Below are 144179 nucleotides of genomic sequence, written 5' to 3'. Positions count from 1 at the left end.
GGCAGGCACTCAATATATATATTTTTTCTTGGTAGAGTCTAGTCAGAGTAATGTTTTGTAAGAGCCATGGGAATGCTTACAAGTGGTAGTGCTCAATATATTTGGACTTTGGCTTTAAAATGTTGGTAAAAGTGTTTGAAGGATTATATTTGTGTCTTTTGTTCGGGCTCTGAGGCTGCTATTACATGGGGTGAAAGAGTTTCACTGTTTTGTACAAAATGTCAGTGAATTTTATGTGCATTTGTGTTACCAAACAGCAAATAGGATCCTGCTTCCTGCCACCCATAAATCCTGGAGGCAGAGGTTTGGTGAAAATGAAAGAAGTCTTTCATTCAAAAACTACACAATTTTGGAAGAATGGCAGGTTTCTGCTTCAGGGCCTGTTGCCTCTAAAACATCCACAGAAAAATAACCCTTTCACCCTCTGCCAGGCCATACCAGTCCTAGCCTACACCCAGAGTTCCTTCTCCTATTTAAAAATACCATCCTTTGGGAAAATGCAGGTAGCTGCAGCAGAATTGTCCAGGTAGATCCTAGAGGAAGATAAAGAGGGCTGAGTCTCTGCCCTTCCTCCATTTAACTCTTCCAGTCCATAATTCCATGAATGCTCCAAAAGCATCCAGCTTCCCAGACAATCCTGTCCTTTTCAGGCTAGACTGGAAGGTCTGTACCTCCACATGCCACATCTCCACCCGGGGGTAGGGAGATCTGCCACAAATGCGTTGCCTGCACTGGCTTATTTACCAGTGCCTCCTGAAACCTCCTCTTATAGCCTCTCCCTCCTCCTCCCAGCATTGTGCCAGTATCATTTATAATATCGTTATTGTTTTTTAGTTTAGAGTTTATTTAGCTTTTGCTTTGGGTTTGCTTGACCAGTGCTGAGTTTTAAATATTAAGCTTCTCTTAAGGCTATATGGGTATGCACTTAAAACTGTTTGAGGAGAAAAAAAATACACATATATCTCTAAGTCCAGTTTAAGATCTCTTAAGACATCCATATTCCAACCCTTTCTTACACTGTGACAACTCAAATACCCCAGATAGATGAGGTGCTATTTGCCTCTTTTGCAAACTCTCAGAGCTTATTACATCTAAGGTTAAAATTACCAGGAAGATAGATGCTCCCAAGGTGAAAAGATTAGAGTGAGTAGAAGTGGCAGTGATAGGCAGTGATGTGCTGTTAAACCAGCCGTCCCCCCCGCCCCTGACTTTTCTCAAAAAGGCCCTGATTTCATAGTGTTTGCTGATTTTTATGGTATAAAAAATCTCATCTTGGTGACTTCCAGCTAACAATAACCAGATCTCAAAACTCCCAAATATTTAACAATCAGAGTCTGTAATATCCAGCTATTTGATTCCTGCACATTACTATTTATTTCTTCCTCTAATTAATTCAACAAATGTGTCTTGAGTACTTATTATGCATTAGCCACTGTGCTAGATCTTAATGGGAATAGAGAGATTAGTTAACATGAACTAGTCTACAAGGAATTTATCATCCATTCTCTTATGACTTATAGTCACCATGCTGTACATGACATTTCCAGAACTTATTTATTCTGTAACTGGAAGTTCGTACTTTTTCACCCTGTTCATCCATTTTTCCCACCCTTTACCCCCTGCAATTCTGATCAAAATTACAGCAGGATTTCTTTTGAGATATAAACATTTATATGTGAAGGTCAAAGAACTGGCATAGCTAAAACAATTTTACACAGGAAGAATAAAGTTAGAGGAATCACAATACTTGATTTTAAAACCTATTATAAAGCTACAGCATCAAGATTTTTGTGATAGTGGCAAAGAGACAGACATGTAAATCAATTGGACAGGGTAGTCTATAAATAGAGCTACACAAATGTGGCCAATTTATTTTTGACAAGGATGCAAAGGCAATTCAATGGAGAAAGGGTAGCCTTTTCAAAAATCATGAATGAGCAATTGGACTACCATAGGCAAAAAAAAAAAAAAAAAAAAAGTGGCCAAAAAATGTATCTTGACATAACTTTAAATCTTATGCAATAATTAATTTAAAATGGATCATAAATCTAAATCTAAAACTTAAAACCATACAAAGTTTTACAAGTAAGCCAGGAAAATATCTCCATGAACTAGGGTTAAACAAAGAGTTCTTAAACAAGGCATCAAAAGCACAACCCATAAAAGAAAAATATTAATAAATTAAACTTCATCAGAATTAAAAATGTTTTCTATCTGGAAGATACTGTTCATGAAATTAAAAAAAAAAAGGAGTTACAGGTAGAATGAAAATATTTGCAGTCCAGATATTTAAAAAAAATATTTATTTATTTTTAGAGAGATGGGAAGAGAAGGAGAAAGAGAGGGAGAGAAACATGTGTGTGGTTGCCTCTTGCATGACCCCTACAGGGGACCAGCCCACAACCCAGGCATATGCCCTGACTGGAGTCAAACTGGTGACCCTTTGGTTCACAGGCCAGTGCTCAATCCACTGAGCCACACAAGCCAGGGATACATTCTAGATATTTTACAGAAGACTTCTATCTAGAATATATAAGATCTCTCAAAACTAAAGAGAAAGAAAACAAACAGTCCAATTAAAAATGTGAGAAATACTTGAAAAGGCACTTCACCAGAGGTTATATACAAAGCAATAAGCAAATAAGCACACCAAAAGATATTTCACTTCATTAGCTATCAGGAAAACATAAATTAATAACATAATTTTAATACCACTTCTACATATCTACTAGAATATCTAAAATTAATATGAGTAAACATACACACCAAGTACTGGTAAGGATACAGAATAACTGGAACTGTTCTGTGTGTGGGGGCTCCAGCCACAGGGCTCCCATGGGTGAGAATAAGTCTACCAAGACAAGATCTGCTTGGGGAGGAAAGGTGGCCGATCTCTCAAAGAAAAGGGCTCAGAGCCTTTTCCTCAATGGGCTTTTATTGGGTTCAATTTGCACAGGAATACAGGTAAAGTTCATCAATCATTGTCAGGCAGTAAGGATCAAAGAATAGACAACAAAGAACTCTGAGGGCTTATTCTGAGTCAGCTAAAGGGCTGTAAGACTTTGGGAAACAAACTCATTTCAGGCTTGGACCCTTATCATTTAAATTGAGGGTATTAGCAAAGCAGGTTTCACAGGATTTTATACATTCTTTCTTAGACCTGATGGCCCCAGGGAATCTGCCTTTTCCAGCACAGGACTGCACTGCCCTCTGTCATTATTTCAGGCTTAAGTCAGGCAGAGGAATTAAGGCACCCAAGAGATTAGGAGACTGCTTGCAGACCGAATGAGGACTCAGGCTATGTCAAAGCCGATGGGAGAGGGTCCATAACCCCCTTTCTCCATAGCCCCCTAAGTCCTTCCCTGTGGGCCTCTTTGTGACCATGCCTGTCTTAGGTCGTCCCTCCCTTGAGGAATCTTATCTGTCATTGTCTAACTGGTCAGGCTCAGGGCCAAGAAGGGTAAAGTAAAGTGGGCAGGGACTTTGCCCCTGCCAGGGAGATAAGCTTTGTCTCCTTAGTGGCTTATGGTTCCAAGGTCTCTGACTCAGCCTTAGCCATGGGGGGTTACAGCTTCTGAAACCAGGCAGGGCTGTTCCCAGCACTTCTGGATTCCTGGTGGTAGTGAAACATGGTAAAGCTACTCTGGAAAACAGATTGGCAGTTACCAAGTTAAACTCTCCCAAAACCTGGCAATCATACTACTAGGTAGAAAAAAAAACACAGCAACCTATACACAGATATTTATAGCAGCTCTATTCAGAATTGCAAAGAGTTGGAAACAACCCAAATGCCTTTCCTTTAGTGAGTGAATGGATAAACAAACTGGGTACAACCACACCATGGAATGCTTCTGCACAATAATTAAGAATAAACTATCGACACATGACGACTTAGATGAATCTCAAAGTCATTATGCCGAGTGAAAGAAGCAAGTCTCTGGATTACATAATGTATAATTCTATTTATATGCCATCTTAAAAAAGATTTTGTTTATTTATTTTTAGAGAGAGGGGAGGGGAGGGGAGGGAGAAAGAGAGAGAGAGAAACATTGATTGATTGATTGCCTTTTGCACGCACCCCTACAGGGGATGGGCCTGCAACCCAGGCACGTGACCTGACCAGGAATTGAACCAGTGACCTTTTTGCTTTGTGGAACAATGCTCAGCCACGTGAGCCAGACAGGTCATGGTTATATGCCATTCTTGAAAATATAAAAATTACAGTGACAGAGAACCAATTGGTAGTTGCCAGTAGTTTGGAATGGGAGCAGGATGTTACCAAGGATATTTTGAGCTTGAGGGAGTTTTGGGGTGATACAATTGTTTTGTATCTTGATTGTGGTGGTGGTTACATGAATCTACACATGTATTAAAATTCACAGAACTGAACTCAAAAAGGGATACATTTTATTGTATGTTTATTTAAAAAACAAAGTAATGGTTATAAAAAGTTTTTATTAAATTTTTTTCCCCAATCAGGTAAAAGACCTATCAATCTCATTTCACTTGCTGACAAACTTCTCAGAAGAATATTGGACACAAGAGCTTCCCAAACTGGTTTATTCAGGGAAATTGTTCTACAATAAATTAATAGTTTTAAAAAAAAATTTATTGTTATTCAATTACAGTTGTCTGCCTTTTCTCCCCATCCCTCCACCCCACCCCAGCTGAACCCACCTCCCTCCTGAACCTCCACCCTCCCCATTGATTTTGTCCATGTGTCCTTTATAGTAGTTCCTGTAATCCCCTCTCTCCACAGTGTTCCCTCCCCTCTGGCTATTGTTAGATTGTTCTTAACTTCAATGTCTCTGGTTATATTTTGTGTGCTTTTTTCTTTTGTTGATTAAAGGTGAGATCATATGGTACTTGTCCCTCACTGTCTGGCTTATTTCGCTTAGCATAATGCTCTCCAGTTCCATCCATGCTGTTGCAAAGGGCATAAGCTCCTTCTATCTCTCTGCTGCGTAGAATTCCATTGTGTAAATATACCATAGTTTTTGGATCCACTCGTTTGCTGATGGGCACTTCGGTTGCTTCCAGTACTTGGCTATTGTAAATTGTGCTGCTATGAACATTGGGGTGCACAGGTTCTTTTGGATTGGTGTTTCAGGGTTCTTAGGGTATAATCCCAGCAGCGGAATTGCTGGGTCAAAGGGCAGTTCCATTTTTAGTTTTCTGAGGAAATTCCATACTGTTTTCCACAGTGGCCTCACCAGTCTGCATTCCCACCAACAGTGCACTAGGGTTCCCTTTTCTCTGCATCCTCTCCAACATTTGTTTGTTGATTTGTTTATGTTGGCCACTCTGACTGGTGTGAGATGGTACCTCATTGTGGTTTTAATTTGCATCTCTCTGATGGCTAGTGATGCTGACCATCTTTTCATATGTCTCTGGGCCCTCTGTATTCTTCCTTGGAGAAGTGTCTGTTCAGTCCTTAAATATAAGTCGTAACACCATAAAGTCCTAGAGGAAAACATTGGCAGGAAAATCTCAGACATTCCATGCAGCAACATCCTCACAGACACATCCACTAAAGCAAGGGACATAAAGGAAAGAATAAACAAATGGGACCTCATTAAAATAAAAAGCTTCTGCATGGCTAAAGAAAACAGCACTAAAATAAAAAGAGAACCAACAGTATGGGAAAGCATATTTGCCAATGATACCTCAGACAAGGGCCTGATCTCCAAAATATAAGAACTCCAAAGAACTCACACGACTCTACTCGAGGAAGACAAACAACCCAATTAAAAAATGGGCAAAGGACTTGAAGAAATTAATAGTTTTGATGGAAAAATTTTTTCTCAACTCAGTTAACAAGTATCTTCTCTTTTTTGTTACAAGAAATTTCCTACATTCTTTAATGTGCTATTTGTTTATTGCAAAGTTCTTAGAGAATAATTTATGACATGACATTATCCAAGCTTCCACAACCAGATGGCCTGTTTTTCTTGGAATAGTGATTAGTCTTTTCTGGAGTTACCAGTTGTTTTAGTCAGCTAAGTTTACTATAATGAAATATCATAGGCTGGGTAGCAATAGAAATTTATTCATCATGGTCCTGGAGGCTGGGAATTCCAAGATCAAGGTGCTGGCAGATGTAGTTCCTGGTGAAATCCCTCTTCATAGAGTGTACACACCCTCCTTTCAAAGTGTACTCACATGGTGTTTCTTTGGTATGTGTTTCTGGAGAGATAAAGAGATCTCCTTTTTCTTTCTTATAAGGACACATATATTATCAAGGGGGCCCCACCCTCCTGACCTAATAGAAACCTAATTACCTATCAAAAGCCCATCCACAAATATCGTTGCATTGATGGCTGGGGTTTGTACATATTAATTTTGGAGGACACAAACACCCAGCTTATAACTCCAGCGTCCTTTGGACCACAATTTGGAAACCTTCTGCTTACTTTCTTTGAAATCATCTTTATTGAAGTTTAATTTAAAAATGATAAAACATTCTGATTGTAAGTCCATATCTCAATGAGTTTTTACAAATGTATATAATCATGTAACCACAAGTGAAATGAAGATAAAAAACACTTGCATCAACTCAAAAAGTTTCCCGATGACCTTTGCAATCAGTTGCCTTCCCTCAACCCTGGGACCCTAGAAAACACCCATCTTCTTTCTGTCACTATAGTATTTCCTATCTTATAATTTCATATGAATGAAATACTATAGTATGTAGTTTTACATGTTTGGGTTTGTGGGAGTTTAGAACAAATCACCCCAAGATGTACTTCTGTGATATGCGGATTGTTCTGAGCTAAGGGCAATTTTGGCTTCAGGCTCTAAAGAAACTTTTGGTCCTTCCTTTTATTACCTAGAAGAATTTAAATCAGTGGCCTTGCATATGACAAGAGCTTATCAGCAATTATCTCTTTTTGACCTACCTATATGACAGGCAGACCTCTATTTACTAAACATCTTCTTTCCTTATCATTCTACAATGACCACAAAGTCCAGAAGGTGCATTACTTCATCTGTAGCTCAGAATGTCTTATATGCCTAGATCCCGATTTCTATCGTGTGCATGTAGGTCTCTGAGTTTCTCATGTATGTCTTGGTTATTTTCCCTTGTTAATCTGTCTTATGTTTATTTGATTATTAGACCAGCCAGAAGGTTCTTAAGGGCAGAGAACAAGGAACAAAATTTGTTCCTCCCCTACAGTCGGTGCTGTGAGCAGGATAACTCACAGGCTGGAACCCTGTGTTTACCCATCAGGCTACTGCAGATGAGCAAATCATGGTGAAACCAGAAAAGCTGGCATTCATGCTATCTGTCACCTATCAGACCTGAGAAGCAGAGACAGGGATTGAATCTTTACGGGCACTTTATTCAGATGGCTGGTGATCTGAGAAGACAGCAGATTTGTACCCTAACAGACGTCTTAAATTCCATTTTAAACCAACCCTTTCTATAAAGAGAAGAAAAGTGTAGGTAAGGGGTTTGGAATTCAGGGAAAATGTCAATCAGATAAAAACCTGCAGCATTCTTTCATCTGAGCCCTGGGTGGTGACCTTTATCTGTGTCCTGGACAGTCGGTGTCTCTTTCTGGAGCACAATGGCTCGGATACCATCTTGACTGCTTGCAGTCCTCCTGAGGCACAAAGGTGGAACTGCTTATGGTCTCCTGGAGTAAGGGTGGGTCATACCTTCTACCTGAAACTAAAAATTTTCCAACATTTAGTCCCTCATCAGTGGGGCATCTGACATAGGCCAGCAGAAAGTAAGGGTTCTTACCATGTCAGCATACCTCCAGATTTCTGTCTGTAAGATTTGATGGAAGTGAAAGTGGTGAGAATCTTTTTCTCTCTTTTAAATTTTGATTGGCTTGAGAAAATATTTGTTTAACCAGTTTCTTGGGTTAGTGATTCTCGGTTACTTGGTATGAAGACTTATGGATTTTGTTTTTCTCTGAATCTGTCTGATTTCTCTTCTTTTGTTATATGTCCTGAGAGCTTGGGCCTAATGACTAGTGACAATATTTTCTTTCTGACTTCTACCACCCAGAGGATATACTTGCCAACGTGTACCTTGCTCTCCATCCAGCCATGACAAGCTCTCAAGGAGTTTTGTGTGTTTATCCTGTTCTACTCAGAGTAACAGACATGGAGCTACATATCCACCAACTGAATGATGCACCTGCATCTCAGGGGTAGGCAAGTAGGCTGTGGAGCCAAGCTTAGGGAATCTTAAACCTTATTCTGTTAAAAAGGGGAAAGCACATGATTCTCTGTGTCTTGTAACAGATATTTAAAGACAGGACCTCACATATTTTTTAGATGGACTTCCTTGGAAGGGTTGCAACTTTTCCCCCTCTCCTTTGGGGATGTTTCTTGCATTTGTAGTGTTGGTTTGAGATCCTGCTTCTCAAGGACAGATAATGATGGATCCTTTTAATTGGAAAATCTTCTAAATTGAAAGACAAAGATTTTTTTTTCTTACAGAGCTCTTACATTGTTATAATAGCTAGTCATTAAGATTCCCCTAATAAGAGAGAAGGACAGAAGTTAGAACAAAAATCAAAGTCCATTCAAACCCCTTTTGATTTGCTTTCAGACATTCACAGATATTGTAAAAAATCAGGATCTTGGAAGTACAATTGTCCTGTACTTAAGAAGAAAAATAAAAGAAAAAGAATGATGAAATCCTACTAAAAAACAAACTAGAACTTTTATATCCTAAGAACTTGGTTTGGTGACTGTCAGATTGGAAGTTCCAAAATATGGCCAAACAGAAACATGGGCTTAACTCCATATACAGCTAGGGTCCTACCAAACCACTACCTAGCACTACAATGACTATTATGAGGAATGTTCCAATAAGATTAGATCATTTAACAGTGAACTTAAAAAGCCATGGCTTCCAGAGTTCCAGCCAAGATGGAGGTGTAGGTAGAAACACTTCACTTCCTCACATAACCCAAAGAAGGATAACAACTAATCTAAAAACAATAAACAACCAGAAGTGCCATAAAATCAAACTGCATGGAAGTCCGACAACCAAGGAATTAAAGAAACATTCACCCAGACTGGTAGGAGAGGCAGAGATGGGAGACCGGTAGCCGAGCGGAGAGGATGCAGGGCAAGGTGGCAGACTGCGTGGGTGAGATGGGGCTGGCAGAACTAGTAAAGACTCAAACTACTCAAGTAGCTGTAAACTACTGCCAGGGTTGCCATGGTGGGAGAAACTCACAGTCTCACATGAGAGATTTCACTGAAAAGTGGGGCTAGAGCAGAGTGAGCAGGAGGCATTGTTCCCTTTCTGACTCCTCCCCCACAGACAGCACCACAATGCAGCAAAGAGGGTTGCCTCACCCTGGCAAATACCTAAGGTCCCACCCCCTTCCAACATTAACAGGTGTGCTGAGACAAAGAAATATGGCCTAAATGAAAGAACCTATCAAAACTCCATCAATGAGAATATAGACAACCTATCTGATGCAGAGTTCAAAACACTGGTAATCGGGATGCTCACAGAACTGGTTGAGCTCAGTCACAAAATGAAGGAAGAAATGTAGGCTACCCAAAGTGAAATAAAGCAAAATATACAGGGGACCAACAGTGAAGGTAAGGAAACCAGGACTCAAATCAATGATTTGAAACAAAACAAATAAGCATCCAGCTGGAACAGAATGAAGAAACAAGAAATCAAAACAATGAGGGGAGACTTAGGAACCTCTGGGGCAACTTTTAAGTGCTCCAACATCAGAATCATAGGGGTGCCAGAAGGAGAAGAACAATAGCAAGAAGTTGAAAAGTTATTTGAACAAATAATGAAGGAAAACTTCCCCAATTTGGTGATGGAAACGGACTTCCAGGAAGTCCAGGAAGCCCAGAAAGTCCCAAAGAAACTGGGCCCAAGGAGGAATACACCAAGACACATTATCATTAAGTTACCCAAGATTAAAGATAAAGAGAGACTCTTCAAAGCAGCAAGTGGAAAGGAGACAGTTACCTACAATGGAGTTCCCATTAGACTGTCAGCTGATTTCTCAAAAGAAACCTCACAGGCAAGAAGGGGCCGGAAAGAAGTATTTGAAGTCATGAAAGGCAAGGATCTACATTTGAGATTACTCTATCCAGCAAAGCTTTCATTTAGAATGGAAGGGCAGATAAAGTGCTTCCCAGATAAGGTCAAATTAAAAGAGTTCATCATCACCAAGCCCTTATTATATGACATGTTAAAGGGACTTATCTAAGAAAAAGATCAAAACTATGAACAGTAAAATGACAACAAACTCACAATATCAACAACTGAACCTAAAAAACAAAAACAAAAACAAAAACTAAGCAAACAACTAAAACAGGAACGGAATCACAGAAATGGAGATCACATGGAGGGTTTTCAGTGGGGAGTGGGAAGGGAAGAATGGGGGAGAAAGGTACAGGGAATAAGAAGCATAAATGGTAGGTACAAAATAGACAGGGAGAGGTTAAGAATGGTATAGGAAACAGAGAAGTCAAAGAACTTTTATGTACAGCCCATGGATATGAACTAAGGAGGGAATGCTGGAGGGTTGGGGGTGCAGGTGGAGGGGTGATAAAGGGGAGAAGAAAATTGGGAAAACTGTAATAGCATAATCAATCAAATATTCTTAAAAATATAAGCAATGGCTTCCAAATAAAATAAACAAAATGGGATATGCCAAAATCCATTGGTGAAGCCCTGACTCAGGCTATAATTAGATTTAAAAGATATGGAAATGTGAGGATTGATAAAATTATAAAAATTATAATGTTTAAACAGGCTTTATGTTAAAAAAAAGTTGTGTCAACTTTAATTGATTGCATCTCTTTTACCTGGTTATGTTGTGAAAATACATGGTGTGTTTCACTGGGGATCTGGGACATGAAGGCTGTCTCTTCCTTTGGCTTTTAGAAGAAAAGATTCTAGAAGGTAGTAACCTTTGTGCCTGCTTGGATCCATGGAATTGTTCAATACTGCCAAAAATGTTTAGTGTCCCAGTTGAAATCAGATGTGATATTTAAAAGAATTTAATAACTTTTTGATCAGAAATTTGCCAAAATTGGAAGCTGAAGATTTAGAGCCAGATAGGAATTTTTTTGCATCCCCCACCCCTAGTTAAAAATAACTGTATACCCAGAAGGAAAGAAGCAAATTGGGGATTATGTATTTAGACAGGTACATTAACCTATGATGTCACTTAAGTTACAGACCAAAATTTGAACGCAATTGCTCTTATCTTACAAATCTTTGTAAAAGCATAGCTGTAGAAGCAGCTCAAAACCCAGTTATATTTGTCAGTCCCATTTTCTAAGAACTAAAGAAAAAAAGCGGTGGGGGTACTAGGGTGATTTTGAAAGTACAAACTGCTTCTATGGCTTTAAGGATCCCTTGCATGGATAAATAAAAATCATAAGTGCTTTCTCCACAAATATTAATAAGAAAAAGTTTTAGCCATCTATATAGGTAACTTTAATTTATCCTGTCTGAAACACAGATTGGATATAAGTGTTCTTTTACATGATCTTACCAGTTCTATGGCAATAATTTAAAAATGAAAGCTAGGAAGTTTCTGTTCAAGTCTGTATATTCACGTGTGTGGTGTGCTATTTTACACCTTCAGATGGTTTTGCTAACTTATAAGAAAGGAGCTCTATTAAATTGGCTGAAATAAGTGCTTATATAGCAATCTCAAAAATATAACAAAAACTAATCTAAATGCTTTTTAGAAGCACATAATTTGGGAAGACATGATGTTAAAGCTGGTTTGAGTTTGGCTTGGTGAAATAAGCATATATTTAGAATTATCAGTGTTAAATAATACTTTTAGTTTACCTGGGTTTATTAGTGAAATAAGTTCATGTTATCTCTGTCATAAAAATTTATTAGCAAAAATTTACCTTGGTATGATGACATTTTTGTAAGTAATCTAAACTTAATTGTTAAAAGCAAGTCAATTAAATATATGTAAATGGGATTAAAAAGTTTATTTTCGGTTAACTCTAGCAATAATTATACATGTAATTAAAAAGTGATTTTCTAAATATCTTTGGTAACTTGAAACATTAAAGTTTATGATACATATTCATTGACTATTTTTCAAATAAGATAAAGTTATGAAATAGTAACTATGGAACATGGTTTTATCTCCTTTAAGAAAGATACTTGGGTTTATAAGTAAATATGTCTTGTGCCACATTAAAAATTTTTATGCTATGAGAAAATATATATATTTGTAGAAATTATTAAGTGTGTTCATAGATGTATCAATCTAAAGAATACTGGCATAACAAGACAGTTCACAATTGTTTACTTCTTAGTTTTCACTAGATAATAAGATTTTCAAAGTTAAGAATACTTACATATGTAATCAAAGCTACAGGAATTAGCCTGGCTGGTTTGGCCCAGTGGATTGAGTGCTGGCCTACAAACCAAAGGGTTGCTGGTTCAATTCCCAGTCAGGGCACATGCCTGGGTTGCAGCTCAGGTCCCCAGTAGGAGGTGTGCTAGAGGCAACCACACATTGATGTTTATCTCCCTCTCTTTATACTTCCCTTCCCTTCTCTCTGAAAATAAATAAAATCTTTATTAAAAAAGCTACAAAAATTAATAGAGAAATAATGGTATACACAAAAAAATAGAATAGTATCAACAATAAAAATAAGACATGAGAGAAGGGAAATATTTCCATAACGATGTGCATAGAGACTAATCTTACCCAGCAAATACATGTGGCAGAAAATGGTATATTTCAGGATACAAAATACTTTGTTTCAATCCTCAATTTAAAGACACTTAATAGGTTTTCACATTTTTCTTCCAGGCTAAAATTTCTGAGATTATGCCTCAGAATGTTGGAGATATATCACCAAGGAAATGGTTCTTTATCTGTTTCTTAGCAAATAATAAGTCATGTGTGTAGAGAGTATGTATTCACAAACTAAAAGGAGTTGGACTGTCAGCTTTAAAACTTTTAAATCAGCCTATAAGTTATGTCAATTAAAATATCAATTAAATCCATCTTGACTAATGTGTCACTTACGGCCACTGTTTCCTTGCTTATTTTTTTTGTCTGTATGATCCACCCATTGATGTCAATGGGGAGTTAAATTTTCCTATTATTATTGTATTACTGTCGGTCCCTCCCTTTATGTTCATCAATATTTGCTTTATATATTTAAGTTCTCCTACATTGGATGCATAAATGTTTATAAGAGGTGTGTTCTGTTACTGGATTGATCCCTTTATTATTATAAAATGCTCTTTGTCTCTTGTTTTAAAGTCCATTTTGTTTGATATAAAAATATTGCTATCTCAGTTTCTTTTTTCATTTTCATTTTCATGAAATATATTTATCCATTTTTAAAAAATTTTTAGTCCGTGTGTATCTTTCAGTTGGAAGTGGGTCTGTTTTAGGCAGCATATGTATGGGTCTTGTTTTCTGATCCGTTCAACTACCCTATGTCATTTGATTGGATCATTTATTTAATCAATTAGCACTTACAGTAATAACAGATAAGTAAGTAGTTATTGACATTTTATTATTCATATTTAAAACTTTTTTCCTCCTTGTTCAAGAAGATCTTTAGCATTTCTTGTAATACTGATTTGGTAGTGAAGAACTCCTTTAGCTTTTTCTTGTCTGGGAAGCTCTTTATCTCTCCTTTGACTCTAAATGTTAGTCTTACAGGGTATAGTACACTTGGTTGTAGGTCCTTGGTTTTGTTTTTTTTTTTAAATCACTTTGAGTATTTCACATCAATCCCTTCTGGCCTGCAAAGTTTTTGTTGAGAAATCAGCCGACAGTCTTACAGGAGTTTCCTTGTAGGTCACAAACTGCTTCTCTCTTTCTAGCTTTATGATTCTTTCTTTGTGTTTAACTTTTGGCCTTTTAATTAGAATGTGTCTTGGTGTATGTCTTTTTGGGTTCATCTTAGGCAAACTTCTATTTACTAAACACCTGCTCTTGTTATCATTCTGCAATGACCCTTTGAAGGTCTATTACCTCACCCTAGCTCAGAATGCCTTATATACCTAGATTCCCCCTTTCTATATCTGAAACTTTGGTGTATGTGGGACCTCTGACTCTTTTATGTATGTGGTTTCCCACACATCTGTATGTATCAAATTTGGTCATTTCCTCTTGCTCTTTCTTATGCCTATTTGATTATTAGCCCAGTAGGAAATCCTTGAGGGTAAAGGAAAGTTTGTTCCTCTTCCACAGTTTTGTTCACTTAGCATAATGTTTGGGCAATTCATCTATGTTGTATATGTCAGTACTTTATCCCCCTTTTTTAGTTTATATACCACAGTTTGCTGATCCACTCATCAACTAATGGACATTTGAACTCTTTCCAGATTTTGGTTCTTATAAGTAAATCTTCTAGAGTCATTTACTGAAAAGGAATGAGATTGCTAGGTTGTATGATCAGTATATGCTTAATTTATAAGGAACTGCCAAACTATTTTCCACAATGGCTGTGCCATTTTGCATTTTTATTAGAAATATTTGCCTGTAATAATTGCTCCATATCTTTACCAAAATATAGTGTTACAATTCATCTGTATGTGTAGTGGTTTTATTTTACATTTTACTGATGACTAGGGGTCTTGAAACTGGAAAAGTCAGTGTTCATGCTTCCTGTCACTACTAGAAGCAATAATTAGAGACAAGGATTGAATCTTTATGGGCACTTTATTCAGATGCCAGTGATCTGAGAAGACAGTGGGTTATTACCCTCAAAAACCATCTTGACATCTCATCTCAAGCCGACCATTGTATAAAGAGAAGAAAGGGTAGGTAAGGGGTTGGGGAAAAAGGTTAAGCAGATAAAAGTTGCAATCTGGCAGTGGTTTTCCTAGTACTTCTTTATTTGTTGATCAACAATTCTTTATCCGTGTCAGGGACCTTCCCTCCCTGAAACACAATGGCTTAGATGTCATCTTTCAGTCCTTCTGGGACACAAAGGTGGAAATTGCTTGCCAAACTCCTGGAGTCATGAGGCCACGCAGTTCCTGGAGTAACAGCTTTCCACATATAATAACATAAACCTATCAACTATGAATTAAGGGAACTTCTGAGTTCCCAATAAATATTGAGCATATTTTTATGTCCTTATGTGCAATACATGTATGTTTTTTGGTGAAATGTTTGTGCCTTAGTTCTTTTAACAACTCTGTCTCTTGGCATATTTGGTATTAAGTTACAAGACTTCTTTATATAGTCTACATATAAGTTCTTTATTGGTCATTTGATCTGCAAATATTTTTTCCCAAGACTGTGACTTGCCCTTTCATTTTCTTAAAAGTCTTTCGAAGAGGAAAGTTCTTAATTTTGATTGTTAAATTATCAGTTTTCTTTTATGATTAGTATTTTTTGTATCCAATCTAAGAAATCTTTGACTAACCCAATGTCACAAAATTTTCTCTTATGTTTTTTCTAGTTTTCTAGTTTTAGCTCTCTTACTAAGATATTTTACATATGACCTCTTTATATTTTGAAATCCACCACTTTATCCCTTGTAATATAGATATTCTTTTGATTAGTATTTATATAGTATGTATTTCTGCATTCATTACTTTTAAGTCTATCCATATTTTCATATTTAAAGTGGGTTTCTTTTAGGAAGCATATTGGTATATTTTGTTTTTTTATTCAATGTGGTAAGCTCTGCCTTTTTGTTGGAATGTTTTAATCATTAACATTTAATATAATTATCAATATGGTTGGATTAAAATTTACCACTGTGTTAATCGTTTTTTTATTTATCCCATCTAATCTTTTTTCCATTTTTCTATTTTCTGACTCTTCTGGATAGATTATTCTTTTACAATTAATTCCCCCCCTCCTTTTGTCTTATTAGCTATATCTTTGTTTTAGTGCTCTAGAGTTTACCATATATATCTTCAACTTATTACAGTCTTCCTTCAAATATTGTTATACTATGTACTCCATATGTCTCAGTCCAGAGAAGCATATCTTAAGGTTAATTAAAATCTACTTGTGATAATCCAAATAAAACCTTTTCCTTGGAAATGGTGACTCTTAAGTCAGGATGCTGAACCTCAGTAAGATCTTATCTTGGTTATTAGGTAGCTCCTACAATGAGAGTATCTCTCTCCTTTCCCAAACTTCTGCTTCCCAAAACCTCTACTTCCCATTTCTCCACTCCACAGGCATGTGAAGTATAATCAGTGTTGTTAAACTTAATTTCCATCCATTAGTAGCAGAGCTCTATAAGTTCTCCAGTAGAAATATGTTAGCATCCATAGATATTCTTACTGTGTACATTACACTGAATTTTAATATTATTTGCATAAATAGCCCATACCTATGGTTTCCAGTTTTGCATGCCATCTTGGCAGGTAACAAAAATTCAACAAAAAGAAAAATATCAATTCCAAGGACTGCTACTATTAAAAGGATAAGACTTGGTATTCATTAGTGCCAGGAAATAAAATATCCATACATATTCTGATAATTTTGTTTGTGCCAAATGACATTAGCAAACATATATATTATTACTGAAGAATATTTCCAGTTATAATTATATATGAAACTGATAAATTTCATTTTAACAAAATGTATCAGCATATTAGTCAAACTCATTAAACCATGAAAGAAAATATAATCAAAGTAAAATAATTATGAGGTATGTTGATATTTGCTGAGTAATCTTTCCATTTGGAAATAGATTTAGATAGTGGTGTCTCAGGTCTCTAGAGCACAGTGTCTTACATATACATGTTTATATAATTTTTTATAATAATTGATTTAGAGGAACAAGTATTGCTATTTTTACTCTGTAGATCTAAAAGTCTTCTCAACCTTGTAATTTATAATTCAGGAGTTATAACTTAAAAACAAGTTGTTTTTAAAATGTCAGTGTGAGCATGTATGCTGATTGTTATTTAAGTGCTCTACCACATCCATTCTGCAGATTTCTCTGACTTGTTTTGTGCCCCAGGAGGTGGATCTCTACAAATTACATCCCCAGAGTTGGCTCGAAAACTTCTTGTTGAGTTGGGGTGATGATATACTCTGGTAAAAGTTTGGAATATGGTAAGGAAAAGAAGCCAAGGGACTCTTTAGTGAGCTATCTTTTCCCTTCTGAGACCCTGGCTGAAATTGGTCCCAGAAGTAACCCCAAGGGGTTGATCCTCAAAATGGGTTTCTAGGATTGAGATGTTCACATAATGGAGTGCGTGGATAACCTCCTCATTGGTAGGAAATGGGACACAATGTGTAATGTGGTAACATCACATTACTCAAATTATCATTGAAGGAGGCATGTGATAGAGTACAGGGAGAGGACAAAGTAGTGAGAGGGCAAATAGCTGTGGGATTTAGTTGCTGTGGCAGCCATCAGGTAGCTTGTGGAATGTATTGAACACTTCTGGCTGCTCTGGAAAGTGGACATAAAGGATAAACTTAAAGTCTAGAAAGTAGTAGGCAATGAAAAATTCCAATAGCTTAATAAAGTCAGAAACACCAAAGGCTCAGATTTTGTGGAAAAGTTTTTGGTAACTCCAGAACTACCTGCAGAGCCAGCAGATCCCCCCCACCCCCCATTGATTGTACTGTTTGATAAATTGCACTCCTTGTACTGTTGTTGAATAATACTTCTTGTACTGTGATTGTGTGATCAAAGTCAACCTTTTCATCCTACAGCCCTGGGCTGAAGCTAGAACTTGATAAATAAGTGCTTCATCATGTATTACCCACTGTTCTTACCTCACAACCCCACTTGCTTGATCACTGAATTGCCCTCACCAATCAGAAAGAAAATGATGCAAGTTTATGGTTTTGTCTCCCCTAAAAACTCATCTCTTTGATCAACAGCTCTTTGCAACTTTTGCCTTTATAAACCCTGCCCTACCCCCTCCATATTGGAAGGTATTCTCAGTTCATACTGAGGACTACATTTCCCAGTTTGCAAGTAATCTGAATAAACTCTTTTTAAATTTCTTTTTTTTTAAAAAAAGAGAGTATCTCTAGACTGTTGTTTACATGACATTTTATTTAGAATGCTAATGGTGACTAACATTACAATTTAGGTTCCAGTAGAAAGTATAACAGAACTGGTATCAGTCATATTTCTCTGTACAAGGAAATCTCTATTACAACTGCAATGATGCTGTGACTGATAAAATTTCGTATTTCTCCTGTGTTAGGGTCACAAGTTCTTCATCCAGGCAGAGGTCAAGAATGAAAGCTGAGTAGCAAGAGGAAAGGACTATTCTCCTTCTAGTTATTCTCTGTTTGCTTCTCCTAACCCCTACCTCGATCAATACCATGCCGTTACCCTGTGTGCTCCAGAATACTACCTCTGTGAATTTCATTACCAGGTTTTCCTTTCCTTTTGGCTTCCAGGTAGTTTTGGCCAAAAGGAGGCTGCAGCAGGGTGTGGGAAAATGGAAGGAGAAGGGAGTTAGGGCTATGTTTTCCTCTCCACCCCCACCTTTGTTTGGCCATACTTTTGGCAATACTATGGTTACAGCTTCTGTCCAGCAGTTCTTTCTCTAAGACTCCAAACATTTTCTAGGCTCTAAAGGCACTCCTCCCTACTCTAGTGCCTTTATTTTGGGATGGTGATAATTTTCCCCCACTGCTGATCCCTGGGTGTTTTACTGGGTCTTTTGATTCCCTTACTCTTACCCACACCTCTTTAGATAACACTTGCACTGAACTCTCTCAGTTAACAGCCTTTGTGCTTGCCCTTTCTTTTCTGCATAGAGGAAAGGACAAATTGGGAGGAACCAGGTAAGGACAGTCATTGGCATGCTGCAACAAGTGATGGGGAAAGTGCAGCTAGGAAGGCAGGATGCAGAATACTGAGAATATGGGCACAGACAACAGTTGTTATTCTAGGCAAGCGATCAGCATTACCGAGTAATAGCAAGGAATGGTGACGTAAATTGTCAGGCATGTGGAGTAAGGGAATCAAGAGTCCACGAGAGTACTCTTTGGGAGAATCTGGTAGGCAAGTAGACAGAAGGAGAGAATCAGAGCCTCCTGGTGTCAGGGCTTCAGGTACAAGCATTCTTGTCTCTGTTTGGGACTTTGTAAGTGCACAGAAAAGCCTCTGTCTGGAGGATTCCATTTCTGAGCTGATTATCAAACAGTGGCTTATTTGCTCCACACATTTGTTTGTTCATCCATTCATCACATATTTATTGAGCCCCATCTATATTATAGGCTTCAAGTCATTATCTATCCTGGCTGGTGTGGCTCAGTGGATTGAATGCCAGCCTGTGAACCAAAGGTTCACAGATTTGATTCCCAGTTAGGGCACATGCCTGGATTGCGAGCCAGATCCCCAGTTGGGGGTGTGCAAAAGACAACCACACATTGATGTTTCTCTTTCTCTCTTTTTCCCTCTCTTCCCCTCTCTCTAAAAAGAAAGAAATAAAATATTTTTTAAAAAAGATATATTATCTGACTTCATGGGGCTCACAACCTCAGGAGATAAAGACATGTGAATGTAATTATAATAAATGGATACTAAACATCTTATCTGGATATATTCTGCCTGTACTTCAAAGTACATATGCATAAAACTTAAGTCATTATCTTCTAACAAATACATCTCCCCCTCCACTCTCCACTCCATGAACTGCACTACTATGACCTTGCATCAGGGAAACATGAGACTCTTTTTAACGAAGGCTCTGGTTTAATCCATTCATTTAATGGAGTTGATCATTCCTCTTTTTTTTTTTAAAAAAAAAAAGAAAAAACCTACTTTGTATATCTTTATTAGAGTGTTTTTTCTCACTTGTGATTCTGATGCACAGCCAAAGTTGAGATATAAATTCATCCTAAACTGAGGTCATAATTTGTCCTTAGAGAATAAGATGAGAATATATATATTGTGTGTTTGTCTGAGAAGAAGAATCTTAATATTTTAGCTAAGTAAATGTGTGTGTGTGTGTGTGTGTGTGTGTGTGTGTGTGTGTGTGTGAAGGGGAAGAGTATTAGTATTTCTAGCTAAGAGAATATATACTAGAAGCCAGGTAGTCCTTGGAGATGTTAAAAATATAGTGTAGCTGGTTATTTAACCAGGGATTCTCAGGATGGCATTACTTGCTTGAGTCCTTACATTTAAGCTTCCTCATTGTTACTAGTACTTTTAGTTCTTAGGGACTGACTCATGCTAACTGAACTCAAAAGAGATTGACAAGCCACAATGTCCGTTTATTATTCATTTGCAATAAGGAATACATGTCACTGCTTGACAGCGCACTGTTCCTTACACAAGGAAATCTCTATCACAACTGCACGCAGCCTTCTCTACACAGGTAGATGTAGCATAAAGCAAAAAGGCTTCAGCTTCAGGCCCTGGCTTTCATGAGTCCGTGAGTGCTGGGAGTGGCTGGGAACTACAGAGTGTTTTAGGTGGAGAGGAGAAGTCAGAACTGCAACCAGAAAGCATTTCTAGTAAGCGTTTTTGGTAAATTGCCTAAGAGATGTCATAAAATGGGATCTGAATTTTCAAGCCTCTAATAACTCACTGTAAATTCTTTTCTTCGTATAAATATTTATTTTTGTACCTGATTTTGAATTTAAAATTTTGCCTTTTTTAAAAAATGGAGTAAGGTCCACTAGGCAGTATTTCAACCCCCGCCCACACCCAAATCTGGATATGCCCCTTTGTCTCTGATGCAGGGAGTCTGACATGCCAGAGGCGTGACCAAGGACCCTCTGTCATGGACAAGACTGTTTCATTTTTTTTGGATTCCATGACTCTCATAACTCTTCTGTTACCACATCATTGTTTTGGATAGAATAGAAGCAATTTAGTTACAGTTTACATCCCTGTAGCCCATAGAGGTCTTTTTGAGAAGATAATGGGCATTCCTGAAGGAGATATGGGAAATTCCTTGGTACCATCTGTGACCCACTTAAAAACAGGTTTTAAATTGGCCACTCTTCTCTCCATTTTGTTGCTGTTTATCTATTTTGTTTGAGGGTGATACCTTTTTTTGACTTTTTTTCTTCTAGTCTGGGGGTTATTGTGCCCAGTTTACCATGTGTAATAATAATAATGAGGCTGTTTTCATCAATTCTCTGATATGCTTTTTGTCAGTCTACCTCATGAGGGAGCATGAGTTCCAGAAGACTTATCAGGGATGAAGTGATTAAAAACAAGTTTGTTTCCACTACTTTCTTCTCACATACTTTTGAAGTGAAATACACTTACTAAATGGACCTGTAGAAATTGCAGGTATAAGGCCATTTATCCAACACCATAGACACAGGTCTTTTAAAAGGAGAATTAAACAGCTTCAGTGTAACTATATTTCACACTGATTTCAGAGCTCACAGTGAATCTGTAGTTCAGCTTCAGTTTCTCCAGACATTTAGGGCAGTCTTTCATTTTTATTTATTTATTTATTTTTTTGAGCAGTCTTCTGAAGATTGATTTAGAGTAATGATCTTGATTTTAAATTTCTTCCTATGCAGTAGTTGTGTGTTTCCATGTTCTTTGTTCATTGTGTGATTTAAGTTTGCTTTGTGTCCTCAGACAGTGATACACGGTGATCACCCAACACTGGAGGACATTCTGGATCTTTGGTGATATTAAAGTCTGTGTCAATTTCCTAAGGCTGCCATAACAGAGTACCACAAGGTGGCTAAGAATGAGAAATTTAGTTTTACCGTTCTGGAGCTCAGAAGTCCACTATGAAGGTGCTGGCAGGGCCATGCTTCCTCTGCAGGTTCTAGGGAGAATCATTTTTTGCTCCATCAAGTTCTTAGTTGTTTTTGGGTTTCCTTGGCTTGCATCAGAATAACGTCAATCTCTGCTTCTGTGGTCACATGGCCTTCTTCCTGGTGCCTCTGTGTCCTTTTCTGTCTCTTCTAAGGACCTTTTTAGTGGATTCAGAACCCACCTAAATCCAGTATGATCTCATATTGATTCTTTCCTTAATTATATATGCAAAGACTCTATTTCCAAATAAAGTCACCTTCTGAGGTTCTGGGTGGACACGAATTTGGGAGGACGTTATTCAATCTGTTTCAAAGGCCATTGAACTTCATTAGGTGCTAAGGACAGAGTTCTTTTCCTGTGTGGGAGATGGTATTTCATAGTCGTGAGCTCAGCAGGTGGGCCATCCATGGTTTCACCAGCCATGGAGCTTTTGCGGTGGCCAGGAATAAGCTGAGGATGTAAAAGACAAGGTCACCTGTGCCCGAGAGAGGTGGGAAACAGAAGTTGTTTGTAGCTGTCCAAGTTTTTTTGAATTTAATGTCCTTCTTAAATTTCAACAGAGGATAGCCTGGCCAGATTGCTCAGCTGTTTGGAGCATTATGCTGTATAGCAGAAGATTGCTGTTTCAATCCCTAGTCAGGGCACAAACCTAGGTTTTGGGTTTGATCCCCTGGTTGGGACATGTTCGGGAGGCAACTGTTCGATGTTTGTCTCTCATATCGATGTCTCTTGCTCTCTCAAAATCAGTAAGCATATCCTCAGGTGAGTATTAAAAAACAATACAAAAATTCAACAGAGGCATTCTAAGATTTGGGTGTTTCCACAAAACCTTTAACTTCTTTACTCTTTTGAAGCATCTTTGTTTTCTGTACTCCGTGGTGGCTCATTCTGTTTCCCTTGCTCTGGAGTCGAACACAATGAGTAAACTTTGCCTCAATCCTCCTGCTATTGGTTTCTCACCCTCCACTTCATTCTTTATCCTTGTTTTTTCCACTCTCCTTCATTTCTTTCTTTTTTCATTCCCCTGTTTTATCTGTGTCCAAATTTATTTCTCTCACATGACAGCAGAGGTGTGTAGACACAGGTGGGCTCCAAATACACACGCACAGGTCTCTCTCTCTCTTAGGAGTTTGCGCATTGCTGTGGCCTTTGTCTTGACTCACCTTTGTCATTTTAGGCATTTAGCTTTAGGGAAGTGTTGATTTCAACTATATTTACAAATTAGCGAACAAACATTTGGAGTTTACTCATGTATACAAGCCCAGGAAGTACTCCCTGTATTTTGTAAATTCTGGTATATTAGGCATTTTGCCTTTGTTTTGTTTCAGCGGTTGGGGTTGGCCGATAACAATGAAGGACAAACACAGAATGGCCTGTGCATATTGTGGGCGGTACACATTCCCGCACTACACGTTCCAGTGGGCACATCCTCCTTTGAAGCTCTTTAGCCGTTCCTTGCATATTTCACTTGTTTCTGAGAAGCCGTACAGATAGCAATTATAATGCGAGTCATTTCAATGTGAGGGATATGTTCTCTTTTAATTTTCTGTTCTGGCTGTGACCTTGACTATGCTGTGATTACTTTTCCTAGTTGCTACTTCTTACACTGCAAAAAACAATTTTTATATTCTTTTATCCATCCTTTTTCTATAATGACATAATTACTAATAGACTACTAAGAGGTAAAAGATTGGTTTCATTCAGTACCCAACACAGCGACTAGAAAAAGAAAGTCCTGAGTCTCCCTACCTCTAGTGCAATTATACTTACAGTTATTACAGAAAAATTACACTTGCGTTTCACTTTCATTTTAATTACTTTGTCTCTCTTGTCTCCAGTCTTTTCTCACTCCTTCAAGACATCTATTTTTCTTTTTTTGTTGATGTTCATTCAAGAGAAGCTGAGAGGAGGAGAACTGGATTTTCTACTATTTATTTGAAAATATTAGATTGATCATGTGTCAGTGAGATATATTACAAAATTTGCTTTTCCCCAATTTCCTTATGTTATTCCCCAAATTTGCTTATATTATAGCATATAACTCTCACCCGATTTATAAAATACAGTAATGTGTAACTGAAATTTTTAAGTCCCGGCAGACTTAGAGCCGTAACTAAGCAGGAGGTGGGGGGCAGTCAGCTTGCCCTGTGAGTTATGCCCTGCACATGTGACTGACTCTCCAGGGCTGCCACAGACCCTTGGGGACGTTGTGAGACATTAGAAACCAACAAAGGTTGCCCCTGAAAATGCCAAGGGGCTTGGAATTTTCTCAGATTTTTTTCAGGAAGGCTCCTTAAGTACTGCTGATAGTCGAGGGGGTAAACCAGTGTTTCCAGTAATAAATTTTCTGTTTTGTTCTTTCTTTTTTTAAAAAATTTTTATTGTTATTCAATTACAGTTGTATGCCTTTTCTCTCCATCCCTCCACCCCACCCCGGCCGAACCCCCTTCCCTCCCCCACCTCCACCCTCAATAAATTTTCTGTTTCTTTCACCTAAGAATGGGGGTGGGGGGAATGTTCCCCCAGGACATCATTATCTCAACTCAGAGCCTGTTTCAGGAATTGCAATTTATCTGTGAGTGGTTCTTGCTTTTATCTTACCTGACCAGATTTTTAAAATCCTTGTAGATAAAGAAGGTATGTTTCATTCCCAAGTGAATTTGAAATTTAGGCAACACAGTAATCATTTAGAAACTTTTCTTTCCCAAACTAGTTCTCATTTTATACAACATTTGACTTTGAACTTTCTGGCTATGAGAATCTTATGTTTATAATGAGTAGAATAATTTTATTAGGGTGGGCACATTGTAGATGATATCTCAAAAATTGCTGTTCATGTAGGAAATGTGAAGTCTTGAGAAATCAGTAGAACAAACTAGTGTTCCTCATTCCTTCCTCCCCCGCTCAAATGTCCACCTCTTTTCTCTTTATGGCAAAGGTCATTTAAGAATGAGAGTAAGTTTTGAATACAAAGACAGGGGAGGGGAGGATGAGAGAGAATAAAATAATAAGCCTCAATAATAGCTTACAAGTATTGACAACAAGTTCTTTTTTTGAGAACTTAATTTTCCATGTCTCCCATTTTCCAGATGGGGAAAATGCAGCTTAAAGAGACAAAATGTCTTGCTAGCGAGTTGGCAAAGGGGGGATTAAGTCTAGGCTTGTCTCATTCCAATGCCCACATGCATAACTACCAGCTTCATGGTCTTGCAGGAAAACAATACGTAAAGGAACATCTAGAGAAGAGAGAAAACAAAGAAGGTGGGAGAAAGAGAGGCAGCATGAGTGACCCAGAATCTTAGGAGTGTGGACCCAGCACCCCGTATGTGTGGAATGGGTCTCCCATATTGAAGGCATCTGAGGTGACTGTGGGAGCTTATAAGAATGGAGTTTATAAGAATATTCTAGGCTTTAGATCATTGACATGAGAGTTTAATAGTTTAACACCTGTGTGGCAGGTATGAGAATGTAAAGGTGTTGGAGAAAGTTATAAAAACAGGAGAGGGGAGATTACCCTCTAGTCATTGACTCCCTGGAAGGACCAAGATGGGCTTCAGGTGTTCCTTCAGCCTCTTGAGCTGAGGCTAGTTTTTATGAAATACATCTTTCCCTGTCCCTCTTGGGCCAGTTAGTGCGGACTTTTAAAGAACATTGGACTTTGTCAGGTACATATGGATTGTTACTATTAGCTGGATGTGGATATGCTAACTTTTTCAGTCTCATTTTGCTGGACTCCAACAAAACTGTTCGAAGAACTGTCATCTGCCTTCAGAGGCCTGCTGTGAGACTGTGAAAATGCTTAAAAAAGTGTATTTCGGGGTGGGGTGGAGGGATGGAGAGAAAAGGCACACAACTGTAATTGAATAACAAAAAAAAATTAAAAAAAAAAGTGTATTTCGCTAAACGAACACTATTTACACGAGCTCACAATTTTTTTTTTCCAGAAAATACATCTATTTAGCGTGTAAGACCCAGACTATTTTCGTCTCTCTCTGTCTCTGCATGTCCTCTGATACGGTCAGTTACGAACTTGGTCAATAACTGTCCTGGGAGGACGTGATGCCCGCAGCTGAGGACGCACGGTCAGCGGTGGAAAAGGCAGAGGATTTTCGGGGAGGAGCAGGGGCCGGGCATGACCCAGTACCTGGCTGCGCCGCGGATTGGCGGAGGAGAAGGTTGTTCCCTCAGGGCGGCCTCTGATTGGCTGCGGGAGGAGGCGGCCTGACGTCCTCAGAAGTTGAGCAAACACCTCCTCCCTCCCGGCTCCCATCCCAATTCCTGCGGGGACTTAAGGGCCTACCCTCCTGAGACCCGGGAGCTGGGAGACTGCGGGGACCAGTGGGCGCCACAGAGGAGAGGTGAGAAGGGGCTCCTGGAGGGGCTGAGCGGATGTGCAGCGGAGTCCGCAGACGAGATGCACTCGGGTGTGGGCCGGGAGCTGAGCTCTGCCTCCCACTCCCAGCCCCGTGGGACCCCCTCAAACCACCCCCCCAACCCCGAACCCCGCCTCCCCCTCGTGCAGCTGCCCTTTTGAGCTAGGGAGAGAGGGTGGTGAGCGTTAGGACCTCCATCTCAGGCCTCCCCACCTAGCAAGTTAGGGCACCCGGCCTGGCTCCAAGATTTCTGAGTAGGAAGCGGGAGGGATGCAGTTAGGATTTCTCTCTCTCTCTCTCTCTCTTTTTGGCGGGGAAGAAGGTGCGCTTGCGGAGTAAAAGACTGGTGTTGAAGCTGCAGAGCCAACAGCCTGTTATATCTTGGAGTGTATGACTATCTTTACATTGGCTGACTGCCGGGGTGCGTAGTGGAGATTGTGGGGGCACCGCCCACTCCGCAGCTTTCCTTTGGTGCGGTTGTTTTCCCGCTGGCATTTCCAGCTCTGGCCTTCTTAGACAAACTCTGATCACAGACTTCTCACTCTGACAATCTCGGGCTGGCCTTCCTCTTGGACAGAAGCGCCCTGTCCCCGCCCTGTCCCCGCCCAGCAAGCTGCTACTCCTTGTCCACACTCGGGAGGTGGGAGGAAGTTGGGTACCTTGTATCCTAGCGTCTCTGAACTCTTGAGATGCTGGAGGGTCTACGTGGGCCAGTGAGAGAGACTGCTGGGCAAGTGAGTGCGGGGAGAAGCAGTTGTTACCCGCTCTGCTTGACTGAACAGGGCGGAAGTGCCCTGACAGCTTTCAGAAGACATCGGACACTGATTTTAGGGGAGTGGAAGTGGGCTTGGAGAGAGGGAGGGTGAGAGAGTTCAGTAACCTGAACAAAGGTGAGCATTGTTTGATATGGTGGCTCATCAGTTATCTGAGTGTGTAGCTGTAGCTGTGATTACGACGAGGTAGCTAGGAGGCTGTCGCTGACTCAGGCAGTGGCTTTCATGTACTTTCTTAAAAAAAAACCCAAAAATCAAATCACTGATAGCACTTTGTGTAGAGGTGTTTATGTCTATGCGAGTGAGTTTATTTTGATTTTGGCACTGTACTTTCCTTCCCCTTTTTCCCCCATAAAGATGCCAGTTACCCTAGGGCTCGTGACCTGCCACTGTGAACTGGTGGCCTTGCTGCCAAGCGAGTTAGGAGGACAAAGGTTTAAACCAACTTTCCTTAGTCAATTTTCCACTCTCCAAAATTTGTATTTGTTACCAATCTCACTTGTTATTGATGACAGCATCATCAGAACTTTATCTGAATGATTTACAATGGAAAATTTCCCCCTTAACTAGCTAGTCCTTTATTTAAGCCTTAACAGACCTTGGCTTAGTATTTTGGGAGAGATCTTTCTGTGTTTAGGCAGTGTCCATTTAACAAAAATGTTTTCACTTTTTGCAAATATTCCTGATTAATTTTTTCATAGAAATAATACTATAAACAGGGGCAAGTTTCCTGGGTGAGGCCACAACTAATTCCTGAAATTCATGCAATCACAGAAACACTGTGCATTTCGAATGGGAAATAACCAACAACATTATTACCATAATAATCTCAAACACCATTATTTAACACGCATCCCTGTTTCAGGGATGCTAAAATGTGAAAAAAATGTGTCTTAAATCTGATGAAATACAGTATTAAAATGATAAGCTGTTCATCCTGAATGCTCCTCCCTAATGAGTGAAGTTGAAGACAGGGCTTACTGGGCTCCTTTTTTTTTTTTTTTTTTTTTTTTTTGATGTAAGACTGGGAAGATGTAAGGGCCATGGTGAAGGCCTTACGCAGTGTGGGAAAGAGGAAGGAAGACTGTTTTCTGTCAGTGGTGTGGCTGTGCCCATCTTTGTGGAGTGGGCGGGCTTAGAGACTTTGTTTCTTAACATTTACTGAGTGCTTACGACATGCAAGGCAGTGCTCAGCACCTTCTGTGTATTAGCTCAAACTTCACAACATACCTGACTCCATTTAGCAGATAAAATACAGGCAGGTTATGCACCAAGGTCACAGTCTAAGTGGAGCTGAGGAGCCCAGGCCATCTGTGGAGGTGACGAGTCATGTTCCTCTTAGGTTTCCTTCCTGTTGTAAGCTCTGGGCTCCCCGGTTACCAGAGTTAACGCAAGTAACCTCCATGAATGCTCTGTCTCCCATAGTCTTTTCAGTATTTTTGTGTCCTTCTTTAGCATATTGTAGCTGGGTCTTCATGAGTCAGGTGCCTACTTATGTTCTAATGATTTTATAATCCACAGTGCCCAGGCACTAATATGCTTACTAGAATATTAGAGCTGAAAAGGACTTTAGTATTATATTCCAGCCTGGATGAAGAAACTGAGAACAAGAGAAGAAACCCTACAACCACTTCGTTTCGGCTCCCAGGTCTGGATTTCTCTACCATATTATAGTGCATTTCATAACGCTTATTGGTCTATGAGATCTTGGCAGGGAATAGACATTCTTGTTGGATGTTGTGGCAGAGTGGGAGTGAGGAGGGGAGCTATGAGCCCCCTGGTTGGTGTGTCTATTTTTGTTTTTTTCTCTGCTGCATAGGTCTTTATGATGTTCATTTAAAATTGTTCATTTATTGATTCGTCCTTTTTTTGAAACCTTTCAGTTATTGTATGCAACATTCACAATGATGAATAAAATACAATTTATTCCCTCAGAGCATTTGCAGTTTAGCAAAGAGACAGACAAATAAGCAGATAAACATTTTGGATTAGGCTCCAGTTCAGAGCTAACTTTGCATTCCATCTCAGTGAAACAAAATCTGTGGGCTAGAGGTTAGGAGAGTCATGGGTCTCATATCTGTAGATGATTCTGCATAGCTGATGGACTTGAGAACATATGAATATTCTTACCAGATTAGCTAATACTAATAGAGTCCACCCACCCAAGTCTACATGTTTTTGTTTTTTTTTTTAACACTTCTAGCTGACTAAAAGGGTTTTAATGTGGAAGCATTAAAGGATGTACCTATGCAAGCAACAGGAAGTGCAAGTGTGGAGAACAGTGTTACTGCATGCCTAAGACCAGTTCCAGCAAGCCTCGGGGTTGGGAGGTATTTGGATTAGTTCTAGGCCATCATCAGGTGTTCTATTAATTTGTAGCTATTTTGGAGCTCCCCCAAAGATCTAGGATTATTGTGGTCTAGATAACAAATACTGTGTAGTGTGGCCTGAGACTCATGGCCAGGGAGCTGTTCTCATCTACAGTCCCAGGACTTCCTGGGAAACTATGGTTTTTAAAATACACTTGCAGTTTAAGAATTAACTGGAAGGGTAGGTATGAATTGTTTGCATTTATCATCCATTACCTTATTTTGTTCAGCTCAAGGCTGTTCCACCCTTTGTCTCTCAATATTTAATCAACATGTGTACCTGATTAGTACAAATAAAAGGCATTGAGAAATCTCCACATGTGATTTAATAGTTTTAGTTTGAATCACTGAATTATGTTCTAGTGGTATTATTTTAAAGATCTAAAATATAAGAACAAAAAGCACATCTCTGACTATGGGGGCTAGAGATGGAAAATTTGGATTTAGTTTGTTAATAAGAAATTTGTAATCCTTTATACATGTCCCACTGGAAAGAACAGAAATTAGGAGGCCTTTTTTTATGCTTAAGTTCTTGTATTTGCTTAAATATTGTTCTGGTTTACATAGGTGGTTTCTGAGTTTTAAAAGTTTTCTGACTAGGTTAATGGTATAGAAAGGACTGAAGAGACTTAAAAGATTTTTGAATATTGGAAGAAAGGATAAAAAGTTCTATGAAGATCTCAGCTCTGTTAATCTAGCTACCACTCTTACTGAAGAAAACAGGCACAAATCAAATACATTGTTTTATGGCATAAGTACTACCTGAACAGTAGCAAATAAATGTAAACCTAATCCAGTTACATTGAAAAGTTATGCTTACCAGAATTGTAGACTGTTTTTATTATAATTCATCCATAGAGGTTTGGAAAATTGTTGTTATAAAACAGAAAATCCCTTATTTCTATGGCCCTCACTCCCTTCATTTGCATTATCAGGTTGTAGATTACCTTCTCTCAGGGTCATTCTGACTCTAATATTCAGTTATAATCAGTAACTGGTAATTCACCATCCGATTTTGATGGGCCACTTAATTCGATGAAATAGTCATATCCTGCCCCTGTTGGATCCCATGAGAGTGAGCGGAACCTGAATTTCTGTTTCCTTACAAGCATCCCCCAAGTTGCTGTGCATATCTTAAGTACCCTCCAAATTTTTTGGATTAAAGAAAGAAATCAAAATACCTCTTCTGTAATTAATGGGCAAAAGATAACTCCATCAGGAGAATTTTGTGCTTTTATTATATTTAAATTTTCAAGAATATTTCTGCTAGAAACTAGCTACTACTATATTAATATATGTAATTGTACAAAGACCAGTCTGCTCATCATTTAAAAGGGCCTTCCCAAATACATGTGAGGTCCTCTGCCTGTGAATGCGACGTTTCCTCAGATAGAGTCCTTTATAAATAAACCTCACAAAATTTCCTTTGTTTCCTTCTTGTGATTTAGGGCAATGATATGCTCAATGACCATAGTTTATTCACAGCTACTGAAAGAAAATGGTGGGATATGTATGGAGTGCCAAGCTCTATCTATCACCTGTCTATCATCTCTCTGTCTATCAATTATCTATCTATTACCTATCTGTCATATATCATTTCTATCTCTAATCACCATTTTCCTTCTCATTTCTCTTGAAAGGGATAGAAAGTACCAAAAATATATAAGCATGTTCTCCTTGCTTTGCCTGATTCTCATGTGGACATTGCAAAGATATATAATTTGTACATTAAAAGAAATTCTTAAGTCTTCCTCCCACTAAGAGATGGAAAGAGGGGTATGGTGACATCATATACTATGTTCTGTGGCAAGAGTCCATCCACTCTAGTAATAGACTATCTTCCTGTCTCTCTGCAAGTCTGTGCAATTAATTCACTGTGATACTCCTATGGCTTTTAGAGTCATTTCAAATTCTTGATCAATCCTAGGTAAGTAAAATGTGTACCTAAGTGCTCTTCTTGTGTTATAACACATAGGGAAGAATCTTTTAAACTTCATTTTTATGCTGTATGAAACGCTAGCCCTTCCTGTGTTGAAGGAAAGACTTTAGCTGTTGAAAGAAGGATCTTAATCTCCTCCCCTGACTAGGTGACACTTCTCTTTCTCCCCCTTATTCCTCTTTTTCTCTGCCTCTTCCTTATTCTCCGAGGCTCTTTCTTTTTCTTCTCTCCTCCTCCTCTTGCTTTTCCACATCCTCCTTGTTTATCGTGCAGGCTGTCATCATTACCTGGCACTCACTAGAGCCATTGGTGAGCCAGGGGTCTTCCTGCTTTGCTTTGCTGAAGGCATTGCCAGAAATAAACATTATGTTTACTTCCTGATGTTCTTGGGAAAACCCACGAAATCTAGCACAGGGAAATCCAGAACAGCCCACCTGGGCATTTCTGTGAAATACCAGAGACCTGCAGTGCCCACCTAAAAGCAGTTAAGAAATCCTGACTGTTAGATGTTTTCTGACGATGTTAGAATAAAATGAATGGTGGTCCTGGAAAGTTCTATGCTGAGACCAAGTTTCAGGTTCAAGCACTTACAAATACAGTAAGTAATACCTGTTATAATCAAATCATTTTTCTTAAGCTCCCAGAAACTTAGACTTTACCTTGGCAAGAACTCAGGAAGGGTTTTTGGTGGCACATGGGAAAGAGGTGGATACAGGCAGCCCATGCTGGGGGGAGAACTGGTCACTTACTATAACTGTTAAGGTCACTTAACTATAACTGGTCACTTACTATAACTGCCATGTGGATCTGACCGATTTCTGAAACATGATGGAAGCAGTAACAACAGGTGTCTGATCTACACAGTGTGGATCCGCAGGCTTTGGCAAAGAAGAGAAAATCCTGAGTGTTAAATATTAACCTGGGAATCCTGCTTCTGCTAAAAAGCAGCAGCTCTACTTGGACTCCAGTTCAGTTTCTTCACCTACAGAATGGGGATAATATCTACTTAATAAGATTTTTGCAAGAAGAAAATGAAATATCATCTGTAAGGCATATTATGTTTAATCAATGGTAACTATTGTTGCATTTGTTTAAAAACAAAGTTACAGGATATATGATTTGGGAATTCCCTACAACAAGTGAAAGTGAAAGCAGCTTCTCTAATAAACACCAGAGGGTCATGATGCTGCTTTCTTTTCTGAGTTGCCCTAGACAGCTTGCCTTTGCAAATACCTTTGTGCGTATTACCGGTCTGTGAGTCTGTGTCTGTCCTCCCACGTCACACCCCCACCGCAGACGGGGGAGGTGAGAGGAGGAGGTGGATGGTCACCGAGGGAGGGGAGGCTGGATCACAAATCAAGTTAGGCTGAGGGGAGGGGCTGTATTATCTGAACATGTTCCCTCATGTTAGCCCCAAGAATTGCTACAGAGAATAGAGGATGTGGCGTCCCTCTATGTGAAATACAGCTTCTGCTGGGAGAATGGGACCATTTCTGGGCTTATCTATGTGTTCAGAAGAATTGTATGTCTTCGGAATTGGTTTATTTGAGAATATAGGGATTCAAGTTGTATGGGATGCTGCAGTTTTTTCTTTAGCTTGGGTTTTGGGCCTAATGTTGTCTGTTTAAAAACAAAACTATTTAAATAAACTAAACATTAGCTAGCATACATAACAGTCTTCTATTGAAATGTTGATCATCGACTTGGCTCCAACCACCCTTGGGTTCAATTGCTGTGTGCGGCCCTTTCTCTTCATGCCCCTCTCCTTCCTGAAGCCTTCTTAGAGGGACTCCTCGCTGTTTGGTCTGTTCTGTTGTGAATTGCCATTTAAGTTTTCTGTCTCAGGTGGCAAGGACTTGTGTGCCCCAGGTTTGGACAAACCTTCCCCGATGCAGAGGTTGCAGTCTGATACAACAGAAATGCATTCCATACAAATTTTGGTAAATGCTAGCAGTAATTGGTCGAGCATTTCTGAAAGGTATGAAATCATTTAGTCCCTATATTTTGATGCCAACCTGAAACATAAAAAACTAAGGTTTAGCATCCAAATGACACAGCAAATTATCATCTGAAATGACATTTGGCTTCCAAATACATTTAGCCATATGAAGAGGGATTGAATACTGTTTGATATTTATGCTTTAAAAATGTATATACAATTTACAGTGATCCTCTGGTCAACATTTCATAATTCAATAAATGAGTGGAATTTTGCAATCTGGAATAGCAGTTAGAAGCTGGTTGAGACAGGTCCAGGTTTAATGTAATAGGAAGATGTGTTAGGGACAGGAAGCCCTGGGAAAGGGAACAGCATGTTTAAAGTAACAAAAGAGACAGTGAGGGTGAGGTTGGGGCTTGTGGTTAGGACTGGGCTTCTTAAACCTCTAACAGCTGTGGTGAAGGAACGTGTGTGTTTGTTTTGTTTTCTTAACTTTCCAATCTGTCAGAACCAACACTTTTATACAATCCAGTAACAATGAATTACTAGAAATGTGATCATGTGATATAAAGGTCTCTAAGTGCTAACTTTCTATTTCTGCACATGTCTCATCATGGACCAGTGAGAAGTTCACCCACAGACAACAGGCTGCCCAACACTCTGGGTAGCATTTGTAAGGAATGGTCAGAGATGAACCTGGGTTAGTGTCCCATGAGTTGTTCAGTACTTTTTATATTTTGGAAATAAATAACTTTGTTTGTGGAAAATTGGGTTTGTTTGGATAAAGGAATACATTTTATCATCCAGGCTTCCCCTTCTCTTTTCTCTGTCTTGTATCTGTTATCATCTGAGATGGCTGGATTTTACAGCAGATTTCTTACGACACCAGAACTGATCTGTGAGCCCACCTGCCTTTTGTTGTCCTGTGCCCTTATGATGTCATTACAGTCACCAGGTTTCCAGATGCTGCGCATATATAGGACCAAACTGAGCAGGCTGGGGCTCAGCCTCTCCAGAGGGCTTCACCACAAGCCGGTGGTGGCCGTGAGGCGGGAGGATGTGAACGCCTGGGAGAGGAGGGCACCTCTGGCTCCCCGGCACATCAAAGGGATCACCAACCTGGGATACAAGGTCTTAATACAGCCTTCCAATCGGCGGGCCATTCACGACAAGGTAAATATTTCCAATTTCTTAAGTATGTGGGAATAAAATGACCCTGTAAATGAAAATTAGAAAGCATATGGATGAAAAGAAAATGTTTGCTAATGTCACTGAAATACCACATGGCAATATTCCTTTACTTTGGTTATAATGAGATTGCTAAATTAGAATCCTTGAGTCCAGAATTCAACCAGTAAGTATTATTTTTATTCCATTACATGCTTTCTCTAGTTGGGGGACAGAGGGAGTGCTTTTAATTAAAAAAAAAAAATTTAAGCTCTTTCTTGTTTAAATATTTTTTTGTTGAATTTATTGGTGTGGCATTGGTTAATAAAAATATATAGGTTTCATGTGTACAGTTCTATAATACATCTTCTGTATATTATATTGTATTTTCACCACCCAAAGTCAAGTCTCCTTACGTCACCATTTATCCCTTCTTTACCCTCCTCTACATCCCATCTACCACACTTTCCCTCTGGTAATCACCATTCCAGCCCTCCTTTTTCACCCCACCCTCCACCCTCTCTCCTTTAACAGCTGTCAGTCTCTTCTCTGTATCTCTGAGTCTGTTTCTATTTTGTTTGTTAGTTTGTTTCATTCATTAGACTCCATATATAAGTAAAATCATGTAGTATTTGCCTTTCTCTGATTGGCTTATTCACTTAGCATAATACTTTCCAGGTCCATCTGTGTTGTTGCAGAAAGTAAGATTTCCTTCTTCCTTATGGTCTAGTAGTAAATATACTCTGGCTTTTTTATCCACTCATCTACGGATGGGCACATGGACTGCTTCCAAATCTTAGCTATTATAAATAACCCTGCAACGAACATAGCAGTGCATATATTGTTTCAAATTAGTGCTTCAGTGCTTTCTTTGGATATATTACCAGAAGTGGACTCATTGGGTCATAAGGCAGTTTCATTTTTAATTTTTTGAGGAACCTCCATACTGTTTTCCATAGTGGCTGCACCCATCTGCACCCCCACCAATAGTGCAGAAGGGTTCCCTTTTCTCCACATCCTTGCCAACACTTATTCTTTGTTGATTTATTTATTCTTAATAGTTTATTTTTTATTGTATTTTTCCATTACGATTTATCCCCTTTATACCTGCTACCCACAGCCCTCTCCCGACATGTTGATTTATTGATGATAATCATTCTGAGAGGTATAAGTTGATACCTCATTGTGGTTTTAATTTGCATTTCTCTGATCATTAGTGACATTGAGCATCTTTTCATATGTCTATTGGCCATCTGTAGATCCTCTTTGGAGAAGTGTCTATTCAGGTCCTTTTCCCATTTTTAAATTGAATTCTTTGTTTTCTCAGTGTTGAGTTGTATAAATTTTTTATATGTTTTGGAAATTAACCCCTTATCAGAAGTATTACTGGTGAGTATGTTCTCCCATTGAATGGGTCTTCTTTTCATTTTGTTGATGGATTCCTTTGTTGTGCAAAACTTTTTAGTTTGATATAATCCCATTTATTTTTTATGTGCTTCCCTTGCCTGAGAAGACATATCAGAAAAACTATTGCTATGAGAAATGTCTGATATTTTACTGCCTATATTTTCTTCTAGGATATTTATGGTTTTGAGTCACATTTAAGTTTTTAATCCATTTCAAGTTTGTTCTTGTGTATGGTGAAAGAAGGTGGTCTAATTTCAGTCTTTTGCATGTTATCAGTCCAATTTCTTTTTTTAAAAAAGATTTTATTTATTTACTTTTAGAGAGGGTAAGGGAGGGAGAAAAAGAGGGAAACATCAATGTGTGGTTACCTCTTGAGCGCCCTTTACTGGGGACCTGGCCCACAACCCAGGCACGTGCCCTGATTGGGAATTGAACTGGTGACCCTTTGGTTCGCAGGCCAACACTCAGTCCACTGAGCCACACCAGCCAAGATTATGCCCATTTTCTAAATGCCATTTATTGAATAGTCTACCTTTAGCTCACTGTGTGTTTTTGCCTCATTCGTTGAATATTAATTGACCATAAATGCATGGGTTTATCTCTGGGCTCTCTATTCTGTTCCATTGATCTATATGTCTGAGTTTATGCCAGTCCCATGGTGTTTTGCTTACTATGTCCTTGTAGTATAGTCTGATATCAGGTAGTGTGATTCTTCCAACTTTGTTCTTTTTTTTTCAAGATGGCTGTAGCTCTTCAAGGTCTTTTGTGGTTCCATATACATTATTGGAACATTTGTTCTAGTTCTGTGAAATATGCCCATTGGTGTCTTGATAAGAATTGTGTTGAACTATAAATTGCTTTGGTTGAGACATTTTAATAATGTTAATTCTTCCATTCCATCAACACAGTATATGCTTCCACTTATTTGTGTCTTCTTCAATTTCTTTCTTCAGTGTTTTATAACTTTTTGAGTACAGGTCTTTTCCATTTTTGGCTGAATTTATTTCAATATTGAGGGATTGATTTTAGAAGGAGGTAATATCTTTTAGTTATTCTCTCCTTTACTTCATGGTGGGTCCTTATTATGGGAGTTGGGGTACAAGGCCAATAAGACACTACTGTGTTTTGTCTCATAAAACATCCCTCTAGGAAATGCTCCATTAAGTAGAGTTTGTTCATGAGAGTTTTTCTTGCCATCCCTGGTGGGTGCCTTTTACATTTATTGTTCCCTTTACTCTTCACTAATAATCTTATAGGTTTGACTCTTATTTTTTTTTGAAAAATACACATATGCTTTTTTCCTGGACCATTTGAAAATAAGTGGCAGACATTGTAGCATTTTACTAAAAAATGCTCAGATGCATTTCATTATCATTTTTCTGAATAGCCACCATATAGTTTTCTCATCTAAGAAATTATTTCATGATATCATCTCACATAATCCACTTCACATTTCCCATTTGTCCCAAATGGCTTTTATGGTCTTTTATTTTAACTGAGGCTTAATTAAACTTTCTTTAATTTACCTTTATGTCTTTTTGGTTCTTTTAATCAAAAACAGGATCCTCCCCTTTTGATTTTTGTTTGTTTCAATGACCTTAACTCTTTGGGAACATTGCAGGCCAGGTGACTTGTAGGACATTCCACTTCTGGGTGTAACTAGTCTGCTTTTTACCTTGTGATAAGTCAGGTTGTATACTTGTGACACAAATATTTCATAAGTGACCTATATTCATTCCATTGTATCACATCAAAGACACAAAAAAATCAGTCATCACATGGTGAGGAATGCATGATCACTTGGCTGAGGTGATTACTATCAGGTCTCTCCCTTGCAAAAATACCTTTCTTTCTTTGTATTTACTGAGTCACCTGTGGAATGCTGTGTTGAGATATGTGAATTTCCTGTTTCTCAACGACCTTTCAACTAATGATGTTAGCATTCATTAATAATTTTTATCTGAATTAATTTTTCCATGAAGGCTAGCAATATGATAATTTTTGTTATCTTTTAAAAAATTTTATTGTAGTTTTTCCATTAGCATTTATCCCCTCTATCCCCTCTTCCACCTCCACCCATCCCTCATCTCTCACAATCACCACACTGTTGTCCATGTCCATGAGTTCTTTCTCTTTTCTTTCTTTTTTTTTGCTCGATCCCTCCATACCAACCCCCTTCCCCCACAGCCCCGTTCCAGCTCTCAGCTCCATGCTCTATAAGTCTGTTTCTATCTTGCTTATTAGTTCATTTTGTGCATTAGATTTCACATATGAGTGAAATCATCTGGTAATTGTCTTTGACTGGCTTATTTCCTTTAGCATAATGTTCTCCAGGTACATCTATACTGTTGCAAAGGGTAATATTTTCTTCTCCTCCTCCTTCTATCTTTTTCCTTCTTTTTCTCCTTCCCCTACCCCACCCTCTTCCTCTGGCTGAATAATATTCTGTTGTGGAAATGTACCATAGCTGTTTTATCCATTCATCCTTTGATGGACCCTTGGGCTGCTTCCAAATCTTGGCTATTATAAATAACTCTTCTATTTCCTGATTTTTTTGTATGAAAGAGATTTCCCTTAGCACCTTTTCTCATACTCTTTTGAATATCATTATGGGTACATAATGTCCTAATTATCCAAAATTTGAGATAGTGAGAATCCCCTTAAGGGGGCTACTATGTCCTTTGGACATGAATCCTTTTACTTCTGAACTCTCTGGTTGCCTGAAACAACAAATTGTCTTAGCCTCACCTTGTGCTTTTTCTGCCCCTCACCAGCAATCCACCATTTCATTAAGGAACCTTAATTTCTTTTAGTTTATGAAAACCAAGATCTGGTATCTGCTTTTAGATGTGTTTATGTTACTGAGATATTGTTGCTCTTAGCTATTTTAGTGGACAGAACAAAGAAATACATAGACACAAACATACAAATTATATATACATAATTATATAATTTAGTCATGAGTTAATACGAATATTTTCAATTAAAATTTAACATTGCAGGTTTTTCTTACCTATTAAATTTTATATTTGCATTTGTTTTCTCCAGCAGTGAAAATTCTAATTTGTTCCAACATGAATGCATATTGTTTGCTTTACTCCCAAATGTATGTAAAATAATTTTGGAATCACAATGCTAATATCACAATTATCAATAAACCTGTCGATGTTAAGAGAGTAGACCTTGATAATTCTCATCACGGGAAAAAATTCTGTAACCACGTATGGGCACAGATGTTAACTAAAACTTAGTGTGATGATCATTTCTCAATATAAAATATACAAATATTGAATTACTATGTTCTACACTCAAAACTAATGTTGCATGTCAATTATATCTCAATAAAAAGCCTATTTAGTGGAGTTTAATATTTCTTTGACTTTTTTCCTTTAGAATACATCCCACAAGGAATATTCAGAATGCTATGTTTAAAAGTTATTTGAATTATCTTTTCTCTATGGTTACATAGTAAATGTGTATTCCAGTTGGATTTTTTTTTGTTTCCATTATGTTCTATTTGCTTTTAAATCCTTTTGATTTAATTTTATTTTCCAAATAACTTAAACATTTATGAGTCTCAAAAACTAAAACTGTATAAAAGAAGTTGTAATGCAGAGAAGTGGTGCTGTCATCTTAATCTTCCTACATCTATTGCCACCTACCCCTTAGTCTACTATTTTCATTAGTTTCTGGCCTATCAGTCCTATATTTCTTTTTTCAAACACAAGCATGTGTATGTGGGTGTGTGTGTGTTCTTATTTCCCCTTCAGTTCTATACACAATGTTGTATACTATATACACTCTTTTGAGCCTTGCTTTGTTTAGTCAACAACATATCCAGGAAATCGCTCCATGTCAGTTCAAAGAGCTCTGCTGCATTCTGTTTAATGGAGGTATAGTGATTATATCATTGTAATTGCTCCATCGTTCATCATGATTTATTTAACCAGCCTACTATAAGTAAGCAAATAGACTGTTTTCAAAGAAACCAGGTATGAACCATATGTACATTCTTCTACTATTTCTTCTATCCATTTTTACCTGTCTATTAAAGTAGATTCCTAAATAGATTTATCTTCATTTTATTCACTTTCCACCTTTGATGATCTTTTAATTCTGCTTGGATCATACTATTCCTTTATCTAAAAATATGAAATGACTGTCTATTGCCTCCCTGTGCTAGCTATGCAATCTCAGGTAAGTATGTAAGCTTCAGGTTCCCCATTGATAAAATGGGGATAATAATAGTACCTACCTCATGGGAGTTGTGTGAAAATTAAATAAGATAATTTATGCAACAAACTTAGCATAGCATGTAGTAATTTCTTAATAACCATTGATATTTACTATTTTTATTTTTATCCAGTAAAGCACATATGCAGCATGACAACATTCAGCCTACTTTTCCAAATCCTTTTACTCATTATGCCCTAAATATCTGTAATTTCCCACCTCTATATTTGTGTATATTTCTTCAAAGCTTTTACTGATATTACCTGCTTGTATTTTTCATTTCTACCTCTCCAAATTCTACCCAGCCCTTTAGATTAATTTCAATTTCCATACTTCCTTTATCATCTTACCTGGGAATTATCTCAGTATCCATTAAACTAATAATATCACTTGAATTCTGCAGATCATAATGTTTTTCAAATTCAGCCTCATTTACTGTGCTTCTGACTAATCTTTTACTGTATTTCATAGTCTCCTTTACAGGAGGATCTTGTCTGTCTTTCTTTGTGTCTTATCATCTCATTTCTAACACCCTCCACTGTACAGAGTAGGGCAGCAATCAGTACTATTTAAAAAAGGAAAACTAAATTGCTGATATGTCTTTCTTTAAAAAATGCACCTGAGTAATACATTAGTATTTAGCATTTAATGTTTCAGTGTATCGTTGGTATATAATATATATTTCAGAACTTTAGCAAGACTCATCAAAAAACGAAGAGAGAGAAGTCAAATCAATAAAATCAGAAATGAAAGAGGCAAAATAACAACCAACATCACAGAAATACAAAGGATTGTAAGAAAATACTATGACCAACTATATGCCAAAAAATTGGACAACTTGGGTGAAATGGACAAGTTTCTAGAAATGTGCAATCTTCCCAAACTCAATCAGGAAGAATGAGAAAACCTGAATAGATCAATAACACTAATGAAACTGAAGCAGTAATCAAAAAACTCCCAGAAAACAAGTTCTGGGCCAAATGGCTTCAGAGGCAAATTTTACCAAATATTCAAAGAAAAACTAACACCTGTCTTCAAACTACTCCAAAAAACTCAAGAGGAGGGAAGACATCCAAGCTATTTTTTATGAGGCCAGCATTATCCTAATTCCAAAACCTCATATAGACACTATAAAGAAAGAAAATTATAGGCCAATATCTCTGATGAACATAGATACTAAAACCCTCAACAGAATATTATCAAATCAAATCCAGCAATACATTAAAAAGATCATATACCATGGTCAAGTGGGATTTATTCTGGGGATTCAAAGTTGGTACAATATTTGCAAATCAATAAATGTGATACATTAAATAATCAAAAAGGAAGATAAAAATTACATGATAATACCAATAGATTCAGAAAAAGCATTTGATAAAATCCAGCACTCATTTATGATAAAAACTGAGCAAAGTGGGACTCGAGGGATCATACCTCAACACAATAAAGGCCACATTTGAAAAATCTATAGCCAACATCTCACTCAATGGACAAACACTGAAAGTGTTTTCCTAAGATCAGGAGTGAGGCAGTGATGTCTGCTTTCACCACTCTTATTCAATGTAGTACTGGAAGTGTTAGCCACAGTGATCAGACAAGAAGAAAAAATAAAAGGCATCGAAATTGGAAAGGAGGAAGTGAAGCTGTCATTATTATCAGATGGCATGATATTGTACATAGAAAACCCTAAGACTCCACCAATAAACTACTAGATTTAATGAATATATTTGGAGAAGTAACAACATACAAAATTAATATCAAGAAATTGATGACACTTTCATAAACCAATAATGAACTCTCAGAAATAGAAATTAAGAAAACAATCCCATTTACCATTTCAACAACAACAAAAAATAAGGTACCTAGGAATAAACTTAACTAAGGAGGTAAGAGACCTGTACTTGCAAACTGTAGGATATTGAAGAAAGAAATGAGAAATACAAACAAGTAGATGCATATACTGTATTCATGGTTGCAAAAATTAACATCATTAAAAATGTACATACTACCCAAAGCAATCTATAGGCTCAATGCAATTTCCATTAAAATACCAGTGGCATATTTCACAGATCTAGAACAAATATTGCAAAAATTTATATGGAACCAAAAAGACCCTGAAAAGCCTCAGCAATCTTGAGAAAGAAGAACAAAGTAGGAGGGACCACAATACTGGATATCAAACTATTATGCATAAAGCCATTGTAAGCAAAACAGCCTGGTACTGGCATTAAGAGTAGGCATATCGATCAATGGAACAGAACAAAGCGCCCAGAACTCAACCTATGCCTATATGGTCAATTAATATTTGACAAAGGAGACAAGAGCACACAATAAAGTAAAATCAGTCCCTTCAATAAATAATGTTAGGAAAATGGGACAGGTACATGTAAAAAAATAAAACTAGGCCACACGTTAAAAAAAAATAGAGCAATTGGCTATTATTTACAATAGCCAAGATCTGGAAATAGCCCATCAGTAGATGAGAGGATTAAGATATAGTACATTTACACAATGAAATAGTACATGGCTGTCAAAAAGAAGGAACTCTTGCCCTTTTCCACAACATGGATGGACTTGGAGATTGTTGCGTGAAGGGAAATAAGGCACTCATAGAAAGACAATACCATCTGATCTCACTTTTATGTGGAATCTAATGAACAAAATAAACTGGTGAACAAAATAGGTAGGCCCTGAGGCATGGGTACGTCAAATACACTGACAGATCTCAGAGGGGAGGGTGGTGAAGGGGCTGGAAGAGAGTAGCCAAAGAACTTATATGCATAGCCTTTGGAGAGAAAACAATGTGGTAAAGGCTGGGGTTGGCACAGTGCGTGTGGGGACTGGGTGGAGAGGGAGAAAAGGGGAAAATGGCAGATATCTGTAATAGTGTCAACAATAAAAATTAAATATTAAGTAAAATATTTCACAATTATATTTAAATCACATGTATGCTAATGGTTATGATCAAACTGTCCTTAAATAGGAGTGTGTGCTGAATTTCCTAAGTTTTTTGCTATAAAAGTCAAACATCTTAGATTAATATTTAGCCAGTAAATAAAAATATATGTAGTTATTGTATTATTTGTACTTAATCATAAAGATTTTATTCCTTCAAAAAGTTGTGGCTTTAATTGCTGTACATTTTACTTAGTAGAGAAGATATGAATACAACAAACCAAGGGAATAACTTTTAACCAAAATTACATTCTCAGGAATATGTCAAGGCTGGTGGCATTCTTCAGGAGGATATTTCTGAAGCTTGTCTAATTTTGGGAGTTAAAAGACCTGCAGAGGATAAATTAATGTCCAAGAAGACTTACGCATTCTTCTCCCACACAATAAAAGCTCAGGAGGCCAATATGGGCTTATTGGATGAGATTCTAAGACAGGTAATCAGTGGCTAATACTTATTTTTTTACTTTTCATTATCGATTAGAGTTTTAGTTTTCTTTCAGCATCTAGGAAATGTGTCATATTATTCACAGTAGGAAAAGTAATCTGTGAGTTAGTGCTTGAATAGTTCTGCTGATCTTAAGGCTCCTCTGCTGCACACGTTTGGAGTTTGTTAGGAGAAACCAAACATTTTATTTTTTTATTGTAAAATGGAAAGAATAATGGAAGTGTTCTCCCAAACGATTCATTATTTATAAGGTCAATTGGTTAGATATTAGCAAGTAGAATTTTTGAGCTGAAAAGAACCTCAGGGATCATATAGTCCACCACCCTAACTTTTCAGATGGAACCCAGAGAAGTAAAATGACTTGACTGAGGAGGCACAACTCTGCAGTGCCAGAGCTGGAATGGAGACCATTTTTACTTTTATTAACTTTGAAGGGGAAAAAAGAATTTTTTGAGATATGAATATTATTGAAAAAACTATTGGCTATTTAAAATACAGTTTTCATTCAACAAATATTTACTGAGTGCCTACAATGTGTCCACCATTGTTTGCTGAAATGACAATAAAATAACCTTGTCTTTGGGAGCTGATATTCTAGTGGGATGAGACAGGTGATAAATAAATGACACTTCATATGTCACTCAGTGATATGTGTAATGGAGATAAATAGGAGAAAAGGAGTGCTGGGCACTGGGAGAGGTGGCAATACCAGTGTAATAGGATCATCTGGGAGAGTTTTATTGTGAAGTTGGCATTGAGCAAACATTTGAAGGAGATGAATGATCAAGTCTTATCCCTCTGCAAAGTCTTACAAGTAGAGAGAATAATAATGGAAAGGCCTGAGGGTCTTTCTGAGAGGAGGGTGAAGGTGAAACATGTTCTACAATGCTTATTCTGCCTGCTCTGTGGAAGTGAGAGGTGGGAGGAGAACAAAGTTGATGAGAAGATTATAAATCTAGACCAGTCTAGATGCTAGGCTACAAATGATGGTGACTTGCATGAGGGTGGTGGATAAGTAACCACCCTCTAGGGTGGTGCATAAGTAACCAATATTTGCCCATGCATGCAAGGCATGGATTTTAGAGATGTATTTTAGAGATATTATTTGGCAAGATTGCCTGATGAAATGAATGTGGAATATGAGAGAGAGAGAGAGAGAGGGAGAGAAAGAGAGAGAGGGAGAAAGAGAGAGAGAGAGAAGACAGAGATGTCTTTGAGATTTTGGTCTGAGCAACTTTAAAGAGTTGCCATAGATTTAAGATCATGCTACTGTACAAGGGGCAGTCTTGGATGGAGGATTGGGAATTAAGTTTAGGGACTATCAAGTTTAATTTGTTTATGAGACATTTAAGCATAGGCGCTCTGTGGGTTGTTGGATATGAATTTGTAGCTCAGGATGGCAGCTCCTTCTGATACATATATTGTGGTTATCAGAGACTAGCAGGGGTGTCCAATCTGTGGCCTGGAGCCAAATGCCCCAGGTCCAGGATGGCTATGAATGCAGCCCAACACAAAATCATAAATTTACTTAAGACCTTTATTTCTCATCAGTTTTCATTAGTTTTTGTGTATTTAATGTGTGGCCTAAGACAGCTCTTGTTCTTCCAGTGTGTCACAGAGATGCCAAAAGGTTGGACACCTCTGGACTAGATGGTATCTAAAGCCTTGAGAGAGGATGTGGGTAGGGAGTGAATGTAGAGAAGTTCAAGGTCTAAGTCCTGGGGTAAGGATTTTACAGCATTAGAAACTAGACTAGAATCTGAAAAGAGTCAGAGAACAGGAGAATTCACAAAGAGTACAAGAAATGGAAGTATTTTATAAGGTGTATAAAACACATTTTTAGTAATTTGAAATATGTTAAATTTGGGCTGTAGTTAATTTGCACTGTTTCTGAAGAACAAACTCAAAAAGTAATTAGTGGAAGTGATATAAAAAGAGTCTTTCACCTTAAGCAGATAAACTCCTTAAAAAGCATTTTAGAAACTTTTTTTGTGATATAAATTTTCATCCATTACAAGAAAATTAATAAAAACAGACCCAGCAGGGCTTCTTTTTTTGACAGCAGTTTGTAACCAATTACTTGGAGTTGGATGAATATTAAACATTCTTAAATTCATGAACATGATTAAATCAAATGATCTTTGAGGAAATACAATGACCGTTTCAAACATTCCATAATTACAATGTGTCAATAGCTCTTAACCATGAATTAGTAAGTCATTTTTAAGAGAGGGAAGATTCCCAAGGGAAGAGGAAGACTGTGACTTTAGTGCAGATGAGGAAGTGAAAAGCAGGCAGCCTGTATTACTTTTTAAATGAAGCTAATTGTGGCGGGATGGAGAGAGAAAAAAGAGAGGAGAAAGAAAGAGAGACTGAGATAGAGACAGACAGACAGAGACAGGGAAGGAGAGAATGAGCAATTTGTGTGTATGGACGTGGGAGGGAGTGGTGCTATTTTTTTTAAGGTAGAAGTGGTGCTGTTTTTTTTTTTTTTAAGGGTGAATGTCACTTAGAATGGCTGGGGGGAAGGAGCAGTGCAGAGAGGCTGATGCAGGAAAGAGGAAAAGCTCAAGAAGAGTGGTCTTGGAGGACATGGAAAAGAGCCAGCCTCTATCTAGCTCATAGGGCTTAGTCTCAGGAGGGACTGGTCTTCCTTGAGACTAGAAGGAAGGATGTGAGGATAAACAAGGCTGTAGATATATGTGTAGATGGTGCTGGGCTAAAATTTAAAGGAAATCATGCCATTATTTGACTGACTATCACCAATGAGCATTTAGCACCCTGGTAGAACCATTCTTTCATGTAATCACAGCCCTATCATTGACTTGTGACCTGCCTTTTCTGAATGTTTCAGGGTGTACCTGATGGTAAGTTATGCTGGCAAATCAAGATATATTTTATATGAGGAAAAAAGTGTGAAATGTTGACCTGCTCATATATGTGATTTACTCATTGAAATTAAGCTTGATGTGACTGAAATTTTTTTTACTCTTTTGTCAGGAAATCAGACTTATTGATTATGAGAAAATGGTGGATCATAGAGGAATTCGTGTCGTGGCATTTGGACAATGGGCCGGTGTGGCAGGTAGGTGTGCTGGGGCTTTTACATCACCCACTTTGAAGTTTGCCTTTGGAGTGACTGTGTGGTTTCTCTTTTCTGTGGCAAGGGGATGGGAGTGTTCACTTCCCATTGATAAAAATAAACACGCAGGTGTGACTAAGGGTGATGAATATCTGAGGCTAGAATAAGAAGGTAAATCATTAAAATATATTTATTGCAAAAATTAAAAAGGAAAAGAAGACGGGGAGGAGTGTAACACTATAGTTAGGCTCTGACTTTGTAGAGAGTTGCGTTTGGAAGAGCAGAAGGAGAGGTCAGTTTGGTAATGAGAGTTTGGGGAGTAGAAAAAAGGGAAAAAAGGAAAAAAGGTACAGGGGCAGGAGCAACAGAGGAGCAATCTAGAAAGGATAGACGCTGGAGTTGGGGAAAAAATATTTTTTACTCCTCAACCGAGGATATATTTACTGATTTTAGAGAGAGAGAAAAAAAGAGGGGGCAGGGAGAGAGAGAGAGAGAAATCTATGTCAGAGAGAAACATCAATCAGTTGCCTTCCATAAGCTCCCTGACCATAGATTGAACCCACAGCCTAGGTATGTGCCCTGACTGAGAACTGAACCTGCAACCTTTTGGTGTATGAGACGATGATTCAACCAACTGAGCCACCTGGTCAGGGCAATTCTACTTGATTTTTGTCCTAGTTTTGTCCTAGTACTTTGAACCTTGTTTAGCTGAGAAACATTGTATGTTATAACTATCACATTAGACTACATGAAGGTCTATAATTATCAGAACAAGTAGCCAGAAATTTGTATGGATACAGGACACTAAAACACTATCACCCACCCTGATATGACTGAGCACTCCTCCCAAGAACTGCGGAATACATATTCTTCGCAAGAAGTCACTTGGAGCATTCATCCAAACGTTCCATGTGCTGGGTCACAAAACAATTCATAACACATTTAAAAGTTTTGAAATCATACAGTATGTGCTCTGACTATAATAAAATTGACTTAGAAATTATAATAGAAAGACATCTAGAAATTTTCCAAATATTTGGAAGATAAACAATGCTTTTTGAATAACTCATTGAAGAGGAAATCACAGGAAAAATTAGAAACTATTTTTAGCTTCTAATATTAGTTTCTAATAAAAATTTAAAACACAGTATACCAAAATTTGTGGGGTATGGATAAAGTGGAGCTTAGAAGAAAATTCATAGCATTTAATGATTTTACTAGAAAAAAAGAAACTTCTGAAATTAATGATCTATACTTCCATCTGAAAAAGGTAGAAAATGAACAAGGAATTAGATCCAAAACAAACAGAAGAAAGGAAATAATAAAGGTAAAAGGGAAAAACAATGAAATCAGAACAGGAAAAAAATAGAGAACATCGATGAAATTAAAAGTTGTGTCTTTTAAAAAATCAATAAAATTGATAAATTTCTAGTTAGACTAATAAAACAAAAGAGAAGACATTATTTACCAATATTAGAAATCTAAGGGAGGTCACACTGTATATCTGACAGACATTAAGAAGAAAAAAGAAAATTATGAATAGGCAGATAAATCTGACAATGTTGATAAAATACACAAATCCTTGAAAGATACAAATTACAAAACCAACTCAAGAAAGAAATGAAAAACTTGAATATCAATGTACAAGATAAATTCCACATATAGACATTTATCAAGAGAAATGAGTTGTTTTTGGTACAGACTTATTTCTATATCTTCATTCATAATAATATAGAAACAACCCAAATGCCCATCAGCAGAAGAATGGATAAATAAATTGTAGTATATCTGTAAAATGGAAAAGTCAGCAATAAAAAGAAGCAAACTACTCATATACACAAAGTATGTATAAATCTCAAAAATATTATGCTGAGTGAAAGCAGACACACAAAAAAAGAGTATATACTTGTATGTTATTTATATGAAACTGTAAAAGAAACTCATTTATACAGAGAGAAATAAGATCAGTAATTGTATTGGGCCAAGGGTTGGGGAGGATTGACTGGGGTGATGAAAATATTCTGTATCTTGATTATATTAGTGTAAATATGGTTGTGTACATTTGTTAACAGTTATCAAACTATGTACTTTCAGTTGGTGTATTTATTGTGTATAAATTAGCCCTTTAAAAGTTGACTTCAGAAAAAAGATCAAAGAAAATTAGTTAGGGATCTGCCCAGGACAAGTTCTACTAAAAAGAAGAGAATGCATGCTGAGGTCCTTGCTCTAGGCATGCTGACTTTCTTCTGTTTATAGGGCCCTCAAATGGATAAATCCATAAGATGGGCGGTTAGGTCTTGAAGTAAAAGATCTCTGTTAGAGATATAGATGTAGGGTAATCTGTATATAGAGAATACTTAAAATTTAGGACTGGATGAGATTAGCTTTAAAAAAATAAACAAATGCACAGATTGACAAGAATAAGGCCTGGGACAGAATCCTGAAGCGGACTAATATATAGGGAAGGCACAGAGGACACTAATATAAAAGGAATGGGCATAAGAGGAGGTGCCTACAGAAATGTAGCAGCGGAGAAAAAGAAGGAGCTTATACCCTTTGCAATGGCATGGATGGAACTGGAGAGCATTATGCTAAGTGAAATAAGTCAGGCGGTGAGGGACAAATACCATATGATCTCACCTTTAACTGGAACATAATCAACAAGAGAAAAAAGCAAACAAAATATAACCAGAGACATTGAAATTAAGAACATTGTAACAATAGCCACAGGGGAGTGGGGAGGGGATAGTGGGGAGAGGGGTCTATAGGAGCTACTATAGAGGACACAAGGACAAAATCAAGGGGGAGGGTAGAGGTGGGGGAGGGAGGTGGGACTGGCTGGGGTGGGGTAGAGGGAAGGGGAGAAAATGCAGACAATTGTAACTGAATAAAAATAAATAAATTAATTAAAAAAAGAATTACAAAAAAAAAAAAGAAGTGTAGGATGAAACATTTCAAATCTGAGATGCAGAGGGAAGAGTGTTCCAACAAAGAAAGGCCCTATGTTGTCAAATGCTTCTGACAAGTAAGTCAAGATCTGAAAAGTATCTGCTAAATTTAGCTATTTAGGTCACTGGAATTGCTGATGGGGGTCATGGGGTTAATGGTGACTTCATTCTTGTTTGCTCATTTTTATTTTGGTATGGGAGGAATGGAAGATAAGAATAAGCCAATACAGAGGGACAGTGAAAGGAACAATTTAAGAGTGGATTTGTTAGGCAGGAAAGGATGGGATGTGGAGCAAAGGTGGAGAGCTTACCCTTAGAGAAGGACACTCATTCCATTTTATCAGGATTGAAAGTGGAAGGAATAGGTGGCGATAAAGCAGGTTTAGTGCTTTTAAAGGCAGAAAGGTGAGCGAATGGGTCAAATGACAGCGAGGTGTCCTCCAAATCTGAGAAGCCACAGCTTCTCAGCTTCCCTCTGCATCTGTGCTTCTTCAGAGCCCTGGGCAGTTTGAAGAATGGGCAGAGAGAACAGCTTCAACTCCTCTCAGCTAATGGTCTTTCTATTGGTCTGATTCTGCAATAGGGATGATCAACATTTTACATGGAATGGGTTTAAGGCTCCTTGCTTTGGGACATCACACACCTTTTATGGTGAGATTTTTATTTTATTTTTAAAAAATACATAACACACTTTAAGAATAGAAAAATGTCTCAGGTTGTAGACTAACGAATTGTGTGCTTGCTTTCAGCACATTGGCATGGCTCATAACTATAGGAACAGCAGTCAGGCTGTGCAAGCTGTCCGCGATGCTGGCTATGAAATATCTCTGGGTTTGATGCCCAAGTCAATAGGGCCCTTAACATTTGTGTTCACAGGGACTGGTAATGTATCTAAGGTAAATCCCACCTGTCTTGTTTCTGTAAAGCAGCCTGGAACTCTGAAACTAACCCAAAGGATGTGGGCATCTTGTGGGCATTTCAGAGCCCTGCTTTTCCAGGAATGGGCATTCTGTTTGGGGTACATTTCTTACCTATGTACCTTTCTCACAGTAAAGAGCAGTTGTGGTCCAAACTTATGTTTTTTCTTTTAGTTGATTCCAAGCTGTGAGAAGTTTTTAATGTTTTTTTTCCTTTTTCCTTTTTAGAGGAATAACTCATTTTTAATGGTGTAAAGCTCTCTTCATAGGGTGATCTGTTTCACCTCCATCACTGAGATATTCAAAAATTTGGTATTTCCCCCAGATATTTTTAAGGCAGATGTTAGGAGGCTTAATTCAAAACTAGAATTGATAATTTTTTCTTTCTGGGATGGTTTTGAGGACACATTTGTGACCCTTATCCCCCACTGAGAAACTTGCGATTGCAAATAGATCTTTCTTCAGGAACATTATTTACAAAAAGGACATCACTGTTTATATTCTGCTGTGAGATAAGCGTCTAATGTTTTGTAGGAAATACAGTTTCCCCACTTGAAGTGACTTCTGCAATGGAGCAGAAAGCAAATAGAAATATTTTTTTGTGCTCTCATGTCTAAATACTTTTGTTGCTCTGCTGAATAAGTTAAGTAAAAAAATTAACCCCCTTCAATGCATGGTGTTCAAATTGCAGGCTGTGAGCAAGAACCTCATCTGAACTTTGATGGTGCAGTCCTTGTCGCAGGGAGCTGTATAACTGTGGAAAAAATTAATTAGAATCTTTGTAGGAAGTTGTGTTGGCTCTTTTCCTATTTATTTGTAGAGTTTTACTCATGTGTTATTTACAGGGAGCCCAAGAAATCTTCAATGAACTACCCTGTGAATATGTGGAACCGCATGAGTTAAAAGAAGTTTCCCAGAATGGAGGTAAGAGGGGAAGGATGACTATGTTTTTGTTTTTACTGTTTTTTATAGTTTCTGTGTTATAATATTTCATCACCATAAATCTTTATCATTTGTCATCCACTTTACTGATTTCTTTCCCATCTGCAAGACCTGAGGAAAGTGTATGGAACAGTGTTAAGTCGCCATCATCATCTTGTCAGGAAAACAGATGGTGTATATGATCCTGTAGAATATGACAAATATCCTGAGCGCTACATAAGTCGTTTTAACACTGATGTGAGTATTGCACTCAGCTTTTGAGCTGGTTGTCAATGAAACAATATAGCCGGTCTCTTTCCAGGAGAGAAATTCTGAATGTGTACATTGGTTTTCAGTTCCCCATATTTATTGACTGTTGTGAGTCCCTTGGATATTATGAGTTGGCCTAAGGAGTTATTGGCTTTTATTGATGTTTGGAGTGGCCTTTGCCCAGTGGTTTTGTTGGTTTCTGTGGCTGTGCCCTTTGCTTCACTGTCTTTGTTTCTACTTCAGGTCTGCATGTACCCAGTAGCTCTAGACCTTTTCCTGTGGATTACTGTTTTCTGTATTTATCCTGGACTAATTTGTATTGTTGGCAAAATGCAGTGTCTATGAGGTTATATCTCAACATAGATTTATGCCTTCTGTGGCCACAAATTGCAATTATAAGCTCAGCTAGCTGTTTTGAAATGCATACTTTGATTACAGGGCTCCAGAGTGATATAGTGAGGCTGCTTAAGCACAGGCCCACGCCCCCTGTACAAAATAGTTACTTCAACTAAAATCCTTCTGAGGAAGGCACACTGGCTTCATCTTATAAGAAGAACGATATGTTTGTATATTCTGAAGTCATTAGTCATGTAATAGTCCTCCTTAAAAGGGACTGACAAAAACAAAACAAAAAATACAAGCATATATGGTGATAGGGAATATTTTGAATAATTTTCATATGTTTGAACAGCATAGCATTTTTAGATTCTGGCATGAAATTTGATGTTTAGCATGTAAAGCATGTTATAGGAAAGGACTCTTATCTGTAATTTGCAAATTCTTGAGATACCTGAGAAAGAAAGAATGTGAAACTAGTCTCAAACTGAAAAATTTTGAATCTAGTAAATTTCCATCCTTTCTTTTCCCTCCCAATCACAGAAGTATTGGTGATTGGCTACATCCTTAAACTTATCATGACCTAGGTACAATGTGTGCATGTTTGTAGCACATTTGTCTATGGAGCTTACTGATGTTATCTGATTTAATCCTCACAGTATTGCTTTGAGGAGGGGCTACATATTGTCCCCATCTGGCACCTAAGGAAACAGCCCCGAGAAGTCCAGGTAGCCGTACTTAGATGGGGCTGTACTGGTTGCTGAGCTGCAGAGAGAGTGCTAGGTCACCTGATTCTCTGTACTGCCTTTTTCTTGGCTAGGCACCACATTAGAGAGCAAGTATATTAATATATTTATGTTCATATATTGCTCTATCATGGGGAATTTTACAGACTCTGGGTGGCTATTTATTGTCTTTGACTCAAAAGGTGGCCACTGACCTGGCAAATAAAGTCAACTTGAAGTTACACTAAATATTTCTCATGGAATTTACTGATAGCTCTCTCAGCACACTGCATTGAAATACTCTGTTTCCTAGCTGTTGAACTTGGAACTTGCTTTACAGGTTGCACCCTATACAACTTGTCTTATTAATGGAATCTACTGGGAACAAAACAGCCCTCGTCTACTAACCCGCCAAGATGTTCAGAGTCTCCTGGCTCCAGGCAAGGCTTCAGGTGTTGGTGTGGAAGGCTGCCCTGTGTTGCCACACAAGTAAGGACTTCCCTTCAGCGATGATGGTAGTTTTTAGCAGCAGGGCCCACTGTTAGGGCATCACACATAGGGTATCACAAAACTTGACTGTTAATAAGGACTTGTCTGCCTTATCTTAGTTGACCTTTTGAGAGCATTTGACAGTTAACCTTCTCTCCCCCTTGAAATCTTCCTTAACTTCTGTGGCTCCATATGTAGCTTAGAAGTTATCTCCTCAGTGAGGTTCTTTCCAGCTTCTCCATTTTCATTCTCTCTAGTCTGTTCCTCTGTTTCTTTTTCTGAAACCCATCATCATTTATTTTCTCCCTCCCACTTGAACTTAATCTTCTTCAGGAGAGAGGCTCTATTTCTCTTGGCCATAAGTACTTAGGACATTGCCTGAAAACAATATACATTCAAATAATTATTAAATGTCCAATTAATTAATTAGTCAATAAATGTTTATGGGACATCTCATCTGTCTGGCACTCCGCTGAGCTGAAGGATAGAGAAGAGTGTAGGTACGGTTGCTGCCCCCAGGCATGTAGCTGGCATCACTCAGTGCCAAGGGAATGCTGAAGCAACCAGTATTCTCCTCAGCCAGACTCGAGGAGAAAGGGGGAGCCTGGGCTTAGCAAAGTGTCAAGAGGGAGGAGTGAGGAGAATGAGAATTGCAAGGGGCAATACTGCTGCTTGATACATATGGAGCTGCTAAAGCACAGCTTAAGACATAGTAAGTGGGATAGTCTAATTTCTAGTGTGGGGTTTATATAAGCAAGAGGTACTTGGAGATTGGGCAGGAGAATTGGGGTCAATCTCTAAAGGGTCTCAAATGGTGGGCTAAGACATTGATTTGTAATTCTAGAGATTCCCATGTAATAATGTGTAAAACTATGTAGTACTAAGCAGGGTGGAGGGAGTTGGCTAAGTAGGTTAAGTTTAGGTTGTTGTCAATGATATTTCTAGGGAAGGAATTTTCCACTTTTATTTCTTTCCTCCTTTTCCTCCTGCTCCTCCTTCCCCTCCTTCTCCTCCTCTTCTCTCTATTCTTTCTTGTGAAGCCTAAAACACACAGTAGGAAGATTCTGGTTTCCCAGAAGAACTCAGTAGGAAAAAAAAAAAGCTAAGAGCCCAGGCAGCCACCTTGAACGTTGTTCCAAGCACCTTTTGTTTTTATTCATTTTTTTTTTCCCCACAATCACAGGCTTCATTGCAGGGGCGGGGGTGGCAGTGGGGATGGGCCGGGGGGCCAGTCTTCCTTCAGGCTCCCAAACACAGCTGCCGGCACGCTCTGCTAACCTTGTTGGAGACTTCAGAGTTCTGTGCTCTGATCTAAGTGTTGATGTTATTTTCAGACTTGTAGCAATATGTGACATTTCAGCAGATACAGGAGGATCTATAGAGTTCATGACTGAGTGTACAACAATAGAGCATCCCTTCTGCATGTATGATGCAGACCAGCATATCATTCACGACAGGTGAGTTTGCTAACGTGGTCCGATGGTGGCAGGTACATAAAAATATGTCATTTACCTAATTTTATATAGAAGCCTTAAAATACTCAATATTTCACATCATTGTGAAGACCATGCAAATTTTCAGATATGCTGAAACATATTTAAAAATTTGGGAGAAAACTCATGTGCAAATTTTTCTTTTTTAAAGATTTTATGTATTTATTTTTAGAGAGAGGGGTAGGGTGGGAGACAAAGAGGGAGAGGAACACCAATGTAAGAGAGAAACATCGATCAGTTGCCTTTCTCATGCGTGTAGACTGGGGACCGAACCTGCAACCCAGGCATGTGCCCTGACTGGGAATCGAACTGGCGACCTTTCACTTTGCGGGACAATGCCCAATCCACTGAGCCACACTGGTCAGGGCCTCACTGCAAATTTGAACACTTTAATCCATATATTCTATATTAAAATGGGATATACTTTGCCCAAGAAGGGAAAAGTTTTGTTTGAAAACTTGTTTATTTTGTTACAAGATTACAAATGATAAGAAGCAAGTATAATAGAATAGAAATCTGAAAAAGTTAGAGCTGCAAGTAACATTTTGTACATCCAAATAAAGCATGTTGATTCTTCCAGCGTCGAAGGCTCTGGGATTCTGATGTGTTCCATTGACAATTTGCCGGCACAGCTTCCAATTGAAGCTACAGAATACTTTGGGGACATGCTCTATCCTTATGTTGAAGAAATGGTAAGCAAACCCGGAGCTTCACAACAACTCCAAGGCTTTAAACAGAACTGTGGCATGATCTTACCGATGTTCTGGTTTTTGGTATTAAGAAATCTGTTGTAAAATGAAATGCCAGCCCTTCCATGAAATACTGACTATTATTTTATACATTCTGCTTCCTTCTCTCATGGGGAATATAATTGTATAACTGTTTTCATACTTAATTACAATTTGCATTTGCTTCTCATTATGCATATTTTAGTAAGAATGTTCATGAAATGAAAGATAAGATTCTCTTTGTTTTCAATCCTTTCTTTTCAATAGGTCAATTCATATTGAGGTTTTCTTAGTGTGTTGGATTAGTAGATTTGAAAAATCAGCAATATAGGACATTTTACTAGATTTTAGTCACTAATGCTTAGTGAAGGACAGCCTTTCTTGAGGCCGTATATTTTTCACTGCGATTGGCGATTGACTACTGAAATACTGTGCTATTTAAATCTCATTTATTTGTCAAAGATAAGCTTTTTTCTTCCAGTATTTATCTTCCTCCTTCCTACTAAACCTGGTTTGTTTCTATTGCTGATGGTTGTCTGCCTCTGGCAGCGAGTCTCAAGGGATGAAACAGTGGCTGTCGTCCTTTCCCTCCGTGGCTTTACTCTGCAGCTCTCAAACTACAGTGAGACAATAGTTACGGGACATGAATAAATGAGACTTTGCCTGTGGTTTTCTTTTCTTTCACATAGTATTTCATTTTGAACCTTTGTTTTTCCTCCTAGAATATGTCAGGAGAGAGATGTAACAGGCTTGAGAAAATGCAGGCAGCAGGCACTATTATAGTTGGCACGATATTATATTGCATTTGCTATGTGCCAGGTAGTATTTAAGTTACTTCATATATTTTAACCATTAAATACTCATGACAGCCCTGTCTGGTAGGTACCATAATTCAACCTATTTTACAGACGAGGAGGCTGAGGTATGGAGAAGTTAAGGCTGAGAAGGGTTGGGGCTGCCATGCTGGATCTGTAATGCTCCTGGGATTGGCAGCGTCTAAAACAGTTGACAAATGACAGGCTTTACTGGAGACGTCAACTTGCTTTATGGCCTTGAGCAGGATGCTCACTCTCTGAATCTCAGGTGTTTCACCTGTACAAGAAGTGGTTGCTATTTAAAATCGTACTGGTCCCTCCAGCTCTAACATTCTGTACTGTAGATGTCTCAGTAGCTCAAAGGTATGTATATAAAAAAATAATAAGTTTGACCAGATGTTTACCATTTTTGATGATCTTCACTCACTTTCCTCTAGCATCATTCCCTGCAGACCTAGTAACTTCCTTTAGCACAATGAGCGAATTTAAAAATTTCAGATATTCTCTTTCCAGTTCTAAATTTTCCATCTGGTTCTTTTTTTCTCTTTTTCTGCTGAGAATTTCTATTTTTAAATTTGTTTTGAGTGACATTCCTTTGTCACCTGGAATGTATTTATAAAAGCTACTTTATACTCTTTGCTTACATTTCCAAAATTCTGAATCAACTTGAGGTTGAACTTTTCTTTTGAGAATGGATTGGGTTATTGTTTTCTGGTTTACTTATGTTGAATGATCTTTGAATTGATTTTGGATGATGTGGATAGTTGTGGAGATTCTGGGTTATTATATTTCTCTGAAAAGTATTGCTTTCTGGGACTTAGCAGGCAATGAACTTGGTTAGAATTAAAGTGAAAAGTCTGTCTCACCTGAGATAGGGGTAGTATCAATAAAAGGTCAGCACTTTCATCCATACCTGGGCTGCTGGTATAGTATGACCTGTACATGCTCAGTGCTGGGCTCATACAGAGACTTGGAACAGAGTTTATGTGGGCTTCCCCTTTTTCCCCCCCGAATCTGTCCTTTCTGGCATTTCTTCACACTCCAGAGACTGTGGTTGCTCTAGGTTCCATTCCTGTTTCCTTAGATCAGAAGGTCATCAAGTTTCATGTTTTTTCCCCCCTCCTACCACATGGCCCATCCTTATCCTCAGGGCAATGCCAAAAGAATGGGAAAGTCAACCACTGTGCTAATTATTTCTTCTACGTTTTGACACTTCTCCCATAATTGCCTGCTTTTTTTCATTATCTGAAGCTCTCATGTAGTTAGTTTTATTTGTATTTTGTCTAGAGCTTGTAGTTGTTATCTGTAGGAAGGATGGAACCTAATGTCCATACCTACCCCCATCATAACACATTGATTCAATCAACTTGACTCCAGCAGAGGTTGGTGAGCCTTTGGTTTTAATTCACTGTTTTGAATGTTAAGATTATGTCTTTTCGTGCAATTCTTACTTATTAGGCCAGGTTATGGAAAATGGTGAATACTGATTTGCTTTGTGGATGAGTTTGACTGTAAATTTCTTGACATGTGTTTTTGTTTGGCTGCTCTGACTTCAATTATAACTTTATTTGTTTTGGACTTTAGAACACAGCTTTTCATTCCTATTCATCCTTGATCAAACTTGCTACTCATGCAGTGCACTTGACCTCATGTAGCTGTCAGGAGAAATGCAAGCTAGGTCAAAGACTTCTCAGGAGGGTGTGAGAAGGAGGGTGTATCCTTATTCAGTTACATGAGGGTTAGCTCATGTAACTGAATAAGGATAAGGGCATTTCTTAAATAAAATTTTTATAAAAGAACACAATATAATTTTTCACAGTATATAATACTAAAAATATTAAAGTGTCACAGATAAGTGACCCATAAGTGTACAGCCTGATAAATTATGACAAAGATGCCCAGTGAATGCTGAATAAGTGAAAAATAGAAGAATGTTGACAACCCAGGGACTCCCTGGTGTCTCTCCCAGCACTATCTCTGCTTCCCTTCCTATAGGTGCCTACTATCTTGACTTCTAACTATGGATTAATTTTGCTTTAGGGGGGGGGGAATTTTATTTTTCTTACATATTAGTTAGTATTCAAACTCACTTCTGATAATTCCAGTAAATTTCTTGGGTCTATGTTCTGTTTTGCTGTTGTCTTGGTTTTCAGTCAATTCTTATTAGTTAGTATTTCCGTTTATTTTTGATTGAATGCTGGATACTGTGTATATAAAGCTTTAGAGGTGAATCGAGGTTCCAGATGTTGTGGCAATATTCTCCAGAGATTTCCTTTGTTTTTGGCAGGAATTGAATAGCCTAGGAGAAAATCCCCTCAATTTAGTTGGAGATGGGAGTGATTCAAAGTTGGGCTTTAGTCCTTTGGAGAATTGATAGTTTTCAGTTTACCATTTATTTTAAAATATAGTCTTTCAGTAGCTAAAATGAAAATCTGGCACTTATTAGGGTCCCCTTTGGCAGAAGTTAAATTCTATTTTTTTTTGTTTGGTTTAGTTGACAAGCTCTCCTCATTATCTCAGTCTCTCTGCGGCTTTCTGCTCAACTTTGCAGCATCCCAGTCACTGCATCCACATGGACAACTGCTCCTAGGAATGGGGCCTAATGGGATAAACACCCTCAGAGCAAGGACTCACCTCTCTGGGTAACCTTCTCCAGAATGATGGTGCAGCAAGTCTTTCAGGTCCTTTGAACCTAAAAACAGGCTTTTCCTGTTTTACCCATTGGAAGGATGGGTCTGAAAAGAGCAAATTTACCACTGCTAGATGGAAGTATACATTAGAAAAGCCAGTGTGTTTGTGCCTACATAGATCTATAGCTGGTGGACTTTTATGCAGTGCGGCAAGGTGCAGAATGTCAGAAGGTGAAGTGTTGGAGGTGTTTGCTTAGGTGTCTGATGAGTGAGCCCACTCCTCTAAACTGCCGTACCATTTCTGTTTATATTAACCTCACTGTAGCCCTCCAAGCACCTTGGTGAGATTGCCTCAGGGGCATTCATCCTGAAGTACTTTTAAGCACTGAACATTTGTGAAAGTTAATGAATGTCTCTATTTTGTAGTCTTGATATATATATGTCTGTTACCACTAAAAAAATTAAGTCTGTTGTCTCTGATCTCTTCTGATGACTGTATGGGAGCTGTATTTAAAGTATAGGCACTGTCCTGTTTTCCCTAGATTGTCCTTTTGACTTAAGGTCCATATAGCTTCTGTAGCATTGCAAGGCACACACTATTATTTTATACTAACATAGAAGATTTGTTTTAGTTGGATTTGATATTTATTGTCTGTTGGAACAAGACACACATATGGGTGGCAAAAACAAAGACACACCTTTTGACTTAATAGAAGCATGAGGTCCAGGAAGGGGCTGAGGCAAGTACGCAACCCAGCCATAAGGTGGACTGTGACAGCCATTAGAAAGATGCTAAGGAGGTTGTGTGGGGAGAGGCTCTGTCCTGTTGGGTAAGACTAGGAGAGGTTTTATGAAGGAAGTGACATCTGAGCTGGTGTCAGATGGGTGGATGGGATCTGTTCATTTGCATGGAAATAGGAGGCACGCTGTGATGGAGACAGGAGAGCGAAGGTGGGAGTTAATTTAATCTAGGGATTCTGATGAAACAACTGTATGTTGGTTCCATATTGCAAAGGGTCTCAGCACCAGAATAAACAGCTTGAAATTAATTTAGGAAAGAGTGATGAGCTCCCAAAGGTGTTGTAAGTAAAAGTGGCAAGGCATACCATATGCTTCAGAGCCCTTGTGGTTGCACTTCTGTGTCAGGTGAAATCTTGCAGGGGAAATAAAAGTCAATGTAGAGACTGAGCAGTCTTTTGTCTTTTAGGTGTGCCTTTGGGTGAATTCATGACAGATTTTTTAGTTTTCTTGGAAAAAATCCATTGAACTTTCAATAATTATTGCATGTATTCACTAATATTTTTAATTGGATGTTTACCATTTAATGTAGCAGGCCCATAGCAAGATGCCAAGTGTAGTTTCTACCTTCAAGGTGTGCTTGAGGGCAGATTTTAATAAAGACTTCACAAAGGTGGCAATTTTTCAGCTGTACCTTGAAGAATAAAGTGTGGGAGTTCCAGGTAGAGGAATGGCATGTGAGGCACCTACCTGGTGTAGCCCAGAGGCATATGGAAGCACAACACAGATGAGCAGTTCCACACTGTTCACAGATCTAAAATGTTGGGTGTGAGGCTCAAGGGAGAGCTGAAACCAGGGAAGTGACCTGCAGGCCTGGCTGCCTGCCACCACGAAAACCAATACTCATGACACAGATGTGGAGAATAAGGAAAGAAGTGTATTCAGGTGCTGGTGACCTGAGAAGATGGCAGGCTCCTGTCCTTGAAAACCATTTTAACATTTCAGACGTTTGGCCAGATTACAAAGGGAAATCGTGGGGAAAGAGGAACTGTGGAGTTTCTGGTGATGTGCATGCAGTTCTTGCTCAGGCTTATTCTTTCTGTTCTCATGTCTTTCAATGTATGGCAGCATCAGTGTTCCTCACTCCTGGAACAGGCCATTCAACTGTAACGAGAACTTGGCCAGAGGTGGAAGTACAGGATTGATTATATACTTTGATTTGTTACAGAATACATAATTTTGATCGCTAGATTGGTAGCATTTAAATCATGATTACGGAACCAGTCTGTAGAGAGTCTTGTGGGCCACCCAAGGAGCTAGAGACTTTATCTCGAAGGCAAGGGAAAGATACTGAGTTATTTTAAATAGGCACAAGAGAAATGATCAGATTTGTGATTTAAATGAAAGATAGCCTGGGTGTCTTGCGTTTTAGATATATGAAAGTAGTTTTTTGTTTATTTTAATACAGTAAATAAGTATTCCCCTGCCAGCCTCTGGTAGGGTGAGTGTCTAGATTTTAACCTATGGATAAGAGGGGGAGGGGAATGATTGTCTCATTGGCCCTAACGCCGGGACCATCAGAAGCAACAGTACTGATTTATATGACCTTTACCCCTTGGCACTCTATTCAAGAGGTGGATACCTTGATAAAAAAAAGAGGGGAATGAGAAGGATGTTGTGGTATTAGCACGAGAGATGTGGTTTTTGTTGTTTGCCTTTGACTCATTCTTGCAAGATAATGACTGATAAGAGTGTGAATGAGGTTTCTGAGGTCTACTTGGTGCAGTCATTTTCCCTGACACTTTTGAAATGCTGATTTGTTTATACTCAGAACTAATACTGACCTGCAGATTTCCTACTGTACGCTTGGGGGGCTTGTTCTCTGGAAGAACAGTAACGGAATTCTGAAACAGATGTGCGGACTCGCAATTCTGAAACACGTGTGGGTCGATTGCCTGCTGCCAAGACTTCCAATGCCAGAGTTTGGTGAAAAGGAAAGGAATTGTTTATTTGAAAGTTATACAGATTTAGAATAATGGTGGAATTCTGCCAGGAAGTTCCACAACCTTTAAAACACCCACAAACATACATGCCCACTCCTGCCTCCCTTTTGCCTCCAAACAGAACATGCCAGTCAGAGGTACCATCTCTCAGGAGAAAAAAACAGAAGTCCACCACTGATCTCCCCCATCTCAGTTCAGCATCTCAGGCATCTCCCATTACTGGACAGATTCCGCTGTCCTCAGCATCATCAAACGTGTTACAGTTTTCTCCAGCTCTTAATCCAAAACTGCATGGTACCTCCTAGTGGTGGGCCAGTTGGGGTCCTTCTGCACCCTTTCAACCCACATGGCCAAGAGTGTGAATGGTTGCCATGCCTAGTTTGAATCCCAGCTGGAGCTTCCTCCATAACCCCCTTTCCGACTCCTCCCACAACGGGTTACCTCTGCCAGGTCTCTGTTTCCATTGTTAGTCTGGGCATGTGTGGCCCCATGACAGAGTGAACTGACTCCAAGATATTGCGCAGGCACAGCAAGCCCCTGGGGCTACATCACGGGTTAAAGTCATGCTGGCCCTTGAGCAAGAGAGGCACGGCTATTGAGCACGCCTGTGAAGCTAGCCAAGGTGCCAAAGCTGTGCAAAATCTCCCAAGTGGTGCTCCTCTTCCCCCACCCTCAAGCCATGGCTGTGGAGGTTTGGGGGACTTTTTCTCACCCCTGTTCTACCCCCATTATAAACCCATTCTCTACTTGTAATAGAATAGCCCAAACCCTTAGAATGGGATAAAGGTCCTAAGAATGAACACTGTAGCTATAAAGCTTGTGGTGATATTTGTCAGCATGTACAATATGTCACATCGAACTGGTGAGGAAGAGTAAGTTTTTTCATGTTTCCAGCAAGCAAAGATGATTGTAATCAAATTTTAATTTTAAAATTGGAACTTGTTTTGAAACAGCTTGTTCTTCAGGGCAGACTTCATTGCTTGTAGAAGACTGTTATTTACAATTATTTATGCATCTTCAGAAACTTTTCTAAATTCTTTTTTCTTTTGACTAATATTTTAATATGAATAAGAACACCAAGAAGCCTTCTTTGCAATGTCATTTGTCTCTTACCAATCTTATTTTCCCTGCAGATATTATCAGATGCAACACAACCTCTTGAAAGTCAGAATTTTTCTCCTGTGGTGCGAGATGTAAGTTATGAAATTACTTTTTTCTATAAATGTATATTTTCGCTACCATCCTCTCTTCCCCTCTCTCCCTTTCCTTTCTCTCTCCCCATCTTTATCTGTCTGTCTCTTCTCTATCAGTCATGAGCCCATGTTTGTGGGACTAAAATGTGGATATTAAAGAAATGTCTTGTGTCATATACATTTAGGCAGTGATTACATCCAACGGTACATTGCCTGATAAGTATAAATATATCCAGAAACTCCGAGAGAGCAGGTAAGCATTGTTCTTATCTTGGATCTGATGAGTATTTTCTTGTGTTTCAATGTGAGTTTATGAAACTAAGTTTATAAAGATGCAAAATTTGAAAATGCCTATAAATATAGTGAACCCAAAGTAAGTGATTAGCTGGAACCAGTGTGAATTATTTCCCCCTGCACAGTATGGCAGCATTATTTGGGCTTTCTAGTATCCTGTGTAGGCTTGTGTGTAAACCAACACAAGTCCAAAAGGCTGTCCTTTGGGGCACCTCTCTCTCCAGCACTTTGCACATTGCCATACCTCTGTACTTTCTCAAAGGAAAATGAGCACACTGACCCTTTCTGTGGTGCTTTCGGACTGGTTCTTAGTTGAGGTTTTGGACTCTCTTTTGTTTACTATGATATTTAGGAAAGTGGGCTCTTGGTTAGAGATTATGTGAAGAAAGAAGATTATGATCAGAGGTCACTTTTCCCTGGAGGTTCTTATTAGGAGGAAGGTGTCAAAAAGTATCATGGGAAATCTACCCAAAAGACTAGTTCCCACAGAAAGGCACTAAGCTAAGGTCCTTGCTTTCTTAATTGATTTTTCTACTCGAAGTTTGAAAACATTGACATTTCTTTGGAATGTTTTAGTCCACTTCAGCTGATTACACTTGATTTGTGTTTATATCTGCTCCAGGGGTCTACTCCTATCTGACAAAATAACCCCTGCACCGAGTTCTCAGGAGAAACCAGAGTGGGAAAACTCATAACAAACCAACAAGCAAATAAACTTCCTTCTCACTTGTTGTCCCTGTAGGAAGTAGGTGAAGAGATCTGCAGAGATCAAGTATACTACTGTTATGCTTTTCCATATGTATTAGTTTGCTATTGGTTACTTTTTATGTATCATTGAAATATTTGGGCATAAGAAAGTGAAAGGGTAGAATTTGTTGTTTCTTTCTTTCTTTTTTTTTTTCTTTTAAAGAAATTAGCTTTATAACCTATTAGAAGAGTTAATTACTGGGGAAGTATGGCATGTATTTGATTTTCAGAGCTCTCTGTATCTTTTGATGTCATCACCTGATGATCTCTTATGCTAATCCTAGTGGCACATCTAACACGGCCAGTTAGAAAATAAAATCTTCTCTCTCACACACCATGTTTTATGAACCAGCAAGTCTACTTGGCTCCAATTACTAGGATTTTCTGCCCTTCTTCCCTAGGAAAATCTTGTGCCAAGAAAGTGATACAAAGATTGCATTTTAAAAGGAAATTTGTTATGCTGCACCCTGCCTTATTCTTACGTTCTCTGCATCACTTAGCACAGTGATTATTAACCTGGAGTGGTTGTAGGTGCTAATGAGATGGACCATATTAGAATCTAGGTGTATTTTTTTTTAAAATGTATTTTGAACAATATATTTAGATATCAAAATATTGTTTTAATTATATAACTATAGAAAGTGTTATTAAGAAGGATATACTCTAACCAAATTACAGTGAGAGCTATTTTTGTTTCATTTTGTTTTTGCTTTTTTTTTTTTTTTTTGCAAGGTGGAATGGGATGGGGGTGAAAGTTAAAGGAGACTTCACTTCATCAGTAATATGAATGTTGGGGTTAAAGAGGGACAGGAACATTTTATTTATTTTTTAAATCCTCACCTGAGGATATTTTTATTATTGATTTAGAGAGAGGAAGGAAGGGAGAGAGAGAGAGAAATATCAATGTGAAAGAGAAACACTGATTGGTTGCCTACTGCACACACCCTGACCAGGGATAGGAGCTGCAACCTAGGTTTGTGCCCTGACCGGGAATTGAACTCAGGACGTTTGGTGTAGGGGATGATGCTTCAACCAGCTGAGCAACCTGGCTAGGACTACAACAGGGACATTTTATATTTATAGTTATTTTTGTTTACTTATAATTAATAAAAAGGTTAAAGTTTGAGAAATATTCTGGTCTAAAAGATCCGAACAACAGGGCCTGGTGCTTAAATCCCTGGCACCAGGCTGTTTCCGTGGTTTTACATTGATACCTGGGAATTTGATTGAAGATGCATTTAATGAATACTTTCTATATAAAAGACAAAATACACTGAGCATGAATGGGTTTATAAAGATAAGTAAGACTTAGTCACTATCTTGGAGGTAATAGTTGGAAAGACAAAGAGTTCTTTGTCAGAAAGGTGTAAATTCTTAACAGAATAAAATTGTCAAGAATTAAATTCCTGTCTGGTGACTTGTCTCAGATTTCTATATTTGACCCCAGAAATTTGTGATTTCAAAGTTATGGTTTCAAATGTCCTCAAGTGATCGAAAATATAAATACCAAAGAAATGTCTAATATGAGCAATAACAGTCTCAGACTGTTATGTCAGATTGTTGGATGGAATGATACAGTTTTGGAGGACAAGCCCCTAGTACAATTTGAATCACGTCCCCTGGAAGGAGAAAGTGTGAGACCAAGTTACTTAGTTGTGATAAGACAATCAACGGACCAGCATCTGCACCTCACTAGGCAAATCCATGGCAGTCTATGGACACCCACCTCAGAGATGTCAGGGTCCATTGTCCGCTGTACAGAATCTAACCTAATTGATAAAAAGTGTTGTTGCAGGGAATTCCTGTTGAAGTTCTCGTTATGAATAATGTGGGAAAAATCATTGCTTCATGATTTTTCATGGAGTTTTAGTTTGGCTTGGGGACAGTAGGATTCTGTTATTTAAATTGCTTTTGGTTAAATGATTCCTCCCCACCTGCCTTTTTATTCTTTTTCATAGAGAACGTGCTCAGTCGCTGTCAATGGCCACCAAGAAAAAGGTCTTGGTCCTTGGAACTGGTTATGTCTCTGAGCCTGTTTTGGAATACTTGTCACGAGACCGCGATATAGAAATAACCGTAGGTAAAGGAGACCTAAGTTTTGAAGAAGGAGAACTAATGTCATATGTTTACCCTGTGAATTTTAAATGACTATTTTTTTCAAACTTTGAAATTTATTTTGGAGATGTTAAAGTGTTTTGCTTTCTGACTAGGAGAAGGAAATCTAAAATTTGGGCTTCTTTATTCTTGAAATAGGCTCTGACCTAAAGAATCAAATTGAACAGTTAAGCAAGAAATATAATATTAACCCTGTTGTCCTGGACATTAGTAAACAAGAGGAGAAGTTGGGCTCCTTGGTGGCAACACAGAATCTTGTCATCAGGTTAGTATTTAGCAAGAAATGATGGATGTATATTTTGTTGATATTGTTATTTTTCTTTCCTTATTCCCCCCCCTTCTATTCTCCTCTCCTCTCCCTTCTCTAGTAAACTTTAGTTTTAATTGTGTATTGAGAAAAGTGCACAAACCATAAATGTATAGTTCATTGATTTTTCACATGGTGAACATACCATATAACCATCATTCACATCCAGAAACTGAGTACGTACCCCAGAATCCCTCCTTGTGCTCCCTGTTATTAGCTGTGTCCCCCAAGGATAGGTGCTATCCTGACTTCTAACATATTCGTGTTTGCTAGTTTTCAACTTTTACAGTAGAAATATTCCGTATGTTCTCATTTGTGCTGCTTTCTTTCCTTTAATGTTGTGATTTTGAGAGTTGTCTGTGGTGTTGTCTGTAATTGTAGTTTATTCATTCTCATTGCTGTGTAATATTTCATATGTGAATATATCATTATTATCCACTTGACTGTTGGTAGATATTTAGGTTTGTCTGGATTTTGGCTGTTAAAAATCATGCTGTTGTGAGCATTTTATTATTTGCCTTTTACTTACCATGTATACACAGTTCTGTTGGGCGTCTACCTAAAGTAGAATTGCTGTGTCATAAGATACTCATGTTTCATATATTTTGGTAACTCTTTTATCCTCTGGATTTATAAAGCTTAAATGAAATTGTGCAAATTCTTTAGCTTTATAACTCTCTCAATAGGAACAGATCTTGAATTGCTATGCTTATTACTGCCAAAAATTTTAGATATAACTTCTAAATATAGAGCTATATGAGGCTCACTCTATAATTAAACTTGATTTTGAAATAACAAAGTGACGAGAATAGTAATTTATTCTTAGAATATAATAATAAAAGAAAGAAGGTTACCTGCTCATTCATAGTTATATCAATTCATAGATAAGATTTAAATGGTATCTTCATAAAAGTTAGATCAGATTTAAAAGGTATCCTTGGAGGAAGTTCTGTGATGTCTTAAGAAAACAGGCTTGGAGAACAGATACAATGAAAGGTAATTCTAAGAGGAAACTTTTGTGTTGTCTCTGGATTTATTTAAACATAATCTCATTTTGGGCCCCTAAACATTATTCAATTTACACAAATTTAATGTACACTAATTTTTATTCAGCAAAAATTTACTAATGACCAATAGACCTTGTTTGCCAGTAATATGATTATGAATATAAGTATGATTCAAAATGGAATGTTAGCCTCTGGATGAAACAAAGAGAATTTGCTTATATAGAGGGAACTAAATGTAACATTGTTTTTTTGATAAAAAGTAACATTCACAATACATTTGGAACTAAATATGAAGCAAAATATGAAAGACAATAGATAAAGACAATAATCTATTAATAAGTTCAAATTTTTAAATTTAACAAAATGGTGACCTTTCATAAGTTAGCATTAACAAAATCTCTTTTATATTTAATTTTTCTCAGTTGAGTTTTTTTGCTGAATAGTGAAAATGCTGTTAAGCATTGTTATCCTGTAGTTTTCCTTAAATAATTTTTTAAGCTGGAGAAAGGGCATTTTGATGTAAGCATAGTGATAAGGACTACCAAATTAAATGAGTAAGAAATATGTTTCACAAAAAATTATATAATAATGTCAAATGCTCATAGTTTGAATTTTTCAATTTTACTTTTTGATGATTTAATATAAATATTAATTGAGTTTAAAAATTACATTTGTATTTTGTGTATGTTTTCGCAAGAGGCATTTGTAAGTATTTGGATTAATTGGGTTGGTGTCAACTCAACCCAAGAGTCATAGCCCTTTGGCTAGTCACTATATCACATGCACAATGAGTTATGAGTTCTAATCACTTTGCTTTAAAGCACCATTAATCAAAGTCCTATCATTCTAGGTTTCAGCGTGTTATTAGGTTTGTGCAATTGATGCCAAATTTAAAAATATGTTACATCCAGATAACATGTTAGCATGCAAGTTTCCAATGTTGGGAAAGTGACAAAAAATCTCCACTTAACCTTGAAGATGATGTCATTTGTACATTTTCTGTTAATAACTTTTTTTAACAAAAAGTTTGCAAATATTTTGTTCATTGGGTTTTAAATAGTTACCATATTTAGTAATAATCTTTTCAGATTAAAAAAGCCAGAAAGCAGAAGTCAAGAGCTTCCATATTGATATTGCCAAAATATGGACGCAATTTTATTCTGCATAGTAATAAATTTATTTAGTAACACTTATTCTATTGATCTGAGAATATAATAATAAAAGAAAGAAGGTTACCTGCTCATTCATGATCTGAAGAAGAGGAAGAGCCTAAAAGATTTTGTTTTATGTGAAACAGAGAAAATCTCAAGTATGCAAGATGACTTTGACATATGCAGAGATATAGTACGATAGTGTTTATAAGTTTGTATTTATACTTTCATTGTTACTATGTAGATCAAATAGGCAATAAGCTAGTAGAACTGTTAAGTGATTGACAGTATATTTTATTATTTCTTGGGTTGAATATGAACATACTAATTTGTATAAAGATTTATGGAAATTCTTTTTTTGTGTGTGATTGTGTAGTCCCAGTACCAGATTAAAACACTAAAACCAGATTTTTAGAAATCCCACTTAAAGTGAAGTTTTAAATACAGCTTCATGTTTTGCTCACTATATAGGCTTTTAGCCATTTGCCAGGCTTTATACCAGTCAATACCATTAAAACCCATCTCCTACTCTGGCCCTTCCTAGACTCTTCCCTTTAATGTAACACAGAGGCCTCCTTGGCTAAGTTTCCCCTTCTCCTGATAGACATTTGGGAGATGTGGAGTTGAAAAGAACAGCAACCTTATCTTTTAGTAGGGGACCCAATACAGGAAACCATAGAAATATAAGGATGGGTGGAATAGATTTCCTTAAATGTTATAAAGAAATAGCTGGATGCCTTAAGAGGAAGAAAGTCTACCTTTGGGCAAATCTGGGAGAGCTTCTTGGAGGAGATAACCATTCAGGCATTATTTTAAGGAGGGTATGACCTGGGTAGGGTGGCGGGAGCATTCCACGTGGAATTCACAGAGATAGTAGAGGTTCAGAGGTAGTAAAGTAAAGGCTGGGAGCAGAGAGTTACAATGGCTTCTTTGGTTCCCACATATGGTTTATGGAGGATGTCAAGGGATAAAAATGGAAAGGTTAGGTGAAGGCCATATTGTGGAGAGTTTTAAATATGACTAACAGGATGCACTCATTCTTTAGTCCTCAAGGAGTCATTGATCATCTCTGAGAGAATAAATTAATCAGGGCAATGTCTCAGCTTTAGTGCAGTTCAAGATACATTGGAAAGAAGGGTTGGACAAGAAGGTTTCTGATTAGCTTCTCTCTCTGTTTTAAAGCTTGCTGCCTTATGTATTGCATCCCCTTGTGGCCAAGGCATGCATCACAAGCAAAGTTAACATGATCACAGCGAGCTACATCACACCAGCGCTAAAGGAACTAGAAAAGAGGTAAGTTTCAGTCATTTTCAACGAGGAAGCTCCATGGCATTATTTGTACTTCATGTCCACCTTTTCCTTCCTCCTCTGTTCACCTGTCGTAGTGTGGAAGATGCTGGCATCACTGTCATTGGTGAATTGGGACTGGACCCGGGTCTTGATCACATGCTGGCGATGGAAACAATAGATAAAGCCAAGGAAGTGGGAGCCACGGTGAGCCCCTTGGATGCCCGAAGTTTCACTTAGCAAAACATTCAAAGGTCCAGGTTTCTGTGTCCAGAAATAAACTTTTAATAATTTTGATTAAATGCGTTGCTGTAATCTAGCTCATACTTTTGAGCAGGAATTTCTGCATGGTAAAACCATGTCCAAGTCTTAGCAGTCAGTTTTTAGAGAAATAGATGCTGCTGTAATATTTTGGTTGACTAAAAGGTTTTTGAGTGCCTTAACAATTCTATAATAAGGTCTGACTTGTAAAAGTGGAAAAAATTCTTTACAATGTCATTCATCTGTTGGTACATGGAGTGTCTTCTATACATGAGAAGGAACTTTGAACGTGTAAATGCGAGGAATCAGATTAAATGCTTAGGTTTCATGTATGTAATATGTATAATGAAATATAGATTTGAACAAATTATAATTATATATTAACTGTATGTCATATATTGATGAATTTATATAAATTATATATTATAATGTATATAATAAAATTATAATCCAACATACAATTTGAATACAAAATTTAGGAGGAACTGACAAATCAGAATTGAATTAATTGTTAGATTTTTTAACTGAATGAAATGGAAGTTGCAATCTCTAAAAGACTTTTTAAAAATTAGTGTACACAAAATATAACTGTGGTTTAATCGTATGGTGTTTGCCTTTAAGAACATATTTTGGGAAGTCCTAGAAAGGAAAAACTGTTGCAAGTTTACCAGGTGCCTATCATTATACTCAATTAATTACTTAGATACATTATTCTCCCTAATTTATTGTTAATCCTCCCTAATTTATTGTTTATTTTACAGATTGAATCTTACGTTTCCTACTGCGGTGGGCTTCCAGCCCCTGAACATTCAGACAACCCTTTGAGATACAAGTTCAGCTGGAGTCCAGTGGGAGTTCTGATGAACATAATGCAGCCCGCCACCTACCTGCTCAGTGGAAAGGTGAGGCATTCCCACCAAATCTGCAGTAACTGCCTGAGAAAGAACAGGCTCTTTCTCCCTGATACCGGGGCCCTTCAGTACTGGCTATGCTGCCTGTGCTTCCCCCTCATTCTTTTGATGATGATTCCCAGTGTGTATTTTCTGTTCCATCTGGCCTCCTCACTGTTCCCAGCATGGCCTGTGCTCATTCTTCCTCTTCTTTCAAGTTGTTTTTCACATTTGGAAAAGTCACTTCTCAACTTCTCTGCATGTGTAAATACTGGTCATCTTATGTCAAACAATTTCTGAGTCCCTATTGTGTGCTGGCCTTGGGGCAAGACTCCAAAGGTTGTCTCCTGAAGGAAGCTCCTGACCTCAGAGAAGTCACAGATGGAATGGGGGTGGCTCTTAGAATGGAAGGTTTTGTGGGTCAGGGAAAGGATCTTTTACTTCCCCAGCTGCTGTGCACCAGAATGTAAGCATTCTCTGAGTTGAGTACTATTTTCACCATTTTATAATAAGGAAACTGTGGCTTAATAAAGCAAATGTTAAGATCATTCTTCTGGAGTTCAAACCCAGGTCTAATGAACCAGATTCCTTCTTGCCCCCTTTACCACTCACCTCACGGCAGGAGAGACAGACAGTGGAATGCTGGCTACCATCCCATAGGGCAGTTCCAAGGTATGCTGAAGTGCCACACAGTACAGATGAGAGGACAGTTAATTTGACCTTGGCGCGAAGGTGGGAAGAAGAAAGTTAGCAGAGAAAAGACGATGTGCTCGACCTTGAAGGATAAGAAGCTGCTGGATGGGCAGGTGTGCTGCTCCTCGTGACTGTGCTAAGCAGCGCCTTCATTTGATTCTTACAACCCTATCAGGTTTATAAGGCAGAAAGCAGGCAGAAGAAGCTTAGCTTATAGCCACAGTTAAAGAGGTTGCAAGTGGCACAACCAGTGTTCCAGTCACATTGGGCTGCCTTCATGGTTTGTTCTCTTAGCCTAAGGAGAGCCTCATACCTGGGAATGAATGTGACTAGAATGAGGGATTCTCTTTAGATTTTGTGATGAAAGCACCTCCCTCCACTCACCTTAGTCCTGGCCCTGCAGGGAGAGAGGCATTATGTGATCACATGTGTGTCTTAAAAACATTATTCTGACAGGAGTATTATAAGTTCTCAGTGTATCTGTGAATCTGAATGTATTTCATGTACAAAAGAGAACAGTGAAAAGTTCTTCAGAAACAAGGTGGATGTCGTTACCAGCCATGGTCTTCTGAGCCTCCAGTGGAGAGCGTGGCTCACAGCCTTGCTGCTCATTGGAATCACTGGGGCTATTTACAAAATCCCAGTGTCTGGGCCCTGCTCACCGAGCTTCTGATTCACCTGAGTTGTGGGAGCTTTAAAAACTCCTGAAGTGATTCCAGTGTGCTGCTGAATCTGGGAAGAGCTGAGTTAGTGACCAGGGGACCACAGCTTCACTTGAGACCCTACTAAACGGACAAGACATTTAAATTTGATGCTGGAAAGATACTCACACATGTTTCAGGATATGAAATGGGACCCCTGAGTTCTGGTCCTAGAGGGGGCATCCCTCACAATGTCACCAAAGGCCAGGCAACTGTAAAGGGCCTCTGGGTATCAGTCTCCTGATGCATAATGTGAGCACCAATATTCCATCTGGTTCTCCAGTTCTGTGAATCATGAAGGTTAGGGCAAGAAACCCAGTCTGATGTTCTACCAAGCACACATCTTTAATCTGCCACAGCCTGTCTCCTGATGCCCCTTTCACCTCTGCCATCCTGGAAAAGACACTGCCCTAACATGTAAATGCAGGAAGAAGTTATGCTTCATTTGAGCAAAATGCTTATGTTCTAGAGGCCATGTAAGTGATAAAGATGATAACAGTGAGAGGGTCAGCAGGGTGCAGTCCAAAGGACAAAGGATTTGGTGTCTGTTGGCCTGGCCTTGTGCTCTGGCTCTGCCCTCCCTGGCTGGGGGGGCACTAGAGCAGTCTGTTCCTCTCTCTGAGCTTTGGGCTCTGTGTCTGGAGATAAACATCCTGATGCCAGTCTTGCAGGGGTCCTGCTGTGGGGCTCCATGAGGTCACACAGACTATAAACTGCTTCACAGCAGATTGTCAGGCATGTCATAAGTCACTAACAAATATTAGTGACTGAAGAAATTGAGGGTAAGTAGAGCTCTAGGAAAGCAGGAGTTTATATTCAGGCAGCAGAAGTTGATTTTGTTGAAGTTTTGCCCTTTCATCCTAAATATCTTTTGTAAAAAGGTGCTTCTTTGCATTGCCCTACCTCTGTGGAGACACCAGGAGAAAACATGTTGCTTTTCTTTGCTAAAATGATATATTATCCACTTCCTGCTCAAGTTTCCTCTTGTGGATGCATCTTTCCCTGACCGCTCATGCCCCTGTTCACTATTCTTTTGTCTGAACTCCCACACTTTGTCTGTGTCTAGGAATTTTCCGGATGCTGTATTGTTCACTCAGTAATTCAAGTGCAGCAGTCTGTCTCACAACCCAGAAGCCTCCTTTGTGTTCCTGTCCCTCCATCCCCCAGTGACTGTGGAGCAGGCCTTACCTAATTCACAGAATCATAGAGGGGAATCAGGGGTCCTCTGGCTTCTGCTTAAAGTTGAAGCCTTAAGCTTTTCCAGCAACTTAGGCAATGGCCTGTGAATTAAGACATGTCTCCTTGCCCTACCTCCTTGCAGTAATTTCCAGCCATTACTATTTCTAACATCTAATTGTTTCTAGTAATGCTTGATTTCCTTCCACATCTCTGGAGACAGTGATTGTGTCTTCTTTTAGTTCTGTCCCCTTTGTGAGTGATGGGACACTTTCCTGTAATGGTGGCACCTGGGAATGACATGACATGTCCTCACCATCACCTCTGCCACAGCTTTTACTTTTAAGCTACTGCCAGCTAAACAAACACTCTGAGTCAGAACCATGCTTGCTCTGCAAACACAGTTTTGAGATAGCTTTTCTAGCCTTAAAGTTGGCCTGAAAGCCAAGTTTACCTTGAGGGCCACACCCAGCCTCTCCTTTGTAGGAAATTCAATTTCTGTAAGTGTTGTCATAAAGTTGTTTGTAAACTGGAACAATTGTTTTTGGAAAAAAGAAAAAAAACTAAGAGTTGCCGCTGCTCTCCATTGCCTGCAAGCATGCTTACTGCAATTTTTAGACCTAAAACTGGCACAATCTAGAATGTTCTACCTTGTCAGTCAGCACCACTTTTAAGATATTGATCCAGAAATAAGCACAATTAAGGGTATAAATATGGTTTAGAAAAAACAACATGCACGTTGGAGTCATTTGGACCTGGGTTCTTTTGTGCCTCTGGGTGACTCAGCCTCAGTTTTCACCTGTGAAAAATGGTTTATTGTGTGGGTTAAAGGTAAGGTCTACAAGGCACCTAACACACAGTGGGCTGTGAGTAAATCATTGTCTGTATATTTCCTGTGTTATATTTTTTGTTAGTTTAGCAATAAAGCTTGTTATCAGGCCTCATTCGTTGGGAGACGTGTGTGTAAATAAAAAAGGACTGGGCATAGAGCAGACAGCAAGAGCAGCAAGTAGTGAGCTACTGTGTCTGCTGGGAGAGGATCTTCCACATGAGCATTGTGGGTCAGAAAATATGCCTATTCCCTGCCAAATAGATGAGTCTGCCTTTCTGGCTTCAGTCAAGTCATTGATAAAATACTAAACAAGACAGGGCTTATTAAAGAAGTGCGTGCTATGCCACTAGAGATAAACCTCTGAGTTGACATCAGATGGTGGTGATTAGCCAGTACTTTTTGGGTCATGTTGCTTCAGCAGCTTTCAATCTCACTAAAGGATCATTACTGCTCAGCTTACATTCCCATGTTTTGTTCACAAGGATCTCATGGTAGACTTAGGCACCGATTGATTTATTTCTGACTAGTTAATTGCTGGGTCTTTATTGAGGGTTTTTTTTTTTTTTTTTCATTCCCGTAGGTTATAGAAATGAGTAAGTGTGGAGGCCCTAAAGATTAACAAGTACCTTTTTAACTGATTTTTCTTTAAAATTTGTAATCCTGATAGAAGAAATTTGTTTTAAAGAAAGAGTGCAGAAATGGCTACTGTGCAGTCCAGAATTTCATAGGAACATTAAATAAAAAGCATTCCTCCCTTCCTTTAAATTCCCACTCCTGGAATTTTAGATGGTGTTGGGCATTCTGCAGAGTGAGCCTTTGAAATGGAGACCTCATGTGGCCTGCCTCTATAGTCAGCATAGCGCATAGAGAGACATACGTTTCCATTTTGTCTCTCATACTAAAGGCACATGCAGAACCTGTCTGCAAATAAACTCTGAAATCCTTAAGTTTAGCCAGAGATTCCTTAGGGCGAATCCCTCAGAATCCACCCGAAGATGCACTGATGGCTCCCTGGTGCTAGGTGGTGGTGTGCTGCTGTACACACGTGAGCGGAGATTGTTTTCTGTGGTACAGGCAGGACAAAATCCAGCTTCACCAGCAGTCACACCCGCCCCCTGGAATCTCAGCCCCAATTTTCCGTTATCTCAAGGGTGATCATACACTTCACCAGCTAAAAGAAAAACTTAGTTCTTTAATCAAATGTTTTAAAAAATGCTTCACTGCATTTTGAGTGTGCGCTGAGGGCAGGGGTGTGGGTAAGAGGATTAATGAGAAATCAAAACAGCTTGGGAGTCAGGGATTTAACTTCTTCCCAGCAGTGAGATTGTGGGTGGCACTTTTTAGTTTCACTGTGTGTTCACTGCATTGCCTTTCTTGTAAGGGGTCATCTCTCCCACTAGTTGTCCCCAAAGTCCACGGTAGGTCGACTAGTGTAGGCTGTGTGGTCCTTATAACTGTGCCAGCACAGCTCCTGGCAGCACAGACATGCAGGAAATGTTTGTTCAGTGGATAAAAGGGTGAATGGAGGCAGGAACTGTATCTTATTCATCATTCTTACTCCTTCTGCAATGAGTGGGGTCCGGGCACACAGATCGCTGGTCAGTAAATGCTAGCTGTGCGAGTCCAAGTGCAAGGCTGGCGCCTGATGTGGACTCGGTGGGGGGTGTGAGGAAGAAAAAGAGCAGTGAGAATATTGCCACTGCTCTTTGAGCACAGAAGCCATTTAAATGATTATTTGTTGCTTTTAGATGATTGTGTGTTGTTTAAAATAAAGCTCTACTGGGACATAATTCAGTTCCATCTTCTCCAGGGGCAAGAAAAAATAGAGAAAACAAGATCTTAGTATAAAACTAAATGCTCAAGTAAGATTTTCAAGTGCGAGAAAAGAGGGGAAAGTAGTTGTGGGGAGGGTGGATTGGATAAAGGGGCCAAATATGTGCTAGCGGAATAAAACTAGACGTTTGCCGGTGAGCACGCACTGGAGGATATGGATATCTAACTATAATGTTATAAATCTGAAAATTATATACTGTTATTTACCAGCTGTTACCTCAAATGTAATAAAAATTAAAAAATAACATAAAGCTTGGGGGCATGATAGCCTTGTGAATTGTACTAGTGGAAAAACTTGAGTATGGAATATTGATTACGGTAGGTTCAGTAAAAACGTTTTTTCCAAATCCTTTATTGCTTTCTTTTAAAACTTTGATTTCTTTATTATGCAAATAACACAGACAAACCTAAGGGGAGCACGGTGTTTAACCCCAGTGTACCTTTTCAATGATCCTCAGGTGGTGAACGTGGCAGGGGGCGTCTCCTTTCTCGATGCGGTCACTCCCATGGATTATTACCCCGGATTGAATTTGGAAGGCTATCCCAACAGAGACAGTACAAAATATGCTGAGATTTACGGCATTCAGTCTGCTCATACTTTGTTGCGAGGGACACTGAGATATAAGGTAAGTGGCTGTATTTTACATGAAACATGTGGCCTGTTTTGGTGTAAGTGATTATCTTTCTCAGTAATTAAAACAATTAGGCCTTGGCCTGGTGGCTCAGTTGGTTGGAGTGTTGCTGTCTCCTGCCTCCACCCTATCCCCTCTATACCCCCAGCTCCCTAACCTTAATACACCAAAAGCTATGGGTTTGATTCCTGATTCAGGCACATTCCTAGGTTGCGGCTCCCATCCCCGGTCAAGGTGCGCACAGGAGGCGGTTGATCCAAGTTTCCAAGTTTCTCTCTCACATTGATGTTTCTCTCTCTCTTTCCTCCTTCCTCTCTCCCTAAAAATTAAATAAATAATTAATGAAAATGATACGCCAGGTTGGAGTCTGTTTCCTCAGGACTCTTGATTGGGAAACATTAGGAGACAACTCAAAATGGCTTGAGCAAAAGGGAATTTTTGACTCATGAGCTGTGGTGACAGGCAGAGAACCAGCTCCATTGTAATGAGTTTTGGGGGGCTGGGTCAAGGGACCTCACTGGGACTTGGACCCTCTTCATTTTTCAGCTCTTCCTTCAAACAGTGGCTGCAATCTCAGGCTCCCATGGTAGCAGGATGGTCGTAGCATCTCCAACCACCTAGGTTTTCATTGCAGTGAGAATGAAAAAGTGCATCTTCTTTGTAGGTAATAATGTAGTTTTTTAATCCCTGAGGTCAGTGGGTTAAAGTGTGCCAATCAGCTTTGCCCTCTGTTTCTGTCCCTAAAGCTGTAGATGTATTCAGCATCACTTCTCTCAAAGCAACATCTTTTTACCACAAAATCAGGTGTAGATGCTAGAAGTACAAGTACACATTTATTAATCACAAAAGAGAAGTTACAAGTATGACCAGATCAAGACAGTCAGTGAAAGAGTCTCCCAGGGTGTTTATAGCAAGTTAATACAAACTGGGTGGCTTAAACAGCAGACATTTATTTGCTCATCATTCAGGAGCTCAGAAACATGAAATCGAAGTCTGGGCAGGGTTGGCTCTTCTGGAGGCTTTTAGGGAGAAACTGCCCCATGCCTGTGAGGCTTTCCATACCATGTTATCTCAAAGCACACCTCCAGTATTGCCTGACTCCTGGTGCCCACCTCACACAGGGCAGGGGGCAGGAAACATCCTGTATGATGGAAGCCACCCCAACAGAACCCTGAAGGATGAAATGTGTCACGGTGTTCAGACCCTTGAGGGCCACCATCCTGACAAATGTCAGCAACCCTTTCACAGCCTGACTATTCTTTCCAGTATTAGAGATGAGACACTATCATCCCAGAGTGACAGGGACACCTCAGTTACTCTCCCGTACCTGCCTGTCACCTGATTGTTCTCCAGGACTCAGCTTGTGATCTTAACTCCTTCTCCTTGAGTCCCCTCCCCCACATCCATGTGATTGCCCCCTCCTCTGAGCTCCCATAGCTCTGTGTTTACCTCTGTCACAGCACCTGATATATTCTACTGCAGTGTAGTCACCACTGGTCGTGTAGCTTTGCTCACTATGTGCTGGGCCGTTTTTTTGCTTGACTTTATACTGGCCAACAGTTTCCTCATGGGTGGGGACTGCATTTTTCATCTCTGTGCATGAGTCTGACACATGGCAGCAATTTGCTCAATGCTCATTATGAATGAATATGAATATATATAATAGATTCATTTCTTGAGCTCACCATAAAAATATATTTCTGAGATTAAGAAGTAGCTCAGAAAAGTCTCAGTATTTGATTTACTGAATGAAGGAATTGCTGGCACTAATTAGATACTAGAAGCAAGCTTGTGGTTTGCTTTTTTTGTTTCTCCTGTTAGAAATATATTTACTTGGATTAAACCACATAAATGTGAATTGTTTCATTAGTAACCTTTGAGCAGTTTGAATCATACAACCTTTCAGAATGTGAAAATTACTAGTTGGCCACACATTAAATGGTAAACTATCTGATGACCACAGAAACTCATGTGTTAAATTTATTTCTTCTTAAAATAATTTTACATGCTTTTCTTTCTCTTTCTGCTTATCTCTTCCACCTCCTTTGGTCTCTCTCTGTCTCTGTAATTGCAGCAGGTACAAAGCCCCTTATTTTGCCCTAGTCACCCAATTTGCTCACAAGAGAACATACCCTTATGCTCTTCAATGACTACATCATCATTCAGAATCTATTCATCCAGTCATTTGTTCTCTTTCCGCTCACAGGAGTGATGGATACCTGGGCAAGGGCATGGGGATAAAGCACACACACACACACACACACACACACTCACTTTCTATCCTTACAGTCCAGCAGCTGAATAGATGATTACAATTTGTGTCAAGTCCTGTAATAGAGATATGTACAAAGTGCTGCCGGAATACAGAGAAAAAGGCAGTGCCCATTCCCATAGGGGGCTCAGCAGCTATGCTGGGCTGGGTCTTACCAGGGAAGTAAACATTTCATCAGTGAGGAATTGTGGCTTGTACATTCCAGACACAGGGGCAGCATGCTCAGAGGCCCAGGTCTCTGGCAGAGCACAGCACGTTTGCAGAATGGTAAGTGGTGGAGATGACGCTGAGTGAGTCAGGCTGGGGGTGTATTGGGATGGGTTTATATAATATGCCAAGGACTTCAGACTTGTCCTATTGACAATGAAGAACACATGACTAACTTTTATCAGAGTTATGAAATTTTAGAAAAGTCTTTCTGATCTACCTTTTCCTTTCCTGCTCTCTACATGCATTAGAATAGTGGCTCTTAATCATTAGAATGGATTATGTGCTTTTGGGGGCTATTCTTACAAGCTCCTGCTTCCATTGTGAGAAAGAACAACTGCTCTATTGAATGCTGCCTGCTGCACACAAAGCATATGATGCAAAAGGAAACTGGCCGTTATGCTGCCAGAAAATACCACTCAATGAACCCAGATACAGAAGTAAAGACCCATGTTTTGCAAGATCTCTTATGCAAACCAGTGGAATTGTTGTGACACTATTGATTTTGTTTTGAACTTGAAGGAGGTTTTATCCACACAAGCAATGCAAATAAGTCTTTCAGCCTGTTTTCTAAAGAACTTGTAAAGATAGATCTCTCTTTACAACAAAACAATATACTTTACTAGACAAAGAGCACATATGAATGACCTGTGGACCTGGACAACAGTGTGAGAATTGACTGTGTGGGTTGGGGTTAGGGTGGGCAGTGGAAGGCAAAGGGGGAAAAATTGGGACAACTATAATAGAATAACAATAAAAATGATTTAATAAAAAAAAGAAAAAAATTTTCTTTGAAAATTTTAGTATACTGCTTAATAACTCTCATTCCAGGGATATGCCAAAGCCTTGAATGGATTTGTGAAATTGGGTCTTATAAACAGAGATGCATTTCCCGCCCTTCGACCTGAGGCCAAGCCTCTCACCTGGGTGAGTGACCCCAGAATTACACGTTGTCTGCTGCTCTGCAGAAATGTCATTCAGGTTTGAGTTTTGGTTTGGACCAGCAAAAGAACCCATTCCACAGCTACACACAGGGAGATAAATCCTAGTTCCAAGTCCCCTTTCCCGTTGTGGTGTGGGAGGATGGAGAGAACATGGGGGCTGGCTCCCCGGACCTATTTCCTCAGCAGCTTCTACCACTTGATGGCTCCCTCAGCCTCAGGAATGGACTTGCTGTCTGCACTGGGCTCTGGCTCTGCTACTGGCCTATGTGGTGACCCAGTGAGAGGAGTTAAGTTTGGGCCTCCTGAAACTGGTAACACAGGACGACTGCTGGTGATATCACAGAACTGGGTTCCTGATCCGCAAATCCCATCAAGTTTTTTTCATTTGGCCATTTGTAACCATGAGCAATTTGAGTTTTCAGTTTCTGAGTTCATCCTCATATCTGTGTTGTATTAGTATCCTAGAGGATCAGGGTTGGAAAGGACTTGGGAAGCTGGGAGCTAAATGTAAAGTAGATCTTCCACTATCTGCTAGAAATTAACTTGCTACTAGCTGGTCATTCAACTTAAATTAACGTGCACACATTCCAATAGAAAATGTCAGAAATCACAGGGAGAAAAAAAAATCAATATTGCTAATCCTAATTAGTGTCTCCCCAAAACTTTGGTTTTCTTGCTAGTCATTTACTTTATAATTCAGTTTTTTTTTTCTAAAAGACTTTGCAATCCAAGTTTTACCTTCTATAAATATACTTGTCAGGCAGAGTGAATAAGTATCTATAGGGTGAACCTTGGGGTGAAGCTGCATTGGAAAGGCTGGTCCAAGGCTTCTTATGGCTGGTCCCAGTATCTTAGTAGTTACTGTCTAGAATAGTGGTTTGCAAACCTTTTTTTTTTAAAGACTGATTGAAAATATATTAGACTTTATGGGCCATTTGGTGTCTATCAGACTACTCAAGTCTGCCATAGACAATATGTAAACAAATGAGCAACTTCCAATAAAATTTTTTATTTGCAAAGCCATGTGGTGAACTGAATTTCACCTGTGAACCAGCTTGATTATCCTTAATTGAGCATAACTTTTTCCTTGGGAGCCTGAAAAAAGTCTTATTTAGAAAGTAGAAAAAGCTATGACCACTGTTTTAACTTTTTTTCTTTTGAGGTTTGTTAAAAATTAAGTTTATTTGGATGACACTGGTCAATATTGTTTTATAGGTTTCAAGTGTATGTTTCAATGATACATGATCTGTATATTGATTGCCTTGTGTGCCCCCCACCCAAAGCCAGATCATCTTCAGTCACCTTGTATTTCGTCCCCTTTACTCTCCACTACACCCTTTTCTCTGGTAACAACCATACTATTGCCTGTGTCTATGAGTTAGTTTCAGTTTTATCTCCCACATACAAATGAAATCATATTTTTTAGTTTTTTTCTGACTGACTTATGTTGATTAGCATAGTATTCTCAAGGTCCACCCATGTTGTTGCAAATGGCAGTATTTTATTTTATTTTTCACGACTGAGTAGTATTCCATAATATACATGTGCCATATCTGATTAATCCAGTCTTCTACTGAGGACACTTTGGTTGTTTCCATGTCTTGGCCAATGTGAATAATGCTGCAAAACATAGGGGTGCATATATCTTTGCAAATATATGTTTTTGAGGTTTTTTGTGTAGATCCCCAGAAGAAAGATTGTGGGGTCCTATGATAACCCTATTCTTAATTTTTTCAGGAACTGCCACACATTTTCCATGTTGGCTGTACCAGTTTACATTCCCACCAGCAGTGAATGAGGGTTCCTTTCTATCCACAACATCTCCTGCACTTGTTATTATCTGTGTTGTTGATGGTAACAATTCTAATAAGTATGATGTGGTATCTCATTGTTTTGATTTGCATTTTCCCTATTAGCTAGCAACACTGAACACTTTTTTCATCTATTTGTTGGCTGTTTGGATGTCCTCTTGGGAAAGGCATCTCATTCAGGTCCTCTGCCCATTTTTTAATTGGATTGTTTGTTTGTTTGGTGTCAATTTTTATGAGTTCTTTGTTTTGAATATTAACACCTTGTTGGAGCTGTTGTTTGCAAACATCATCTCCCATTTTGTTGGTTGCATTTTTGTTTTGTTGGTGGTTTCGTTTGCTGTGCAGAAACTTTGTATTTAATATTGTCCCATTCATTTATTTTTGCCATTACTTTTGCCTTTGGAGTCAAATTCATAAAATGTTCTCTACAACCAAGGTCCATATGTTTAGTGCCTATTTTTTCTATGTAATTTATTGTTTCAGATCTTATATTTTGGTATTTTATCCATTTTGAATTAATTTTTATACACAGGGACAAACTGTATTCTTGTTTCGTTCTTTTGCATGTGGCTTTCAAATTTTCCCAGCATCATTTATTGAAAACACTTCCTTATCTCCATTGTTAGTTTTTGGCTCCTTTGTCAAAAGTTATTTGCCCATATACCTAAGGTTTTCTTTCCTGGCTCTCGGTTTTATTCCATTGGTCAGTGCATCTGTTTTTCTGTCGATTCCATGCTGTTTTGATTATTGTTGCTCTGTAGGGTAATTTTAGTCAGGCAGTGTAATACCTCCAGTGTCATTCTTTTTTTCTTAGGATTGCTTTGGCTATTTGGGATCATTTATGGTTCCATATAAATCTAATGATTTTTTGTTCTATTTCTTTAAAAAATGACATTGGGATTTTGATGGCAATTGCATCAAATCTGTGTATTGCTTTGGGTAACAGCCATTTTAACTATGTTGATTCTTCCAAATAACAAACACAAAATATCTTTCCATTTCATTGTGTCTTTCTAAATCTCTTTTAATAACTTTTTGTAGTTTTCAGTATATAGGTCCTTCATATCCTTTGGTTAGTTTATTGATAGGTATTTATTTTTATGGCTGCAATTGCAAAAGTAATTTTTTAAATTTATTTTTCAGAAGTTTCATTGTTAGTATATAGGAAAGCAGTGGATTTTTGTATATTGATTTTGCATCCTGCGACTTTACTGTGTTCATTTGTTTCTAATTGTTTTTTGGTGGTGTCTTTAGGGTTTTCTATGTACAGAATCATGTACTCTGCTGAAAGTAACACTTTTGCTTCTTCCATCTCAATTTGGATAATTTTTATTTGTTTTTCTTGCCTTATTGTTCTGGTTAGGACTTTGAGAACTGTTGAATACCAGTGGTGAGAACAGTCATCCTTGTCTTGTTCTTGATTTTAGAGGAAAATTTTCAGTTTTTTACCATTGAGTATGATACTGGCTGAAGGTTTGTTATATACAGCCTTTACTACGTTGAGGTCCTTTCCTTCAATACCCATTTTGTTGAGTGTTTTAATCACAAATAAATGTTGTGTCTTATCAAATGCTTCTTCTGCATCTATTGATAAGATCCTATGATTTTAATTTTTGTTTTCTTAATGTGCTGTACTACGTTGATTGATTTACATATATTGAACCACCTCATGTCCCCGGAATGAACCCCACTTGATCATAATGCATTCTGTTTGACTGTACTGTATTCAATTTACTAGTATTTTCCTTAGGATTTTTGTGTCTGTATTCAAGAGATACTGAACTATATCAGTATCTTTTTCAGTTTTTTGGAATAATTTGAAGATAGGTTTTAAATATTCTTTTAATGTTTGGTAGAATTCACTGGTGAAGCCTTCTGGTCCTGGGCTTTTATTTTTGGGAGGTTTTTGATGGTTGTTTCAATTTCTTCACTGTTTATTACTCTAGATTTTCTAATTCTTCATGTTTAAATCTAGGAAGTTTATATATTTTAGGACCTTTTTCAATTTTTCTAGGTTGAATTTGGTTGCATATAGTCTTTCTTAGTGTTTTAGTTTAATTCTTTGTGTATTTGTGATGTCTGTGGTAACTTCTCTTCATTTCTGTTTTTGTTTATGAGTATTTTTTCATTTTTCTTTAGTGAATCTAGCTAGGGGTATGTAAATTTTATTAATATTTTGATATTTTAAAAGAACCAGCACTTTGTTGTATTAATTTATTGTATAGTCTTTTTGTTTTCTATTTTATTCAATTCTGCACTTAAGTAACAAATTAATTTTTATTAATTACTTTCTTCTGCTGACTAAGTTGCTTTTGTCCTTCTTTTCCCAGTTCTTTAAGATGTAATGTTAGGTTGTTTACTTGGGATTTCTCTTGTATTTTGAGATAGGCTTGTAATGATATAAACTTCCTTCCTATTACTGCTTTTACTGCATTTCAGAAGTTTAGATATGTTGTATTGTCATTCTCATTTGTCTCTATCTTTTCAGCTCACTTTTTATTTCTTTTTGATCCATCATTTTTTAGAAGAGTGTTCCTTAATCTCCGCATATTTGTGGGTTTATTTATATTCTTTTTAGTTGACTTTTTATATCAAAGCATGTGGTCAGAGAATATGCTGGGTATATTTTCAATTTTCTTGAATTTATTGAAGCTACTTTTGTGACCTAACACATGGTCTATCCTTGAGAATCTTATGTGTTCACTGGAGAAGAATGTATAATCTGATGTTCTGGGATAAAATGTCCTGTCAATGCCAATTATGTACATTTGACCTAATGTGTGGTTTAAGGCTGATATTTATTTATTGATATTCTGTTTGGATGATCTCTCTAGGGCTGTCAATGGAGTATTAAGGTCCGCAATTGTCATTATGTTCTTATCTTTATATCCCTTTAGTTCTGTTAGTAGTTGCCTTATATATTTTGGTGCTTCCTGATTGGGTGCATATATATTAAGAAGTGTTATGACTTCTTGATGTAGTGTTCTTTTTATCATTATAAAATGTCCCCATTTGTCTCTTGTTACCTTTATCTTGAAGTCTATTTTGTCTGATATAAGTATGGTTACACCCCAATTTTCTGTGGATGTTATGTGCTTGGAGAATCATTTTCCACCCTTTCTCTTTGAGTCTAATTTTGTCTCTGCAGCTAAGTTGTGTCTCCTGAAGGCAGAATATGTTTGGGTTTGTTTTTTGATCCATTGGATTACTATGTATCTCTTTATTGGTGAATTCAGTATATTTACATTTTGGGTAATTATTGAAGTGTGAGGATTTCATATAGCCATTTTATCTTTTGTTTTCTGGTAGCTCTGTGCCTCAGTTGATTCTTTCCCTTTGTGTTTCTGTCTGTTGTTGTTTTGGTGGCATTGCATATTTCTTTCCTCTTTTTTTAAGGCAATGTGTCTCACTTTTAGGTTTTTGTGTGTGGTTACAATTAGGTTTATGAAAAAGAAAGTTGCACAGATACAGGAGTTTTTTTTTTTTTTCTTTTGAATGCATCTGATCTCCATCCTCCCTTGCAAATTCAGACTTTTACCCCTCCCCCTTTTATGCTTTTGTTGCCACACATTATCCTTTTTTGTGCTGTTTGTTGTTGATCTTACTCACATTTTTGTTACCTTTTGTTCTTTGTTTCCAGGATAATAACCTAAGTGTTTCCCACAGTGGAGGTCTTCTGGAGATAAATTCTCTCAGCTTCTGTATGTCTAGAAAATCTTTTATTTCTCCTTCCTATCTAAAGGATAACTTTGCTGGATATATTATTCTTGGATGGTAAATTCTCTCTTTCAGCAGTTTGAATATTTGGTTCTACTCCCTTCTGGCTTGTAAAGTTTCTCCTGAGAGGTCAGCTGATAACATAATGGTCATTCCTTTTTAGGCTACTTTCTTCTTTTCCCTGGCCACCTTGAGAATTCTTTCTTTGTCATTAATTATTTTACAGTTTTAATACAATGTACCTTGGAGAGGGCCTCTTTGGGTTAAAGTAACTAAGTGTTCTATTTGCTTCTTGGATTTGAAAATCTATCTCTTTCCATAAGTTTGGGAAGGTCTCATCTATTTATTTGAATAAGTTCTTTGTTCCTTCTCCCTTTCTTCTTTTTCTGGTATGCCTATTATTCTTATATTGCATTTTCTGATAGAGTCAGATAGTTATTTTAGAGCTCTTTCATTTTTTTAATGCTCAAGTCTCTATTCATTTCTAGATTCCTATCTTTGATATCACTAATTATTTCCTCCAGCTATTTCCTATGTTTGCTAGTTGATTCTTAGTCTCTTTTATTGGGGTTTTCATTTCCAGAATTTCTTTTGGCTTATTTTTAAAGTTTCAATCTCTTTGGTAAAGTACCTGTTTTGTTCATTAATTTGTTTTCTGAGTTCATAAATTGCGTGTCTGGCCCTGGCTGATGTAGCTCAGTGGATTGAACATGGGGCTACAAACCAAAGGTCTCCAGTTCAATTCCCAGTCAGGGCACATGCCTGGGTTGTGGGCTAGAACCCTGGTTGGGGGCATGTGAGGGGCAACCACACATGGATGTTTTCCTCCCTCTCTTTCTCCTTCCCTTCCCCTCTCTCTAAAAAATAAATTAATTAAATCTTTAAAAAAATTGCCTGTATGTATTTTGCCACATATCATCGAGTATTTTCAGAACTGCAATCTTGAGTTCTGTGTCATTTATATCACATATTTGTATGTTTCTAGGTATGTTTTCTGGAGGTTCATTTTTTTCTTAGCTGCCTCACTATCTTGGCTATTTCTTGGTATTTGATGGGTTCCCTCTCTGCCTAGACATCTGTGTATAAGTGGCACTTCTCTAGAAGATTAAAACAAAGAGGTCTTTCTATACTTTTTCAGTAGGTGGTGCTGAATCACAAGATGTTTAGCTCTGTGAAATCCCAGTGCATCCTTGTAGCTAGATGCTGCCATCACTGTAGCTACAATGCATGTGTGCTGTTTGGGCTGGGGAAGCCAGCCAGCTTCCTTGTTTTTTTGCCCTCTCGATAATAGTGACCTTGGACCTCTTGGGGTACCCCTGTGCCCCAACCCTGGCACTGTTCACAGTTGCACCCTGTGCCCACAGAAAAAAATATGATTCCGTAGTACAATTTCTCAGGTTCGTAGATAATTGCTCACAACCCGACACCAAGGGAGAAAGGAGGCAAGCTCTGAGAGGCTATGGGGGTGGAAGGGCATAGTGGCTTTGTTTCATCATCTGGAATGCTGACGACCTGACAGATGCACTTCTGTGCTGTGTCCTTACCTAAGTCTCTGGGCTCCGCAGCAGCTTGTGCTGCTTGCACTTGTGGGAGTGCCAATCAGTTCTTTGCTCCTCCCAGATGAAGGGAACGCTAGCCACAACCAGATTTCTTCCCTGGCTATAGGGCTGCATTCGTGGATCATCTTAGCCCTTCTCCCTTCTCACCTCCCCTTTTCATTCTCACTTGCTTACTTTTAGAGATTTTAATGTCCAGATGTCTCAGATGTGTTAATGGGTTGAGCAGAGAATTCTTTGTTAAGTTATAGCTGTTCAAATTGTTGAAACTTCAAGAGGAGAGACCGAGGGGATCTCTCATGCTGCCATTCCTCTGATGTGACTCCTAAGTTTTATTATCTGCAAGGTCTTTGAGATTTTGTTATCTGCAAGGTCTTTCTCATCTCTCGAAGCTACAGAAGAAGAACTCTGGTTGCTGCTAGCAACCACAGCAATCAGCCCATTCCACTTTATCCTGGCCAAAATGGACTGCTGGAGGATGAAGGAGAATGGGTGAAAAAGTGATACAGAGCAAAGGCAGAAAGTGTGATGTTTATATGATACTATCTGTTTAGTATTGATTGAATGTCATGGCCCATTTTTATTGCTGAAATATTATTCTGGAATATCATACACTTATTGATGTGTAAATGTGCAGACACATGTGTATGCATATGTATGAGTTATAATTTATAATCTTCTAATTTAATTCACAGTCCATTTGAGGTCCAATGTCTGAATAAAATACTTTCTCAACTTATTCATTTTATTAGGAACTTAGAATTTTTATTTTCATTTTTCTAACCAGAAAGAGCTCCTTTGTAATCTAGTTGGAATCCCACCGTCCTCCAAGCGTGATGTGCTCAGGGAAGCTGTCCTTAAGAAACTAGGAGGAGATCGTACCCAGCTGGAGGCTGCTGAACGGTAGGCATCCACCCATCAATTTAGAGCAAAATATTGTATCAATGATTATTTAGTCCTTTTTCATCAAAGAAAGGTCAAAGTAGAAGTAGACATTTTACGTTGTCTTTTATTAATTTGCTGCTCTGTTGTTATGGAGAGATTACCATATACCATGTTCATGTGGGGATGAAATAGAGAAATTCAGTGGCAATTACAACTTGGGAAATACTTGAGACGCTTTACTACTCAATTCCCAAGAAAGGTGTTTTTTTTTTTCTCCTGTAGGACATTCACCCAGTCTTTTCCCAACTATTTTAAAATACTCATTCACATGACTGACACATTTTGCTGGTACCCTTAATGTGGGAGAACTAACCTGTTGGTTAATCTCATTGGAACACTATGGATTTCCAATGTATTAGTTTTGCTCCAGAGAGTACTTTCTCAGAGAGTCTGGGGATAATTCTACAGGTTAAAATATTACTATTGCTATTGTTATTTTACAGTTAAGAAGGGTCCTATAACTTGAACTGTCATGTTGTTATTCTACCCTTGAAGAGTAAATCCAAGGAGTGCTCCTTTTTGCTTCCCAAGTGAGAACATGTACAGGACTTGAACTAATGCAGCCACCTCTTGTGCTTCTCAGGTTGGGATTACTTGGGGATGAACAAGTCCCTCGGGCAGAGTCTGTGGTGGATGCCCTTTCCAAGCATTTGGCCATGAAACTCTCCTATGGTAGGCCATGGGCTATTAACAAAATGTCCCAGAAGAAAAAACATGAGATATTGTTAGTACAACTGGCAAATTAGATTGGAGGGCCGGAGCTAAGCAGTAGAAGTGGGGATGTACAATATGAGGGAAAGAACACTGGGTTATGTTTTCAGAGGGGAGAATGAAAGAACTATCAAGTAAGAATGAACTTGGGCAACATAGGAAAGGAGAAAATCATTAGTTTTACTCTTACTTTTTTGCTTATTAGGAAAAGCTGAAGGAGCATTTTTGAGAGAAAAGTGGATGGCCTCTACAGCAGTGCCACGTGTCTGTGGCCAGGCTGTCGTGATAGCAACTTGGATAGAAGAACATGATTTGAGTTACAATTCCTTGAGTTTTTCAGTTGGTGTTTGAGCTAAAAGCAGTATAGATCATTGCCTAAAGGGCCATATACAATGGGAGGGAAACTTGTGAAAGCAGAAAGGCAACAGCAGGAGATGAAATAGGATGTTGAAGTTGTAATGATGATGACATTTTAAAACATCTGTTTATTTTTTTTAAGGTCCTGGAGAGAAAGATATGATTGTGATGAGAGACAGCTTTGGAATCAGACATCCTTCTGGACATTTAGAGAATAAAACTATTGATCTTGTGGTTTATGGAGATGTGAATGGCTTTTCAGCCATGGCTAAAACTGTGGGGTTACCCACTGCTATGGCAGCCAGAATGTTGCTTGATGGTAAGTTCCTTTGTCTTCTTATCATCTCCAAGTCATTGGGTTCCTGGACATCAAATAACTATTCTTGAGTATAACACCGGCATTCACTAAAAGTGAGTCATCTCTTTAGGAGTTGGGGGAGGTAGAAGAGGGTATGGGAGAATAAATGGTGATAGAAAGAGACTTGAATGCACAATACAATATACAGATGATGTATTATAGAATCTTATACCTGAAACCTATATAATTTTATCAACCAATGCTATTCCAGTAAATTTAATAAAAGAGAAAAACAAATAAATAAACATGAGCCATCTCAGAAGATTCAGATGCTAAATGACAAGGAGATCACTCTGTGGTGAATAAAAGTCATGGGCTTCAGAGTTAGACCTACTCTGCGTCCCAGCTCAGTCACAAGATGGCTGAGTGATGAGGTACAAGCTACTCAGCATCTCTGAGCCAGACTTCCCTCACCTTTAGAGTGGGATTGTCATCTCTAATTTGTAGGGTTGTTGTGACACTGAAGTGAAATAATACGTAAAGCTCCTGCCACATAGACGTGAACTTCCTTTCTTTCCTTGTTTATTCATATTCTGGGGGTGGAAGCACTGAAATAGCAGAGGGTATTCACTTCCAGATCTGCATAAAAGGAGACCATGTTTTACTTTATTTTTGCCTGGAACACATTCTTTTTTTTGAGACCATGTTTTATCAATCTTTATATCTCAGTATATTATTAGTAATTGATAAATATTTTGAACAAAATGAATTCAAATTTTAACTCTCCACTCTTCCTTTACAATTACATGTATGTTCAAACAAGCATTACCTCTGAGTATAATACCTCATTTGGCTCTTGTGAAAGTGTGAGGAAAGTAGAAAACATCAAAGGATATTAATGTCAAATAATGAGAAAGCGTATCTGCATATCAGCTAATATCAAATTAAACCACGTACTTGGTTACTGAGGAACCAGAGTGGTGAAGTGACAATGGCGTTTAAGGAACGTGTCTGGACCTACCGTTTCAGCGATCCTAGCAGATACATGTGCCCCCAAAACCAGATGGGTTTTAATTCATTCTGTTGGTGTTATGCTTTTAAATGAAATGACATCAGCAAAAAAAGCAGACCAGTTTGATATACTTTGATATATACTTTCTTAATATTACTTTATTATCTAATTATCTTAACAGGAGTTAATGCAGTTAAGTATAAAAATTGTGACCCTGTCTCTAAGGCCAGATTGTTTTGCAATATAAAATTAACTCCCTATTTTTTACAGAGTATTGATTAAGTAATAACTTAGCAAAGGACATTAAACAGGTAGTTTAAAAATGGTTAGGTCTCCAACAATGGATTATTGACTCTGAGTTTAATGCTATATGGAAACTTGCTGTAGAAATTAACTTTTAATACCACCTGTAAAATGGCAACTAAAATTTATTTTCTTTCAGGTGAAATTCAAGCTAAAGGCCTGATTGGACCTTTTTCAAAGCAGATCTATGGACCAATACTGGAGCGAATTAAAGCAGAAGGCATTATCTATACAACACAGAGCACAGTCAAGTCTTAATTAAGAATTATATTTTATTTTTATCTTCCTATACAACATAGTTTTGAACATTTGTGCCACAAACATATTTGCTACAGTGCTATTTTAAAGTATAAAACATATGTTTTGATTAAGTCACTACAATGGTGTTTTGAAAGATAAATCTGGTTTCATATGAAAATATTTGGAACAGGATATGCCAGTAATTACCAGAGAACTTTAATAATTCTATAATGTGTTTTTTCATGTGTATATAAGAGTGATAATGATTGTGCTATTTGTTAATTTATTGTGCAACTGTTTTCCTACAAGAATATATTTTCCTATACTCAGCAGGTAAAATTTCATCTTTTTAGATGGGAAATATTTCCTCAACACCACAGAACTACAAAGGATCATAAGAGACTACTACAATTATATGCCAAGAAATTGAAAAACCTAGAGGAAATGGATAAATATTTAGGACCATATACCCAAGACTGAATAATGAAGAAACAGAAAATCTGAATAGACTTGATTTCAAGTAATAAAATTGAATCAGTCATTTTAAAATTTCCCAAAGACAGAGTCCAGGATCATATGGCTTTCCAGGCAAATTCTGTGAACAATCTAAGAGTTAACACCTATATTTCTCAAATTATTCCAAAAACTTAGAGAGGAAGGAATACTTCCAAACTCATAGGACTAGACTGACAGTCCAGAAATAACCCTCACATTTATAGTCAACTGATTTACAAAAAAGGTGCTAATACAATTTGCTAGATGAAATAGTCTTTTCATCAACGGGTGCTGGGACAACTGAATATTCACATGTGGAGGACTGAAGTGGGCCCTTACCTCATAGCACATGTGAAAGTTAAAGTGGACCAAAGGCTTAAATATAAGAGCAAACACTATAAACTTTTAGGAAAAAATTAGAGGTGTAAAACTTTATGACCTTGGTTTTATGGCAACGGTTTCTTAACTAAATGACAACAAAAGCACAAGCAACAAAAGAAAACAGTTTGGGAAAACAGTTTAGCAAAAAGGCTAAACATAGTTGCCATATCGACCCAGCCACTGTTTAGGTATATGCCCAAGAGAAATGAAAACATATGTTTATGTAAAAAGTTATAGACAGATGTTTATAGCATATTCATACTAGCCAAAAATGAAAACAATCCAAATGTTGGTCAACTAATAAATCCATAAGCAAAATATGGCACACACATACAGTGGAATATTATTTGGCAATAAAAATATAATGAATAATATAGGCTACAACATGGATGAACCTTGAAAACATTATGCTAAGGGAAAGAAGCCAGACAGAAAAGGCCATATACATATTTCCTTTACATAAAATGTCCAGAATAGTCAAAATCTATGTAGAGAAACTATATTAACAGTGGTTTAAGGCTGTGGGTTTGTGGGGTGAGTTGGAGTGGGTTCAGGCTCCTTTTTGGGGTGATGGAAATAGTGTGCAATTGATTGTGATAATGGTGGCATCTCTGAATATATAAAAAAAATCACTGAGTTGTATACTTTGAATGTGGGAATTGTATGGGATGTGAATTAAATCTCAAGTTGTTACAAAAGAGAATCAATTACAAATAAAAGTTTTTGGCTCCTTGGAAAAATATATATAATTAATTATAATTTTCTTTTCATTTTCACCAATAACATTATTGATTTGGATATTTTGAGTATGTCGGCCATCTCCTGTGTGGTATTACAGTGATTGTTCTCACTTAGTGTCTCAGTTTAATCACTATCAACTTCAACTACCCAACTGTGGAGCATTGTCTAGGGAGAAATCTCCAGCATGGAACTTCGCAAACCACTTTTGTCATATCCCATCAGTAAAAATGTTATGTATACAGACTAAATGCCTGTTTGCCTTTCATGGGCTGTGCTCATACCCTGGTATATGAGACTAATTATTTTTTCTTACTGAATTTGTTGGAGTGATCTTGGTTAATAAAATTGTAGAGGTTTTAAGTTACAAGTCAATAACACATGATCTGTATACAGAATCCTGCACTCACCGCCCAAAGTAAAGTCTCTTCCAGCCTGCATTTATCCCTCCTATGCTCTCTTCCACTTCCCCTCACCTCTTATTCCTGTGGCAGTTACCATACTGTTGTCTGTGTCTATATGTTGTTGTTATTATTTTTTTTTGCTTAATCCCTTCAACTTTTTCACCCAGCCACTCAACTCCTGTCCTCTCTGGCAGCTGTCGGTCTGTTCTATGTTTCCATGCTTCTGTTTTGATTTTGTTTGTTAGAATATTTGGTTCTCTAGATTCCACATATAAGTGAAATAACCAATTATTTGTCTTTCTCTCACTGGCTTAATTCACTTAGCATAATACTCTCCAGGTCCATCCATGCTGTCGCACAAGATTTTCTTCTTTTTTATGGCTGAGTAGTATCGCACTGTGTAAATGTACCACAGCATTTTTTTTATTCACTCATCAACTGATGGGCACTTGGACAGTTTCCAAGTCTTGGCGTTTGTAGATAACACTGCAGTGAACACAGGGGTGCATATATTCCTTTGAATTAGTGTTTCAGTTTTCTTTGGATATATTCTCAGAAGTGGAATCGTTGGGTCATAAGGCAGTTCTATTTTTTTGAGGAAACTCCATACTATTTTCCACAGTGGATGCACCAATCTTTATTCCCACCAGCAGTGCCCAAGGGTTCCCTTTTCTCCACATCTCTGCCAGCACTTATTATTTGTTGATTTATTGATAATAGCTATTCGGATCATTGTGAGGTGATATCTCATTGTGGTTTTAATTCACCTCTCTCTGATAATTAGTGATGCTGAGCATCTTTTCATATGTCTACTCTCCATCTGATGCCCTCCTTGGAGAAGTGTCTATTTGGGCCCTTTGCCCATTTTTAAATTGAATTGTCTTCTTGCTGTTGAGTTATGTAAGTTCTTTTTTGTTGTTGTTGAACTATTTTTTTATTGATTATGCTATTACAGTTTTCTCAATTTTCCCCCCTTTATCCCCCCTCCACCCTGTCCCCCCAACTCTCCAGCATTCCCCCACCCCCTAGTTCATGTCCATGGGTTGTACATATAAGTTCTTTGAGTCCTCTGTTTCCTATACCATTTTTTATCTTTCCCTGTCTATTTTATGCCTACTAACCATGCTTCTTCTTCCCTGTACCTTTTCCCCCCATTCCACCCTTCCCCCTTCCTACTGAACTCCCTCTGTGTGATGTCCATTCTCTGATTCTGTTCCTGTTCTAGTTGTTTGCTTAGTTTTTGTTGTTTTTCTCTTCTTTTAGGTTCATTTGTTAATAGTTGTCAGTTGTCATTTTATTGTTCATATTTTTGATCTTTTTCTTAGATGAGTCCTTTTAATGTTTCATTTAATAAGGGCTTGGCAATGATGAACTCCTTTAACTTGACCTTATCTGGGAAGCACTTTATCTGCCCTTACATTCTAAATGAAAGCTTTGCTGAATAGAGTAATCTTGGATGTAGGTCCTTGCCTTTCATGACTTGGAATACTTCTTTCCAGCCCCTTCTTGCCTGTAAGGTTTCTTTTGAGAAATCAGCTGATAGTCTTATGGGAACTCCTTTGTAGGTAACTGTCTCCTTTTCTCTTGTTGCTTTTAGGATTTTCTCTTTGTCTTTAATCTTGGGTAACTTAATGAAGTGCCTTGGTGTGTTCCTCTTTGGGTCCAACTTCTTTGGGACTCTCTGGGCTTCCTGGACTTCCTGGAAGTCTATTTCCTTCACCAGATTGGGAAAGTTTTCCTTCATTATTTGTTCAAATAAGTTTTCAATTTCTTGCTGTCATTCTTCTCCTTCTGGCACCCCTATAATTCGGATATTGGAATGTTTCAGATTGTCCCAGAGAATCCTCAGCATCTCATTTTTTTGGATTCTTGTTTCTTTGTTGTGATCCAGTTGGATGTTTATTTCTTCCTTTTGTTCCAAATCATTGCTTTTAATCCTGGTTTCCTTCTTGTCACTGTTGGTTCCCTGAATATTTTGCTTTATTTCATTTTGGGTATCTTTCATTTGTTCTTTCATTTTTTGACCAAGCTCAATCAGTTCTGTGAGCATTTTGATTACCAAGGCTTTAAATTCTCCATCAGATAGGTTGGCAATCTCCTCATTGCTTAGTACTGAGGTTTTGCTCTGTCCTTTCATTTGGGTCATATTTCTTTGTCTTGGCGCACCTCATAAGTTGTAAGGGGTGGGGCCTTAGGTATTCATCTGGGCAGGGCCACCCTCTTTGCTGCACTGCCTGTGGGGGAGGGGCCAGAAAGGGAACAATGCAGCTTGCCAGCTGGGCTCTAGTGTACTTTCCAATAGACTCTTGTGTCAGACTGGAAATAATCTCCCATTGTGGCAACCCCAGCCTTAGCCTACAATCAGCTCTGAGTCTCAGTTTTACCTTTAAGTCAGTCCCTCCTTTAAAGCTCTGCTGAGCTGGGCAGTCAGCCCCACCCCTCAGATGCCTGGAGGCAGTTTTTCTGAGTTGGCCTGCGTGGTCTGCCTTACTTGTCTGGTTGTTCCGATTGATTTTTTCGTTAATTCTCTGGTTGTTGGAGTTCCATGCAGTTTGATTCTCTAGTGCTTTTGATTGTTTATTAATTTTAGATTGGTTTTTATCCTCCTTTTGGTTGTGCAAGGAAGGGAAGGATTTCTACATACACTTCCATCTTGGCTGGAACTCCTCTCTAAGTTCTTCATATATTTTGGAAATTAACTCCTTCTCAGATATATCACAGGCAAATATGTCCTCCCGTTCAGTTGGTTATCTTTTCATTTTTAGTTTCTTTTGTTGTGCAAAAACGTTTTAGTTTGATTAAGTCCCATTTGTTTATTTTTCTCTTTTGTTTCCCTTGCCTGAAAAGACATACCACAAAATATTGCTAGGAGAAATGTCTGAGATTTTACTGCCTATGTTTTCTTCTAGGATTTTTATGGTTTTGTGACTTACATTTAAGTCTTTAATCCATTTTGAGTTTATTCTTGTGTATGGTGTAAGGAGGTGGTCTAGTTTCATTTTTTTTTTTTTGTATGCATCTGTCCAATTTTCCCAATACCATTTATTAGATAGACTGTTTTAACCCCACTTTATGTTCTTGGCTTCCTTATCAAATATTAAGTGACCATAAAGATGTGGCTTTATTTCTGGGCTCTCTATTCCATTGATTTATGTGCCTATTCTTATGCCAGTACCATACTATTTTGATTACTGTGGCATTGTAGTATAGTTTGATATCAGTTAGTGTGATAACTCCATCTTTGTTCTATTCTTTCAAGATTGCTGAGGCTATTCAGGGTTTTTTGTGGTTTTATATATATTTTTAGAATATTTGTTTTAGTTCTGTGAGGTGTGCCATTGGTATTTTAATAGGAATTGCTTAGAATCTGTAGATTGCTTTGGGCAGTATGAACATTTTAATGATGTTAATTCTTCTTCTCCATGAACATGGTATATGCTTCCACTTATTTATCCCTCATTTCTTTCTTCAGTAGCCTATGATTTTTGGAGTATAGGTCTTTTTTTATTTAAAAAAATTATTTATTTTTAGAGAGAAGGGAAGGGAGGGAGAAAGGAAGGGAGAGAAATATCAGTGTGGATGCCTCTTGTGTGCCCTGTACTGGGGACCTGGCCCACAACTCAGTTATGTGCCCTGACTGGGAATCAAACCTATGACCCTTTAGTTCACAGGCCAGAGCTCAACCCACTGAGCCACACCAGCCAGGGGGGTCTTTGACTTCTTGATTATATTTACTCCTAGGTACTTTATTTAATTTTGCAATAGTTAATGAGATTGTTTTCTTAATTTTTCTTTATGATAGTTCATTATTTATGTATAAAAGTGCCACCAATTTCTGAATATTAATTTTGTATTCTGCTACTTTACTGAATCCAATGATCATTTCTAGTAGTTTTTTGTTTTAGGGTTTTCTATGTACGGTATCATGTAATCTGCAAGTAATAACATTTTACTTCCTCCTTTCCAATTTGGATGCCTTTTATTTCTTCTTCTTGTCTGATCACTGTGGCTAGGACTTCCAGTGCTATATTTAATAAGAGTGGTGAAAGCGAAAATCCCTGTCTTGTTCCTGATTTAAGTGAAACACTTTCAGTTTTTTGTCTATTGAGTATGATGCTGGCTTCGGGTTGGTCATATATGGCCTTTAGTATGTTGAGATGTGTTCCCTCTATTACCACTTTGCTGAGAGTAATTTTCATAAAGGGGTGTTGGCAAAACATTCTACTCTTGAAATAAGCTGGTAGTATATGTTGAGTACATGGCAGTTGAAAAAACATCTATGCTCTTTGAAAAGGATCAAAGTTGATTAAGGTCTTGTCCTACCTGTCACATATAATATATAGGATTGTTAATCTATTAATAAGTGAAGGCATTTCTTTTATAGCAGTTATTTACCACAGCATTGTGTTTTACATAATCAATTTGGAAATACAACTTGATTCTAACTTCAATCTTGAAGAGTGACCTGATGGAATGGGAACTAAGAAACTAGCATCTTGGGTGGAAGTGGGAACCTGTTGAGAACTTGATATGATTGACTGGTTTTAGCTTTATGATCATGGTGATTTAAGAGCTGGTTTATAGTCAGTGCTAGACAAGGAAATGTCAGTAAACTTGAGTAAAGACAGATATAATCAAACACTACATTGGCTGTCAGTAACAAGTTTTCCAGCAGAAGTTTCAATAATAAGGATGGTGTTGGTAGAATCTGGAGATGAATGGGTAGGTTATGGTTATAAGCATAGAACTCTATCAGGGGTCAGAAAACTTACATAGTAAATATTTTAAGCTTTTCAGGCCAAAGGGTATCATAACCACTTATTTCTCCTTTGTAGTCTGAAAGCAGCCAATGATGGTACATAAATGAGTGAACATGACTGTGTTCCCTTAAAACTTTATAAAAATGGGTGCTGGGCAGACTTGTTTCTTGAGTCATAATTTGTAAACCCCGGTCTAACCATTTTGGTAGACTGAATATCCACATCTTCCAGATCTTTGCACCTCTTTTGGCCTCTTTCAGATAATATCAACTTTCTATTTCCCAGTTTTCTCTGCTCTAGACTCTTGAGATGGTAGACCTTGGCCTCTGAGAAGCAGTGTGATTGGTTATGCAACATACAAACTGTTTTCTTCTACATAAAATTGGGATAAGTAACAGGATGATTTTAAAGGTTAATGAGATAATATAGAGAAAAGCTTTATGTGTAGTTAATGTTTGAAAACATCAGTGTTCTCTCTTCAGCCATAACATTTTTTCCTGAAGCTTATGTTAAAGTTAATAAGATTTTAGCATTCAGATTTTTCAAAAATATTTTGCATGTGTTTGGAGAACTCCTCAAACATCCATACTGCTCAAACAGGCCATATATGATCTGCTCCACAAGAAGAATCTTGAAGTGGTAGTAGAGTAGAAAGGGCCAAAATAATGATTTGACCATGACTCTGATATCACAAAGAGAAAATGTGTCTTAGAAAGTTAAATGACTTTCCTAAGGTGACAAGAGTTAATACTGAAATTTGATCATTTTTTGGAGACCCAAAATACTTGAGAAATTTAGGAAGCACTATGATTTATAAAACTTCTTTTACATGGGTTATTGGGGCCACCACAAACCCATACAATGCCTTTTTGAGAATTAGAGAAAGGCACTATTTTTTCAAGACACTCCTATCTGCCAAATAACTACCAAATATAATTTTTTTTCCAGAAAACAAACATACTTTACCACTGTATTGAAAAATTGGCATTATAAATATTAATCATATTAAATATATCATAATAAATATTCAATGTCTGTGATATGATTAACTTTCTCTTAAATGCAGTGCACAAATTTCACAGTGATGCAAAGTAGCTAATCTTATCCTTATGTATATAGATAACTTTCTTTACAATGATTGACCTTTGCTGATTGTTTACGTTGGAAGGACATTTACCACACCCAAATTTCACTGAAAAGGATCCAGTGAGAGAAAACTGCCTGTTTGGGAGCAATACTTGTTAGTCACTGACAGCTATTTTATAACTTCCTATTTCCAATTTTCTTTTTGTACTAACACTCATTCTTAATATTTGTTAATTAGCAAGAATTACAGAACACAAGGTTAAGAGCACTAACTTGGAAATTTAAAGATTCTGTTTCTCCAGTTTAGGTTGTTGCCGAGGAAAACAAGGTTTCTAGTGTCTTCCACTGTTGTGTTTATGGCAATGTGTACCGCATCACTGGATAAAAATTCATAAACCCTGGAGTTAATTCATAAATCTCACCCTCAGCCTGAGAGCCTGAAGAAGCTGCACGGATAGTGCTCCTCTCATCTTTCCTTCAGTGAAGATGACTGCGGGCTGTTGCCAGGCACAACTAACGCAGGAGCCCAGCCCTTGGCTTCAATGTCCTGGGCTCATGTCTTCGAGCCAGGTTCTTGGTGAAGCTGGGGAAACAAGCCCCTGCACCTGATCAGAAACCCGATGACTCCAATGAAGAAAATACACGCTTGCTTTATCGACAAACTATGGATAAAGGAGATTTGTTCTTAAGTTTAAAAAAATGCTTAAGAGGAAGCAGAAATCAAGGGAGTTTGGTAGAGAAGAGATACTGCAATAAGTGCTGTAAAACACAGAGAAGACCAAGAAGAGACGAGGGCAGAGCAGCTTGCAGCATCATGGATTGTTAAAGTACTGTAATAGTGTTTAAAAACTTAAATAGTATGTCTGGAACAGAGTGTGGTTCTATTTAGGTTCTGGCCTATGAAATTTGAGATCTAACAGTAGCTGAAATTGTGCAAATGGTTCAAAATGTAAGGTGCTTAATGAAGATGGTGGTCTGCCTCCCCCTCTTGTTTATATGCTCTTATGTTAAATGACAACAGTCTCCAGGGTTCTTTCTTGGCCTCTGTTTTCTTTCTCTGTATGTGTTCTCACTGGGTGCATGCATCCCGGCCAATGGCTTTAGTCATTGTCTATATCTCTAATGAACCCCAAGCATTCTCACCTGAGCTTCAGATTATCTATGCAGTTACCTTGGGACACTGGGTATCTCCCAGGTGTTTTACACTCAACGCAGATTTAAGGGTTTATAGGGTACACTAGTGTTTCTCAAGACAGCCACTGTAGGACTTTGTACCAGAACTTGCAATTAGCAAGTAAGTGGATAATTTTCAGTCATTTATAACTTTATAATAACAAAAGTAAGTTTTGTTATTTTATAACAACAAAAGTCAATTTTGACAAATGTGTAGATTTTTCCACTTTCTCTAAAAAGTTAATTTTAATTCAAGAAATGCTTAGTATTTTTTAAAGTATATTTTATTTATTACACTATTACAGTTTCCAATTTTTTCTCTCCTTTATCCCCCTCCACCCTGTTCTCCCTCTCCTACCAGCATTCCTTCTGTCTCTTAGTTCATGTGCATGGACCATACATATAAGTTCTGTGGCTTCTTGATTTCCTTTGCTATTCTTAACCCTACCCCCCCTCCCCCCCATGTAGGGGGACTCTGCCCTCAGAGCCCCACTGTCTGCCATGGATGAGAATAAGTCTACCAAGACATGATCTGCTTGGGGAGGAAAGGTGGCCAATCTCTCAAAGGAGAAGGGCCAGGAGCCTTTTCTTCAATGGGCTTTTATTGGGTTCAATTTGCACAGGAATACGGGTAAAGTTCAGCAATCATTGTCAGGCAGTAAAGATTAAATAATAGATAATATACAAAGAAGTATGAGGGCTTATTTTGAGTCAGGATCAGTTAGCTAAAGGGCTATAAAACTTTGGGAAACAAACTCATTTCATGCTTGGACTCTTATCAGAAAACTGAGGTCATTTTTAGCAAAGCAGGTTTCACAGGGTTTTATGTCTTCTTTCTTAGGACTGATCACCCTGGGGAAACACTTGTTCCTGCCCAGGGCTTTCTTACTCTTCCTCTTCTCCTTCTGACGCCCCTATGATTAAGATGTTGAAATGTTTAAAGTTTTCCCAGAGGTTCCTAAACCTCTCCTCATTTTTTTGAATTCTTGAATCTTCGTTGTGTTCTGCTTGAATGTTTATTTCTTCCTTCTGCTCCAATTCATTGATTTGAATCCCGGTTTCCTTTCCATCACTGTTGGTTCCCCATATATTTTTCTTTATTTCACTTTCCATAGATTTCTCTCCATCCTCTATTGTGCATCCGTACTCCTCCATTTCTGTGAGCATGCTGATTACCAGTGTTTTGAACTCTGTATCTGATAGGTTGTCTATCTCCTTGTCACTTAGATCTTTTTCTGGAGCTTTGATCTGTTCTTTCATTTGGACCATATTTCTTTGTCTCAGCACAGCTGTTGTGTTTTAACGGGTGGAGTGTTAGGTATTTGCCAGGGTGGGGCATCCCATGTTGCTGTGTTGTGGGGTTGAATGTGTGAGAGGGGTCCGAGAGGGAACAATGCCACTTACCTGGTTCTCACCCTGCTTTCAGTCACTTGCCCCACTGCCCACTAGCAAATTGAGCCCTTCTGGTACTTATTCCCAGATGGGTGGGTTTGTGTGCATCTAGGACCACGTAAGTCTCTCTAACAAAGTCTCCTGTGAGGCTGGAATTTTTCTCTCACCACCATAACCCCGACAAGTTTTTACAGTCAGAGGTTTTGGGGCTTTAGTTTCTTGTGCTGGAACCCTGAGCCGTGTGGTCCATCTTGCTCCCCAGTTGTTCCACCTGGATTATCTGCACATGAATGTGGGACTACCTGGTCTACCAGCCACCTCCTTGCCTGCCCAGTCTGCCACCTTGCTGTGTTTCCTCTGCACTCTGGCTGTTTGTCTTCACCCCTCCTATTGGTCTGGATGAATGTTTGTTCTTTAACTCTTTGGTTGTCAGACTTCCATACAGCTCAATTTTTTGGCAGTTCTGGTTTTTATTTTATTTTTTTTATTTTGTTGTTGTCCTTCTTTTGGTTGTGTGAGAAATCAAAGCATACCTACTTACACCTCCATCTTGGCCAGATGTATTTCTAATTCTATGTGCTACTTTTGAGTGGAATTCAGTTGTAAGAAAATATTTAAAAGTGTGCTTGCTTATAGTAGATCTCATTTTCCAAGTGTTGTGTATTAGATAAATGGTCTAGGTCATTTTAAATGCTAAGAAATTAAGGGGTTTCAAATCAGAAATATGAAAAGTAAGTAAGACTTTTATGATGTAATATTAAGTAGAATATATATGTATTATATGTATTCATTTATTTGAAGCACGCACTGCCATAAATTCTCAGGGAGTATAATACTAGAACAATGATAGAATTTATGGTTCTGGTGCATTTAACTAAATAGATGGTTTATGTTCATCCTTAATACTTTCATGAGGTTACAAAACTGTTTTAGATGACTTAAAATTGGAGATAAAGTTTGTATAGCATACCTTTTCCAATTGGGCTAATTTACAAAGTTGCTACAGAAAAAAATTAAGAATAGATGTATTTTGTCAAAATTGGGAAACATTACTTATAGAATTTCAGGTTTCCCAGGACTATTAAATAGATTATTTTAGCTCTAGGTAAAAATCAACCCATTTATTCATTCTTCATTCATTCATCTAATGTATTGAGTACTTTTAATGTGCCAGGTACTATTCTATATGTGGGAACACGAATTTTAAAAAAAGAAAGGAAAAGTTCATCTTCTCATGGAGCTTACATACTAATAGAGGAGACAGACAATGAACTGATATAAAATATGTCAGTAAACAAAATCTGCTACTGAGAAAATTAAAGCTAGATAAGGAGATGAGGAGGTACTGGAGACAAAGAGGGTACAGAAAAGTGGGCCGACACTCAGCGGGTAGAGACAGGACAGGGAGAAAATCCATGTCTCTTGTGATGACCAGTGCTCAAGAGTTTGAGTATCTTCCTTGGGAGGAGGCGTTGCTGTTTCAGACAGGCTGATCAGGGAACGCTGCTCTGAGGAGGAGATTTCAGAAGAGGCCTGAACCCATGAATGGAACAATAGGACCCTAATACATTGCCTGTGGGAGTGTTAAGTGGAAAGTGAAAGAGTATTAAGGCATAAAAATGTTCAAAAAATCTGCTTGCCGAATGACACAGAAATCAGTACTAAGGAATAATCCTACACATAGTAAAAAAGAAATGTTTGTCATAGTGCAGTAGGAAAACTTTGAAAAGAACCTAATTAGTTAACATCGAGAAAATGGTAACAAGAGCAGTGTACCTTTTTAAGAGTGGGCTTCTCCTCCTTGGGACGACTGACTTTTTGTGTTGGATCGTTGTGGTGGGGCCTGTCCATTGTGACTTGTAACACTCTTTTTGTTTTCCTATTTCAAATCTCTTCATAGTTTTTGCTTTAAAAGTAAGTTTCAAAAAGAAAGGAATAATTAATTTTGGTTTTATTTTAAGGATTTAGTAAAAATTTCCTGATATATTTTTTGAGGAAACTGGAGGATCCCTGAATAGTTGCTAAAGAGCAGCAGTTCTCGCACTTGAACACGCGTTAGATTGCTGAATCCCAACCTCAGCAATCTAACCTCAGCAATCCCAACCTTCTGCTATGGTAGGTCTGGGGTGGGGATTAGGATTTGCATTTTTAAGAAGTTCCCAGCTTTTTCTTATGCTGCTGGTCTGGGAAGCATATCCTGAGAACCATAGATTTAAAAGAAACTTTTGTCCTGACCAGCGTTGTTCATTGGTTGGGCATTATCCTGAAAAGTGAAAGTTCACCCGTTCAATTCCCAGGCAGGGTACATGCCTAGGTTGCAGATTTGGTTCCTGATCGGAGAGTTTATAAGAGGCAACCAATTGATGTTTCTCTCTTAACAGATGTTTCTCTTCCTCTGTTTCTCCCTCTCCTCCCCTCTCTCTAAAAATAAAATAAAAATTAAAAAAAATTAGTTAAAAAAATAAAACTCCCTGGGCTGTAGACCTTGAGTTGGGCTTTTTTGGGGATTCCTGCCCTCCTCAGCAGGCAGTGTTATGAAACACTCCTGGATGAAGCAAGGGACTGTTTCCAGTATCAAGATAGGCCAGTTAACTATGATTCCCTGTTGTCTGAACTTAGGATCCACATGGCTTGGGGATCCTGACAACTGCTTTTAATATAGGACTTCTTACCTTGTTCCATCCTAGTATTTATGATCTTCTGGTCTTTATCTGTTCACTTGGCTTCCAAACCAGTTTAGCTTGTCCCTGTCTGGCAAATCTGCCTGCTTCTAACTCCCAGTTTGGTTTTCCCAGCATTTCTTGGTACATGGTTTTTCAGTGGCATTTTTGTAGCTCCACTGAGCCCAAAGAAATACATAATGCTTCTGTTTATTGAGTAATTATATTCAAATAATTTAATAGTATTAGTTGTGTAGTGTCAGTACATAATAGAGTGTTGGCCTCAAAAATGTAAAATTTTGTGAGATCCCTGTGTGGTTCAATGCAGTTTGGGAATCCTAGTTCCATACCCTCTCCAATCCCATTAAGCTCTTGTATTTCTGTCACCCCCAGGGGATCCAAGACCACAATTCACTATGTGCCAGCACAATGCTCTACAGGCAAATGCAATTTGATGGCAATATTTGTATTGAATTTTGCAATGCCTTGGATAAACCATTTAAACAATGTTGGGCAAGGTGTTATTTTCATGAAAACATCTTTCAAAACAAATGTATTTTTATTTTCCATAAAAGTTAAATTTACAGGCCCTGGACAAATAGTTCAACTGTTAGTGTCATCCAAATGCACCAAGGTTGCAGGACTGATTCCAGTCAGGGCACATACAAGAAGCAACCAATGAATGCATAAGTGAATGGGAAAACAAATTGATGTTTTTTTCTCTCTAAAACCAAAAAAAGCAGAGTGATTTCAGTGGAAGGGTTGCTTAAGAAATCCCCTTTGTCTCTCTCCTGAAATTTAAACAAGTTGATCAGTTACAATTCAACAAAAAACTCACTGCTCAACGTAGGCATGCCTGAGCGATCCACCCATTAAAACATCCAAAGGTGGGCAAATAGGAGCAAACAGGGCAGGCAAGAAGGGAGGAAAGCTCAGACAAGCCATGGACACAGCCCTGCAACCCAGGTATTGCAGCAGGCTTGGCTCCAAGGGAAAGGAAGCTGGCTGTAGTGGGCGTTTTCTTCAGACAGGAGATCCAGAGTGTCTCGGTGGGCACACCTGAAGAAGTGAGTGGTACAAACTACAGCTAAGCCAGCTGGGAGGCCTGGGCAAGGACACAGCCCAGGGATTCTGCCACAACTGTCCTCTGTTGGGCAGTCAGTGTTCCAAGCAAAGAAACAAAGCCACCGAGCCTTGATGCTCCTCAAACTCCAAAACTAGTCTCCCATCACCTTTGGTGTCAGTTTCAGAGCACGTTATCTACAAACATGAGAACTATTACTGCAGAACTGCTATTTCTCTCTGTGACTGATCCCCAGATGGGGTGTGGGAGGTGGGGACAAGTGGAGGTCTGAGGTTACCATGACCAAGAGGGCAAAACAAACTCCACCCCCAAGCACTGTGGCTATACAGCTGTGCTGAGGGCAGCTGCAGAGGTCAGCTTTTGGATTTCACACAGCTAAAAAAAAAATCTCATGATTCAGAGCCACCTGCTGAAAAAAAGTAGGAAGACTGCTTCATAGAAATATACTAGTGAAGTGACAGTATAGAATGCCTAGGCAGAGAAAGAGCCCATCAAATATAATAAATAACCAAGGTAGTGAGGCAGCTCAGATAGAAAATTAAAACTCTCCAGAAAGCAAACTGGAATACAGGAAAACATATGATATAAATGATAGAGAATTCAAGATTGTAGTCCTGAAAATACTCAGTGAGATATGAGAAAATACAGACAGGCAATTTATGCACTCAGAACACAAATTAATGAATAAAATAAATGCTTTACCAAAGAGATTTAAACAACAAAAAAAGAAACAGAAATGCTGGAGATGAAGCATTCACTAAAGGAGGTCTGGAATGAACTACTAAACATAAAAAATACAGCCAGCCAGATGGAGGAAAGAATTAGTGATTTCAAAGATAAGAATTTAGAAATGACACAGAGGAAAGAAGAGAAAGACCTGAGAATAAAAAAATGAAAGAGCTTTGCAATAACTATCAGAAAACACAATATAATAATAATAGGCATACCAGGAAAAGAAGAGAGGGAGAAGGAGTGAAGGGCATATTCAAACTACTAGTGGATGAGAAACTCTCAAACCTATAAAAAGAACTAGATTCTCAAATCCATGGAGCAAACAGAACACCTAGTTACCTTAATCCAAAGAGGCCCTCTTCAAGGCATGTATTAAAACTGTCAAAAATTAATGAAAAGAAAAATGCTCAAAGCAGCCAGGGAAAAGAAGGACGTGACCTACAAAGGAAAGCCCATCAGGTTATCATTGGACTTCTCAGCTGAAACTTTAAAAGCTAGAAAAGAGTGGAACTGAATATTCAAAGCACTGAAGGGGAGAAATTACCATGCAAGAATAATATATCCAGCTAAGTTATCCTTTAAGGAAGCTGAGGAAATTATCACCAGAAAATCTCAACTGCAGGAAATACTCAAGGAGGTTATTCTGCCTAAAACAAAGGGGAAAAAGACCACAACACAATGAGTAAGATCACCAACAAACTTACAGCATAAAAAGGAGTAATTTGTGACATCAAAAACATAAAAAGAGAGGGTAAAGGTCTGAATTTGCAAAGAAGGATGAAGATCAGATCCACTCAAAATAAAAAAACAAAACAAAATAAACTACTGTATATATGCAAATTTCTTTTTCTTAAAGCTAATAGTAATCACATAGAAAAAACCCCCAAACTGAGACACATAGCTTAAAAAAATAGGAATCAGAGGAAGAAAATATGGAACACCACTTAATGAAAACAAAAGAAGGAAAACATAAAGGAAAAGATCAAATGGAGGCAGAGAGCTACCAGAAAACAAAGGATAAAATAGTTTTAAGAATTCCTCATATAAAAAAATCACCCTAAATGTAAATGGACTGAATTCACCAATGAAGAGGCACAGAGTAGTAGATTAAATTAAAAAAAAAAAACAAACCCAACCATATGCTTCGTTCAAGGGACACATGTAAGCTTCAAAGCAAAGGTAGATTTAGTGTGAAAGAATGAAAAATCATTCTCCAAACAAATACATCCACAGAAAAGCAGGTGTAGCTCTACTTATATCTGACAAAATAGATTTTCAGATAACCAGGTAACAAGAGACAAAGATGGGCATTTCATAATGATAAAGAGGACACTACATCCATTGTGTAAATGTAGGATAGTTTTTTTTTATCCATTCATTTACTGATGGGCACTTAAGGTTGCTTCTAGCACTTGGGTATTGTAAATTGTGCTGCTATGAACATTGGGGTGCAAGGGATCTTTTGAATTGCTGTTTCAGGGTTCTTAGGATATAATCCAAGCAGTGGAATTGCTGGGTCAAGAGGCAATTCCATTTTTAGTTTTCTGATGAAATTCCATACTGTTTTCCACAGTGGCTATACCAGTCTGCATTCCCAGAATGTGAGTTAAAATGTCACACGTACAGTTTCTCTACAGGAAGTGCAGAGCTGTACTGTTGACTTAGGTATTACAGCAGACAACTCCAATCACCCCGACAATAAGCACAAGAACCGATATATAAATAACATTGCCTGTAAGTATGTCCTTAACTCAGCCCTGACTTTGTTATCATTGTCATTGCTGTGCCTTCAAACATTGTGCTGACGTCTTCTGAGAGCAGACTCATTGTAGCTGTTTCAGGACTTTTGTGCCAGGGAATAAGATTTGTGTTAGATAATATATCCCGTATATCACTCCAGTTATTTTATTTTTTAATTTATTTTTTAATCCTCACTTGGGGCATTGTTTGTTGATTTTAGAGAGAGAAAAAGGGAGAGAGAGAGAGAGAGAGAGAGAAAGAGAGCAAGAGAAACATCAATGTGAGAGAAACATCAATTGGTTGCCTCCCATATGGGCCCCAACTGGGGATCAAACCCACAACCCTTTGGTGTACGGGACAATACTCCAACTAATTGAACCACACGGCCAGGGCTATCACTCCAATTTAAGTATATTCAGCCATTAATGACACCTGTTTCTTTCAAATAAAACAAACTCCAATTTTAAGCCAGTCCTATCTTCAGGTCTCATGGACTATAAATTGGTTCTTATGGTTTCTGTCATTACTTATGTTCCATGGTCCTATTTGCACTTGAGATCTACTTACCATTATGTGAATTTATTAACCAAGTAATATTTTCTTTAGACCTTATTTTTCCCTTCCATCTTTTTCTTCCTCTCTTGCCTTTCTTCCTAGGCTCCTAAAAGGGTTAGTTGTATTCCTTCTTTCCCTTTATTTTCTTAGCTGTGTCCCTCTTTTTCTTCTCAATGAGCAGCAATCAGCCTGTTTTCCTTAATGCAAGTTTACCTGTTTTTTCCTATGAAATTACCATCTTTCTTCCGTCTTTTTTAATGGAAGTATAACTGACATACATTGTATTAGTTTATTAGCTGTACAGTACAATCATTCAATATTTGCATATAGCACCTCTTGTTTATATCTCTTCACTTTTATTTTCTTTTATATTCCCTCCCTTCCATCTCTTGCAATCCATCTTCATTGCCCGTGAAACTTCTACTTACATTCCTCTTTCTGTATTCCATGTGCTTCCCTGAAATCATATGAACATTGTATTACCAGCTTGGTTATTGAAATTCTGGCTCCATTCTACTTTCTGGAAGGCAATGAAGCCAATGAAGCTCTCCTGTCTTTAATTATCACAGTTTTCTAAATAATTTGCTTAGGTACTGCCTTCCTTTCTACAGGGCCTACACCAATTTTTATTTTATGTTTTTAGTAGAAGGTTCCACTTCGTGTTTACCTTATTCAACTGAACAACTGTCCTGGCTGCACAAAAAACTCAGCTGCTCTTGGGGAGGGTGAAGTTGTTAAACTGTTCCCTCTACCAACTGAGTAGAAAAAACCCACAGGTAACTAAGAAGAGGATGGAGGCGATCATTTGTTGGACACAATTATGTGCCTGGAGCTGTAAACACATTATTTTCTTTAACCCCTGAAACAACCTGGCAAGATAGGTAATAACAATCCAACTTTGGAGATGAAGAAAAACAGGAAAATTACCCAATAACATCCCAGTAACAAAATATATTAGAACCAAAATAGAAAATTGGGTGAGCCTGGCCTTGCACCCCTTGTTCCATTGCCAGAAACATAATTTCTGTGCATATCCCTGCACCTTTGTGAGCTGCTATTGCCACAGAGGCTTTAATATCCCTGCATATCTCTTTACCTTGTCATGGTTTGGTCTGTACTCACTTCTTCATCCTTGAAAAGAACAAAGAGTCTGTCCTGTGAAACCACCAAGTTTCCTTCCTGTAACACGTTCCTTTTTCATTCTGTAGTTCCTCCAAATAATTACAGTTTTTCTGTAGAACTGAAGTTAATCCCAAACTCCTCATTTCAACATATTTTAATTACCACATTATACAGTGTGTAAGTTACCAGTTTTCATTCCCTATATTGACAGGGCGGGATCCATGTTTGTTGTTGGACAACTTTTCTCCTGTCCACCTTTGACGTAGTTTCTCTTTGAGCTTCTTCCCTTGAAAGAGCCATTTGCTGTAGCCATTCACAGAAACTTCCTAGGTCCCTTCTGCTTCCTTAGCTCCATCAGCTTCATCTTCAGGGCATATATCCTGCCACCACTCCTCAGCTCTCTGAGACCCCCATCACTCTTCTCTCCTGCCAGTGCTCTCCCCAGTTCACAGCCCCAGCATCCACCTTTAGATACCCAGCTAAGATGCCAAGTTCAGGTTCATCTCAGCAAAAACGCTTATTATCATTCCAAACCAATACAGGTTCGTCCTTCATGTCCCCCTACTACTTTTCATCTCTCTTGAAACCTGAGCACTCTTTTCTGTGTATATGTCTATTTTCACCTTCTATACTAGAAAACCTCTTGAAGGCAGAAACTCTTGTTATTTTATCTTTATCTTTGTCATTTCTATACCCCAAGTAGCCTACTAAATTATATTTGCATTGATTTTAATTATACTTGATAAATTATCATGTATATATAAAGGAACTGTATGCTGAAAAGTAGTCTGTGCTGTAATGAAATATATTCTCTTCTAGAAACCTCAGTCTGCTCTTAAGGCCTTTGACTATTTGGATGAGACCCACGCATATTTGGAGCATAATCTCTTTTACTGAAAGTGTACTGAGTTAAATGTCAATCACATCTAAAAATATCATGAGAGCAAATCTGGTATAACCGGTGTTTGACCAAACCATAGGACACTGTACCCTGGCCAGGTTGCCACACGAAATGAGCCATCACAAATGAGTGTAAATTTCTGCTTCCTTGTGGGCTGCCAACATCAAGCTCTGAATCCTCAGTTGCTGTTTAAGAGCCCCGTGTGTGTTTGTGAGTATATGCCTGTTACTAGCCGTCTGGTCTCTTTCAGGGCTCCCAGAAAGGAAGACCCAATGGGCGTGTGGTCACGCAGTACCACTACACGCAGTGGCCTGACATGGGAGTGCCAGAGTACTCGCTGCCCGTGCTGACCTTCGTCAGGAAGGCGGCCCATGCCAAGCGCTACGCAGTGGGGCCTGTTGTTGTCCACTGCAGGTGAGACTCAGAGACCAGTTTCTAATCCATGGAATTGCTTCTGAAAATAACAAGGGAAGCAATGGAACCAAGATTTTGCCAAAAGGGGAATGATTTCATGAAGTATTTTCATGAGGAGAATGACATTCCATGCCCCTTTTCATAAGTATTGATCACTAGGAGATGAGTATGACAGACTCAGAATTTGATTCTGAATATTTCAAAGCACCTGGTATTTTTATATTTATTATCCTATTTGATTATTGTATCGGGTTTCAAGTTACTATGTGAGGTAGGCGGAACAATGGTTTGTTATTAAATAAACATTTATGATAATATAACGGAATGGGATAAAAGGGCTTCAGAAGCAACCCCTGTTTCTAGGACTTAATAATCTATTGTAGAGTTTTTATGGCAGGTTTACATTATAGCAGCAATTTTCAACCAGTGTGCTGCAAGAATTCTTAAATCATGCAATTCCTGACTATTTAGTCAGGGATACTGACTCCTTTTCACTTAGATTGTCAAATTAAAAAATGGCAACAGCCAACACAACAGCTATCCAGTGTGAATAAATCAAAATTATTCCTGTTTTTGTCAAATCAGCAAAATATATATTTTTTGATGTGCCACAGAATTTTAGTAAATTAGTGTATGCACCAGAGATGAAAAGGTTGAAAATCACTGTATTGGAGAAAACAAAGCATACACAGTGTGAGGAATTTGACAAATTCTTTTCAATTATTTTAAAATACTCTGAAATTAAAAACCCTTTCTCATTTTTTAAGTTCTTTCTGATATATCCTATTGAATGTGTTATTAATTCATTATCAAGTATTTTAATTCCCAAGCCTAGGTCGATGATAAGAAACAACGATATGTCAGAGACAGAGGAAACAATGTTAGAGCTTTCAGGTAATGTATTCCAGTTAAAATAAAGGGAGCAGTTAACGTTTACTGCACGTGGACTCTATACCAAGCTTCATGACCACAAAAATCAAATTCGTTTCTATGTGCAGTGTTTTTGTAGAGCAGTGTCTGTTTTTTGTACAGCAGGTATTTTCCTTTGATATACAGCTTATCTGAGGTATTCTAATTACCTATCTCAGTAGTTTCATCAGACAAAGTTTGAGAGACCTATCTTGAGTTTTTTAATCTGTTAGCCTGAAGATAAGCTGAGGGAAACAGGAAGATGCGAGAAAACTAGCCCTGAAGGTCAGGAATTGTTTCTGAGCAAATGGAGAAAGAACAGGGTATTGTGCTGAGCAGGTGCTTATTTTCCACTCTAGCACTTTCTACTTGTCAGAGCCTCTGAAAAGAATCCCTGTCTCTGAATTCTGTCCCTTTGGTAGAGTCTTTGAAGGAGTCAGTAGATAATGGCCCTTTAGAAATGACTGAAGTTATTCTTTATACCTCACGATCTCACTGAAATGATGTTTTCAGCTGCAAGCCTTATCAAATTCTTTTTCCCGTGAATGCGGAAGCTTTACAAACATGTCTACCTGGCAATACAGACTCAGGGACCTTTTCTTTTCAGAATTTGGTGAATCTGGTGCTTCAGTTTTTCTCTGATTATTGTTTATTTGCTATGCTCTGATAAATAACATTTTTACTGTATAGTATAAATTGAATAATAAATGTAATTATTGAAAATAAAATGTCCCTAACAGAAATAGTCAGATCGTTTTGCAGTTTGACAGGTAGCAAAAAAGTTAAAAAGGAAACTTTTTGTTATTTTAAGCATTATGCTTAACAACTAAACTGCTTATGGTATGGGATTGCTAATTGTTATAAGGCTAATTTGCTTGAGGAAAGAAATTTGCTTGAGGGGCCTTTAATATATGAGACAGCTAATAGTAACCTATTTTCACATTTATTCTATGCTTCACATTCAAATAGTCCTTTCTTTGTGTTCTCTTTAGTGCTGGAGTTGGAAGAACAGGCACATATATTGTGCTAGACAGTATGTAGCAGCAAATCCAACATGAAGGCACGGTCAAGGTGTTTGGCTTCCTAAAACAGATTCCTTCACAAAGAAATTATTTGGTGCAAACTGAGGTTTGACAAAGGGGATAATTATTTAGCTAATGGTTGTAAAGGTCATTAAAATGCTAAAGCTGGATAAACCAGAGTTTGTATTAGCAGGCGAATTAGTTTGTTAAGTCTGCCATAATAAAGTTCTACGAACCCAGTGGTTTAAAACCACACATATGTATTGTCTCATAGTTCTGGGGGGAGAAGTCCAAAATCAAGGTCTTAGCAACATCCTCCTGTCTCTGAAACCTCTAGAGAAAGATCCTTTAATATCTCTTCAAGCTTCTGGTGCCCATGCATTGCTGTGATGGAGCAGCATCATTTTACTTTCCACCTCTGTCTTCAAATGCTGTCTTCCCTCTGTGTCTGTCCAAATTTCCCTTTTATAAGGACCCTAATCACTATGTCATTCTAACTAATTACATCTTCAATGACTCTATTTACAAATAAGGTCACATTCTGAGGTAAAGGGGGTTAGGGCTTCAACATGTCTTTTGTGGGGACACAATTCAACCCAAGAGAGTTAATTGAACATGTGACACAAGTCATGGATAGGTCAGCTAAATTTTGTCTATTTTGTGACTTAATGGAAAATATATTTAAAATAACACTGGTGACAAAGGAGATTTAGAAAATGGGTAAGAGGACCAATTATCACCCATTTCTGCTAGGAAAATCCTCTTTTGTTCTGTACATTGTGAGTGAATGGATTCATTTTCATATTTTAAAAGTAGGAATTATTCTCAGATTCTATCCCTTTTAAGTCCATACATTTTACCCATCTATGACACAGGACAAAGTTTACATGTTTGTACTTGTTTTCACTATCTTTATATAAAAATGAATGAAATTGAAAATTATGGGTGCAACTTGAAAGTTATCAGAAACTAATGGTTGATTTTAAAACAAAACTAAATTTCATTCCATGAAGGAAATGACATTCTAGTCACATAAGGCCAGAGAAGAGTCCTATAGGTAAAAGAAGATAACTCTTAAAAACTGTAGAGATAATTGAGCTAAATTTTACATGACTGGCTAAAAGGAGGACGGGAATGGGCAGAGGGGAAGACCCATCCGAGGTGTAGATGGCTGGAAGTCCTCATGCACAGTGTGGACGTGCTCCTCAAGTTGAAGGATGGACAGAAAGGTGTTGCTCTGACTCCCTAAACCTTCCTGCCTCCTTCCCACAAATGTCAGTCCACCAGAAATAAAGAGATGAGGGCTAAGAAGAGCTGTGTTCTATCTACACTGCCTCCTTCCCTCCACCTGACTTCCTGCCAGGCCTGATAAGCAATCTTTCATTGGTTTCTCTCCACCCTTTTTAAAACTCTTTCTGTGTGTCAGTGGAAGGTACTGCTTTTATACCTAAATACACACAAGAAAAACCTGAAGTAATATTCCTTACCGTCTTTGTTTTACCAGGAACAGTATGTCTTCATTCATGATGCGCTGGTTGAGGCCATACTTAGCAAGGAGACCGAAGTGCCAGACGGTCACATTCATGCCTATGTCAATGCGCTCCTCATTCCTGGGCCCACAGGCAAAACAAAGCTCGAGAAACAATTCAAGGTGAGTCCTTTCAGAAGCCTCTTGGGTGTCCTCGCAGAATTGAATGAGCCTGCTTCTTCGCATTTGAGTCGACAAGGCCACGTGGATGGGTTGAGAGTGCTGTCGGCACAGTGGCTTGTATTGTTCTTTACAACAGGCAACGAGGCCAAGCCACGTGGTAAATTTCAAGGAGAACCTTAACTTTGAGTGGCAAGAAGAAAAGTTCTCAGAAACCCTAGAATAACTTTGTAAATGCAGACTTGGTCTGGGGAAGGAGGGCACGGAGCCTAACAGAATGAACAGACAGAACTGATAATACAGACTGTACAAGTGCTTTCTTTGCTTTGAAAAACCCAGACCACTCAAGCCTGAGTGCTGTGGCTCAGGCTGTTCGCGCTGCTCTTTAGAAAAATCTCCCTCACTTGAAGCCCCTGGACTAGAATAGGCCACCCCACCACAAGAGCTTCTTCAGCCCCGTTTCCCCACTCACCCCGGCACAAGGCAGTGAACTGGGGGGGAAGGCGTGGTTTTGGGTGGTGTTCTTGTTCAACAATATTCCTCCTGCAACCCGGCTCTTTGATCTCCAGTAATCAGTCAGCAAGGAATTCAGAAAGCAGATGTGACCAGGCCTGCCAGCTGGGGAGGGGCGTTTGCAGAGAAGAGGCTTCCAGTGGAAAGAAGGCTGTTATTTTGTTCCACGTTAGTCCTGTACTAACCTCTTACTTTCCAGGATTCTGAGAGAAACAGGGCCAATGTCTGAAAAAGAAATATCTAGGAGGAATTAGGAAGTCCTTGGAAAAGCCCAGGGGAGTTAGTTAACGAACTCTGAGATTTCAGGTCTTTTCTCTCTCTTTCCCCAGCCTACAACAGAGAAGATGTTATAACTATTCATTGTCTCTGACGTTTTGCCATCCTAGCCAGCACCCTTTGCACTTTGGAGGAGTATGCGAAAGACCAGGGGAGAATGCTGAGCTTAGAAGCTGCTGTCAGGAAAACATAAATGTTTTACTCAGCCATGCTTACATGAGCCATAACGGATCACTTTAAGGAAAGAAAAAGTGTAGAGTGCCGTTTCCAGAAACAGATAATATGGAAATATAAAATGTTAACATTAGGTTGTTAGGATAGCTTTTCCCTAAATTAAAAAAAAATATATTTGTGCTCATCAGTAAATGAGTGGATGAAAAAATTGTGGTACATTTACACAATGGAATACTACACAGTAGAAGGAAAGAAGGAATTCCTAACCTCTTCAACAGAATTCCTATTTAAATATGATTACTCCCTACACAGTCACATAAGGGGATTGATATGGCTTACATTGGATAATCCAGGATCTAAATGGAAAGGTCAGTTATGACATCAGAATCCAATTTAAAAGAGATATATTTGACTCTGTTTCCTGTTAACGTCATAACTAGGAAAATGTAGGGGTGTGTGTGTGTTGTGTATACACTGTCATGTATGAAAAGGTATTTATTCAAGTTTACTCATAGAAAAAATTCTTTGAAATAAATAGCATTTATTTAAAATGCTATTTTAAAAAATAGCATTTATTTAAAAAATACGTATCAGACACCTATTGCATGCCAGGCTTTTGTGTTTGGTACTGATTTTAAAATTAATATAGAAGCTTTTCAGTTTGATATAGTCCCATTCTTTTATTTTTGCTTTCACTTCCCTTACTTTTGGGGGAAAATTCATAAAATGTTCTCTATAACCAAGGTCCATAAGTTTAGTACTTATGTTTCCTTCTATGTAATTTATTGTTTCAGATTTAATATTTAGGTCTTTGATCTACTTTGAATTAATTTTTGTGTGGGGACAAACTGTAAAATAATTTCATTTTTTAGCACCTGGCTTTTGAATTTTCCTAGCATCATTTATTGAAGAGGTTTTCTTTTCTCCATAGTGTGTTTGTGGCTCCTTTATCAAAAGTTATATGCCCATAATGTGACAGAAAATGGTTTGACTTTGGGTGGTTGGCACACAGTGCAATTTATACTTGAAACCTACATGATCCTATTAACCAATCTCATCCTAATGATTTCACTAAAAATTGAAAAAAATTAATATAGAAAAGCAAAGAGCTAAAAATGTTCAAAGCAATATAATGTAAAATAAAGAATAGAAATATATTGTATTGCATATGGAAGACATGTAAATATTATAATTAATAATTAAAAACAGGCAAATAAACAAGAGAAACCATGCACTGTGGAAATTTTTATGTGATATATATTTTTAAAAATTGTTTTCAATTACAGTCCCCATTTCCTCCCCATTACTCTCCTCCACCCTAGCCACCCCCAAACCCACATTCAATACTATCCACCATTGTCTTTGTACATGGGTCTTTTATACATGTTCCTTGACTACCTTTCCCCTTCTTTCCCCCAAGATCACCCTTCCCCCTCTGCTCTGGTCACTGTTGTTTGTTCTTATTTACATGTCTCTGGTTCTATTTTGCTTGCTTGTTTGTTTTGTTGATCCACTTACATGTAAGATCATGTGGTATTTGTCTTTCACCTCCTGGCTTACTTCATTCAGCATAATGCTCTCCAGTTCCATCCATGCTACCATGAAGGTTAGGAGTTCCTTGTTTGTTTCTACTGTGTAGTATTCCATTGTGTAAATGTACCACAGTTTTTTGATACATTCATTTACTGATGAGCACTTAGGTTGCTTCCAGCAATTGGCTGTTGCAAATTGCATTGTATGAACATTGGGATGCCTAAGATCTTTTGAACTGGTGTTTCAGAATTCTTAAGGTATAATTCTAGGAGTGGAATTGCCAGGTCATAAGGTAGTTCCATTTTTATTTTTTTGAGGAAATTCCATACTGTTTTCCACAGTGGTTGCACCAGTCTGCGTTCCCATCAACAGTGTGCCAGGGTACCCTTTTCTGCACAACCCTGCCTGTGCTTGTTGTTTGTTCATTTGTTTATGATGGCCATTCTTACCCTGGGGAAGTGGTATCTCATTGTGGTTTTAATTTGCATCTCCATGATGGCTAGTGATGCTGAGCATTCTTACATATGTCTCTGGGCCCTCTGTATGTCCTTCTTGTAGAAGTGTCTGTTCAGGTCTTTTGCCCATTGTCTAATAGGATTGTTTGTCTTCCTGAAGTAGAATCGTGTGAGTTCTTTATATATTTTGGAGATCACACCCTTATCTGAGATATCATTGGCAAATATGTTTTCCCATATAGTTGGTTACCTTTTCATTTTGCTGTTGTTTTCTTTAGCCGAGCAGAAGCTTTTTATTTTGTTGAAGTCTCATTTGTTTATTCTTTCCTTTATGTCCCTTGCTCTAGGGAACATATCAATGAAAATATTGTCCCATGGAATATCTAAATTTTCCTTCTTATGTTCTCCTCTAGGACTTTTAAGGTATCATGACTTATATTTAAGTCTTTTATCCATCTTGAGTTTATTTTTGTGTATGATATAAGTTGGTAGTCAAGTTTCATTTTTTTGCATGTAGCTGTCCAGATCTCCCAACACCATTTGTTGAAGAGGATATTTCTACTCCATTTTATGCTCCTGCCCCCTTTGTCAAATACTAATTGACCGTGGAGACTTGGGTTTATTTATGGGCTCTCTATTGTGTTCCATTGATCTATGTGTCTGTTCTTATGCCAGGACCAAACTGTCTTTATTACTGTGGCCCTGTAGCATGGTTTAATATTAAGTATTGTGATCTCTCTTACTTTGTTCTTCTCTCTCAAAATTTCTGAGGCTACCTGGGATCATTTATGGTTCCATAAAGATTTTTGAAATGTTTGTTTTATATCTGTGAAATATATTGTTGGTATTTTAATAGGTATTGTATTGAATCTTTAAATTGCTTTGGGTAGTATGTACATTTTGATGTTAATTCTTCCAATCCATGAACAAGGTATATGCTTCCATATATTTGTGTCTTCTTTAATTTATTTTTTCAGTGTTGTGTAGTTTTCTGAGTATTGGTCTTATACCTCCTTGGTTAGGTTTATTCCTAGGTACTTTATTTTTCTTGTTGCTATATCAAATGGGATTTTTTCTCCTGATTTCTGCCCTTGATGTTTCATTGTTTGTGTACAAAAATGCCTTTGATTTCTGAGTATTGACTTTGTATCTGGTTGTTTTGCCAAATTCATTTATTAGGTCAAGTAGTTTTTTGGTGGAGTCCATAGGATTTTCCATGTACACTATCATGTCATCTGCAAACAGTGACAGTTTCATTTCCTCCTTTCCAATTTGGATGCCTTTTATTGCTTTTTCTTGCCTGATTGCTGTGGCTAGGACTTCCAATACTATGTTGAATAGGAGTGGTGAGAGAGGGCATCCCTGTCTTGTTCGTGATCTTAGTGGGAAAGCTCTAAGTTTTTGTCCATTGAGTATGATGTTGGCTGTAGGTCTCTCATATATGGCCTTTATTTTGTTGAGGAATGCTTCCTCTATTCCCACTTTGCTGAGTATTTTTATCATAAATGGGTGCTATACCTTATCAAATGCTTTTTCTGCATCTATTGATATGATCATGTGGTTTTTGTCTTTTCTTTTATTTATGTGATATATTATGATTATCAATTTGTGAATATTGTACCATCTTTGCATCCCTGGGATGAATCCCATTTGATCATGGTGTATGATCTCTTTAATATATTGTTGGATATGGTTTGCCAATATTTTGTTGACAATTTTAGCATCTATGTTCATCAGTGTTATTGGCCTGAAGTTTTCTTTCTTTTGTGTCCTTATCTGGTTTTGGGATTAGGTTGATGCTGGCTTCACAAAAAGAGTTTGGAAGTCTTTCCTCTCCTTGGATTTCTTGGAATAGTCTGTGAAGGATAGGGGTTAGCTCTTCCTTAAATATTTTGTAAAATTTGGTGAAACAGTCCCATGCAGGGCTTTTATTTAATGGGAGTTTTTTAATAAGAGCTTCAATTTCACCAGCTCTTATTAATCTGTTCAGGCTTTCTGCTTCTTCTTGATTTAATTTTGGAAGATAATATGTTTCTAGAAATTTGTCCACTTCACCCAGGTGTTCAAATTATTGGCATATAGTTGTTTGTAGTAATTTCTTACAATCCTTTGTGTTTCTGTTGCCTCAGTTGTAATTTCTCCTCTTTCATTTCAGATTTTATTTATTTGGATCTTCTCCCATTTTTTTTGATGAGTTGGGTTAAAAGCTTGTCGATTTTGTTTATCTTTTCAAAGAACCAGCTCCTCGATTTATTGATCTTCAGAATTGTGCTTTTAGTCTCTGTGTCATTTAATTCTGCTTTGATCTTGACTACTTCCTTCCTTCATATTCTCTGGTCTTTGTTTGTTGTTGTTCCTTCAGTTCTTGTAGGCGTAGGGTTAGGTTGTTTGTTTGAAATGTTTCTATCTTTTTAAGGTAGGCCTGTATTGCTATGAACTTCCCTTTCAGGACTGCCTTCACTGTGTCTCATAGGTTTTGGAATGTTGTGTGTTCACTTTCATTTGTTACCAGGAACATTTTGATATCTCCCTTCATCTCATTATTCACCCATTAATTTTTAAATAGCATTCTATTCTGTCTCCATGAGTTTGAATATTTTTTATTCTTTTTTCTTGAGGTTGGTTTCTAGTTTTAAGCCCTTGTGATCTGAGAAAATGCCTGACATGATTTCCATTTTCTTGAAATTGTTGTGGCTTCTTTTGTGTCTTATCACGTAGTATACCTTTAAAAAATGTTCCATGGGCATTTGAAAAGAATGCGTATTTTCCTTCTTTGGGAAGAAAGGATCTATATATATCAGTTAAGTCCATTTGATGTAATGTGTAATTCAGTTCCACAATATCCTTGTTGATATTTTGTTTGGAAAGTCCACCCATTGTTGACAGTGGGGTATTAAATTCCCTATTATAAGTGTGTTGCTGTCTATATCTTTCTTGAAGTCCTACAAGATTTTCCTTATATATTTGGGTGCTCCTGTGTTGGGTACAAAAATGTTTATAATATTTATGTCTTCTTGATGGATTCTTGCCTTGGGCATTATGAAGTGTCCTTCTGTGTTTCTTTTTTTATAGCCTTTGTTCTGAAGTCTATTTTGTCTGAAATAAGTATTGCAACACAGCTTTTCTTCCCTGTCCGTTTGCTTGGAATATTTTTTCACAACACTTCACTTTCAGTTTGTGTAGGTCTTTTGTTCAGAGGTGGGTCTCTTGTAGGAAGCATATGTGTGGGTCATGTTTTCTTATCCATTCAGCTACCCTATATCTTGATTGGAGCATTTAATCCATTTACCTTTAAGGTTATTATTGATAGGTACTTATTCATTGCCATTTTACTCCCTTTGTACTTGTGTTCCTCTCTCTCTCACTCTTTCTCTTCCTCTTCTTAAAGCCGACCCTTTAGCATATCTTGCAATGCTGGAGGTGAATTCTTTTAGCCTTATTTTGTCCAGGAAACTCCTTATTTTGCCTTCCATTTTGAAGGGCAGCCTTACTGGGTAGAGTAGTCTTGGTTGCTGGCCTTTGCTATTCATTATTTGGAGCATTTCTTGCCAATCTCTTCTGGCTTGTAATGGTTCTGTTGAGAAGTCATCTGCTAGCCTTATTGGGGCTCCCTTATATATTACTTCCTGTTTCTCCCTTGCTGACTTTAAGATTCTCTGTGTCTTCGAATTTTGCCATTTTAATTATGGTTGTCTTGGAGTGGGCCTCTTTGGGTTCCTCTTGATTGGGACCCTCTCTGCTTCGTGGACTTGTGTGACTTTTTCTGTCATCAAATTAGGGAAGTTTTCCATCACTGCTTTTTTCAAACAGGTTTTCTATCCCTTGCTCCTCTTCTTCTCCTTCTGGTATCCTTATTATACAGATATTACTACTTTTCATTTTATTCTGAAGTTTCTTTAACCCCTCTTCATTCTTTTTTTGAGCCTCCTTTCCTTTTCTTGCTCTTCCTGGGAGCTTTTTCCTACCTTGTCCTCCAACTCACCAATTCGATCCTCTGCTTTATCTAGTCTGTTTTTGATTCCTTCTACTGTGTTCTCCAATGCAGAAATTGTATTCCTCATTTCCTCTTGGCCCTTGTTGATTTTTTCTATATTGGTTTTCATGCTGATATACTTTGCAGTAAGTTCCTTGTAGCTTCCATGTAATTTTTGGTAATTCTCACTGAGCTCATTGAGTTTCCTTATAACCATTGTTTTGAATTCAATATCTGATAGTTTACTTGCTTCTATTTCATTTGGCATTATTTCCGAGGAATCCACTTTCCTTTTGATTGGGGTTTGTTTCTTTGTCTCCCCAATTTAGGGGAGATTCTTCTTGTTTGCTTCTACTTCTTAAATTGATGTGTTTTGACTCCCTGAGTTTGTGATGTGTACTTCTGTGGTAGGAGATCTGTGAGATTCAGTGGTGCAGTCTCCTTGATCTCTTGAACTTGATGCTCTTGGGATGCCCTTTAGGCCATTTATGTTGGCTCTCTGGTGTATTCGGGTTTTGATTGTTTTTGGGTCTTTCTTTGGTGGGTCCTTCACTGTAGCTGGTTGACTGAGGGTCACTCCGTGCACCATGTCCTGTATGCTGTTGTGCAGGTGCTGCCAGAACAAAACCACAAAGCCCATGATAGAAACCCACACCATCAATCCCACTATCGACAGTAAGTGAACCAGTATTAATAAGGGTGTAACGCTATTTAGAATGTTATAAGTTAGGGGAGTTAATATGAGATGACCTACTAAAAGAAAATGATTTTAAGAGGGTACAGGGAGGAGCACCAATAAGAGTTGGGAGTCAGAACAATGCAAAGAGAGAAAGTAAAATTTACATCATGAATAAAAAAGTGAAAGAAGAATGAGGAATGCAGTTTGAGAAGGAAAGCATATAGTAATTATAAAGATAAATTAAGCATAAACAGAAATTAAATTAAAAGAGAGAGAAAAAATAGGAATGAAAAAAGTGAATAAAAAATAAAAATATAGGAGCTAAATTGGAGAGAAAGATCCACCATAGCACTGTCAACAACAAGTGAGCTAAAATTAATATAGGTGGGGTGGGAATAAGAGAGGAATGGGAAGTGATTTTGAAATGATAGAGAGGAATTACTAAGAGTGAGGGACAAAAAAAAGGCTAAGACAGGGAAAAATTAAAATGTGAGATGAAAAGAAAAAGAAAAATGATAAAAAGGAGAATAAAAATATAAAAGGGCAGGGTGAAAGAGAAAAAGAGAAAGAAAAACAAATAAAAAACAGGCTAAGATAGGGCAAAATTAAAAATTTGAGATAAAAAAAAGAGTAGGAGAGGGGCTGGTAAATTTTAAGATTTGAAATACAAAATTATGTTAAGTGAAATAAGCCAGGTAGTAAAAGGCAAACACCATATGATATCACGTATAATTGGAACCTAATCAATAAAACAAGCAAACAAAATATAACCAGAGACAGTGAAATTAAGAACAAAGTAACAGTAACCAGAGGGGAGGTAGGAGGGTATAATGGAGGAAAAGGGGGAAGGGTTTTCAAGAACATGTATGAAGGACACATGGATGGAACCAGAGGAGGGTGGGATTGGGGGTGGTAGGTGGGGATGGCTGGGGTGGGGGGAAGTGGGGGGAGGAGAGTGGAGGCAACTGTACTTGAACAACAATAAAAAATAATAAAATAAAATAAAGTAGTGAAGATCTAGAGATAAAATTGAAAAAGTGCAACAATTACCCTATCTGAGCAAATGAGCAAAGACAGCTAAAGGTGGAGATTGAACGCAGGTATTTTAAGAGTGAGGGAAAAGGATATGAAATGGCCGTTGACAAGAACATTGGTGTTGTGAGGCTGGACAGGGAGAAATAATAAGATTATGGAATGGAAACAAGTTGTAACAAGAAGGAAAGCAAAATTTAAAACAAAAGTAATGAGAGGAAAGAAGGTACAATGGGGTAAGAGAAGGGAGGGGCAAAATATGTGAATTGAAAAAAAATATAGTATAAAGTGTAGTGACTTAATATGCATAAACTTGATGGACAGGAATGTTAAAAAGGTATGCAGGAAAGAAAATATCACTAATCATGGAGAAGACCACAGTGGATTTTGTCTCAGTAGCCTTTAGTATTTACTTCTGTTTTTTTCTTTCTGGATCCACCTCTGGTGATGTCAGATGTTGACCCTGTCTGACCTTAGGCAGCCTGTTCCAAGACTGCCAGTGGTATACTGTCTGTGGCCATCTCTTTCAGTTGTTAATCTAGTCATTCTGCATTCAGTAGTCAGGCTTAAGCACCACAGAGCAGGGGCAGAGTCTGTTTTGGGGCCCGGGGTGCTGTTTCCCCTCAGGCCTATGCCACTAAGGGGTGTTGTCTGACTGAGCACGATGGCTGCTGCTGTATGGGGGTTGACTCAGCATCAGGATCCCAGTGTTTACTCTCTCAGTTCTCTCCCCAAAGCTTCCATCTGAAGTCTCTCCTAAGGTATTTCCTGTCCACTCTACCCCCACCTTTGCCAGAGCCCAGGGTAAGTGGCTGCAACTGAATACTTGTGCATTGGCCCTTCAAATGACTCTTTATGTCTCTAGCCTTCCATCTCTGGCAGAGAGCAACCCTGCTGCTTTTCACTACCATTGTTATCTGTGTACTTTTGGTGTTTCAGTATTCTAGGCTGGGGATCCCGGCTTAGGGTTTAGACCCCACACTTCTCAGGGGGATCCAAATTGCCACTTAATTATCTCTCCAGTGCTTCAGCTGCCACCTGTGGGTGCTGAGCCAGCCCTCTCAAGTCTCCACCACACTCCTTACCAGGCAGGTTGTGCTGAAGCTGATTCTTCTATCTGTCTGAGGTTATAAGGCTTCTCTCTCACTATTGTTCAGTTGTTTGTTCCTGGTGGTTTCTCCACAATTTAGTTGTAATTCCAGATTGGTCCTGGGAGGAGGTTACTGTGACTTCACTCCTCTGCCATCTTGCGCCCTATGAATTGTTTAGTTTAATAATATAGTTTATTATCTGGTCTAACTCTATGTCTCCTGATATTGTTTCATGTTATCTTCAGTGATTAACTTTGTTTTAGTATATAATTTGAACTTTTTATATTTGATTTGATATTTTAAATGTAGTTTATTGGGGTGACATTGGTTAATAGGATCATACAGGTTCCAAGTGTACAATTCTATGGTACAAGAACTGTGTAGTGCACTGTGTGCCCACCACCTAAAGTCAGACCATCTTCAATCATGATATATTGTGATATCTTCCATATTACATGACTCCTGCTCTCCTTCCCCCTCCCTGTTCCCTATGGCAATCACCACATTGCTGTCTGGGTCCACAAGCTTCAGTAATGTATCACACATATGAGTGAAATCATATGGTTCTTAGCTTTTCCCTACTGACTTATTTTGCTTAGCATAATATTCTGAAGGTTGATCTATGTTGTTGTTAGTGGCAGTATTTTGTCTTCTTATGGCTGAGTGGTATTCTATTTGGTATACATAACACATCTTCTTTATCCTATCCTCTATTGAAGGATATCCTCTTCAATGCCACTTGTTGGGATAGGGGTATCCTCTATTCCCTTGTTTGTTTTTTATGTCTTGGCCACTGTGAGTAATGTCACAATGAACATAGTGGTGCATTTATCTTTAGGAATATATGTTTAGGAAGATTGCTTCATATATTTTTGGCCATTTGTATGTCTTCCTAGGAGAAGTGTCTGTTCAGGTGTTCTGCCCATTTTTAAATGAGATTGTGGATGGTGTTGAGTTTCATGAGTTCTTTATATACAGGGTCCAGCACAAATAATGCCCCTTTTTATTACATAAAAACCTTTTATTACAAAATCATAACCATGTAATTCTCTAACATAACAATATCACACTCAAGCATACCATATGACATTTTAGGTGAAACATTCAAATTGCTGTTCATTTGGTGCAAGACATTCATATACCCTACCAACCACATTCAATGGTATTATTTCTGCTGGATTCTGTATTTTGAGTATAAGCCTTTGTAGAAGCTGTTGTTTGCAAATATCATGTCCAATTTGATCAGTTGCCCCTTTGTTTTGTTGTTGGTTTCTTTTGCTCTGCAGAACCTTTTCAGTTTGATATAGTCCCACTCACTTATTTTTGTCTTTACCTCTTTGATCTTTAGGGTCAAATTCATAAAATATTTTTATGAACAGTTCCATAAGTTTTGTACCTTTGTTTTCTTATGCATAATTTATTGTTTCAGATCTTATATTTTGGTCTTTGAATTAATTTTTGTACTTGGGCACAAACTATAATCTACTTTCATTCTTTAGCATGTGGCTTTCCAATTTTCCCAGAACCACTTATTGAAGAGGCTTTCTTATCTCCATTGTGGGTTTCTGGCTGTTTTGTCAAAAATCTGCTCAGTACATGTGGTTTTATATCTGGGCTCTCAGTTCCATTGATCAGTGCATCTGTTTTTCTGTCAATATCATGCTGTTTTGATTATCATAGCCCTGTAATATAATTTGAAGTCAGGTAGTGTGATACCTCTGTTCTTTTTTCTTGGAATTCTCTAGCTATTCAGGATCATTTGTGGTTCCACATAAACCTAACGATTTTTGGTTGCATTTCTATAAAGATTGCATTGATATTTTTATGGGGATTGCATTACATCTGTATATTGCTTTGCATAATATAACCATTTTAACTATGTTGATTCTTCCATTCCATGAACACAAAATACCTTTCATTTCACTGTGTCTTTTTCAATCTTTTTTAGTAATGCTTTATAGTTTTCAGTATATAGGTCTTTCACAACTGTTGTTATGTTTATTCTTAGGTATTTTATTCTTTTGTTTGCAATTGCAAAAAGAATTCCTTAATTTCTTTTTCTGAAGTTTTATTGTTAGTGTATATAAAAGTGGTGGTTATTTGTACTTTGATTTTGTATCCTGCAACTTTACTGTATTTGTCTGTGTTTCTAATAGTTTTTTTTGGTAGAGACATTAGGGTTGTCTATGGCAGGCAGAATCATGTCACTTGCGAAAAGTGACATTTTTACTTCTTCCCAATTTTAATGCCTTTTTTCCAGAACTATGTTGAATAAAAGTGGTGAGAGTGGGCATTCTTGGCTTGTACCTGATTTTAGAATAAACAAAGCTTTCAATTTTTGCCATTGAGTATGATATTGACTGAGAGTTTGACATATATAGCATTTATTATGTTGAGGTACTTTCTTCTATTCCTATTTTAATGAGTGCTTTAATCACAAATGGATGTTATATCTTATCAAGTACTTTTCCTGTATCTATGATAAGATCAAATGATTTTTATCTTTTGTTTTGTTAGTGTGATGTATTACATTGATTGATTTGCATATGTTGAAACATCCTTGTGCCCCTGGAATAAACCCCACTTGATCATGATGTATTATTTTTTAATATATTGTATTCAACTTGATAGTATTTTGTTTAGGATTTTTGCATCTGTATTCATCAGAGATATTGGTGTGTAGTTTTCTTTGTGTTATCCTTGCCATGTTTTGGTATCAGGGTTATGTTGGCCTCATTAAATATGTGAGGAACTATTGCCCCTTCAATGTTTTTTGGAAGTGTTTGAGAATAGGTTTTAAATCTTCTTTAAATGTTTGGTAGAATTTACTGGGGAAGCCATCTGAACTTGGATTTTTCTGAGGCGGGGAAGTTTTGATGGTTGTTTCAATTTCCTCACTGCTGATCAGTTTATTTAGATTTTTGAATTCTTCATGATTTAATATAGAAAGGTTATATATTTTTAAGAACATCAATTTTTTCTAGGTTATTAAATTTAGTGTCATATAGTCTTTCATAGTATTCTAGTTTAATCTTTTGTATATCTGTATTGTTTGTGGTAACTTCTCTTTCATTTCTGATTTTGTTTATTTGAGTCTTATCTATTTTTGCCTTAGTGAGTCTAGACTGGGATTTGTCAATTTTATTAACATTTTCAAAGCTCTTTGTTGTGTTAATTTATCATATGGTCTTTTTGTTCTCTATTTTATTTAATTCTGCTCTAATTTTTCTTATTTCCCTTTTTCTTCTGACTTTGGGTTGCTATTGTTCTTTTTTCCTATGTCTTTAAGGTGTAATGTTAAGCTGCTTACTTGAAATTTCTCTTGTTTCTTGAAATAGGTTAATAATGATATAATCATCCCTCTTATTACTGCTTTTGCTGTATCCCAGAAGTTCTGATATGTTGTATTGTCATTCTAATTTGTCTCTCTATACTTTTTATCTCACTTTTTATTTCTTTTTTCAAATTGTTGATATATTTATTGATTATGCTATTACAGTTGTCCCATTTCCCCGCCCTCACTCCACTCCATCCTGCCCACCCCCTCCCTCCCACATTCCCCCTCTATAGTTCATGTCCATGGGTCATACTTATAAGTTCTTTGGCTTCTACATTTCCTACACTATTCTTACCCTCCCCCTGTCTATTTTCCACCTATCACTTATGCTATTTATTTTCTGTACCTTTCCCCCTCTCTCCCCCTCCCAATCCCCTATTGATAACCCTCCATGTGATCTCCATTTCTGTGGTTCTGTTCCTCTTCTAGTTGTTTGCTTAGTTTGCTTTTGTTTTGGTTTTAGGTGTGGTTGTTAATAACTGTGAGTTTGCTGTCATTTATACTACTCATATTTTTTATCTTCTTTTTCTTAGATAAGTCCCTTTCACATTTCATATAATAATGGCTTGGTGATGATGAACTCCTTTAACTTGACCTTATCTGAGAAGCACTTTATCTGCCCTTTCATCCTAAATGATAGCTTTGCTGGATATGGTAATCTTGGATATAGGCCCTTGCCTTTCATGACTTGGAATACTTCTTGCCAGTCCCTTCTTGCCTGTAAGGTCTCTTTTGAGAAATCAGCTGATAGTCTTATGGGAACTCCTTTGTAGGTAACTGTGTCCTTTTCTCTTGCTGCTTTGAAGATTCTCTCCTTCTATTTAATCTTGGGTATTGTAATTATGATGTGCCTTGGTGTGTTCCTCCTTGGGTCCAGCTTCTTTGGGACTCTTTTGACCTATTCATTTTTTAGTAATAAGTTGGTTAACCTCAACCTATTTTTGGGTTTCTTTATCTCCTTTTTGCAGTTGACTTCCAAGTTCAAGGTATCGTGATCAGAGAATATGCTTGGTATAATTTCAACCTTCCTGAATTAGTTAAGGCTAGTTTTCTGACCAAATATATAATCTAGATTGTTCCATGTACACTGGAGAAGAGTGTATAATCTGATGTTCTGGGATGAAATGTTGTCAATAATTATGTCCGTTTGAGCAAAAGTGTCATTTAAGGCTGAAACTTCTTCATTGATTTTCTATTTGGATGTTTTACCTTGAGCTCTCAATGGAGCATTAAGGTCCTTAACTATGATTGTGTTTTAGTCCATTTCTCACTTTAGTTCCGTGAGTAGTTGTTTTATATGTTTCACTGCTCCCTTCATTAGGTGCATGCATATATATTAAGATGAGATGTCTTCTAATTTGTGTAAATTAATAGGACACTATTAATTTCATTACAAATAGCTTAATAATATTCAAAGTGATTTTATAGTTGTGAAAGCTATAAATATGCTTTTTCAGGGAGGCTATCAGCAACTTTATTATAAATTATCTATTTTTCCTTATGGTTTTTAACATTTGAAAGTTAGACCTATCATTGACACATTCTTCCTCTTTCAATTACAGTTTTGTTTGATATGAGCCTGATAGTTTCTAGAGTTGACATCATACCACCCTGTAACCTCTTTTAAGGTAAGAAAAATTAGGTGGATATTTTAAATATGTAATTCTTTCTATTATTCTACTTTTTTTAGTCATTATCTCACACTGCTTTATTATTCAATGTAGCTATGACTGAGGTTTCTTTTGAGATTAAATGAATTCACTATTTTTAATTTAGTAAAACCGTATCACATTTCATTTCTATTTCTTGTCATTTCTAAAAGCTTCCTAATCTATACCATCTTCCTTCCCTAAATATACCTTGGTTGATGTGACTCTTGGGCAGCAGTTCCTGGGTGCAATGGAAAGAGTAGAACACCCTCTGATAAGGATCAGAGCCCAAAGTGCTTGAAAAGTCCAAGAGTACTTGGGGACTCAGGCAGGGAAGACAGAAAAGCAATCTGATATTTCCTAGAGGGGAGGGGTTTGAGGAAGGTGGGGCTGGAGATCCCTAGCTTTCTGGAATGGAAAGAACATGAGCTTTAAAAGTATAAACTTAGGTTTGAATCCTAGCCCTGCTATCTATTAGTTGTTAATTCATTCTGTGGACATTGATTTCATTGGTAATATGAATAGAAATAAAAACAAATAACTTCCAGGGTTGGGTGAAGGTTGAATGTAATATCACCTAGTACAATAAATTACCTTATTTTGAAAAATCTGGTAAACTGATAGTTCAGTGGGCAATGAAAAATTCATAGCAAATTTACTTGATTCATCTAAGAGTATTTTAAGAGATATTACTAGACAAAGTTTTACTGATTGTAAAGTTTAAATGTTTTTTAGAAATATATATGTTCTTGAGAAGAAGTTGGGATTTTACATTGTATAATATTTATTATACCTGCACAAAAATGCTTCTGTATTTACACTAGTCTAATACTTATAGTTAATAGTTTGTGTGTCCTTTGGCTGAAAATCATGACATTTAATAGTTAAGTGTAATTTTTGTATTTAGAAAATTTAAAGGAATTGGTGTTATTGATGAAGATTTAAAAAATAATGCTGAAGTTCTGTATTTTATGGACCAATATTAACAATATTTAAAAATTTTCCACTAGTACACATGGCTTTTTAAAATAGAAAACCAATTTTCTAAGTTATATGATAGCCAGAACACATCTTCTAAACGCATAAGTGATAATCTCACTAGAAGTAAAAATATTTTTAATGTCATTAAGTCAGAAATAGTCTACTGTTGAATCATTTTAATTTCTTATTTTCCACTTTACTTAAAACAGATATAGTAAAATTATACCTCAAATTCTTCAATAAACCCACTACTTGCATGTAAGTCTGCAACATGCTTTGGGAAGTGCTTTATTGGAATTACTCCAACATCATATATGTGAATTTAAAAAATGTGGTTGGTGGCGGTGTATACTTTGAGGCTTCTTTTGTCTGGGAAGCTCTTTATTTGGCCTTCCATGTTAATTGAGAGCCTTGCTGGATAGAGTCGTCTTGGTTGCTGGCCTTTGCTTTTCATTACTTGGAATGTTTCCTGCCATTCCCTCTGGCTTGTAGCATTTCTGTTGAGAAGTTAGCCGCTAGCCTTATTGGAGCTCCCTTGTATGTTACTTCTTGTTTCTCCCTTGCTGCTTTTAAGATCCTCTCTTTGTCTTTAAAACTTGGCATTTTACTTATGATGTGTCTTGAGTAGGCCTCTTTGGGTTTGTCTTGATTGGGGCTGTCTGTGCTTCCTGAAGTTGCATGGTTTATTCCCTCTTCAGGTTTGGGAAGTTTTCTGTCATTATTTTTTCAAACAGGGTTTCTATCCCTTGCTCTTTTTCTTTTCCTTCTGGTATTCCTATGATTCAAATGTTGTTGCATTTCATGTTGTCCTGCAGTTCCCTTAAGCTGTCTTCATATTTTTTGAGTCTTTTTTTTGTGCAGCTGCTCTACATGGGTGTTTCTTTCCACCTTGTCTTCCAGCTCACTAATTCAGTCCTCTGCTTCATCCTGCCTGCTTGTAATTCCTTCTAGTGTGTTTTCTATTTCAGAAATTGTATTATTCTTTTCTTCTGGGTACTTGTTTATAGTTTCTATTTTCTTTTTCATATTGTTTTAGTTATCACTAGTTCTTTGTATTTTTCTGTGAGTTCCTTGTGCATTCTTCTAACCATCCTTTTGAATTCTATATCTGATAGTTTGCTTGCCTCCATTTCAAAATACAAAGCTTCTGCACAGCTAAAGAAAACAGCATTAAAATAAAAAGAGAACCAACCATATGGGAAAACATAGTTGCCATTGAGACCTTGGACAAGGGTTTGATCTCCAAAACATATAAAGAACTTACATGGCTCTATTCCAAGAAGACAAACAACCCAATTAAAAAATGGGCAAAGGATCAGAACATACACTTCTCAAAGGAGGACATACAGAGGGCCCAGAGACATATGAAAAGAGGCTCAGCATCACTAGCCATCAGAAAGATACAAATTAAAATCACAATGAGATACCACTTCATACCAGTTAGAATGACCATCATAAACAAATCAATAAACAAGTGTTGGAGAGGTTGTGGAGAAAAGGGAACCCTAGTACACTGTTGGTCAGAATACAGACTGGTGCAGCCACTGTAGAAAATAGTATGGAATTTCCTCAGAAAACTAAAAATGGATCTGCCTTTTGACTCAGCAATTCCACTGCTGGGAGTGTACCCTAAGAGCCCTGAAACACCAATTCAAAATAGCCTATGCACCCCAATGTTCATAGCAGCACAATTTCCAATTGCCAAGTGCAGTAAGCTACCTAAATGCCCATCAGTAAATGAGTGGATCAAAAATCTATACATTTACATAATGGAATGTTATGCTGCAAAAAGAAAGAAGGAGCTCCTACCCTTCGTGACAGCATGGATGTAACTGGAGAGCATTATGCTAAGTGAAATAAGCCAGGAGGTGAAAGACAAATACCATATGATCTCCCCTATAAGTGGGGCCTAATAAAAAAAACCAAACAAGCAAGAATAATACAATCAGATATTTGAAATAAAGAACAAGCTGATGGTAACCAGAGAGGAGGGGGGAGAGGGATAATGGGGAAAAACAGGGGAAGGACCATCAAGGAACACATATAAAGGACATATGGACAAAACCAAAGGGGGTAGTTTGAGGGTGGGAGGTGGGGAAGGGTGGGGTGGGGGCAGCATGGTGGGGTGAAAATGGAGACATGTGTACTTGAAAACAATTTAAAAAAATGAGGTTGGAAAGGACCATTCAGCTTACATGAATATGCCTCTTTTTTATAAGGATTTATTAGGTGCCTTCTTCTAAAATAACTTCAAATTTCAATTATTCTTATAGTCCCAATGAAACATTTAGCAACAATTTCTAATTTTTTCTATATTTATCAACAATCACAATCAGCATTTTAAAATTCTAATTTGATCAGGAATCTCTTTTCCATTCATATTGTAAATAGAAAAGAGTTAATTCTCAATGTTAAATTATAAACACCATCAAAGTCTCACTTCTTATCAGCGAACTGCATCTCCTTATAGGTAATTCTAACATGAGTCAGAGTTCATGTACATTCTAGGCAAAATATAGACATATTATGCTTTCCATTTTCCCATGGGCTATACATGATATATAGTATAATTTCAGTTCTATAAAATTGTATAGTTTAATGCCTTACAGTTAAGTAGTCAGATTTTTACAGATGAAAACATTTTTCCTTCACTTTATAAATAATAGAGAACATTTATATGCAGACTATTCATTGAAAATAATGTCAAAAACCTGTGGAGCTTTGAATAATTAATATTTCAAGAACTTTAACTTGAAAATATGCTATATAAACAAAGTCATTGGATCTGTTAATTATTTGTGAAGAGGCCAAATTATTTCAACTGGCTCTATTTTTATTTCTGTAAAGACTTTCTCAGATTAAACATATTACTAGTTCACAGTATGCAATTTCACAAGTGATTTCTCTGACAAGGAAACATCAAACACATTTCACTAGAAACAGTTATTTACATCAACAGATGTTCGGCATCTAAACCATTTAATATTTTTAAGCTTCAGTTACCAAGAATTTGTTGGTTTTTTTAAAAAATAGAATCCATCTGTTCTCTCTCTTAGATGTCTGTACCTGAATACTAAAATTGAATTAGCCAGTTAAGCTTAAGAAACACTAGACAAAGATGTAATTATGCCTTCACACCTACAGAAGGATCTTGCCTGAATGTAGCTTTTATAAATAGATAAGAAACCAGAAATAATTTGTCATATCAAAATCATTGGTTCTTCTATTTCAGGTCCTTCTGTCTGTTGATATTATCCTGCACAGGCAACCTCTTTGCACAAGCAAATTGACTACTTTTTTATCCCAGTTAGGTTATTTTGGTAATTTCTTTAATGAATTGGTCTGCAAGTGAGTGAGACCCACGTGTCTTTTTATTCTCTGACTTGATGTGAAAACATGCACATTTGGGGGATCAGGAGTGCACTTTTGAGAGCTGCAGGTGAAAAGAGGAGATGCTTTTGATCACTACTCTGAGAAGCAGAACAGAGATTTTGGATTTCCTGAACAAGGTCCTGATTTTGGATCATTTTATATATTGTCAGTAATAACTTGTGCTAGATTTTGGATAATACTATGGTTACTTTGTACACCAATGCTGTCGGGCTATGTAGAAGAGGTATGTTTGAAAGTGAAGGGACTCAAAATGCAGTAGATAACAGGGCTGTCAGTCTCAAAATTCCTAATATGTTAATGAGAAATTGTGCTGTACTAAAATAAATACACAGAACATTAATATAAATTAGAAAATTGAAATAAGACAGTAGTGACTAGAGACATAGAGTTCATGCCCTGACTGGGTAGCTCAGTTGGTCTTGTACACCAAAATTCTGCAGGTTTGATTCATGGTCATGGTACATACTTAGGTTGTGGGTTTGATCCCTGTTTGGGGCATGAATGGGAGGCAACCAATCAATGTTTCTCTCTCATGTTGATGTTTCTCTCCCTGTCTTTATAAAAGCAATAAAAATATTCCAAGGTGAGGACTGAAAAAGAAAAGGCATAGAGTTGATGAAGGAGGAAAAATAGCCAAACATTTCTGATTCATATACCTTTTGGAAATTACAAAGAAAATGCCTCTTTTTTTCTTCTATTTTTTAAATCATGAAATTTCACAAATTTCAGGTAGAACTTGGGTATTTAGCAATAATATATGTAGTACTAGAACATTTAAAAAAGCTTCTGTAAAATGACCATTTGGATGAATTTTTCCTTTTGATTTCCCTGATTTGGTGACTTGTCCATGTCCTTATCTCATCCTGTATCCATGCTTCTTCCATAGGCCACTCATTTCTAGACAATTCCTTTTTTGTTACCACTTTCATTCTGGAATGTTAACAATGTTAATTAAATAAGTGTCTATGAACTCAGTCATAGTGTGAACTGAACTTTAGGGTCAATGAACTCTTACTCAAAATGACACTGGCTAATTCTTGCATATTGTTAACCAGGTTAGTTCTGATATTAAATAGTGGATGTTTTTTCTAATACAGATAAGAAACCTTTTTCTCACATAATCTCAAGTGATCATATAAAAACAAACCTTTATCCTGATTTTTGTTAACTTGTTCTATCCACCCCACTGCATTGATTTAGTCTACTTTTTTTTTTGTTTAGGTTTCCATTAAAGTAGCTGAAATAACCAAAACTCAGCATTATTCTAAACTAACATGTTATTGCTATAAATGTTTATATTCTTTGATATATTACAACTGAACAATTATAATAATTTTTCCACATCATGTGTATGGTTAAGAATGTTCAAAATTTCTGAGAACATCTCATACCCCTGGGGGCCTGATACACGCAGTAATACATATTTTGGGCAACAAAAATATTTACTAAAGTATATTATAGCCATTTGCAAAGTACTCCAATACAGACAAACCTTCCAGCATTTTGCTTCTCATTCAACATCTACCAGATACCCACGGTCACACGTTTAGCTATTACCTTGAAATTGGAAAGATAGGTGTTGGAGGTGTGGATATTACTTGAGGGTCAATACTTTCCTCCAAATAATAGGTTGCCATCTAGAAGCATTTCCTGGAAATGAAAGAAAGCAATTTGTACTACTAGCTGCCACAGATAATATGACAACTTCTGACGTGCTTGAAAATTATGACAGAAATTTTCAAAAGAAAACCCATAAGTTGAAGTCTATAGCTATTTTATAAAACACAAGGTATTAAACACAATGTATGGCTTCCAAATTTATCTCAGCTTTACCTGTACCAGATGTAGAAGAGCAAGAAATTGATATCAGGCATGCTGAAAGCAGAGATGGCATGTGAAGTTGTAGTTGGGGTCAAGTAGTGCTTTGCCAAGATAGAACACCTCAACACCCTAGTCACTCTTCCACTGTGGCTGTATACCAGCATCTTGCCACCTTGGACAGGGCCACAGTGGGAAAGAAAGCATGTCCAGAGCTATTTTCATTCAATGTTTCTATGACCCAGCCTTGTGAGCATATTCAGCTGCTAGGAAAAGCAGCAAGTTATGACCATGTAGAAATGAAATTTCCACAGTGGTAACACTTTGATGAAAAAAGCAGGCAGCTTTATACTGTAAATATGATAATGTACTAATGACAGAACAAAGTTAGGAAATAATGAGCAAATAACCAAAGCAAAGGGTGACTTTCTTTCGAACAGATGCTAGCCTTGTTGATGAGGGTTTTGAGAAGAAATGCATTTGGAATCCATGACAACTATAACCTAAAATATCACCTGAACATATTTTCATTACTATCTATATTTTCTTACCTGAATGAATCTATTTTCATTCAGAGAGTAAGAGTAACATCTGGTGAGGACACCACAAAAAACTGAGAAGAGCAAAGAACCAATTCTGGCTATAAACTAATGAAACCCATTCTTAACCAAAAAATTTAGATAATTAAAACTTTAATGACAGTCTTTGACAGGGTCATTTATTTGTAGTATTATTCTTGAGTGGTTAAGTTTAAATAGAAATATCTGTTTGAGTAAAAATACTCAAAATACTACACAGAGGAAAGAAAGAAGGAACTCCTGCCCTTCACAACAGCATGGATGGAACTGGAGAACATTATACTAAGTGAAATAAGCCAGGTGGTGAAAGACTGATACCATATGATCTCACCTATAAGTGGAACCTAATCAACAAAACAAACAAGCAAGCAAAACAGAACCAGAGATATGGAAATAAGGAATAAACTGACAGTAATCAGAGGGGAGGTAGGAGGGGGATAACAGGGAAAAGAAGGGAAAGGGTCATCAAGAAACATGTACAAAGTTCCCATTGCAAATCAAAGGAGGGTAGGATTGGGGATGGGATGTGTGCGTGGGTGGGACAGGGGAGAGTAATGAGGGGAAAAAGGGACAACTGTAATTGAACAACAATAAAAAAAATGCCACTCATTCTCCACTTAAAAGCTTCAAAGTACAAAATATTTATCCTAAGGAATTTTAATATAACATTTGTTTTTATATGATACCCCTAAATTGTAATGTTTTTTCAGTTATCAGTTCTCTGCATAAATTCTTCAATGGCTTCCCAATGGAATTAGACTGATATTTAATTATTTCAGGAAAGACTGTGTGACCCTCCATGAATTGGTCCCCTGCCTACTTCAACAGTCTTATTTCTACAAGTCCTTCCCCCACCTGCTGGGCAGTAGTTCTCATGGCTCTTCTCTTTCTCCCTCAAGGAGGCCATGTTGGTACAATCTTAAGGGCTTGGCTCTTGCTGTTCCCTCTGGCCATCTTCCTCCTCCCATCAGTTTTGCAGTGGCTCAAATGCCACTTCCTCTGAGAGTGCTTCTCTGACTGAGCTAGCTAAAAACAATAGCCCAGCCCAGTCACTATTATATTCCTTTTTGTTTGCTTTATGGCATTATCACTGTATGAAACACCTTATTTATGTATTTGTTTGTATTATAAGTTTTTAGCTGGTCCTTCCTTATCAGAATATAAGGAGCTCAAAGTCAGAGTACTTTGTCTTAAACACTGCAGTGTTAGTCCTCAGTGCTAAGAACAGTGTCTGGCATGGTATATGTGCCCCGAACTATTTATTCAATGAATTCACTGCTATCAGTATGAGTTATATAACATTATATAATTTATTTGTAACCTTCATGTCACAAGAAAAAAAAATCCAAAATTAAAAATGTACATAGCAAATCTAGTCCTCTGCTGGGGTGCTATAAGCCTTTGATAAGCAAACCTGTGAGAACATAGATAATGGAGAGAACACAAGAATGTCTTCAAAAGAGAACAGGTGGTGCAGGAGGAAGTTAAGTGGATGTAGTAACAGGTGTCAAAGAAATCCTGAACCAGGTTCACATCCTGGAAATTGGAGAGATCGCAGACTAATGAGGAATGGAGGGATGAGGGCCACAGGTCTCATGATAAAGAAACCGTCCTATTGGATGCCCACATTTGAGCAGAATTGAAAGCAAACTGGAGCAGAAACCACAGGGATAGTTTGGCTTCTCTGTGCAATCACAGATGCAGCATATTCTGACACATTGATATGGAAACACTGGGTGTGATATAAGTTTTTTAGATCACAGAATAAAATCTCTTTCATTCTTCTAAAACATGGTTATAAAAGCCAGTAAAAGGGACTTATTCATTTATCAATGAATCAAATCTATAAAATGCATGTAGAGACTTAATGCGACATTATGGCTGATAAAAGAATCACTTCAACAACATCTTTGACATATAAAGAAGGTCCATTTTGCACACCTTCAGTGACAAAGTACTCACATCTTTATAACTCATCTTTAGTTCCTAGCTATTTTTTATACTAATTCATAACTCATTCCCTTCTAAGGACCTCCAAATAGAAACAAAGGGGAGGCCTTCCTGCTTCAGCGTTGTCTCTTACTGTTGAAATATTTCTGTATCAAGTCAAAAATCTGTCTCCATATTATTTTGACACACTGACTCTAGATATGTACAGATTTTTAGATTATGGTACCAAGATCTTACTGTATTTATACCCCACCTACCTATGGTCCTCACCCTTTTTTTTAAACATTTGTATTCCAATAGTACAAACAAGTTGCTGATCTCTAAACATGCCTTGTTCTGTCCTAACTCAGTATTTCTTCTCCCTGCTTTAAACATTCTTTTTGTGATCAAATGACTCACTCACTGAAATGCCAGGCAAATAATATGGTCCTACTTAAAGACAACCTCAGTGGCATCTTCCCTGTGAAATAGCCTCTCATTTCTTAAGCAGACTCTAGCACTGCCTGTTTCTCTGTTTCCACTGTTCCCAACACAAACTTACACTCACAATCGCCTTTACAAAGACTGTTTTGAAACAGTCTTGGATATGCTTAACCAATCCAAGGTGACCTTCACTTCACCGGATGTCATTCTCCATTACTTTAAATACTCTTGTTAATTAATGGTTAGGGTTGTGACAGGAAAGCTAAACTCCATTTTAAGAAAGTCCTGCCAAGCCATAAGCAGCCATGCTAACTTCCACCTTCTATTTCTGTAAGCCCCTGCTTCCCGCTTTGCGCCATGCTCCGACCCACATTCTCGCGCCAATAGTAATGGTCAGCCCCCTGCCTATATAAGCAGGCTTTTGTCTTGCCCCGGGGCCCAGAATTTGGAGACTGCCTCCCCTGGGTCCACATGCGTAAATAAACTCCAATTCACTACCCCAGGACTTCATCTGAGTCATTTGTCCCTTAACAGGGTAATTACTTTTCAATATATTTGTTTTATGCCTATTACATTTTTTAAAAAAATATGAGACTATGTCTTTTTGTTACAGAATGGACCCATGGGGGAGAGACAAAGTACTGTTACAAAAGGAACCTCCCTCTCCTCCAGGGTCTCTGTACTAGATTCACCTTGCTTGCTGCCCTTAGGAATTGGGATTATGGCCCTCAATGCCAGAGTTTGGTGAAAAAGAGAGGAATTATGTATTCAAAAGTTATAGAGGTTTAGAGCAATGGCAGAATGTCACCATTAAATACCCAAAGTTCCTTAAAACACCCACAAACACACATAGTCCTTCCTTCCCACCTTTGCCCAGTCAGGCCAGTCAGGGGTACCTTATCTCAGGAAAAAAAAATAGAAGTCTGTGGCTCGGCTAGCTCTTGGTTCTTCCCAGTAATCTGTGCTCCATTGGCAGGCCTCCAAAGGTTCCCAGCACCATCAGTTGTGTCCTTGCAATCTCTAGTTCTTAATCCCAAACCACGTGGCACCTTCTCATGGTCCACCAGCGAGAGTCCTTTCACCCTTTTCCTTCCCGCAAAGTCTCTGATTGTCCCCATCCCTAGTCTTGCATTGTCTCTCCTACTTCCTAAGCTATGGTAAAGGGATCCTCAAAATCGCCCCCAAAACTGTGTTGTAAGCCCCACATGGCTGCCATGCCTGGGTTTAAATCCAGGTGCCAATCTTCCTCTGCTGCACCATTTCAGACTTCTCCCACAATCAGCTAAAACTGACAGCATTCCCATATTTTCCTGGCCTTTCTGGGCTGCCATAATTAGTCTGGGCAGGTGTGGCCCTGCGGCATGGAGCGAACCTTCTCCAAAACCTTATGAAGGTGATGTAAGGGGAGCTGCCTGCCAGTTACACTATGGGTTGAAGTGACTCCCATCTCCCTGGCTCAAAGCATGGCCATGGCTACTTATCATATTTATGAAGCTAGCCAGCTGTTATAGATATGTAAAATAACTGTTTTTGCATATCAGGTTTGAAACTGGCCCAACTGTTGATATGCAAAATAACTCTCAATGGCCCTGATCCCTGTGTCCCATCCCCAGTTCAGACTTGTGGGGGTGGGGATATCCTATATTTTTATATTTCCTGGACAAACTGAGTTCTGGACCCCATTAAAAACCCCTCTTTGGGGGAGGCCCTGGCTGCACCCCATTGCATTTTGATTTATAGACCCAACAGGAGTACAACAGGTGGTAAATGTTGAAGGATGAGATGGATTTTTCAGGAGCAAGTAAACCCACTAACCATAAGTTATCCACAGGTGCATTCTAGACTCTCTTGTCTACCTGAGCCTGAAATGAAATAACTTAAAATCTCAAAACATTTGGGAGGGAGAGGTGGAATATATAGCTAGAGGAAGATGAATAAATGTATGGGTGAATGGATGGATAAATAGAGGATGTGTCTAAGAGCATAGGAAGAAAGCAACATCTGAAAATAGAAAAGGTAAATTAAAGCACATTGGAAGGACTTGAACAGACACTTCTCCAAGGAAGACATACAGAGGGCCCAGAGGCATATGAAAAGATACTCAGCATCATTAGCCATCAGAGAGATGCAAATTAAAACCACAATGAAGTACCATCTCATACCGGTTAGAGTGGCCAACATAAACAAATCAACAAACAAATGTTGGAGAATATGCGGAGAAAAGGGAACCCTAGTGCACTGTTGGTGGGAATGCAGACTGGTGTGGCCACTGTGGAAAACAGTATGGAATTTCCTCAGAAAACTAAAAATGGAACTGCCCTTTGACCCAGCAATTCCACTGCTGGGATTATACCCTAAGATCCCTGAAACACCCATCCAAAAGAACCTATGCACCCCAATGTTCATAGCAGCACAATTTACAATAGCCAAGTACTGGAAGCAACCTAAGTGCCCAACAGCAAATGAGTGGATCAAAAAATTATGGTACATTTACACAATGGAATTCTATGCAGCAGAGAGAAAGAAGGAGCTTATACCCTTTGCAACAGCATGGATGGAACTGGAGAGCATTATGCTAAGTGAAATAAGCCAGACGGTGAGGGACAAATACCATATGATCTCACCTTTAACTGGAACATAATCAACAGAAGAAAAAAGAAAACAAAATATAACCAGAGACATTGAAATTAAGAAAATTGTAACAATAGCCAGAGGCGAGTGGGTAGGGGATAGTGGGGAGAGGGGTCTATAGGAGCCACTATAAAGGACACAAGGACAAAATCAAGGGGGAGGGTAGAGGTGGGGGAGGGAGGTGGGACTGGCTGGGGTGGGGTGGAGGGAAGGGGAGAAAATGCAGACAATTGTAACTGAATAAAAATAAATAAATAAATATTTTTTAAAAAGCACATTGGTACTGAATTCTAACATGTTGCTAATGTTCACTGTAGTATCTGGGTAAACACCAACTCTACTTTTTCCAGCTATGTAATCAAATATTCTTTGGCTTTAAAAAGTAAATAGTCCAATAATGTTGATTGTCTTAACTAGTGACAACAGAACCTTATAAGTCATACCAAAAAGCTTGTAAGTGGGAAAAGTTAAAACAGTGCAGGATAAATTCTGGGTGAAGGGCATCCGTATATTGCTTTGGTGTACTATGTAGGACAGTGTCACCTAGGAAGTGACTTTCTACTTAAATGGCAGCATGGTACGTGTTGGGAGGCTGCTATTCTGGGCTGGTAGCTTCACTCAATGGTTCACAAATTTACACTTAAGATCAAGAGAGAATTTGAAATGCCTTTCTTCCCCCTGTACCCCCAGCCAAAACAATGTGTCTATGGACAGTTCTTTTCTACATGGCTTTTGATGGAGTGTTGCTTTGCTGAATATACCTTTGGTATTTTTTTTAGATTCTAACTACTAAAAAAGCTCTAAAAATTGTCTTTTAAAAACAACTTTTTGAAAAGCTTCCTTATTGAAGTAATTTTGCATCTTAAAAACTTACAAACTGGCTCATGTAAATCATACCTTAAAACATCTGGAAAACAACGTCGAGGCAGATTACTTAAGGTATGAAAAGATTCAGTATCTATAGTCCATCTGTTCTATATAAGCAGTGGATGTCTTCACATCTATGTGCTAAGTGTTGATAACTCTGTCTCCTGCTAATTATCACTCAGCCATGAAGACAAAAGTGCAGACTGTTTTAAACTTGTAGACACAGGTCCCATCAATCAATGTTAATCTAATTATTTAATTTACACCTTTTCATCACAGTAAGCATTTAGAATCGAAAGCCAGGAATGTATAATTATTATTTCATTTTTTAGATACATATACACATATGAAACAATATTCATCAGGATGTATTCATGACAGAAACTCTAAAGTAGTTCTGACTGTAATTTTTACAATGATTTAGTGATCTTTCTCCTCCAAGTGGTCAAAAGAGAAAACTAATTCTTAGATGGATCAGTGACATGCCCAAGACCATATCGGAAATGCCAGACTGAAAATCTGGGAAATGGGCCCAGATTTTATCACCTCTAATCTATCCTGTCTTCCTGCTACCACATGCTTTCTCTCCAGGTTTACACAAAACATAGGGAGCCACCTTGAGTTGGGTAAATTAGACAAAAGAGAGGATTTGTCATAATATCTGAGGTTATATTTTCTCCTGAAAAAGTAGGATAAGAAAATGTTTAAATATATGAACTTGGAAACACTTATAAGCACCATGTTACCATTTGGACTCTTGTTGGTATGACTGTTAAACCTTTCCATAGGTTGTAGTTTCCAGGAAGGCCTAAAGTGTTTCTAGAGTGGCTAGTGAAATCATTTTGTTTACAAATGCATCTACACTGGAGTTTGGATAATTCACACAAATCTTGAAGAATGCATTAACACCAGCACTTGGTTATTTAGCAAATGATAGCCCTACTGAATTACTGATACAAAAAGTCACATTTCAAAATGATTTAATTTGAAGTGGGTATGAGTAGGATGGATATGATAAATTTAAAAATGGCTAAGAGTGACAAATCTTATCAGAATATTTGATAGATATAATATATACACATAAAGCCATCAGAGTGCTAATGTCTATTCAAGGTACATAAAGTATTATTTGTGAAAAAAAGATAAACATCTTATACAATGTTCAAATTAATATTGTCCTACTTGTAATTTTATCTTTTTTCTCTGCACAATACTCATGGGTCATAAATTTTCCATGAAAAATCAAATCATATTGAATAACAATCATTTTCAAATTTATAGGAAATAAAATATTAAGTAACAGATTAGAAGACTCATTCTAATTACTTTAATCTGACAACTATAAAATATCTAACATCTTTATTGGAAGTTTATTCTAACATTATATAGTATGAAGTAGAATTTGGTCTGGTTTTTCCTCTTATTTTAAATTTGTTTAACCCCAATTCTGACTACAAAAATTGATTTGGCAGGAAAATTCAGATTAGGTATAAACCAATCATCTAAGTAAACATAGTACCAATCAATGTTCATAAGGAGGTTGCCTAACAAGCCCAATAGGAAGAAAAGCAATTGAGTTCTTGTTGAGCAAACATTAATGATTTCTGTACTGTGGTCTCGGGGCTCTGCTTAACACAATATCTTCTGTAAGAAGAGTCTTGGCAACTATGAAAATTACTGAAGAAAGCATCTTTGTTTGCATCATGTTATGGACAAAATAGACACCTAACTCATGTAGGATAACAAAAGCATGGTCTGTTTTCCATAGTCTACAGTCACTCTGTGCTGTAAAGTAAGTTAGGTAGGAAATACATTTGGCCATAGAAACATTCTACCTTAGCCAACCATTGTACAACCACATGCAATGACATGCTCTAGGCATCAATGTCTCAGACACACTCAGCTCATCCTGCTCCCTGGTCTTCCCTCCTGCCTGGAATGCCCTTCTTCTTTATCTGCAGTTTCTGAATTCTACCCAGCTCAAGCACTGCATTTTACATTTACCCTGCCCGTCCTGGCCTATCAAGATCCCTTGTTCTTGGGAGCACATACCATGAGGCTGAGAAAGAGGTCACAAACTCTACCCCTTCCCAAATACACAAATCTCAAAAGCTCCCAGACCCCACTCTTCTTTACCCTCCCCTTTCAGCCTTTCCAAACTCTTTTTCTGGAGCCCCTCAATAGCTACTGCTTGGGTCTGTCTGGTCCAAGCTTGGCATAAGACCTAGCTCAGTAGAGAAGCTGAAAACACTTAATGGAGATCTAAGATGGTGGCCGAGTAGGAGGAAGCTAGACTAACCTTCTCTCAGGACCAAACCGGAATTACAATGAAATTATAGAAAAACCATCCTGAAAAACTAACTGGAGACTAGCTGGAGAGAAGCCTTATAACCAAGAAATGACAGAAGAAGCCACATCTAGACTGGTAGGAAGTGTGGAGGTGGGAGACAGTTGGCTGGGTTCCCATGGACAGTAGCTAAAGTTCTGGAGAGATACATCAGATGCAGGGAGGTTCCTCCTGAGAAGTGTGGATTCTATAACCCAAGCTGGTTCCTAAGCCTGAAGCACCAGAACTGGGAATAGGCACCCATATAATATCTGGCTGTGGGAAAAGCAGCAAGGTTTCTGTTAACCAGGGAGAGGTAGATAGAGATACTACCACCCTTGTAAAGGACCAATACATAAAATTACATTTGCAACCACTTAACTTGGGCTCTAACAGAGGAAGAACAG

The 144179-nt window shown here is 37.9% G+C and overlaps 1 protein-coding gene across 2 annotated transcripts; it reads left to right on the top strand.

The window, feature by feature from the left end:
• Window positions 1-25912: 25912 nt before the first annotated feature.
• LOC112299931 (alpha-aminoadipic semialdehyde synthase, mitochondrial) lies at window positions 25913-92495 on the top strand. 2 transcript variants are annotated; one of them, XM_024555168.3, is made up of 24 exons: window positions 25913-26048; window positions 34032-34256; window positions 43103-43279; window positions 46291-46375; window positions 49904-49971; window positions 50070-50216; window positions 51083-51161; window positions 51289-51416; window positions 52830-52978; window positions 54313-54435; window positions 55052-55163; window positions 62519-62578; window positions 62764-62831; window positions 65578-65699; window positions 65873-65999; window positions 69382-69492; window positions 69585-69693; window positions 70509-70649; window positions 76331-76498; window positions 79815-79910; window positions 87799-87914; window positions 88540-88628; window positions 89167-89343; window positions 90777-92495. In XM_024555168.3, exons 2-24 carry the CDS (start codon window positions 34047-34049, stop codon window positions 90893-90895), a joined length of 2781 nt encoding a protein of 926 aa, XP_024410936.1. In that variant the 5' UTR covers window positions 25913-26048; window positions 34032-34046; the 3' UTR covers window positions 90896-92495. The 2 variants fall into 2 exon arrangements, with proteins under 2 accessions (XP_024410936.1, XP_053782237.1); XM_053926262.1 differs by lacking the exon at window positions 25913-26048 and having other exon boundaries at window positions 34030-34256.
• Window positions 92496-144179: the final 51684 nt, after the last annotated feature.

Source organism: Desmodus rotundus, chromosome 6 (assembly GCF_022682495.2).
Source record: "Desmodus rotundus isolate HL8 chromosome 6, HLdesRot8A.1, whole genome shotgun sequence".
Classification (NCBI taxonomy): Eukaryota; Metazoa; Chordata; class Mammalia; order Chiroptera; family Phyllostomidae; genus Desmodus; species Desmodus rotundus.
This window is presented reverse-complemented; position numbering and strand designations above follow the sequence as displayed.

What these genes read in the sequence shown, in the direction of transcription:
- LOC112299931 (XM_024555168.3), top strand. Translation starts at nt 34,047, where the DNA reads ATGCTGCGCATATATAGGACCAAACTGAGCAGGCTGGGGCTCAGCCTC. An exon ending in CTAAAGGAACTAGAAAAGAG is followed by an intron (nt 69,493 to 69,584) that starts GTAAGTTTCAGT and finishes CACCTGTCGTAG; the next exon opens with TGTGGAAGATGCTGGCATCA. An exon ending in GGCCATGAAACTCTCCTATG is followed by an intron (nt 88,629 to 89,166) that starts GTAGGCCATGGG and finishes ATTTTTTTTAAG; the next exon opens with GTCCTGGAGAGAAAGATATG.